At 39.3% G+C, this 137,041-nt stretch overlaps 1 protein-coding gene across 3 annotated transcripts; it reads right to left on the bottom strand.

Moving 5' to 3' along the window:
* Window positions 1–25,565: 25,565 nt before the first annotated feature.
* Window positions 25,566–135,079, bottom strand: Gng2 (G protein subunit gamma 2). Of its 3 annotated transcripts, XM_047540533.1 has the most exons (4): window positions 134,739–135,013; window positions 118,520–118,560; window positions 42,814–42,929; window positions 25,566–28,835 (listed from the first exon to the last, which is right to left on the bottom strand). In XM_047540533.1, the coding sequence occupies exons 3-4, from the start codon at window positions 42,898–42,900 to the stop codon at window positions 28,707–28,709; spliced, it is 216 nt and encodes a 71-aa protein (XP_047396489.1). In that variant the 5' UTR covers window positions 42,901–42,929; window positions 118,520–118,560; window positions 134,739–135,013; the 3' UTR covers window positions 25,566–28,706. The 3 variants fall into 3 exon arrangements, with proteins under 3 accessions (XP_047396489.1, XP_047396490.1, XP_047396488.1); XM_047540534.1 differs by lacking the exon at window positions 118,520–118,560 and having other exon boundaries at window positions 134,739–135,019; XM_047540532.1 differs by lacking the exons at window positions 25,566–28,835; window positions 42,814–42,929 and having other exon boundaries at window positions 134,739–135,079.
* Window positions 135,080–137,041: the final 1,962 nt, after the last annotated feature.

Genomic DNA, 137,041 nt, shown 5'->3' with positions numbered 1-137,041 from the left:
TATTATTATTATTATTATTATTATTACTTTATTTTGGTACTGGGGATTGAACCCAGGGGTGCTTAACCACTGAGCCCCATCCCCAGTCCTTTTTATTTTTTATTTTGAGACAGAGTCTCACTAAGTTGCTTAGGAACTCCCTAAGTTGCTGAGGCTGGCTTTGAGCTTGCAATTCCTCCCAACTCAGTCTCCTGAGACACTGGGATTACAGGCATGAGCCACCACACCCAGCTTAATATGTTTTTAAAGAAATAACTTACACAAAGTCATCCTGGCCCCTCTCTGACTTAAGATAATAGCCCTTACCTTTATTCACAGAGCTCAGGACTGTTTGCCTAAGACTCCTCTGATAAGAAGAAGACAGATTTCCCTGACTACAGGCTGAAAAGCTCAATGAACTCAAGCTTTGTGAAAACAAGTCCTAGATAAAATCAACCTGTGCAAGATAGGATGACCAAAGTTCCCTTTAGGTCCTTGGAATATTATTTAATCTTGTTGTAATTATGAATTTTCACCCTCATGGGCTTCACTTAGACACTCAGACATATGCTATAGGGAGTTAGAAATCTGATATAGGCTACTGTCAATCAAGAGCTAAGAGATGGTGCTCAGGTGGGACCCTCTGGAAGCTTCCTCTCTTGAACCTCTTGTCTTGCTTGAAATCTTCTCTGTTAAGACATGAGCTGAGAACACAATGTGACTTTCTGGTAACAAGAGGAGGCCTCATGGAGGAGGTGACATTTATGTTAAGTCATAAAATATGAGCTGTTCCCCAACTTGTAAATGAGGAAAGGACAGAAAAAAGCAAGATGAACAAAAAATCCTTTTGTCAGTAAGAGCTGATACTGTTAGATTCAAGGGAGACCAGGGTGGTAGGAGGACAGTGAGCAAGGTGGTGGGTGTGTTGCTGTTAAATGAGGAGGAAATGAGGAGGAAGTGAGGGTACAGGTTGAGCATCCCTATTTAAAATGCTTGGGACCAGAAGTATTTTGGATTGCAGATGTTTTTGAATTTTTGAATAATATATGGGTATCTTGGGAGGGGATCCAATTCTAAGCATAAAATTCATTTATGTTTCATATATACCTTGTCCATGTATCCTGGAGGTATACTTACATAGTACATTTAGCATGCCTACATTTTGACTGTAACTTGCCTCATAAGGTCAGGTGTGAAATTTTTGAAACTTTTCCTTCCTCCCTCCCTCCCTCCTTTCCTTCCTTTCTTTTTTAATTATGAATGCTCCACCTGTAGCGCAAGGGCAAATCAGTAGGGCCTCGGAGGCCATGGGTATTCTGTGTGCAACAGAAAGCCATTGAAGACCTTAGACAGGATGTCAAATTGTGATTGATGCTGTAAGATCTTTCTGGTTACTGTGGAGAACAGGATATAGCTGATAGTAAATAAGAAGCTAGAAGGTCAGTTTAGGAGGCTGTTTAGGTGAGAGGCAGTGGGAAGAAGCTCTGTGCATGTTTTAGCTTAGCATATCATAATGTTGTATGTATGGGGGTTGGTCTCTTTTCTGTCATCATTGTGGGTGACTGAGAATCATCAGTATAAACTATTCACCTTCAACTTCTCTTTTACTGCTCAGCATTGCTAGACTATTTGGACAGCATTTTGGATGATTTTTCAATTCTAAGACAAAATAAATTCTAAGACACATGAGAAAAAAAGAAAAATCACTGCCATCAGTCAAGACATAGACTCTCCTTCTCTGCCACTGTGACTCTCTTAAATCAAACACATTTTCCTATTTTCCAGTGAGATGCTGGCCCCAGCTCTTCTCCTCAGCTCAGAAAAGCATGGTAATTTCCCTATGCATCTTTTCTTATTAAAAACTCCCTTGAAAATATAAATATGCTATTATATGGGGTTTAGTAATAATGAGGAAATTTTTTCTTTTACTCATTACTACCTGAACATTTTGTTTCTTTTTATTTTTCATGTTTTCTGGGTCATTTGTACTTTAGCTTTAGCAAACAAGAGTGGCAGCCTCCTGGGAATTTAGTGCTCAGTACCTAATTCTGGATGCTGGGCTTGGATGTCAGCAAATACTGAGGAAAGTAGTCTTTTTCATCCTTTTCTTTTTAGTTGTAGTCATGCAGAGTTTCCCTGATGGCCTTGGTGGAACCTGAGACCTGACCTCATTGGTCCCACTAATGACTATGTAGGAATAAATAATTTAGATTGCTTATGACGGTTTGAATTATTTCCCCAATGAGCCCAACTTACTGGCAGTCTTAGACTTCAGAGCTCAATGGAGTGTTTCTGAAACCATTGCCATTTTCCATACTCTTTCCTCACAGTTGAGAAATATTTGGAATTTGGTGTTCAAAACAACACAGATCTTCTGGTAATGGATCCTTTTGATAGTACCCCTGGGAAATTAGGTAGGTCCCAGCCTGTTCATTCTTAGCTTTGCTGGAGAATGTGATACAGAATAGTCCATCAATGTGAACCTAATTTCTGCTTTGAAACTCCTTTCTCCACATGGCTGCCGAAGACAGAGAGAGTCCTTGGGAAAGAATGCTGTCAAGGGTTGGTACGATAAACAAACCTGTCAGTTTGGGAAGGAAATTGAGAACACACAAGATCTTGCCTGCACCTTCTGGGGCCTCCCTGAAGTTGAAAGAGGACTGATCATTCCATTTTTTAAGATTTTAGATTTGTTTTTAAATGAAGGGACATCATACCTCATAAAGAATGTGGTATATACTAATGTTTAAAATATACCAAATTAGCACTTTTAACACACACACAACATTGCATGTACAGCCATTTTACCTCTAAGTCAGACACTCCCCAACAGTCTCATTCCTTCCTGTGCTTTTAACTGCCACATGCTTGTTGATGATGCCTAAGTCTATACCCTCAGGCTGACCTCTCTTCTGAAGCCCAGATCCTTGTATCTAGCCATCAAACCCCACTGCCTATCAAACACTGCCACTTGGGCATACTCTTTGTACCTTACCCTCAATATTGCCTTAAATAGTCTGTTCTTCCTTTTATTTCCCTAGTCCCAAATCTCCCTCAATTTCTGTGCTCTGAATCTCATTCCTTGAATGTGAGAAGTCATAGCATCCTCAGCTCTCTGCCTGGAATTCCCTCTGACTTTTGCCTCCCCAATTCCTTGTGCCTATTTTGTGCCTGCTCATCCCTTACTCTGGGGAGCTGCTTTCGACTCCTCAGAACAAGCCAGGCTCCTCATTCCAACTCTCATCAGACACTGATCAGCCCTTCTTTTTTCCTCACCACCACAGTCAGGCGTTAATTGTGCATTTTCCATTCAATCACTATTCCCACTGCTAGAATATAAACTCACTGAGCATGGGGATTATTTCTACCTTGTTCACCGCTTAATCCCCAGTACCTAGTATATGGTACCATGTTATCATAGGCACTTAAATGTCTGTTGATGGGATAAATGAATCGTGCCATCCTCTGCTTAAAATCCTTTAAACCGGCAACCTTCATTATAAAGCGCATTTTTCAGTGTGGTGTCTGAGTCCCTCCACATCTATAGCCATCTACGTTTCTTCCCATTCATGTTTCATTAGTGCTATAGAATATAGTGAAGTCAAATTCAAGAATCAGATGGGCAAGGTTCAAATCCCAGCTCTGCTACCGACCAACTATAGGGAACTATTAAAACTTTGTGTTGAGACTGACCGCAAACTGCCAGTGGAGCACCAGCTGCCTGCTGTTGCCTGGAAGTTCACTGTCACAGTACCTGCATGTTTGATTATATGTGGCCGCCGCCATTTTGAGACAACAGCCAGGACTTGTAGGACCCCTGACCAGACTGACTGAGCCTGGTCTTCAGGGTCCCTCAGCCCGACCGATCACTCCCTGCCTCCAGGGCCTTCACATTGACTGCTCCCACCACCAGGACCCCCAGACCAACTGCCTGCACCCTGCCACCAGTACCCCCAAGACCAACTGATTGCACCCCACCTCCAGGACCCCACAACCAGTGTAAGCTAGGGGGCATGGCTAGTGGCCAAATAAAATCGGACAGAAAGTGGCTGAAGCAAGCTTTATTGGAATTTGGCTCTCAGGCAAAATTCCCAGGCCCCTGGGGTACAAGTTAGGGTAGGGAACCAGAGAAAATCTCATGTGGTCCAGGCTGCCCACGGTCTTTATAGGCCAGAATGGGCGGGGGTCCTGCTGAGTGACAGGTGGAGGTAAGGGTCAGTGGAGTTTTCCTGCCCGTTTGATTGGTTGCTGTGTGGCACGCTGCCCTTTGCCTCAGTTGCTCTGGTCTCCATCAGATAGTCCCCCAAATTCCGACCTAACACCAGACTGACAACACCCCATCTCCAGGACCGCTGCCTGACCAACCGTACCCCACCTCCAGGACCTCCAGCCAACCATGCCCACACCCCAAGCTGCAGCTCCCCATTAGACAACACATTCGGAAGCCAGAGCAGCCATCTTGGATAATCCTGGAAGCCATAACTCCCATCTTTAGGTGGGGCACATCTCATCCTGAGACTCCTGCTGGAGACTTAGAAGCTCATTGTCAGGTACCTCTCATACATCAGGCTACTGAAGACTGGGAGGTTTGAATACTATATGACTGTTATAGTATAGATTTTCTTTTTTCTCCTTATTGAAAAATTTTGTTTTTATTTCTTTGTTTTTCTCGCTCTCTTTTCCTTTTGTTTACCTGCTCTCTTAGAGTCTGTTGCTCCCTTTTCCCATGCTAACGAACCAACTTCTTTTGATTAAACTCTCACTCTTTCTATTCTCTAGAACTTCTATATAGTCTTTTCTTATTCCATTAACAGCTACATCTTATACCCCTCCACATCCTCTTTGTCCTCCATTAGAAACTGTAGACGTAATTGCAAATCTGTTTGTTATATTGAAGATAATAATTGAGGGCTGGGGAGATAGCTCAGTCAGTAGAGTGCTTGTCTTGCAAGCACAAGGCCCTGAGTTCGATCCCCAGCACCCCCCCCCAAAAAAAAAAATTGAACTCATTCTGTTTATTATGACAATATTATTAACATCCTCATAGGAACTATTTGGTTTCAAGTTGCATACTGTCTGAACTGGGCACTGCTAATATTGATCTCCCCTTAAAGAAAAGTTTTTGGAAACCTATAGGGTCACTGTAAGCCTACAGTGGGGAAACTGCAATACCCCAGATCTGCACTGCTAGAGGGGATGATACATGAACAACATGAAAAAACAAGGGAAGAAAATGATCCAAACAAACCTAGATTCTATATTAATAGAATCCAGTAAAAGTATGGTAGAAGAAATGTCAGAAAAGGACTTCAGATTATACATAATTAAAATGATTTGTGAAACAAAGGAAGAGATAAGAGACCAAATGCAGGCAATGAATGAGCACACCAATAAGCAGTTGAAAGAGCAAATGCAGGAAGCAAAAGATCATTTCAACAAAGAGCTAGAGATTCTCAAAAAAAAAAAAAAAAAAAAAAAGGAAATCCTTAAAATGAAGGAAAAAATAAACCAAATAAAAAACTCAATGAAAAGCATCACCAACAGACTAGACCACTTGGAAGACAGAACCTCAGAAAATGAAGACAAAATATTTAATCTTGAAAATAAAGTTGAACAGAGAAGATGGTAAGAAATCATGAACAGAATCTCCAAGAACTATGGGACATCATGAAAAGACCAAATTTAAGAATTATTGGGATTGAGGAAGGCACAGAGATATAAACCAAAGGAACGAACAACTTATTCAATGAAATAATATCAGAAAATTTCCCAAACCTGAAGAATGAAATGGAAAATCAAATACAAGAGGCTTACAGAATACCAAATGCACAAAATCACAACAGATCCACACCAAGGCAGATTATAATGAAAATGCCTAACATACAAAATAAAGATAGGATTTTGAAGGCCATGAGAGAAAAGCATCAGATTACATATAGGGGAAACCAATATGGATATCAGCAGTTTTCTCAGCCCAGACTCTAAGAGCTAGAAGGGCCTGGAACAACATATTTCAAGTTCTGAAAGAACAAGGTTGCCAACCAAGAATCCTATACCCAGCAAAACTAACCTTCAGATTTGAAGATGAAATAAAATCCTTTCATGATAAACAAAAGTTAAAAGAATCTACAAATGAAAGCCTGCGCTACAGAATAGTCTCAGCAAAATATTTCATGAGGAGGAAGTGAAAAACAATGATACGAGTCAGCAAAGGGAGGAACTACACTAAAGGAAAAGCCAAAGGGGAAACCAAGTCATGTTAAAAACCAGAAAAAAGCTCAAATAACTAGGTATACAAATCATGTCTCAATAATAACCCTGAACATTAATGGCCTAAACTCATCAATCAAAAGACATAGACTGGCAGAATGGATTAAAAAGAAAGACCCAACAATATGCTGCCTTCAAGAGACTCATCTCATAGAAAAAGACATCCACAGACTAAAGGTGAAAGGATGGGAAAAAACCTATCACGCACATGAACTCAGTAAAAAAGCGGGGGTTTCCATCCTTATTTCAGATAAAGTGGACTTCAAGGCAAAGTTAGTCAGAAGGGATAAAGAAGGACATTTCATACTGCTTAAGGGAACCATAAATCAGGAAGACATACGATATAAATATTTATGCCCCAAACAATGGTGCATCCCTGTACATCAAACAAATCCTTCTCAATTCCAGGAATCAAATAGACCACAACACAATAATCCTGGGTGACTTTAACACACCACTGTCACCACTGGATAGATCTTCCAAACAAAAACTAAACAAAGAAACCATAGAACTCAATAACACTATCAATAACTTAGACTTAATAGACACATATAGAATATTCCATCCATCAACGAGTAAATTCACTTTCTTCTCAGTAGTACATGGAATCTTCTCGAAAAATAGACCATATGTTATGCCACAAAACAGTCCTTAGTAAGTGCAAAGAAATAGAGATACTGCATTGTGTTCTATCAGATCATAATGGAATGAAATTAGAAATCAATGACAAGATAAAAAACAGAAATTACTCCAACACCTGGAGACTAAATAATATGCTATTAAATGAAACATGGATAATAGAAAACATCAGGGAGGAGATGAAAAAATTCTTATAGGTCAATGAGAACAATGATACATATATCAAAATCTGTGGGACACTATGAAAGCAGTACTAAGAGGAAAATTCATTGCATGGAGTGCATTCAAGAAAAGAATAAAAAGTCAACAACTAAATGACCTAACATTACAGCTCAAAGCCCTAGAAAAAGAAGACCAGAACAACACCAAAAGTAGTGGAAGACAGGAAATAATTAAAATCAGAGCTGAAATCAATGAAATTGAAACAAAAGAAACAATTCAAAAAATTGACAAAACAAAAAGTTTGTTCTTTGAAAAAGTAAACAAAATAGACAAACCCTCAGCCACACTAACAAAGAGAAGGAGAGAGAAAACTCAAATTACTAAGATCTGTGATGAAAAAGGAAATATCACGACAGACACCACTGAAATACATAACAATGAGAAGCTACTTTGAAAATCTATATTCCAACAAAATAGAAACTACCAAAGACATTGACAAATTTCTAGAGACATATGATCCTCCCAAACTGAACCAGGAGGACATAAACAACTTAAACAGATCAATATCAAGCAATGGAATAGAAGAAGCCATCAAAAACCTACCAACCAAGAAAAGCCTAGGACCAGATGGATTCTCAGTTGAATTCTACAAGACCTTCAAAGAAGAACTCATTCCAATAATTCTCAAAGGATTCCAGGAAATAGAAAAGGAGGGAACCTTACCAAACTCATTCTATGAAGCTAAGATCACCCTCATACCCAAACCAGGAAAAGACCATCAAGGAAAAGAAAATTTTAGACCAATATCCTTGATGAATATATACACAAAGATCCTTAACAAAATATTGGCAAACCGTATCCAAAAACATATTCAGAAGATAGTGTACCACGATCAAGTGGGGTTCATCCTGGGAATGCAAGATTGGTTCAACATTCATAAATCAATAAACGTAATCCATCATGTCAATAGACTTAAGGATAAGAATCATATGGTTATTTCAATTGATGCAGAAAAAAACGTTTGACAAAATACAATACTCCTTCATGCTCAAAACACTAGAAAAAATAGGGATAGTAGGAACATACCTGAACATTGTAAAGGCTATTTATGCTAGGCACATGGCCAACATCATTCTTAAAGGAGAAAAAATTGAAAGCATTCCCTTTAAAAACTGGAACAAGGGGCTGGGGAGATAGCTCAGTCAGTAGAGTGCTTGCCTTGTAAGCACAAGGCCCTGGGTTTGATCCCCAGCACCCCCCCCCCAAAAAAAAAAACTGGAACAAGACAGGGATATTCTCTTTCACCATTTCTACTCAACATCATCCTGGAAATACTAGCCAGAGCATTTAGACAGACTAAAGAAATTAAAGGGATATGAATAGGAAAAGAACTCAAGTTGTCACTATTTGCTGATGATATGATTCTCTAATTAGAGGAGTTAAAAAACTCCTCCAAAAAACTTCTAGGCCTCATAAATCAATTCAGCAAAATAGCAGGATATAAAATCAACACACATAAACCTAAAGCATTTTTATACATAAGTGATGAAACATCTGTAGAGAAATGAGGAAAACAACTCCATTCACAATAGGCTCAAAAAAAAAATTACTTGGGGAATCAATCTAACTAAAGAGATAAAAGATCTCTACAAAGAAAACTACAAAACATTGAAGAAAGAAATTGAGGAAGACCTTAGAAGATGGAAATATCTCTCATGTTCTTGGATAGGCAGAATTAATATTATCAAAATGGCCATACTACCAAAGGTGCTATACAGATTTAATGCAATTCTAATTAAAATCCCTATGACATTTCTCATAGAAACAGAAAAAGCAATCATAAACTTCATCTGGAAGAACAAAAGACCCAGAATAGCCAAAGTAATCCTGGCCAGGAAGAGTGATGTAGGGGGTATCACTATACCAGATCTTAAACTCTACTATAGAGCAATAGTAACAAAAACGGCATGGTACTGGCACCAAAATAGACTGGTAGATAAATGGTACGGGATAGAAGACATGGAGACATACCCACATCAGTATAGTAACCTCATACTAGACATGGGTGCCAAAAATGTACAATGGAGAAAAAATACCCTGCTCAACAAATGGTGCTGGGAAAACTGGAAATCCATATGCAGTAAAATGAAATTAAACTCCTATCTCTCACCCTGTACAAAACTCAACTCGAAATGGATCAAGTATCTAGGAATTAGACCTGAGACCCTTCACCAAATAGAAGAAAAAGTAGGACCGAATCTCCATCACGTTGGCTTAGGACCAGACTTCCTTAACAAGACCCCCATAGCACAAGAAATAAAAGCAAGAATCAATCAATGGGATAGACTCAAACTAAAAAGTTTTTTCTCAGCACAGGAAACAACCAATAATGTGAAAAGAGAGCCTACAGAGTGGGAGAAAATCTTTTCCATTCACACTTCAGACAAAGCACTAATCTCCAAAGTTTATAAAGAACTTACACCAAAAATACAAAGAACCCAATCAATAAATGGGCTAAGGAAATGGGTAGACACTTCACAGAAGAAGATATACAGGTGATCAACAAATACATGAAAAAGTGCTCATCATCCCTAGTAATTAGAGAAATGCAAATTAAAACCACCCTAAAATTTCATCTAACTCCAATTAGAATGGCTATTATCAAGAACACAAGCAATAATAAGTGTTGGTGTGGATATGGGGAAAAAGGCACACTCATACATTGCTGGTGGAGTTGCAAATTGGTACAGCCACTCTGGAGAGCAGTATGGAGATTCCTCAGAAAGCTTGGAATGGACCTACCATTTGACCCAGCTATCCCACTCCTCAGTTTGTACCCAAAGGACTTAAAATCAGCATACTACAGTGATGCAGCCACATCAATGTTCATAGTAGCTCAATTCACAATAGCTAGATTGTGGAACCAACCTAGATGCCCTTTTAATTGATGAATGGATAAAGAAACAGTGGTATATATACACAATGGAATATTACTCAGTCATAAAGAAGAATAAAATTATGACATTTGCTGGTAAATGGATGAAGTTGGAAACTATCATGCTAAGTGAAATAGGCCAAGTCCCCAAAACCAAAGGCTGAATGTTTTCTCTGATAATTGTATGACAATATATAACAATGAGAGGTGGTGGGGGGAAGAGAAGAATGAAGAAACTTTGGATGGTGTAGAGGAAAAAGGGGTGAGAGTGGGTGGGGATGGAAAAGCAGTAGAAAGAAATAGACAGTATTACCCTATATATATATATATATGTATGATTACATGAATGGTGTGAATATACATTGTGTACAACCATAGAAATGAAAAGTTGTACCCCATTTGTATACAATGAATCAAAATGTGTCTGTAAAAATAAAACATTTTAATTAAAAATAAAACTTTGTGTTGTTAGTTTCTGCATCTGTTAAATGGGAATAATAGCCTTGTGTTACAGTTTGGATATGAGGTGTCCCCCAAAAGCTACTGTGTCAATGCAGGAATATTTAGAGGTTAAATGATTGAATTAGGAGAGCTGTGATTTAATCAATCCATTCTAGTTTGGAACAAACTGGTAACTGTAGGTAGGTGGGGTGTGACTGGAGGAGGTGGGTCACTGGGAGCATGCCCTGGAAGGGTTCACCTTCCATGCCCCTTCCCCACTTCTCTCTCTGCTTCTTGGCCAGTCCTGAACAGAGCAGCATTTTTCCACCAGAGCGATGAACTAGGTCCACCATAGACTGAACCTCTGAAACCATGAGCCAAAAATAAACTTTTCCTCTTCTAAGTTGTCCTTGTTGGATACTTTGGCCACAGTGATGCAAAACTGAGGAACACCACTTGTGAAGATTTAAGATTAAATTCACATATGCATCCTCATGTATTGTATTTGTACTATACGTGTACATATATTAATTCATATATATGAAATTATATGTGTATATGAATTTAATGAATTAACATACAATGTATTTATGTGTATGTATAGGGAGAGGGCATGGCACAGTGCCTGACACACAGAGCACATGCATTATTTTCTTATCACGCCCTTCTTGTGCTTAAAGTTTGAATTAAAACAAATGCATTTTGGTTTCTGTAGTTTAACATGACCTCTCTCTCTCCTCTTTCCCTTTGCAAGTGCTCCTCTCTCAGCCTAGAATAGCCTTGTGTCATCCCTCCACTTTGCTGACTCTGCCTGGCTTCAGGACTGTGTCAAGTCACACCTTGGGGTTCCCTGGATGACCCTCTCTCCAGTAAGTAAAGGTAGGTGTCCCTGTACACCTCCCCTTTCCACATCACCACTCTACGTAATTGTTTCTTACCTGTCCCTACCCCTGGAGCAGGAACTCCTCGAGGCTAGAGTTTTATTGCTCTTGTTATCCCCAGCATCAGCACGGTGTCCTGCTACAGATCAGTGTCCAAGAAATATTCGTTGAATGATTGCACACAATCACAGCAATTGATAGGCAGAGCTTGTTTATGCCCGTGGGCTGATGACCCCAGTGGAGGGTCATCTGTAGAAGAGGAAGGAGGACCCAGTGTATGGTCATTGGACAAGGCGGGGGTGCCCCTCAGTTTCCTGGGTGATGGTGGAAGGGGACAGGGTTCTCAGCAGTGCCCACTTTTCATGCCAGTGTCTTGGGCATGTGTGTCCTTCCTGTGTCTTCAATGCCCTGTGTCATCTACTCATAGATTTGCTCCTGTGATCTTAGAAAAAAACTTAGTTTAACTTCAATTTCTTCATTTGTGAAACAAAGACACAATGAATTGTTCCAACCAGAACAATATTTTCTTACTTCTGCAGAAGTACTGACTTTTCCTGTGCCCATTCTGATAGGCTGGTGTCCATGAGTCTTTTTGATGGTTGATTTTGGACACCCACCCAGATCCCTAACTACTTAGTCAACATAAACACAAGGGGTGTTTTTTCTCTTACTCTATTATTCTGGATGGGGGGTTTGGTGCAGATTAAGCAGACACCCTACCTCTGAGCTCCACACTAAACCCTTCTAATTCTCTTTTATTTTGATTTTCATGTTTACTAAATATCAATCATTTGCATACCTCTGGTTTTTCCTATATCCTACACAATTTTTTACTGATTTTTATTTAAATGGACTTCCTTTTTATACCCATGTTATCTGTGTTCTAAACAATAATATCCCTAAAATCACGAATTTGATATGCTACTAGTACTTTGTGCATACACATAAGCATACACGAACAAAGGTTACAAAATATAAGATTTACCTTGTTCTAAAATCACTCTGGGGGCTTGGGTTGTGGCTCAGTGATAGAATGCTTGCCTACCACGTGTGAGGCACTGGGTTTGATTCTCAGCACCACATATAAATAAATAAATAAGATAAAGGTACTTTTACAACTAAAAAAATACTTTAAAAAATATTTAAAAAAATTAAAATCACCCTGGATAATGGTATTTAGCCCACCTTTTGGGGATCTTACAGACTCATGGTTCTTAAAGCTGGATCCTGGACCAAAAGGCTCAGTATCACTAGGAAACTTGTTAGAACTGCATATTCTCTAGTTCCACTGCAGACTTACTGTCTCTGATACCCTGAGTGTGGGACCAGCAGTCTGTTCTAAGAAGCCCTCCAGGTGATCCTTATGTGATCAAGATTGAGAACAGCTGTCACAGAGGACTGTGTGAGCTTCCTGTGAGCTGACCTTTCCTACACAGGAGTTCCCAGCTGAGGCTGGTTCCTGGGCCTCTGTTCTGGCCTACGTCCCCCCAGGACCATTCATTCCTTCTTGTTCAACCACTGAGCCCTGAGTCACCAGGCACACACCTGCTTTTCCTGCAGCTTGCACAGCTGGATCCCCAGAGAGGCAGGCTTCATTTATAACAATTTCTTCTTTCCCACTTCTATTTTTCCCAACCTTTCAGGCATTGAGTTGATTAAATTCAGTGTAAGAAATAGGCCAAATCCTCTGTTCCACAAAAACTAATTACCTTCTCTGTCTTCCTCTGTTCTGCCCTGTGAGCTGGGGGAGCTCTTTCTCTTCTTTTTCCAAGCACATTCTTCCGCATTGTCCATGGCCTTCTCCACAGAAGGTGGAAAGAGACCCCTAGATGTTGGTATATGAATACATTCTAAGATGCTTTTCTGGTCTTCTGAGAAGAACTTCTGTTCCCTGGAGGGAGAAGCATAGGAACTTCTAAGCCAGCCGGCTTTGTTCAACCATTGATATCACAGCACAAGTATCAGAATTTCCTTCAGAGCTGTTTTTATCTCCACTTCCTCATTTGGTGGTTTCAGCAATTCCATGGCCTCTGCTTCCTACCTGCCAGTGAAGCCAAACCCTGCTTGTTCAAACCCTACCTCTCAGAGGAGCTCCAATTTTGCATTTCTTTTTTTTTTTTTTTTTTTTGCGGTGCTGGGGATCAAACCCAGGGCCTTGTGCTTGCAAGGCAAGCACGCTACCAACTGAGCTATCTCCCCAGCCCTGCATTTCTTAAGATAACCTCAACCTCTGGATTCAGGTAACATGTCTAAACTGAACGTATCACCTTCTACAATAAACTCATTTATTCTTTTGCATTTTCCATCTCAGCTAATTGAACCAAAATCAAGCATATCATCAGACTAGTAATCCTTTTCTGTTCCTCCTCTCCACATTCAATGGGTTTATTAGTCAGTTTTACATCACTGTGACCAAAATAACTGATAAGAACAACTTAGAGGAGGCAAAGTTTGTTTTTGGCTCATGGTTTCAGAGGTTCAGTCCATGGTAGGCCTGGTTCATTGCTCTGGGCCTGAGGTGAGGTAGCACATTGTAGTGGAAGGATGGTGTTCTGTTCATGGATGGTCAGGAAGCAGAGGTGGGGGGCGGGGAAGGGGCATCAGGGAAGATGAATTCTTCTAAGGTTCCCCCTGTGGGACCCACCTCCTCCAACCATAACCTACCAGTCTAGAGTTACTACCCAATCAATCCATTCAAACTAGGATGCATTGATTAAGTCACAGCTCTCATAATTCAATCATTGTACCTCTGAATATTCCTGAATTAACACAGGAGCTTTGAGGGGGCGCCTCACATCTGAACCATAATCAGTAGGTCAGTGAAACCAGTGATTCCCTTCTCCATTCACAAAGCCACTTTCTTAGTAAAGGCCCTTGGTGTCTCTTATTGCAACCATAATTTCTCAGCTGCTTGTCCTTTTTGGTAGCCACTTGCCACTCAGTAGGTAGAGTGGAATTCTAAATTCCAAGTCAAATCATGATGCTTGTTGTTGATACGTTTTTAGGAGCTTAGTGCAACTTCTGGGATAAGGTCCAAAACATCTTTGCAAACAAAGTTCTTGTCCACCTGGTCTCAAACTTCCTTTCCTGCTCTTTGAAACTGAAAGCCCACTGGGTTCCTGCAACATGGAACCATTTGCCATTCCCAGAACATATTGGGAACTTTCCTGTATCCACAAATGAATAGTTTCTTAGACCTGGGAGCCTCCCCACCTTTGTCCTTTCTAAGTCTGATGAGTTCCTGTCACCCCTTGAATCACAGCTCTGATGTCAACTCTGGGCAAGTTCCCCGACTTTCTCCATACCCAGCCATACCTGGGCACTAATCTTCATGCAACTTCTGCAGCTCTTTGATGAGTCCTCTGCAGAACGCCTCCTAAGTAGGACTAGACTGCAAGGGAATCTCTCAACCTGCAGTACAACACAGCTGCTCATGTCAAACCAGCATTGCACTCACCTAGAAAGCTTCCTGTAGGTTCCCTGATAGTTGCAGGGGCCCCACATCCATACCATTCAAGGAATTACAAACATAGTTCTATTCACTTCTAATGAAGCTGAAAGCCTCACCTTTTGTTCTAAGTCACCAGGCTCTGGCTATGCTTATGCATATCCACATTGAGTATCGTACACAAAATCCACTGAAACAGAAATTGGTACCTAGAAGTAGGGTCGTTGCCATGACTAACCTGATCATTGTTTCAGAAGATTTTGGAGCTTTTTGGAATTGGTGGGAGCATTGCAGTCTGGAAATGCTTTAGACTGTTGTAAGCAGAGATTAATAGCCAATTCTGGTGGGAGCTCAGAAGAGCAGAATAGTGATAGGACCATGATCAGAGAAGACCCAGCTTAAGAGGGTTCAGAAAAGGACTCCATTGGAATTTGGAGTAGAGATCATTTATGTTATGATCTGACTGAGATGTTGTCTGAATTTTGCCCGTGTCCTGAGACTTTCTGTGAGGCTGATTTTATCATCTGGCAGAAGAAATGCCTAGGCAGCATATCATTCAGGCAGTGGCATGGATATTTTTTGCAGCTTTTAGCCAAATTTATTGTGATAATCGGGAGCAGAGGGCAGAGTAGAAAGATTTTAAAAATGTGAATTTGAAAATTAGGAGTAAAACTCAGGCTAAGGGAGTTGCAGGTGTTAAAGACATTACCACCACTAAAGGAATGCTAAAGACTATGCCTAGAGACAATGGGAAAGATGGCTTGAGGGCATCTCAGGAGCTGGCAAGACCACATCATCTCAAGCTCAAGGGAGTAAAGGTGAAAATTCTCTGTAGAAGAGACCAGTGGGGCAGTTTTCTTGCACAAGGGGGCCGAGGAAGTTTTTTCAATGTGCTTAGCCACCCAGACCCGCAGAGACTGCTGCAGCAAGTTTCTGGAGGCTTGGCAACTGTTCAAGATGGTGGCAGACCTTGGTGTGAACCGTGCTGGTTCTGCAGGAATGCAAGATACTGGAGTTAGGGTGTCATGGAGGCTTCCACCAAGATTTCTAAGGAAAGCCTGGAGGCCAGGCAAAGTGCAGCAGGGCGGAGTCCCCAGGGAACCCCTGAGAAGTTAGTGTGAAGATGTGAGGAGGAAGCCAAAGCTGCAGTAGAAACCTCCAAGATTAAGAAATGTAATAATGTGGGACATTATTTTAGGAAAGCTGCTGGAATTGCACAGAGACAAGGCAAAAGGAAGGCCACTTGGGCTGTAAATAACAAGGCCACAGGGGCAGAGCTACCCAAGCCCTTTGGAGAACATCACAATGCCATGTGCCCCAAATGCTGGACATGGAGCTGTTTGTCCAGATGGATTTCGGTCTTGCTTTGGTTATATCTCTTCTTTCTGTGCCCCTATTTTTGTAAATGGAAATGTTTACTCAGTTCCTTTATGTGTTGGATATTTGTAAATTGCTTTTACTTTTACAAGAGCTCACAATATGAGATTGCCTTGAGCCTCAGAGAAGACTTTGGACTTAACTTTGAGCAACCTCGAAACTGTTGAAACTGGGGATTTGTAGAAATGGGCAAAATGTATTTTGCATTGTGAGATGGTTGTGAGTTTTGGGGGCCAGGGATGGAATGTTATGGTTTGGATGTGAGGTGTCCCCCAAAACTCACATGTGAGACAATCCAGGAAGGTTCAGAGAAGAAATGATTGGGTTGTAACAGCCTTAAATAATCAGTGAATTAATCCCTGATGGGATTAGTTGAAGTGGTAGGGTATGGCTGGAGAAGGTGGGAATTGGGGCGTGGCTATGGGGTATATATTTTGTATCTGGAGAGTAAACTCTCTCTCTGCTTGCTGATGTGAGCTGCTTCCTTCTGCCACACTCTTCTGCCATGATGTTCAGCCTCACCTTGAGCCCGGAGGAATGGAGCTGGCCTTCTATGGACTAAGACCTCTAAAACTGTAAGCCTTCAAATAAACCTTTCCTCTTCTATAATTGTGCTGGTCAGGTCATTTAGTCACAGCAGCAAAAAAGCTGACTAAAACACCCACTATCTTATAAGATTAAGAACCCAAACCAATTGTTTAAAATTTTATCACCATTGGTGTAACTTGATTTGAGAAACTTGCTCTGGAAGAGCAAAGTTGCAAGTTGGTTTCACTGTAGAAATTTTTGGAAAGTTTTATCAAGTCATCAACAGTTGATGTTCCTAGACTCCTGGAAACTAGCTGTATTGCAATTCTTACCCAATTCTAATCAGGCCTTCCTCCCCCACATTGAAAGAATGCCTTAAGCCTGACCTGAGTTTTAATGAACCAGACCTTGCTCTTTTCCTATCGTTTTCTCTTAGGGTGTAAGCAATGAATTCAACTGTGCCTCTTTAACAGGAACCAACATTCAATTAGGCTTTGCTTACCCGGGCTTCTACTTCCTGGGGGATTGTTTGTTTCCATTCAAAGGGAGTTTTGTTCTCCTACCAAGTTCTATGATGAAGTTGTACTTCCTCAGATGTTAATGCTCATGTGTTGTGAAAAACACATTTGGGTACTGACCTGGTGACAGTGTGTCTGTATCAAAATCAGCCTCTGGCTTCTTGGAGCCAAAGTTCATCTGCAGCTGGGAACAAGATGATATGACGCCTTCTGAGAACTGACCAGCAGAGGGCGCTCGTGAGAAAGAACTGTTTGGAAGCTTTTTCCTGTCAGGGAACTGGAAAATTCCCACACAGGAGGCACCACTTAATTTTAATTATTGTAATTAATGGTAAATTCAAGCAGACTTCCACAGGACATAAGCCAGAACAGCCACGGAGTGATTGAGGTACCAACCACGGGAAACCCAGCGGAGAACCTTCCCAAAATGCTCTTCAGACTGGAATTCCAAGTTTCTGGTGGGGTTTGGCCTTTTTAGCAGACTTCTGAAATAACAGAATTCCCTCCCAAGTAATTCTGAAACCAGTGGCACTTAGGACATATCATGCTGAAGTCCTTCAGAACTATGTAGTCTGGGGTTGCTGAGAAATTATTCCCAAACAGAAAGTTTCTTTAAGCCAGGAATTGGCACCATTTTTCTGTAGATCAGCTAATAGATATTTTCACTCTGCAGGCCCATGTAGTTTCTGTCACAACTTCTCAAATCTGCCCTTGCAGCTTAAAAGCAGGCCCGGAAAATATGAAAATATATGGGTTACAATGAAATTTGAATTCCACATAATTTTCACATGTCACAAAACCTTCTTTTGATTTTTAAAAATCATTAATAAAGATAAAAAGCATTCTTAGCCTGGAAGTCATACAAAATCCAGCTGGATTTGTCCCCAGGGCTGTCATTTGCCAACTCCTGCACTAAGCCAACCCTTAGCCCAGTCTCTAAACCTCATTTGTAATGTCTACATCTGTCTGAGACAATGTCTTTGTAGAATTTTCTCCCTGAGATCATCTAGAAATAGTAAACCTCCAAGAAAGCAGGAGGAACCCAGACATTTCTTTGAGGTATTCCTACATCTATTACTGAGTAGAGAGAGCTGTAAAAGATTATGGGCTGAGTTAAGACAAACACATGATTCTCAAGGGCCAACAAAACTAACTGCTCTTTTCTGGTGTGACTGTTAACTGGAAATGCATTTCTTGCCCCACCAGGCCCTCTGCTGGATTGGCACTAAATTAGGAGACTGAGTGAAGGTGGATGCACAGGGGTTTGAATCTGAATGGAACCTTGCTAATTGAGGTTGTGCACATGAGACTTAACTTCCCTAGCTTCTGTTTCCCACGTGTAAAATGATGGCTATTATTGTCTGAAGAGGTTTTTGGAAGGATGTCAAGAACCTGAAACATGGGCCCTAAATCCATGGTAGCTGTTAGTACCTAACAGACAGGGTTGGACCTCAAGAAATGCCTTGTCTATCTATGAGAAGAACCAGGGTACTCTCCCACAGAAGTAGTGGAATGGATTGCAAATACTTGAGAGCAGGATGCATGCCAAGTGCCTTTTTTTTTTTTTTTTTTTTAACTTTACTTAGCTCAATGCCTGACACCTCAAGGGATCTCACTGGTAGGGAAAAATCTACCAGCTTCAATGGAAAATTGTGCATTAGTTAGAGCATACTGTTATGGGTGATCTAATTTAGATTCTGTGGGAGTTCTGTGCCTTTCCTTGCTTTTGAGAGTTTTTTTAAATAACCCTGTAAACTGTAGATAATTGAGAGCACTGCAAAATGATTCTTGCTTTAGACCTGCAACTAAATTCTATCTAGTGGAGGCTCAACTGATTGTCTCCCCCTTTGTGAAAGAAGCCAGTTTGCATCCATTTGCAAATTCGTTCCGTCTATAAACGTCTCCGGTTTTTTGACTTTTGAGTCACTTGTAACATCTGACTAATTTCCTTATTAATAATGAGTTAAATAAAATCTTTGACATGATCATTTAATACCTGTATCAATCATGATTGTACCTTTTCTAATTGGAAAATTAACTTTCTGTTTAATTGTGAAATTGAATTCAAGAAAGTTTCTAGAAAATATTTGAATAGCATCTAGGGGACAACTTACAATAGTTCTATCTTGCCCTTGTGCATCATCTCTTTCCATTTATGTTCTATTCATGACTCAACTGCTAAATAGTTATGCAATTTCAAATGACACTTAAGTTTTCCATTTGCAAAATAAAGGGTTGGACTTGAAGGCATTGTATCAAGCAACAGTTCTCAAACTTTATGACCTAAGTATCCCTTTATGCTTTTTAAAATTATTGACGACCTCCTCAAGTTTTGAGGGCTTTGGTTTATGGGGGTGGTATTTATTGCCACTTACCGTGTTAGAAATTAAAACAAAAAATTTAAATATGCATTTATTAATTTTTCAAAAATTAAAAACCCATTAAATGTTAACATTTTTAATGAAAAGTAATTATATTTTTTCCAAATAAAAAATATGCTAAGAAGAGTGGCCTTATTTTGTACAGTTTTGTAAATCTTTTAAATGTCTGGCTTAATATGAAACAACTGGACTCTCAGATGCACATGTACATTCAATCAGTTGTGACATCAATATCACATAGTCTCTAAGCCTTCAATGGAACTCATCAGAGAAGAAGAGTGGAAAAGGCAAATAACATTACAATATCATTATGAAAATAGCTTTGCCTTATAGAGTCCCCTGAAAAGTGTCTCAGGGACTTGTCAGGGACTCTTGGAGAACTGGTGTTATAAAGTAAACCAAGATGACCTATAGATGGCAGGAGTGATTTTGATGATGGGATGTGACAATATCTTGTGCTGATCCCCTTCTGAGAGTGACAATTTGCTTTCATAAGCCTTACTGAACAGCTTTACTGTGTGTGTGTGTGCGTGTGTGTGCGTGTGTGTGTGTTCCATACATATGTGTGCAAATATATGGGTGACATGTGCAGCAATGTACGTTGATCTGTGCTGGTATTCGATTGTAAGCTTGAATGGGAATTTGCATGTTCCTGGAGTAGGGACAGGAAGCAGGGTGGAGGTGGGGGAAGGAATAAGCACCGTTCTTATCTTTTCCAGAGAAGCTCTTATAAACGCAAAACTGCATTTGCAAGGGCTTTTGTCATGCTATGCTTTCCTGATCCTTTTCTCACATCATGGCTTTGTTTGTTTGTTTGGCACTATGGAGGAGGGGAGGATTGAACCCAGAGGTGCTTAACCACTAGGACATATCCTCAGCCCTTTTTATTTTGAGACAGGCTCTCACTAAATTGGTGAGGGGTTGGCTTTGAACCTGGGATCCTACTGCCTCAGTCTCAGAAGTTGCTGGAATTACAGGTGTGCTCCACCATGACTGGCTGGTTTTTACATCATGGTTTTAAGAGTGAAGAGGGGATAGGAAAAGGAAAGACAGTGGAATGAATCTGACATAATCTTCCCATGTACACATAGGAAAACAACACAGTGAATCCCACCGTCATGTATATCCATAAGAATGGGGTCCTAAACAGAATAAGATATATTCCATGCTTGTATAATTATATCAGAATAAATTCTGCTGTCATGTAAAAAGAACCAATTAAAAAACAAAAATGAGTGAAGTTCCTGAAAGCTACCACTGCCACTCAGATGACCCTTGCTTCTCACCTGGGGAGGGTCCTGGGGTCCTGAGATAATAGGGAAAGAGGTGTTAGAACAGTAGTTGGAAACTACTGACTTTTCCCTTCTGAACACTCTGAACCTTCCCTGTTACAAATCCTCTTCCTGGATTTTCTTGCACAGGCTCTTAAATACCAGGGAACATTTTCTGTGCATGGTGAACCTGAAAGCTACTGCCTTATACTTTCTCAGTACCAAATGATGACAGTGAAGAAAAGGAAAGTGCTGACAAAAAAGAGCTTACTGATTTCTTCATTCTAGGAAAGTAATTCAGAGTTTGAAGCTTGCAGATAATATGCTTATTCTATAAATAGTAACAGGTTCAGAACTTTTCTTTTAACCTCCCTCTATGGATTCCAATTTACACTCAAAGATAGTAATTAAGAGCTAAGACTTTGGAATCTGGATAGATCTAGGTGTTTGTCCTTGATCTGCCACTTCTTAGCAATGGGGATTTGGGGAGACGTCAATCTTTCTAAATTTCAGATTCTTCGTTTTTAAAATAGAGTGATTTAGTTTGAGTCCCTTTCAAAGCAGAGCCTGAGTGTAGGACAGGGATGCGGGTAGCTTATTACAGGGAAGGTGGCAAGAGTCATCTCGCAAGCAGAAATATAGAAAGGTAGAAAGTGAGGCAGATTTAAGGAATTGAAATCAATTTGGAGTGTTATGGAGCTGGTTACTGTGTGGATGATTGAGAGTCAATCAATCTAAAAAAGTATATATAAAATGCACTCAAAATTATCCCCATCAAAGATGGAGTCTGAGATATTTCTCTAAACCCTCATCCCTTGTTGGTTAAGGACTATCCCAAAGGATACTGATTTCCTCTGGGAAAAATGAATTTGTCCAAGAACTCTCCACTGCAGCTGTGGCTGTACTCAGAAGTGGGTCACAGATGTGTCATGAGGCACAAAAGGTATCTGCTTCAGGAGATAATGTCCATATCATATTGTGAGGATTCAATGTAATGTAGTCCACAATATTTAGCATTGTGCCTGGCACACTGCTGAGTACTTGACTTAAGTATTTATTGTTGCTAGTATAACAACGTGATCATTGCACTTAGATGAGTGACAGAGACAGGGATTAATGCATAGCTTAGAAGTCTCCAGCAATGACATATAATCCATAGCCTATATGATTTACCATGGTCTATAGCCAATTGTGAATGTTATGGATTATTGTAGAATAATCATCCCACGATGTCGGAGGGGGACTGGTCCCAGGACTCCCTGCAGATTCCACAATCTTTGGATACTCCACTTCCTTATATAAAATGGCATAGTATTTGTGGAAAACCTACAAGCATCCTTTCTTATACTTTAAATCATCTCTAGATTATTTATAATAAACTAATACAATGTTAATGCTATGTAAATATTTGTTATATGGTATTATTTAGGGAATAATGACAAGAAAAAAGAGTCTTCTCTACATGTCCTTTACAGATGCAAATTTTCCCCAAATATTTTCAATGTGTTTTTGGTTGAATTTGCAGATGTGAAAATCACAGGAGAGCCACTGTACTTTTACTTTTTGCTCTTCCCTTTTTTTGTGCTTTGTCAAAATTTGAGTGCAAGGAGAAGGTGTATTCTGGCAGTTGTTTGGGATAGAAAAAATATTGCCAACCATTGCTGTAGATCAGCACTGTCCAGTAGAATTTCTGCAATGATGGAAATATTCTCTATCCTGCTATTCAATACAATGGCTGCTAGCCACATGTGGCTACGGGACATTTTAATGGTGGCTAGGTCAGCTGAGGAACCAAATTTTTAATTTTGTGGAAATCTAGTTAATTTATATCAAATTAAATGATTGCTGCAGACACAGTAAAGGGCAATTACTGATGGTGCACTTAGTGGGTAGTAGAAGGACCTTTCTCTGGGGCTAAACTTAAGCGATCTCGGACAGCAATGTTTGTGTGGGCTAGGGGCCACAAGATCTCACTCCCGGGTTAGGGAGTGGTGGTATCACTGAGGCCAAGAAACTGCTGGATTAAGAGAACTTTCACGTTGCCATGTGGGGACACGGTGCTGGAGCAGGTGGGGGAGGAGGCTACAACCTCCACTCACCTTTGCTCCACTGTTCTGTGCACAGCGACTGCGGTCATCAAAAGGGGGAAAGCTTAATTCTCAGCTGCCTGAGACAGGAGGACAATTAAAGGGAAGCCTACCTAATTGGTATTCCCTATTCTCTACAAGGTTATAGTTTACCCGAGAGACCAAATTCTTATGCAATGGGCCATTTACACCCAAATGACCTTCTATGACTGGTAATCCACCTCAACTCTCCCTTCAGCTTCCTAGGGCATGGAATTTATTACTTTGGTCACTGACAATTTACTTGTATGCGTCTTCCATTAAACTACAAGCTCTATGAAAGAGGCATCGTGTTGTCTGCCCTCACACAATGCCTCAATCACAGGAAAGTTTGGAGGTGATAATAAGGGCAACAGGAGTTGAGAGAGGAAAGTGATAAGTATTCCCTGGAATCATTCATAGACAACAAAAGATTCAATCCAAGGAAGGCTGAGCTACTCAAGGAGTTGTGTAATAACATTCCAGAGGGGTTAACCTCACACACAAAAGGGCGGAGGTAGGTATATTCACAGGGCTGTGAGGGAGACAGAAGAACCAGAAGAGACAGTGGAGAAAAAGAAGAGGACTAGCAGAGTGGGACCTGACTCTCAGGGGCCTTGAGAGGTAGGGGCTCAGGTAGGGGCTTTTGCCAGTGTTGTTGTGATCTTCTTTTCAATGGTTGGTAAACTGGTGAATGTAAGCCTGGAGCTGCTGACAGTACCCTGAGGGGAAGCTCTGAGAAGTAAACCAGCACAGAGGGAATCAGAGTCAAGGGACAGAGGGACCTCTGAAGACATCAGCTGAGCACCTGGATCCAGATGGGCCTGAAGTAGGTTCTATTTCTGGGCTCTTCAGGCATCAGGCATTTGCAGTGAGGTTCCTGTGTCTGGCAACCTAGGAAGTCCTGATGAGTGAATGAACACTGGGCACGCGGGGTGGCTGAGAGTGCAGGAGATGAGAGTCAAGAGTGGCCTCACCAACTGGTGAGGCAGGAATTGACGAGAGGCAATGAGAGTCTGAACCAAGGGCTGGGGGACTAGAGAGGGAAGGAGACGAGTCAAAACACGAGATGGGAGAATTTGTATTTTCCTCCCTTCAAAGGTTAGTGGAAGCGATTCTTTAGCTCCTCTTTTTCATGATCTGTTTTACTTGCTCACTTTAATTTGGGTTTAACTTTGTGAGACAAGTGAATCAGACATTCTTGTCCCTATTTTATAGCATGGAGAGATGAGAGATGAAAGCACTTGCCTGAGGTTACAGGCGGACTTGGGCCTAATTCTGATTACGGAGCTCATGCCAAATGTGCTCTGGCTTGGATACAGTATAAGCTGAGGTCACCGGGTGCCATCATTCTGCACCTTAGGGTAGAGCTGCATGTCCTCCCTCAGCTTCTCTTATTGACCTGAAGAAATAGTAGGAGTTCTCACTGAGGAAAGGCCCGGGCGCCCATGGCCCCCTTCATTAAAATAAATTCTGCCTGAGTCTCCTGATTCTAAATAGAAGAAAATGTAGATTTGGGGCAGAACCGAAGGGAAAGGGATTTCCCTTGGCAAATTATTTGCAATTTGTGGATTGGAACTGACCCAGCTCCAATTCCCTCTGTCATTGTGAGTGCTGTCTAAAATGTGACCAGCTTATTAAAGAATAAGAGCTGGAGGCAGTCCTCCCACAGGGGCTCCATGAAACAGGAGCAGAGTTAAAACCCACCGGCATCCTCCTCACAGTGTCTCAGGTGCAGGGCTGACTTCTTACCCACAGTTATGTGTTCACTCCCAGGAAGTCACTCACTGCACTGTGGGGGAAAAGAGCGAGCATGTTTACTATCTGTTTGTGCCTTTTTTGTAAGTTATTATGAAAAGCTAGTTGTCCTAAGTACTTAAAGTAGGGGTCCCCAGACCCCGAATATGCAACAGAATGTATATTAAGAGTCATTGCCAGATATTCTGAATTAGTGGTGGTAGTGGTGGAGGGTCCAGGTTCTGCTTTTTAAAGAAGCATCCCAGGTGATTCTAAAGCAGTTGGTCTGTGGACCACTGTCTAAGAAACCATGATGTCCACGGAGCACTCTGCCAAGGGGCCCCTTCATCCATAAGGATGCTGCTGTTGCTGGCACAGGACCTAGGAGCTTCAGTGTTTCTTTCTTTACTAATGGGGTCTATTACTTGCTGGCATTATTTGAGGGACATTTGGAAGACTTTCTGGACCAAGGACCTTCCAGGAGCTGTTGCTAGAGTCTGAAGGATTTATCTTCTCCATTTAATTAATGGGCAGCTTACAGAGTACAGCACTTTCTGTGCAAAAAAAAAAAAAAAAAAAGGGTGGGGGAAGATACCTACTTTGGCATACCCACAGATCAAGTGTACATCCAGCTCATCTGTCTGAGTCCTGGGCTCTCTCCCGTTTCTTTGTTCCCACTGGCTTCTATCAAAGATGTAGAAACCAGGAAGAAAGGCTTTTAAGGAGCTTCAGGTGAGTTTTCACTTCTTTAGGACCTCTATTAACAAAGAAGGCAAATCAAAGGGTTCCTATTTCCTTATCTGCCTATATCATCATTTCCTTTTCAAATTAGCCAGGAATTGATAGGGAAGATAGTCCACAGGTCTTCACAATGAAATTGACTCCAAATGAAATGAATCTGAAAATTCCATTTATTAAAACAAATACATTGTCAATGTGGGATGAAAATGTGCACATCACATTCAGGTTTTCCTGCTTTAACATTTCTGTATTTTCCTCTCTTTGAAAGACAGATTCTATAGATCTTATATAGGATAAATGTGAACAATCCTTGGGCTGTGAAACAGTAATGTATATGTAACAATCCACCATTGCCAGGAACAGCTAGAAGCAAATATTATATGAACAAATAAAATCCTTCTAAGACAGCATGCTTGATTTTCTCAGAATTCCTTACGTGAATATGAGTGTATGGAGAAATGGTTTTTATTGTTTAAATTTTTTCTTGGTAGGCAATCTCTTTCCAACATTATTAGCAAAATCAGACTCAGATCAAACCATTTGTTTTAAATCTTTTGATTTAAATTAAATAGTACTTTGTTGCAAATAAAATATCAAAATTTAAGCTGGAGTTATTATTAAGAATGATGTAAGATTGTTTTTTTTCCCTTTTATAGAGTTTGTATTCTAAATATGAGGTCTATTGGTAGTATTTATGAACTAATTCCATGGCAGATTTCATTGTTATCCAGGTAGATGAAAATTAGGGCCTTAAATAATTAAGCTGAATTTTCCTATTATCCTTAAGATAAAATTATGCTGGTGAAAATGATTGTTGAATTTCTAAAGAAATTAACTTCTTTAGAGACTTACGTAATCAAAAAACCATTTTCCTGTTAATAAATACAAATACCAATAAACCAAAACTCATATAAAGATTCTGGTATTATAACTATGTAAAGACATGAAATTATGAAAAAGCCAAGACATTTTCCTTGAACTTAATTTCAGATGCTCTGTGTATTTTCTGCCTTCTCTCTCCTTTTATAGGCACAGTCACGTATAGTTTGGAACCTCCTTAACTTTTAATTGCCAGATCTGGGCTAAGGTGCTTCCTAGAAATTTTAATTCCATTTTATTTGCTTCAAGATCTAAATTTACATGAAAATAACAAGAGTCCTTTTTAGAGAAAGAACTGGTATGGATTGTAGAAATGATCTGGGCCTTCTAACGATGCTTCCAGCACTCCCAAAGAGTGCTTTGCTCCGTTATTTTCACATAACTACATCTTCAGTTCACATTTTAGCTTGCTTTAAAAGTGTGATCCAGTTTCAACTGATTCCAAAGTATTACTAAGCTCATTGTATAATACTGTAGTTCAGTAAACACTCTGCCAGATTTTTTTCACCTCTCAATCTTCATTGGAATCCCACTGACTGTAACAAAACCCCAAGATCTGATCAGAAGTTTCCAGTTACAGAAATAGGTTCATTCATTTCGTGAATATTTCAGTATCCTCTTCTTTCCCATCCCAGGCATAAGCTTTAATTGGACATTTTAATTCTTTCACTAGCATGCCCAGAAAGGAGCTAGGGAAAATATTTACCAAGTCTGTTTCAATCCTTGGTGTGGTATTTTTATCTTCTTTTTCTCCCTCTTAGTAATTTTCTTTTCTTTTTTTTCTTAAATGGGAGAATGATGAGGAAAGAGAGGAGAATAGTTGATTTGGAATTAATGGTCTTTTGGGACTTAGAAGCAAACAAGATGTAAGAGAGGCCCTTTCTGGCTGGGAATGACACAGAAAAAAAGTGACAGAAGCTTCCAGGGTCTATCATTACTGATGGAGCTACAGCAGCAATGAAAAATCACTCCCAATACCTTATCTTGCAAAGAGGGAGCTTTAGGTGCAAGGAAGTTGCAAATGAAGACTTGGAGACTTTGACAAACAAGGTAGAGGACAAAAACAAAGGTTTCTTTGAAATTTTAGTGGGTGAATATTGAAAACCACCACAGTGGATAAAAAGAGCCAGACCTTTCCTGGTGGAGCCAGCTCTGGGGACCATGCCTGCCACACAGAGTGGGCTTTAGGGTCCTTCTCCCTGGTGGGAAAGGCTGGTGTTTTGAGAAAGGGTCACCTTCTCTGGAACTGTGGGATTACTTCTGATACTTTAACAAAGGAGGGTCATGGATTTCTTGTTACATGTGCAGAAAGCATTCTTTCTGGAATTTCTGTAATTCAGGAAAAGAGGAAACTTGCTCACACTCTATAGCAAAAGCACCCTCCAACTCATAGTGAATCCCTCACGCTGCTTCTTGGGGTACCTGTGCTGCCCTGGATCCTGGATAAAACAAAACGCTTTGGATTCTGAAAAATATATTAAAGAGGCGCTTATTCCACTGTTCACTAGGAGGTATTTTAGGCATGGCTAAGGCTCTGAAGTAATGTCAATTTTCAGAAGACTGAGGTTTCTCCTCCTCAGCATCTTCTCTCTCTCTATCTTGCATTTCTTTTCCTAGCTTTATAGTAAAACAACAAAACTTCTGAATGGATGTAACAGGGACGTTTTCATGCAATATTACTCAAAAATTGTCACAAAGATAAGAAAGCACCAGTCACAACACATGGTTTACTTGCAGAATCAAAGCTATCATGTACAAATATTAGGAATAGTGATAAGAGAACACAGACAACCGGCTTTTTGTTGTTATTACCATGAGAATATACCACGGGGAACATCTCCCTGGACATTTTGGGTGCTCATTCTTGGAGTTCAGTCTTACAGACAAGTCCAGCCTTATCTCCATACTACTCTAAGGGGAGGGGGTGCGTGGAGGAGAGAAGGAAAACAGAAAAAGAAAGGCACAAAGACTAAACATCAATGCCATTAAACCGAACTGCGGCTACACTGAACAACTCGGTTTATCAAAGGGAATTCTAATGACAATATTCATTCCGAGAAGGTCATACACATCTTAGCTTAGTACAGCTGTCTGTTTTAATGTTTATATATTTTTTTAAATATGAAGCAGAAACATAACATCTTGGGGGAGGATAGCAGAAAAGAAGTGACACCGATTTTATTTTTATACATCCCCCTCCTCCAGGCAGGTCTGCAGAATCAGATCTCTTAAGTCAGGATCGGCTTTCACTCTCATAAAGGGGACCAGTTCATTAAACATGCACAGCCTGGAGTTTCCAGGATGGTTCTCCTCCCTCTCCTTAAATGCCGTGGACAAGAAAGTTGCCCACTTTGCTAGAAACTCTACGGCAATGTCCCAGGAGCCCCGAGGCTCTTTAGCCTCCTCGTGGAGACTTAAAGGATGGCACAGAAGAACTTCTTCTCCCGAAATGGATTTTCTGAGGCCGGGACAGGTGTCAGCAGGGGATCTTCCTTGGCATGTGCCTCACAGTAGGCCATCAAGTCTGCGGCTGCCTTGGAGACCTGTAGGGAAGACAGAAATAACCAGAGCTGTAGATAGGCAGGGACTCCAGGGCAGTCTGGGGCATTTAAGGCCCAGCTCTGGGGTCTGATGGCTTGGCTCCAATCCTCACTCCACCACCGTGTGAAAGTGAAGCAGTCAACCTCCATAGGCTCTATTTCCTCATCTGCAGAGAAGGGAGTCAGTGATGTTGACTGCACAGGATTGCTGTGAATAGATACTGGGGCTAGGGTTAGGTGAGTGAGTCACTTAGGGCCCAAAAGTGAAGGAGGCAATCATTGTCTGAGTCACGCTGGTATCAACCCTGCACTGGTCCAGCTCTGAGAGGGTGGGTTGGCTTCAATTGTATATCCAAGATACCTCGTGTCACCCTAGTCCCATCCCTGGTTGCAAGGGTTAAATGAGATAATCCATACAGATCATTTAATAAGCTTTCTACACAAGCTTGCACTTGTTATCTTTCTGTAGCTGTGCTGCTCTGCTTCAGAAATTGTTCTGGGGATGCTGTTGATGCCCCTCTTTAACCAACACACCAGAAGGCATATAAGCGTATGCATGAATCATCTATACACACAAACAGAAGGTTCTATGGTACAGGAGCATAAATACATACTGCAATATTATACCTATGACTCCAGCCAAGCATTGTACCTTTGAGGGATGCCTCATTGTGCCTTTGAGGGATGACTGTCCCTGATTTGGGTAATGCAGCTCTTTCTCACACTTCTTCAGCTCACTGTGAGGAGTTGTCTGTAGTACCTTCCTTTAGCAGTGGGAAATTTTTACAAATTAAGGAGGTGGATTTAATTTTGAGAAACTAACATATTAGGGGGTGAATTAGATGATCAACCCGAAAAATGCCATGTGGGGTCAAGAGAGAGTCAATTTCTTTATGACATAATACTCTTGCCCTGAACATTACTCCAAAAGACTTTTCCACATGAGAGTAACACCACTGTTCTTCTATGAGTCTTCCAAAGCTACTTCTTGAAAGCATAATCCTCTGCAAGAATTAGATAGATATATTATTGCTAAAAATATTCACTGTCCCCCTGCAATAGGTGGGGTACACAAATCCCCACAATGATCTCAGTTGGCCATGTCACACATGACTTGCTCTAGCCAATGATATGTGAACAGAATTGCCATAGAAGTATTTGGGGCAGAAGCCTCAGAAGTCCACGCATAAATTTGCCATGACTTTTTTCTTCTGCCACTTTGTCCAGCTGAAACAATTATGAGGAAAGCCCTTCATTGATTCAGAGGTTTCAGGAGTGGCATAGTGGCCACACCCTTGATTTGTTCCTGGCCCAGGGCTAAGTTGATTAGACCTCTCATGGCTTAAAGGAATAGTCAGTTTTACCATTTCCTGGTTGAGAGGGAAAATCAGTTTCATCTTCTCATCCTATAAATCCTTGAAGTTTTGGACTTTCTGTTCCCATTGTCACAGAAAGCCACAAAGGTACTATTCTAGTTAGAAGCTGCTCCATATACCAGGTTTCCTAATAAATGTGACATGGTGGGAAATAGCATCAGAACTGATTTTATAAGATCTCATAGTAGGTCTATAATAATAACCTGCCTTATTCGGGACATTGGGTTAAATCTTCTCCATTGATATGAGGTAGGACTGAGAAGTATATCTTTGCTATTGTAAACTACAGTGCATGGGGAGAGGGGACTTTTCTTAACTACCAAGAAATTAGTCTACCTCATTGACGCAAAGAGGCATAGGTATTGTTATGTGTATTAGTTTCCTCTGACTGTCTCAATAGATCATCACAAACTGGGTGATTTAAAACAAACAAACATGGCCTTGGGGAGATAGCTCAGTTGGTAGAGTGCTTGCCTTGCAAGCATGAGGCCCTGGGTTCGATCCCCAGCACCGCAAAAAAAAAAAAAAAAAAAAAAAAATTTGATTCTCTCACAGTACTAGAAATTCAATGTTTGAAACCAAGGTGTCAGTAGGGCTGGTCTCTATCAGAGACTCTGCAGGAGAATCTGTTCCAGGCCTCTCTCTTAGTGCCTAGTTGCCAGCAACACTTGATGTCCTTGCCTTGTAGCTTTGTCACATCAGTCTCTGTCTCAATCTTCACTTGGTCTTTGCTCCTGGGCTCCTCTGTCTGTACCTGTTATTCTCTTTTCTGTCCAAATTTCCCATCTCACCAGTCATTGCATCAGGGTCCACCCTAATCTGGTGTGACCACCCTCTTAACTTGATTACATCTACAAATATCCTATTTTCAAATAAGGTCACATCCTAAGATTCTGGGTGGGCACAAATTTGAGGGGAAACTCTTCAACCTAGTACAATATATTGGTGCAACAATTATGCTTACTCTTTAGTAGAAATAACAGCACTTATAAAAATTTTTATTGTCTTTTGTTTTAGAAATTGAGTTAAATTTTCTCTTTTGATCTCACAACAATTCTGAAGGAATTATCCACCTTTTATAGATGAAAAATTGAGTTTAGCAGATTACACAAGTTGTTCAATGGCATACAGCAAAACACATGTCAGAAAAAGAACCTAAACACTGATATTTTGCTTTAAGCTACAACTATCTGCATATAAACTACTATGCAGTTATAGTTGTTGCAGACATCTCAAATGTGTGACTCGTTCCAAAGGTTGAAACTGAAATTCTTTATGCACCTTTATGAGATGCTACCAGAGCAAAATGAAAGGAAATAGTCTGTTCTTTTGTGAGTTCCCGTGAATGAAAGCAAAGGTCAGACTTTCAGACTTTCAGACTGAATCATGACCACTTTTTTCCCCATGTCTTAGCAATCAATAGTCATTATTGTACCACATAGGAGCTTAGCTGTTAAGCAGCAGAGACTGTAAAATAGTAATTTTGAAAACTCTCTTGCTGAGGAGAGATCCAGCGCTGTCTATTCCTACTCATTTGTAGCATTCACATGCAAAGATGTGAATTTTTGAAATCCCTTTTCATGACACAGAAAACACTATACGTGCCAAATAAGTAACTTAGAGTCATTCATCTCTTATATTTGAACAATTGATTCTGAATGGTTTTCTCCTCAAAATATGTTTTATCTTGTTTCCTCGACTAGATTGCAATCTGTGGATAATGGTCCAAGACAATGTCAGAATCCTACTTGTAATTGGAATAATTACTAATATTGGTAGCCCTTGCTATTTGTCGGAACTGTGCAAACCACTTCACATACAGTATCCTATTTAATCTGTACAACATTATGAAAATATGATCATCTTGAATATGTAAAGCTGAGATATCATCAAGTCAGTGCTTGTCCAGGTCTTAGCTCAGGAGTAGCAGTTGTGAGTCTCAGAGTTCCTGACTTCATCTTTATGAACACTCCTTTCTAATCTGGGACTACTATTCTTATATTTTATCTTACAAAATATTCACAGCAATATTTTGCCTAATAGATCTTTTGCTTTCTACCTATTGCTGCTAACATTGTGCATACAGTCATCTTTTATATTCCTGGGCCTAGACCTTCCATAGAGATTTCCCCAAAACCCTAGAAAATCTCCCTTTTCTGTCCTGTTGACTCTTCCTCCAAGAATACCTCAAATCTGATCCCTCACTGTCACCTCTATTGCAATTCCCTAGTTCAAGCCTCCATCTTCTTTCTCCACGATTTCTGAAATAACCTCTTAAATAAAAAGTGATTAACCTGGGTCCCCCAAGGGGTCCATGGATAGAATTCTAAAAGAACCACTGCAGTCAAGTAATAAAAGTTAATAACACTAGTAAGTGCCTATTTGAAATCACATCCCACTGATAAAATACTCTGAATACCCATTGGTTCTTTATTAATACTAAAGCTTTGTTGCCTGAATTTAATTATAGAGAAATATCACATAAACCCAAACCAAGTAACATTTTACAAAATAAATGGACTATAATCTTTAAAAGTATTGGAGTCATGATACTTCATGAAAGCCAAGGAAGTCTAAGGGACTGTCAAGACAGGACAACTAAATATAACACATGATTCTGAACTGAGTCCTTTTGCTAACCAGGACAGTACTGGGAAGATTTGCAATAAATACTTAAATGGAGTCTTAGGATTAGAAGGTAGTAATGTATCAGTATTCATTTCCTGATTCTGATGACTGCATTATGATTATATAGAAAAATGATTTTACATTTTAGGAAAGGCACATGAAAGTTCTCAGAAAAGTTTCACAAATTCTCAAATGGTTCAGGGAAAATGAAATTCTTTGCACCATACTTGTGATTTTTCTGTAACTTAGAGATTATTTCCAAAAAAAAAAAAAAAAAAAAAAAAAAAAAAACCCCTAACTTTCCAAGAGAAAGGGCAAAGACAAATCAGGGACAGTGAATAGAGACAACTTTTTCACAGTTAGAAAGGCAAGCAGACAAATGAAACAGTTGATGGAAATAAGAGTGGGTAGGTCAAGACAAAAACTTTACTTAAGATGAAGCAATAATGCTATGTTTAATTGCTGATGTAAATGAGGAAGTAGAGAACCAAAAATGGATGCTGTGGATGAGCAAGGGGTGGACGTGGGAGGGCTGTAAAGTGTTGGAGCAGTTTCTTTGGTTCAGGAAACCCAGGCTCTGATGCACAGATGAAGGAATTCACTTTTGATCTCCCCAGATTGACAATTGTTGGAAACCAGTTATCCAGCGACTTTTCCAAACTAGAACCAGGGAGTAAGTGGTAGGGTACTCTAGGCAACCCCTAGAAAGGGCAGCAGACCATGATTGTGGGCTTTGAAAAAAATAAGAACCGACTGATACCTTGACAGCTTGGAGAAGTAGGTGTCAGTAAGGATAAAAACTGGACCTCCCCCAATTTAAATGGAATGTAAAGACACAGTCCCATTCATTACATCTGGAAATTGAGACATATTTTAAAAAGTGATGTCACAAAATGTGTCCAAGCCATCAAGCAAAGACATGAACACTGGGGAGTTTCCAAGGCCTGTGCACATGGGAAGTTAGGTGTGCGCAAGGGTACCAGTCATAAAAACACTCCTTCAGTTGGGGTGCCTGTTTCTGGAAACATCCAGGGTTCACTTGACTTTTATTTGATGCTTAAAAAGACTTCAAAGATTACACTGGATGGAGGCTTGAAATGCAAGTACATACAGAAAAGATAAACTGTTTTCTCCTGCTCTGTGCCCAAACCACTCTCACTCACCTGAGCATCATGCAGTTTAACTCAGTTCGACACTGTCTACTTGGAGGCAGAATCAGATCCTCCAGGATGAAAGTTCAGTCTCACACAGCAGTTCTCCTCCTCTCCTTTCAGTCACCTGCTGCAAACAGTAGGTCCCCAGCACACCCACAACTTCTGTCTCACTGGACTACAAATCAGAGGTTCCCATGAGTCCCTCCTGAGGTTTGCCACAGTGGCTCACAGAACCCAGGAAAACAGAGAACTTACTACTGCCAATTTACTACAAGGAATTTTTTTTTTTTTTTTTTTTTGCAGTGCTGGGGATTAAACCCAGGGCCTTGTGCATGCTAGGCAAGCACTCTATCAGCTGAGCTATATCCCCAGCCCCTACAAGGAATATTTTAAAGGAAATAAATGAAGAGTCAGATAAAGAGATACAGAGGACAAAGTCTGAAAGGGTCCCAAATGCAGGGGTTTCTATTCCCATGAAGTTGGGATACACCACCCTTCCAACATGTGGATGTGTTCATTAATCTGGAGGTTCTGAACCTTATACTTTTGGGGTTTTTATGGAAGATTCATCATGTAGGCATGAAACACTACTAACTGCATTTCTGGCCCCTCTCCCATCCATGGAGGACGTGGGGTGGGACCGAGAGTTCCCAACCTCTAACCATGGATTGGTCTTTCTGCTAACTAACTCCCATGCAGGAGTTTATCAAGAGTCACCTTATTAGAACAAAAGATTCTTTTATCACCCAGGAAATGACATAGGTCTTAGGAGCTCCATTTTAGGAACCAGGGTCAAAGACCAAATATTAAAGCAAAAGATTCCCCAGAATCTCTAACTAAAGGATTTTAGGAGCTCTGTGTCAGGAATCAGTGACAGATTTTATATATTTATTTACATATATAAATAAAATTTCACAGCAAATTATTACACATCAATAAATACCCCTGTCAAGGTCTGGCAATGTAGGTGAAAGCAAAAGAAACCGCTAAACATCTGGGAAGAGAGCACAGAATTTTCTAACTAGATATTGGGCTAACATTCAACGAAAAAAGTCTTTTACCCCAGTCAAAAGCTGCTGACGACTTTTTAAAAAAGATTTAATAGGAAACATTAACACATCTAGGTTAAGCAATAGTAAATGCAGAAGAAATCTCAAGATTCTTTGGTATACCTTGGAATTATACTGAAAAAAGTATAGGTGCTATGGAGAGCAAGATTCCTAATGTAGAGAATGGAGATCAGTAGATTGCCACAATGCCTGTATCACCATGATGCTTACTTCACCATGATGGCTGCATCACCATGATGCCTATACCACCATGACTACCTGCATCTCCATGATGCTTATATCACCATGACTACCTGCATCACCATGATGCCTGCATCACCATAACGGCTACATCACCATGGTGCCTATATCATCATGATGGCTGCATCACATGATGCCTATATCACCATGACTACCTGCATCACCATGATGCCTGCATTGCCATAATGGCTACATCACCATGATGCCTATATTACCATGACTACTTGTATCACCATGATGCCTGTATCACCATGATGCCTATATCACTATGACTACCTGCATCACCATGATGACTGTATCACCATGATGCCTATATCACCATGACTACCTGCATCACCATGATGGCTGCATCACCATGGTGCCTATATCACCATGACTACCTGCATCACCATGATGGCTGCGTCACCATGATGCCTATATCACCATGACTACCTGCATCACCATGATGCCTGCATTGCCATAATGGCTACATCACCATGATGCCTATATCACCATGACTGCCTGCATCACCATGATGGCTGCATCATTAGTAGCCAAAGATGAGTCTAAAGAACATTTCCACTCTGACTGTGAAGAATGCCCAGGGTCAAACTTTGATTGTGACACTAGAGAAAGTATAATTTCATGAATAAACATACTATTTTAATCTGTAACGTAATATGTGACTAATCTGTTATCCCCTCCTTGCTTCCTCCAAGGTGATACTAAACTAATGGTACATATCTACAGAATCCATGTAAAAAAGATAATAAAATAATTAATTTTCAAAACAAAAGTCATCAAAAACTTACATTATATTTAAATTATTCTATTGAATAAAAGAAAAAAGGCATTAATACTGTCATTTTAAAAGTTACATTTTTAAGAAGGAGATTCTGTCTTCCCTGAAAACTAGGATTTTCAGAAAAATTAATTTCCCAAGGATTTGCAATTACTGAGGTTTTACAGTATAAGTTGAATATCCATTATCCAAAATGTTTGGGACCAGCAGTGTTTTGAATTTTTGATTTTTGGAATATCCACATACACACAATAAATATCTTGAGTTGGGACCCAAGTCTAAACACAAAATTCGTTTGTTTCCAACATAACTTAACACATAGCCTGAAGGTAATTATATACAATATTTTTAGTAAGCCTGTGGATTTCATTTGTTTTGAGCTGAGTTTTGACTGAGTCCTGTTATATGAGGTCAGGTGTGGAATTTTCCACCTTTGGTGTCATGTTGGTACTCAAACAGCTTTTGCATTTTGGAACATTTTGGATTTTGGACTTTGAAGGTAGAAATGTGCAACATGTACTACTTGTATAGTTTTTAGGTACAATACAGAGGCTAAGTATGTACTTGGTGTTTAACAAATATTATTGTTAAAAATTATATCAACCCTCATATAACTGAAGTTTTATGCTGAATTATTCATATATACCACAATTCAAAAGTATTTTTCTTTATTTTAAGCAATTTAAATGTATTAGTACTGGCTAATACATTTGAACACATCCCTTTCCTCTGTAAGTTCTTTGGTATACTTGACTGATTTTATCTTCCTTGTAAATAGTCTCAACTGGTCTAAAAAGGAATTACATCCTAGTCTTCCTAAAATAATTAACATAAACATTTTAGGGAAGAGGTATTAAAACTTTCAGTTTGAATGCTGGAAAAATACTTACAAAGTCCCAGATCTAGGATTTTTATCCTCTAGTATCAATCACAATATTTATTTATTTATTTTTGCTACTGGGAATTGAACCCAGGGTTGCTCTACCACTGAGCTACATCCTCAGTCCTTTTTAAAATCATCTTTATTTTGAGACAGGGTCTCACTAAGGTTTTGAGGGCCTTGGTAAGTTGCTGAGGTTAGTCTCAAAGTTGTGATTCTCCTGCCTCACCATCCAGAGTCACTGGAATTACAGATGTACACAACTGCACCCAGTCCAAGCATGATATTTAACTGGCTCATTTCTTATTACTGCTTTCCCTGAAGTTCAATTCCAATATATTATAAGCCAATCATCAGAAAGGTGACTTAATCATTAGAAATGTTCCTAATTGGTTCACTCATTTATATATATTTGTCCCTTATAAAAATTTGTCTGTCAAATTGTTTTAAAAACTAGCTACTTTTGATTAATGACATGAAACCTTCTTTAAGATAATCAATTATATGCTTCTTTTTTGTATTACATTTGAGTTCTCTATTACCACAGTTTTATTTATCTAATTATATTCATGCTTTGAAATTTCTGAATTCATAAATGAATTGGAAATGTCATGGGGAATATATGTTCCTGACATATATAATACATACATACATATGTCATATATACACATACATATGTATGACACTTTTATTACACAAACTTTAAACTATCTACTGAAATGAAAGTGTTCATTGAATACTTGTGCTCCCCAGCATCATGAAGGATGCAAAGTGATGACATGGTCTTTGACTTTAAAGACTATGCTCATCTAGTTGGAAAAATTTAATTGATGAAAGTGAAATTAATAAGTAAATTTGGTCAGAATTGAAAAAGGGATTCATGAACAAGTAGAGATGAAGTTGACCTCTCATTGAGGAATACTATTTGGATAGGTAAAATATAAGGGGAAGGGTTTTCCTAGTGAGGACCCAGAACAACCAGAGAAGTGGAAATTTATATAGCACATTGTTCCAAGAGTGAGGTGAATCAGTTGAAAAAGTCTACTGGAAATACATGGAGAGAAATGAGAAATACATTTGGAATTTTTATGTGGGGCCAATCATTTATGGTACACCCAACTGGTGTTATCATTTCACCCATGCTCCCTGGTCTTGACTTTCTTTTGCTCTTACATCAAATTTTATTTTCCTTTTCTTTCTTTTCTATTTTTTTTTTTGGGGGGTGGGGGAGGATTGAACCCAGGGGTGCTTTACCATTGAGTTACATCCCTATCCCTTTTTAAAATTTTTTTATTTTGAGACAGGTTCTCACTAAGTTGCTGAGGCTGGCCTTGAACTTGTGAGCCTCCTGAGTTACTAGGATTACAGGTGTGTGCTACAGCACCCAGCAAATTATTTTTCATAATACTAACAGTGACCTCTGTCAGACAGCATTTTTCCAGCTGACAATAGTTTCTGGCTCCTTTTCTATCTATTTGGATGGGTTAATTCCTTGGAGCCATGGTTATATAATGTGGTTCTATTCTAATGCCAGTTGATTGAAACCACAGATGTCTAATTCTTGCTAGAACAGAGATGCTACTCTACAACCATGGAACTGAGACTGAAAGGAATTAATTGAATCAATCTGTCTCTTTCTTCATAGAGCTGGAACTGAGAGTGCTACCCTGCAGCTATATGGCCATCCTGTGTATGCCATATCAACCAGGCAGCTGAGAAGTCCATTTTTCCAAGGAAATACATAGACAGAAGACACAGAAACAGAGACATGTGATGGAGAGCTCACAGTTCCCGGTGGCCTTTTTTTTCCCTTTCCCAGCTACATTTCCGCTTTTAGATTGAGGCACCCTGTGTTTTTTATAATCAATTCCCTCTTTCTGCTTAAGGTATCTTGGTTTAGGTTCCTGTTACTGCATGCCTAACAAGTCCTAATACTGTGATGAATGAAGACATTTGCTGAAGCCTTCCTCTTTCTGGTACATGTTCCGTTCAAAATGCTCTAAGGACAAGCTCTCTTTTATTTCATTGTTGCTCAATGTTAGTGTATTTTCATAAATCGAAGTGTCACAGTTCACAACCTCCCCCTCCCCCTTTCCTTGGTCCCCTCCTCATTTTCCTTTTATTTCTCTTTACTCTCTGTTCTTGAATGAAATGCTAGCAAAGAGAAAAGCTGAGAGTACTATCTGTATATGCCTGGGGCTTATGAACAGATAATGGTTTCATTAGTCTAAGTCTCCCAGGACCTGTGACACCAAGGGATAGGAAACCAGAAAACTTAAACAACAAAAATGTTATTCAGATCTGGTAGGGCTACTCTCTGCAGCCTGAGTTACTCTGCGGGACACCTGAGGGACAAGGCTACCCTGTGCTTAAGGAACCCTCAGCAGCTCCAGTATCTGCTATACCCTATCTCCTCTTTGTCACCAAGCTGCAGTAGGTTCTACCTGATGTACATAAAAGTACTGCTGTCCTTTATAGCTTGAAGGGGTCACCACTCTAACTGGAAAAAATCACAAGTCTGGCATCTTCAGAGAGAAACCCCTTCCTGACGGCAGCATCATGCTCAGAAGCCCTGAAGGGACTCCCAAAGGCAGATAACTAAGCCCTAAAACAGCTAGCTGACAACTGTGTCAACCCAACCACAGTTTTACCCAACAGCTAAACTAAAAGCATTCTGTCACTTCACCACAGCATGCAGCCTGGGCTCTGAGGTGCAGAACAAACGTTGAAATACAGGTCGCTGCTGTATTTCCAGCACATAGGGTCTAATGACGTCAAGGAGGGGCAGAGATCTGAGGGTGCAGATCACCTAGGAGGACAACCACTTGGTGCTCGGTGTATTAGGCTAATGCTCTATAATCTTTTAGTAGTGATTTATTTGTGTCTCTTCAAAGGGCAGACAGGACGTGGGGTTGGTTTCTTTCTGATGGTAATTATGCTTCCTGGACATTTTATTTGTGTTGATAACAGGTCTTATTCATATTTTTTATAAATCTTACTAGACCACAGATCTTTGAGGGCAAAAATCATGTTTGTTTGTTTTACATTTTTTTTTTTTAAATGGGGCTGGAGATGGAACCCAGGATCATGAGCGTGCTAGGCAAGTGCTCTATCACTGAGCTACATCCCCAAACCCAAGAATCATGTCTTATCCTTCTCAAGATCTCTAGAACCGAATACGTATTAGAAAACTTCCGATAAAATATTAGATAAATGAATGAATGAACAATCAGCAAAACTTTGTGAGGAGGGTCTAGGAAGGTTCTTTATTTTTTTGGTACCAGGGATGGAACTCAGGTGCCCTCAACCATTAAACTGTATCCCTAGTCCTTTTTTGTATTTTTTTAAATTTAAAGACAGGGTCTCACTGAGTTGCTTAGGGCCTCGCTAAGTTGCTGAGGCTTTGAACTTTCGATCCTCCTGCCTCAGCCTTAAGCCACGGGGGTTACAGGCGTGTGCCATTGCGCCTAGCTCTAGGAAAGCTTCTTAAAGGACCTGAAGATTGGTCTGATTCTTCAAGGAGTTAATGCAGTTAAGCATTAGTAAACTGAAAGGCAGAGAGGTGAAGGAGGAAGAATGTCCTAGACATTTGAAATTCCCATCAAGAAAATTAAAAGTGGTTTAATAAGACCTGTGGGTGACAGAAAGGGGATGAAGATGAAGTAGTGACAGGGGACCAGAGGAACCTCGTGACTCTGCTAAAGAATTTGAATTACATTATACAGGTGGTGATGGGGAATCATGGTAAGATTTTCAGTGGGAAAGGAACACAATGGGATTTTCTTTTGTAAAGTTTTCTCTGGTGGCAATGTGACAGGTAATTGATAGCAGGGATGGAGGTGGGTTGAGATGGGATTGTAGAGATCAGGTAGGAACCACTTGCAGTCAGTCAGTCATTCAGGAGAGGGATGATGAAGGTCTGACCTATCACTAAAAAAGTCTATTTCAGTTCTTCTCCTACTACTGTCAGTTTCCACCGCCCGTCAGCACATCACATCCTCCTTCAGGAACAGTGCCTGGGGATGCTGAGTGGAAACTGCAAATGTCAACCACAGTAGAGCTTCACGAACTTTTATCTTCACTGGGCAGCCCAAAAGGCAAAGTGGCATTTTCCAGAATGCCTGCAGGCAGAACCCTCCTTCCACTAAAATAACTGAATGTCCCTTTCCAATCCCACATCCTTGAGTCTCCTCACTTCTCTCAGCAGTTAGTATGCCCACTGGTCACTTTGTACTTTTCCAGGAAGGGAACAGAAAAGAAGAGGCCAGAAAGGAGGAAAAGCAGAAGGTGGCCAAGGAGCAAGGCAGAGGAAAGGACCCTTTATTTACCTCATTCAGGGATAGAGAAGAATTAAAGCAGCTGAAAGAAGAGCAGGAGCTGATTAAATCTTATGGTTCATTACCAGTAGTCAAATTTTACAAAGGAGGTTTGGGACAGATGGGAAAACGTCCCTGGATGTTTGCTCAGCTAATTTATGGAGAAAGATGAGCTTTCCTTTCACTCTCTAGGACATACCTGATGGGATCCAGAAGAACCAAACCCCTCCCCTGGGACAGTAATTTTCAACATTTGCTGTACATTATTATTTACCAAAAATGTTAAAAAAAAAAAAAAAAAAAAAAAAAAAGATACTGATGCCCGGATCATGTCCAAGAGATTTAAATCCAATTGGTTTAGGTATGGTTTTGGAATTGGTCCTTTTGTATAACTGTCTGGGTAACGAGAATATACAGATGGACTGAGAATCATGTGCTTTCACCCAGGGTCAGTAAACTTTGACATAGGCCAGAGGGTAAATATTTTAGGATCGGAATGTAGGATGAATTAAAAGGCATTTAGAAGAATGTTTTGGTTTTATTTTAGTACAGTAAGATACATGTCTGCATTCCATTTCATAAAACGTGTCTGGGGAAGTAAAATTGTGAGGATGGCCACAAATCCATCTGATCATCCCACTCTAGCTGTTTCACAATGACGTTGTGGGGCCAACTTCACACTCAAAATCTGGCAACCAAGGTTTTGGATTTAAAGTCTTGCTTCAACGTCAATTAGCCCTGATATATGGCAAAGCTGTCAGGTTAGGTTTCAGGAGCCAGCGAAAGAAAAAGAAGTAGACTATTAACTTTCATTAAAACTCTGTGTTGACAGGGCACAGTGATGCCCGCCTGTCATCCCAGCAACTCGGGAGATTTGAGGTAGGAGGAGAGCAAGTTCAAGGCCAGCCTTGACAACTTAGACCCTGTCTCAAAAATAAAGAATTAAAGGTCTGGGGATGTAGCTCAGTGGAAGAGAACCCCTGGCTTCCATCCCCAGTAGTAACACACATCAACCAACCAAACAAACAAACCAAAAATACCCACAACTTTGTTGTTTTATACCTAACAGGGTATAAAGAAGGAAAATTAAAAAAAACAAACAAACAAACCCTACAATGGTGAATAGAAGAGTTAGACATCAAAGAAAGAACCTAGAATCTGAATAAGGACAGAAAAAGTTAGAACCCAAATGAGAAGAGGAACTCTATAAGGTCAGGGAGGTGAACGAGTGGACCCACCTGTCTTATGACCCACTTCCCTGGCTAGAATTCGGCCATAAGCCTGTGTTTTGCTTTTTGTTTTGTTTTGTTTTTAATTTGACATGAAGCACCAGCTTTATTTTAGACTAATGTTTTATACTAGAGAAATCTAGAGAAGGCAAACATTAGAAAAAGGAACATTTGCCCAATCATGAAGTTTCTGTCCTATTGTTTCTGCTCTCATCTCTATCTGCGGAAGAGTAGTCAAATGACAGATGGCTGCAAACTATGCTCTTGTCATCAGGTCGATGAACTGTGGGGGTTAAGTCGTCCTCACCTTTATCCTGTCGATGTTGGCTTCCATCTTAAGCTGTTCTACCAGCTTCCTGGCTTGCGCTATGCTGGCGGTGTTGTTGCTGGCCATCGGAGTGCTGGACAGGTTGATCAGACAGTCTAGAAGGAAAAACAGAGAGGAAGATGATCAAGAATTCATTGAGCCACCAAATGTGCAAGCTCTTGGTCACTAGGGGATCTCAAAACAGTGGTCATAGCCAGGCCCAGCTCCTCCAGCTCTCTGCGTCCCTGTTAGTACTATGTCTGATTGGCAGGCAGACCAGAAGATGAGGTTTCATTTTTCAATTCTCCACCCACCTGACACACCTACCATCACTTCTTGGGTGGGTGGTTGGGGGGAGAATGTTCATCAAATTAGGTAGAATAAGATGTGCTGCCACAATAAAAAAAATAAGATATTCAAATTATCTTGATTTATAAGTTCAAAATGATAAGGTGTTGATGTGCATTATTATTGTGGCAGTTGCTGTAGTTTATCGGGTCCTAATATTGTCAGATTCTCGGGTCAGTGTGCTCAGAGGATGAGGAGGGAAAGAAGAGCAGAGGAATGGAGGGTAAATTATATTCCTTAGAACTCCAGACATGGTTTGCAATGTTTTCCCGATGGGCTCAAAACCCACTCTGCTGGTTAATGGTGACACTTCCATCTATTTGCTGCAGAGACTCTATGGCAGGCGGGCTGGCTTCTCAGTGGCACTTCACCCAGCATTGTTGTAAATAGCTGTTCCTCCCCACTCTGTGTGAAATACAGCTTGATTCATAACTATCTGCTTTTCTTACCATTCTTTAGGCGTGGAGGGACTGCCATTTTTAAATTGTTAAATACATCAATTAACCTATTGTTGCTTCTTCTAAATTAAGTACAGAACACTTTACTCTTTTTATAAATATGGAACGGAGCACCCATGTTTTGAGAGTGGAGTTCTGTGTGTGTGTGTGTGTGTGTGTGTGTGTGTGTGTGTGTGTTCATGAGAAGACTTCTCTGCTTTAGCTGTGTAGAGCTCCTCCTCTGGTGTGCCCTGCACCCTCTTCAAGACCTAGCCCAGTGTCCTTGGTCTTCTAACCCTTTCTACATCATCTCACTTTAATCCTGTTGTTCATCTGGAAAAGTCTCCTGTTTTCTTTTCAGTGACCATTTCCCTCACGTTCTGATTGGGTCTTGCTCCCTGTCAAGGTGCCCTATGCTATTTCAGGAACAACTGTGTCAATATGTCCCTCGAGGTCACTGATGCCCAATATTGAAGCAATATCTGGAAGCTTCAATTTAACTAGAGTGCGTGACCCAGGAAATGAGAAGAGTTAAACACTACTTCAGTCAACACTTGGCAAATCTTGTTACGAAGACATTATATTAAAAGGCTTGACCTTTGCTAGCTTTGGGGAATCTTTTTATTTAGGAAGGGAACAGGATCAGGTTACCATCTCACGAAGGAAAAGAAGACACATAGAAAACCTGGAGAAGAAAGAAAAACCCCAATACATTTTGTACATAGTTTTACATACCCACTAAAACCAAGAAACAATTTTTGTTTTAATATCCAAAAAAGAAAAAAAAAAGTGTAAAAGCCTAAAAATTGCTTCCTTTGGTACTTATTTCTTGACATATAATTCTTCAAGAAAGAAGAAGAAATTATATATAATTCTCTGTAAACACACAAGTATCTTCATAGAGAATGTTACTTTCTAATGAATACTGCAAAATAAGCCAAGCAACAGCATTTGCAGTACAAATTAGAAGATAATTAACTGTTCCCTTCACTCATTTTCAAAGAGTTTGGAGACAAAAACAAGTGAGAGGGAAGATTGAAGGGATTTTTGAAGCCACAAAGATCTCCAAACTCTACTTTCATACACTTGGAGATCAAGGGAGGGAGAAATGCATGTAAAAAAATAAACTATGATTTCATCAGCACGGTTAGGAACCCAGTCACCTCAGCCGTACAGCTAATAATTTGTCCAGTCCACAATCAAACAAACATCTAACAGTCAATCAAACTTACTAGCAGGGAGATGGAGCCGTGATTTACTCAGTGAAGGAGCCTATCCCTTCCATGTATCCAGAGTTGATGTCTGGACATGGTTCTCTGAGGCTAAAGTTTTTGATCAACTAGAATTCATTCATCACACGGATGCAGATAATCACAGGATAACCAAATCCTCATTGGACCTGGGGAATACTTGGGAGTCTGTCCAGATACTCTTTTGCCCTTGGATCTAAAGCAGATCACATGGTAACTTGTAGCAGAGACCACAATTTGCCTCCCATATCCCTTCCTTTCCTCTTCATTCATGACATTAAAACAACAACAACAACAACAACAACAAAAACAGAGATCACAAGAACCCTGAGTCTTAGCAGGTTATAATTTGCTGAAAGATGTTCTCCAGCCTCTCTTGCAAGTAGATGTTGTTATCTGATAAAATTTTGGTCAATGTGATAAAAGCAGAAGTGTCCTTGAAGGGGCTGGGGTTGAGCTCAGTGGTACAGCACTTGCCTAGCACATGTGAGGCCCTGAGTTTGACCCTTAGCAGCATATAATAAATAAAATAAAGGTATTGTGTCTGTCTACAACTATATAAAGAAATAAAAAAGAAGTGTCCTTGAAGGAAGGAGTTTATCCCTGTGTCTTCTGCCTTCCGCTGCTGACCATCTTGAGAACTCTAGGATGAGCAGAAAGGATCTGAGTCTTTAATGACTATGTGGAGACACCATGCCAGCTGTGCATTGGCCAGCTTTGACACAAGAGAGAAATAAGTGCCTATCTTGCATATACCACCATTAGTAAGAGAGATCTTCTGTCACTGGCCAACAGATATGCTATTAACTGATTAAATGCCCCATTATTTCCATTAGTGTATCTAGGAAAGTTGATGTCCTAATGTCTGGGAAAAACTGTGGGTGTTCTGAGACGACTGAGATGGAGAGAGTGTATTAGTTGTAATGCTGCTGCAACATACTATTACACTTTCAGAGGCTTAAATGATAGAGATCAGAACTCTGAAATGGGTGCCCTGAGGCTAAAATCCAGGTGTGGACAAGCAAGGCTGTGCTCCTTCTGTGGATTCATTTCTTAAGGGAGAATTTGCTTCTTATCTTTCTCTAGCTTCCAGAGGTTGCCAGCATTCCTTGGCTCATGGCCCCTTCCTTTCCCAAGCGTCTTCAAACCTGGCAAAAATGAGTTGAGTTCTCACATTACATCATTTCACTGAAGTCACATCTCCCTCTGACTCCTCTTCTGTTCCTTTTCCACTTTTAAGAGCACTTATAATGACATTGTGCCTATTCAGATAATCCAAGATAATGTCTCTCTTTAAGGTTAGCTGATTAGCAACCTTAATTCCATCTGCAGACCGAATTCCCCTTTTCCAGGTAACACAATGTATTTACAGGTTCAGGAACTGGGGCATGACCAACTCTGGAGCGGGGTGGTATTCTGCTTGCCATGAAAGGAGACCTGGGCAGGAGCAGGGAAGGGAAGTAGGGAGCAGGGGAGTTAAGGTGGGGAAAGAAGAGGGAAGGGGCAGGTGTTTAAAAATGCTGGAGGGAACACATTTAAAACCTAAATAGACTTAAAAGTTAAACACAGGCTTTGGGTTTCTAGTTTTAGGCAGATACATCCTGAATGTTCTTGTTTTACCATATGACCCAGACAAAGTCCTGTGCCAACTCTGGAATCACTTAGCACATTTCCCCCTCTTCACATCCAGCTGCATTTCCACAAAAGCAATGAAAAAAATCCCCCTCCTGAAGACGGGAAGCACTAGAGTTCTAGACCAGCGTTCTAAAGAAGGACTTAGTTTCTTAAAAAAATAACTATGGCGCTGGGTGAGAAGTAAGGATCAAGTAGCAAGGACCCTGGATCTACTTAGGCTTAGAGTCACCTGGTGGGGGATCTTCACCGACTGGAAGGTCAAAAGAGGAGCTTCAGACTGAAAACAGAGGGTGGGATCCACAGATGTAGGAGCAGGGCTGGAGGAGAGGAAATGCTGTGGGGGCTGGGGTGGGCGGAGGGATGGGCTGGAGGGGGCGCGGCGGGTCCAGCTCCCTTCTCTCACACCGACACGTCTGGGGGCTTCACTATCCCCACTCCAATTGTTTTTCTTTTTGTGATCCAGTCTCTTCCTTTTTCTTTCCAACTACTCGTATTATGGAATGGATGTCTACACATTCACTGAATTAATTCCCTTCCATGTTCTTAATACTTTCTCTTTTTCCCCTACATGGAACATCACTGAGTACTAGTAGCTGGTGGTTTTGATTGATCCTGATCTATACAGGGCCCTCAATAGGGCCCCACCCCAACTGTGCATTGCAACACTCATACTCAGAATACTGTGTTGCCGGAGTGGTGCTGGGGACCGTTGTAGGGGACTGCACCCAGGGCCTTGTGCTTGCAGGGCCAGCACTCTACCAGCTGAGCTATATCCCCAGCCCTGTTGCCAGATCTTTAAAGAACCAGGTCATCTTTTTCTGAAGTTCATTTCCTTGGAAGCTCTTCACTCACGTTGTGACTTAGGCAGAATCTGAAGGTCATAAAATGTTAAACCCACCATGTCCTAAAAGCAAGTGCCTTTGTAAATGTTATGAAAGACAACATATACGCAGCCATGTTCTCCAGCTATTTCCTGAAACACCATGTGATGTGCCTCTATTTCTAGCTTGTATGGACTTATTCGAACCCTGTAGAACAAAGTACTGCAAAACAACAAAAAGCCAAATTAAAAAAAAAAAAAAAAAAACTTAAAAAAACAGACAAACAAATACGATGTGAGAAAAGGAGGCCATTTCCATACCTAGCTGTGGTAAGAACAAGTTAGCCTGTCTTCTAAGCTTGAGGTATTTGGGCAGTGCACCCCAAGCACACACTATTTCTTTCTCTTACTCTCTCCCTCCCTCCCTCCTTCCTCTACATTACTGATTCTCTACATTACTGATTTTCCCCCCATTTTTTACTGTGTAAATACAGAGCAAATAAGTTATGATCATAATTTCCAAGTATATAGTTCATTGGTATTCAGGACATTTAAAGTGTTGTACAACTAGCATCCAACTCCAGAACTCTTTTTATCTTGCAAAACTGAAACTTGATTAAACAATATTTTCCCATTCTCCCCTCCTCCCAGCCTTTGACAACCACCATTCCACAGTCCGCATCTGATTCTGACTGCTTTAGTTACTTCATGTAAGAAGAATCACACACCATTTGTCTTTTTGTGACTGGCTTATTTAATTTAGCATAGTATCTTCAAGGTTCAGCAGTATGGTAACATATGTCAGAATATTCTTCCTTTTTAAGGTTGAATAATATTCTATTTTTTGTATAGATCACATATTTTATCCATTAATCTATTGATGGATACTTTTGTTGCTTCCACATTTTAGGTACTAGAAAATGCTTCTATGAATATGGGCGTACAAAGATCTCATTAATATCTGGTTTTCAATTCTTTTGGGTATGTATCCAAAAGTGAAATTGGTGGCTCATAGGGTTAACCTCTTTTTAATTTGTTTTCAGGAATCACCATACTATTTTCTGCTATGGGTTCTAATTTTTCCCCATCCTTCCAACACTTGCTATTTTCTGGCATTTTGATTGTTTGTTTTGTTTTCTTTGTTTGTCATCCTAGTGGGTATGATTTGTTATCTCACTGTCGTTTGGATTTGCACTTCCCTAATGATTGGTGATGTTGAACATTTTTTTCACATGCTTATTGGTCACTCACACATCATTTTGGTGAAATGTCTATTCAAGTTCATTTTCTTTTCTTGTTATTTTATTTATTTATTTATTTTTTGGTACCAGGGTACTTAACTTCTGAGCAACATCCCAGCTGGTTTTATATTTTATTTTGGGACAGGATCTCACTAAGTTGCTTAGGGCCTCATTAAGTTGCTGAGGCTGACTTCAAATCTGTGCTCGTCCAGCCTCAGTCTTCGAAAATGCTGGAATTACATGCGTGTTCCACCATGCCCAACTAATTTTCCATTTTGAACTGGGTTTTTATTGCTGTTTTTTTTTCCTTTTTAGATATATATGACAATAGAGTATATTTTGACATATTATACTTATTTGGAGTATAACTTATTCTAATTAGGATTCCATTCCTGTGGTTGTACACGATGTGGAGTTTCACTGGTTGTGTATTCATATATGAACATAGGAAATTTATGATTGATTTGTCCCACTATCTTTCCTATTCCTATCCCTTCTCCCTTCCCTGCACTCCTTTTTGTCAAATCCAATGAACTTTTATTCCCTTGCTCTTCCCCTTACTGTACATTAACATCCGTGTATCAGAGAGAACATTCAACCTTTAGTTTTTTGTGATTGGCTTATTTCACTTAGCGTAATAGTCTCCAGTTTCATCCATTTACCAGCATATGCTATTACTTCATTCTTCTTTATGGCTGAGTAATATTCCCAGTGTATATATATACCAAAAATAGTCAAAAAGAAATTCATTTGGAAAAATAAAAGGCCTAGAACAGCCAAAGCAATCCTTAGTGAGGAAAGTGAAGCAGGAGGCATCAAAATACCAGACCTCAAATATACTACAGGGCTGGGGATATAGCTCAGTTGGTAGAGTGCTTTCCTTGCAAGCACAAGGCCCTGGGTTCAATCCCCAGTACCGCAAAACCAACCAACCAAACAAACAAACAAATTATACTACAGGGTTATGAAAACAAAAATGGTATGGTGTTGGCACCAAATCAGACGTGAAAACCAATGGAACAGACTAGAAGACACAGAGACAAATCCACAAAAATACAGTTATCTCATACTGTATAGACTCATAGACAAAGGTGCCATAAACATACACTGGAGAAAAGATAGCCTCTTCAACAAATGGTGCTGGGTAAATTGGAAATGCATATGTAGTAGAATAAAATTGAACCCCTATATCTCACCCTGCACAGAACTCAACTCAAAGTGGATCAGGGACCTAGGCATTAGACCAGAGATCCTGTGCCTACAAGAAGAAAATGTAATCCCAACTATCCATCATGTTGGCTTCTTCAACTGACTTCTTCAACAAGACTCCTAAAGCGCAAGAAGTCAAGTCAAGTATCAAGAAATGGGATGGTAATAAACTATAAAGCTTCTTTTCAGCAAAGGAAACAATCAAGAACATGAAGAGAGAACCTGCAGAATGGGAGAAAACGTTTGCCAACTGCACCTCAGATAGAGCATTAGTCTCCAGGATATATAAAGAACTCAAAAAACTTAACACCCCAAAACAAATAACCCAATCAATAGTGGGCAAAGGAACTGAACAGACACTTTACCGAAGAAATATGATCAGTCAACGAATATATGAAAAAATGTTCAACATCACTAGCAATTAGAGAAATGCAAATTAAAAATACATTGAGAGTTCATCTCACTCTAGTCAGAATGGCAATTATCAAGAATACAAGCAATAATAAGTGTTGGTGAGGATGTGGGGAGAAAGGCACACTCATTCATTGCTGCTGTTCTTGAGGTGTAGGAGCTTGTATACCCAAGTTGTTAACCTCTTATAAAGTAAATGGTTTGTAGACATTTTCTCCAATCATGTGGGCTGCATTTTCACTGTTGATACTGTCCTCTGATGCACAGCAGTTCTAAATGTTTGGGAATTCTGATTTGTCTATTTGCTGTCGCTTCCTGTGTCTTTGGTGTCATATAGGAGAAATCTTTGCCAAATATGATGATGTGAAGCGTTCATTCTGATTTTCTTCTAGGAGATTTGTAGCTGAAGCTCTAATGTTTGGGTCTTTGATCCTTCTGTGCACATGAGGGGGTGATGCTGGGGATAGAACATACTAACCATGAGTTCCACCACTGACAGTTTCAACAGGAAAGCACAGACAGAGATTCTTTGCCAATGTTCCTGTTTCATTTTACATGTAACCCAAGTTGGGCAGAACTTATTTGAAAGGAAAGGAAATGATTTGAATACACTAATTATTGAAATAGTTCTAAAAGAAAAAGTAAAACTTTTCTGAAAAGCTCATTTAGACAAAGCTTCAGAACACATATGCCTCTTAAAATGATAAAAATGCTTTCAGTTAAAAAAACAGGTGATTCATTTCTCTACACTGCCTCTGTTACCCCATTAGCCTAGCCTTTGGTGACACAATGACTATGATGAATTGAAGTTTGGCAGAGCCCAGCCTGGCCCTGAAAGGATTGCTCCAGAGAGGTGCCCAGCGGTGGTCTCCACCTCTCTAAGAGCAGCAGAGGAAAACAGAGCCAGATTCTGGGTCTTTTGGAGAAGCGAGATTTCAGAGAATTCAGAACATCTGTGGGTATCAGCTGGGGTGAAGACTAAAGTTTGGATAGTAGAAGCGAAACTTTCTTTGGCCTCATAAGCCATCCTGAGGCTAGCAGTGGGTAGTAGCTGCCAAGTACTAGACCATCAGTTGTGACCAAGGTTCAGCATGGACTGTGCCTTGTTCCATTCTCTGTATTCATATCAGAGAACTCCAGTGCTGCAGGTTTATTCTTCCAAAACTCTACAGCCAAAGTCTTTTAAAAATTCTAATCATCTACCCTCTGGCAATTCCGAATGGGATTCAATCTTTTCTCCACGCCCCACACTTGACACACTGGCAGGAATACCCAACCAGTGAAGGTAGGACTTCTTAGGAGAGCTTTGGAAAATGTGAGGGCAGTTTTGGTTATGACAGTAACCGTGGGTGCTACTGGCATTTCGTGTGCAGAGGTGGAGACTCCAAAGCCCTACAGCATGCCAGGCAACAATGCATCCTGTTGTTCTAAAGGCACATTGTACCCATACCCATAATGAGAAATAGAAAAGATACCCATAAAGTAGCCCCAAAGGCATGCATGAAAAAGCTGCTCAAAGAAAGCACTACCTGCAGAAAGTTTCAACTAACTGGCTTTGGTCTTATAATCCCTGTTACTTTGCCAGTGATGGATACTGCTAAGTGTTCATAATTCTCATTATGCTTTATAGGTATTTGGTCCCTGATCACTTAAAATAGAGCAGAGTCTCCTTTGTGCAATGTACTGGTAGAATGAGATTATACTGGCCAGAAAGCAAGAATACAAATAACGAAAATCTCTAGCACAATTGTATGTTGAGGGATTGGTAGAATTATTCAAGAATGTCCTAATTATCCCACCTGAATTCCAAAATACAGAAGGCATTTTATTCTTTTTTATGAATCTCCCATCCCACACAAGGAACATGAGAAATAGGCCTGTTGTGGAATAACAACCATTCAATGAGATTTTCTAAAAATAAATTCAGTGTTTTAATTTCTTCCAGGAGGAACTTTTTTGTTAAGAAACCATACATTTTCCTGTCATTTAGGCTTTACAAGAGACACACAACCCCTTATTTCTGCTGCACAGAGATAAATAAATGTTTTGATAATGGAATCTTTGCCTTAGAGAGTGTAGGTTAATTGTGGAAGATTCCATTCTTTTCATCCTTTAATGATGTTTTTCAAAGCACCCAGACCTTTAATTTTAATTAAAACTGTGTGCTTCCAGCACTGTTTTGGTATTTGCAGTAGGTGCTGAGAGGTTTTGATTTATTTGTTTCGTGTATTTACATGTATCACACTAGCAATAAAACAAACAATTTCTAGATCTGGGATATAAATTAGCCTCCCAGTCACTTGATAATGTCTTTATTATTCTCATTTGTCAGTTAGACACATCATTGGTTTTTGGTTGCTAGTTGCCTTGGAATTAGAGGTCTAATTTCAAAGTATCCCAATTTAGAATTTCTTCAGAGCTTCCACAATTAGTCATTTGGATATATGCCTTTTCTAACTGCTCATACCATGATCCAAGTTTGGATATTTTTGTTACTCACTTTTTTTTTTAAATCTACACTCTGATTTATTCAGCAGCAACTAATTACACTACATCAAATTGATAATGTGTATGCTAATAAATAAGAGTATATATATATATATATATATGCTAAATGATGTATATGCACATTATTAAATTGGATGTATTAAATATATGCCCACACATATGTAGATTAGTATGTATTAGATTACATGTACTAAGTTAATTTCCAACCCTTTGAAAAGCTTTCATAATCTGAACATTAGTGAATTTATAAATAGTGGTTACAGTGTGAATCAAAGAAAAATGGTAAAGTATCAGCCTGCCAGGTTTCAGGTAGCTTTTTGTCAGGCATCTCCTTCTACTACCATTAGTCATTGTGATCCCCAAATTCCAAAATAGCACATTGATCTCTGCTAATCGGAAAACACTAATTTCTTTTGGTTCCTCAGCAACTATAAAGAGTTTAAATTTATAAGAGATTTATTGTGAGCCCACTACTGCTCCAGCAACACTCTCAAGCCCAGAGTGGTCACTTTAGAATGCACCTCCACACTCACTCACTCAATAGATGTATACACATATACATACATATATGTTTATATATATATATATATATATATATATATATATATATATACACACACACATATATATTGTACTGGGGATTGAACCCAGGAGTGCTTAACAACTGAGCCACTTCCCTAGCCCTTTTTTATATTTTATTTAGAGTCAGGGTCTTGCTGAGTTGCCTAGGGCCTCACTAAGTTGCTGAGGTTGGTCTTGAAATTGCGATCCTTCTGCCTCAGAACTCCAGAGCCGCTGGGATTATAGGACTGTGCAATTGTGCCCAGCTCCCAATCATATCTTTTGACAACTGGGTGCATCCTAAAGATCTGTTGGATAGAATATTATTCAGCCATAAAGAAGAATAAAATTATGGCATTTGCAGGCAAATGGATGGAGTTGGAGAATATCATGCTAAGTGAGATAAGCCAATCCCCAAAAACCAAAGGCCTAACGTTTTCTCTGATAAGTGGATGATGATACACAACAGGGTGGGAGAAGATAAGGGAAGAATGGAGGAATGTTGGATTGTGTAGAGGGAATTGAGAGGTGGGGGGAAAGGGAAGATAATGGTATGAGACAAACATCATTACCCTGTGGACATGTATGATTACATGAATGGTGTGACTGTCCATTGTGTACAACCAGAGAAATGAAAAGTTGTACCCCATTTGTGTACAATGAATCAAAAAAAGAGATCTGTTGGGTGTCATAAAGTTTCCTCATTTGCCTTTGCTCATTTTTGAGCAGAAATGTGGAAGAATGAGATGGAGAATGAAAAAGGAAATGAGAATAGCCCGGGTGGGGCAGGTATAGGGGGGTTCACAGCAGCAGAAAGGTGGGGCTTGGAGAGAGAGCATGTGGGATGATCCTGGACTCCACTGAGCACTGCCTTATGTTTGCAGGAGAGAGTGGCGGGAGAATAGAGGGGCAGCACAGGAAGACAGTCACCCCTGGAAGCTTCCGGGAGTTCACAGGAGAACCAGAATACAGAGGGCTGGACATCACAGTGCTGGCTAAGGAAAAGGATGGATTTGTCAGCAAAGCAAAATAAAAGGAGCCTTCCAAGAGCTTCCACCGCCCTCTCTCTCCTCTCCATCTTTTAGGGCTTCTTATTTCCGGAAATTCATTTGCAAGCTGAAAGCTCTGTTCTTTCACCAGAGGACCAGGAACTCGTGCGAGTATTAGCTTATAGAACTGAGAGCTGGTCATGTGCTGGGAACTGGGCCAAGTGCTTCCAAGTGTTATCCTATTTAATCCTCATGACAACCTGGGAGGTGAGCGCTATCTGCCTCTTGGAGGAGACTGAGGCTCAGATTAAGAGAGCACATTAGGGAGAGGGAGTTTCTGAAGCAATCTCTCCAGGGAAAGATCTTCTTTCAGTCTCTCTCAATTCACATTTTCAGAGGCACCAGACTGATCCTAATCTGGGGTCTATGGTATACGTTTAACTATTTTCACAAACATAATAGCCATTTCTTCCGGTCTGTGGGTCTGTGTAGCTGTAGGGAGAGCTAATGTGAATGAGGACAATCACAAAGTCCTAACAGTCAAGCCTACTGTTGGGCCAAGAGGTAAGAAACTGAATCAAGGGAGTGACATATCCACTGAAAATGCACTCTACTATTTCCATGAGGTTTTGCTGGGAAGTTGCCACTTACCAACAGAGAGAAAGACCAAATCCGACCTGACTCCCTTCAAATTCGCACGGGAGCATCTATGCCATGCAGGTGGAGAGTAAGGCCTGCAGTGTCCGCCTCACTCTGGTGCCAGAAACGGTATTTGAAATGACAGCTCTGAGCTTTCCAGTAAACTCCTGCTTTTCAAAACATTAACCTCTACAAGATTCAGCCTTCCTCTCGGAAAGGAGGTCATTGTTTAGCTGCTTCTATTGACCTTGACAAAAAAAAAAAAAAAAAAACCATAGTCCTTGAAAACTATTGACTTCAAAGTCATGGATTTCATGGATTTTATAAAATGAAACAAATGAATAGGCTGTGTTGCAATTTTTAAAGGACACATATGCTTTTAGTTTTAAATCTGAGGCTTGGATAAGGAAACGGCTTATATCCGTAAATGGGAGCTGGCTTTCTTAGATGGTAGGTGCATTTTGTTCACTCCAAGGAAAAAAAAAAGATTAGTATTTTGTCGGGTATATTTTTTTTTTTTTTTTTTTTAATAATATGAAAGCTCAGACCAAGAACAGTAGGGATCCAACAAAAAGGAAATAATGAGCTAGTTTCCATAGAAATGGCTCTGTTAACCTACTGATGTCTAATACTATGTAACAGCAGGCAAGGGGGATCTGACAGGCAGTGGCCTTCTGCTTCCTTGTAGGGAATTATCTATTGGTTAATTAATTTCTTTATAAGAAACCACTGCTTCAATCTTAAATCCTTAGAAAATCTCAAACCTGAAGCAATTCCTGGAGTTCAGGAGATGTCCCTGGCTGAGCTTTCTTGCCACTGCTCCAAAGGTCCTGCTGATTTACAAAATAATATCCTAGGAAGTCTGCTGGTGAACAAAGAGATGCTGAGCTCTCCAACTAGGCTCTCCAAATATGAACGGGACCTCTTCCATTCAGGTTTGGGCTTCATCATTGTCTTGTCTGGATATTCCCAGTGATGTACAACGTCAGCTTGTGCAACAGTAGAAAAAAACTGCACTCGGAGACGAAAGAGCGGATTCATCCACATTTCCAGCTGTTTGGAAAAAATCACTTACTCCTTCTGGGCCTCGGCTGCTTAGCCATAGGTGGGACTTGCACACATGTACCTAATGTTTGTGACACATTGTAAACAACAGAGTGCCATACAAGGAGCAGGGAGGAACAGAAGAGAATGACCACCACTGTTTACTGAGCAACTCTTAAGCACTATGACCTAAAAATATTACATACACAGTCTTCATTCCCCGCAAGAATAACATGGAAAAGGAATCATTGCATAAGAAAGACAAAGCAGGGAAATCTATCGGCACAACTAACTGACTCTATTAAGCAAGAGCTTAAATAATAAACAAGAACTTAACAAACAGTCCAAATGGGGGCAGTCTGTTTTGGGAGAGACGATAAGTAAATCCTTACATCCAAATTTGAAATTTCTAATTTTCATGATGACTTATTATCAAGATGGCGATTATTTGTAAATCGATTGTGATTTAAAGTCAGTTGGCAAGGATTTATTGAGTGCTCACTTAAAGCGTGTGACCCAGAAGCAGCATGCACTTGTTCCACTGGGCTTTTAAGGAAACCAGCCATGTGAGAGTGTCCTGGGCTTCCTCAACGACTCCAGGAAGGCGTTTTTCCCTCAGCACTATCTTCGGCAGGGAAAAGCCCACGTCCACATACATGGTGTTTGCACAGGTTTCCCGTAGTCACAGAATAAACCTGCAGGCCTAGCACCACAGGCTTGCTTAATTGATTGCTACCTCTGTCTCCTGGGCCCTATATCCTGTATGCAAACCCCCAGGGAGAGCACATATTAGCACTTTGCTCAAGACCAGCCCTGCCTGCCACCAGTCTTGATCTTCAGCCAAATCAGCCCCTTCTCTGTTCCCCCAATGCAGCTCATGCCCATGGTGGCCCTGATTTTGATGCTTTTCTTTCACTCTGTCACTCATGCTGTTATTCAGCCCAGTGCCAACCTCTTTTCCTCTAAGAAGCCTCCCCCAGTGATCACAGCAACCTCCTCAGCTCCTGGAGCCCACACCAGCCCACAAGCCTGGGCAAGGGTAACCTAAGCCATTGTTTGGGTTGTCTTTCCTTCCTTCCTTCTTTCCCTCCCTTCTCTTCCCTCCCTCCCTCCCTCCCTCCCTCCCTTCCTTCCTTCCTTCCTTCTCCCTCCCTCCCTCCCTTCCCTCCCCTCCTTCCTTCCTTCCTTCCTTCCTTCCTTCCTTCCTTCCTTCCTTCCTTCCTTCCTTCCTCCCTTTCTTCCAATTGTACACTGATTATGTTATTAATAATCATTATTTTGTCCAGTCATTCGTCCAATAGATATTTATAAGTTCTGCTGTTTAATCTCTCCAAAATAGTTGTAAATTTGTCTGTGTTCACTAGTTAAAGGAGCTGAGAGAGGTCTCACCCAGGGGCTTTGCACACGCCCTCTTCCCTGCCTGCAATGCTACATTGTTCCTGTATGTTACTGTCCATGGCAACTACTTTCTCCCTTTAGCCCAGGTTCAAATGTCAAGTTCCCTGCTGTTCCCTCTCTAAAGTACACCCAACTAGCTCTTGTCATTTCTAGGCACATCACTGTAATTATTTTCTTTAACGTGTCATATTAATCTTCAATGCAGTATGATACCAAATGAATTTAGTTATCATCAGTCTCCTCTACTAAATAAAACTGTGACTGTGTCGTGTTCATAGTAGAAGCTCAATAAATACTTGTCAAATGAATGAAAGTCCTCTATAGCATCTCTTGCACCCAGCCTTCTACATATTAGATGCCTGTGCCACTTCTGAGGATGAGCTGAGCATCTTCCATACCTCCTGCCTTACCCCAACCAAACAGATGTTCCTGGATGCAGAATGCTTACAATGACTCTTTTGGTAGCAAAAACACTAAGTACCATATTCCCCAAAAGGACACCTCCCAGACTCTCATTTGATCTCATCTAATCTTTGAGTACCTCTACATTCTTGGAGCAAAACATAAGTCCAAGACCATCTTCCCTCTTATCATTTACTAGCTACTTCTAGGAAAGGGACAGTGCTTCAGTACAATTTGGGTTGGGTTTTAGCAACACAGAAACTCTAATAGTTTTTTCCCAGTTATGAAATTACACAAATACTCTGAGAGCATAGACATCAGTCTGATGCTATAAGCTTCTCGTCTGAGACGGAGGCCATGTGTGAGACCACAGTCCCTGAAAATGCAGTATCAAAGACCCTGCCTCCTTTTTAAAAGTTTAGTCTTAGGGAGAGTGGAAAGCATATTTCCCTCCAGGTCCCTTTTTAAATACTTCATTTTTTTTTTCTAATAAATGACACATATAGCTACTTTTGGAAAATTGAAAAACAGAGATGTACAAAAATCTCCTATAATCCTACCACCTATAGACATCTATATAAATCAACCTTTGCAATATTTGTCAAGTGCTTTCCCCCAACTTGAAGTGCTTATCTCTTTGTGTGTACTTCCACGCTGGGAAAATAATATTGACTAAGACATATAATCATTTGCTGGGTCCTGCATGAATGCTGACCTCTGGGATAATTTTGTGTTACCTGTACTTCCCTTGGAGAATGAGGCTATTTTAATTTTTTCCCATGACTCAGCAAAGCGTTGAATTTTATGTTATATCTTTTAAGGTGATTATACACCTCTGGTGCTCTGCATGGTACAGAGCCTCTTTTAATTCTTTCAAGCAATACTGTTTTTACAATTTCTTCTCTATGTACATAAAATAAATTGCCAACCCAATATCCCTTTATAAGAAGAAAGTGGAGGAAAAGTATAGGAAATAAAAGGGGAAAGGAAGAGTAAACACACACACACAAAATAAAATGTCACTAAGTAAGAGTATAGGCATCTATTGCCCTTGCAGGCTCAGAAATGCCTGGGGTTTGTGGGGTGGAGAACCACGCGAAGGATACTTCTCTCTAGGAGAGCTGTTTATTTGTCATCTCCGAAGGGTGATAGGCACTTATTTTAAGTGTTGACTGGGAAACAGGAATTCAATCTTATAGAAACAGGAGGCATATTCCTAATTAAAAAATCTGAAATTTTTCTGGGTGTGGTAGTATATGCCTGTAATCCCAGCGGCTTGGGAGACTGAGACAGGAAGATCACAAGTTCAAAGTCAGCTGCAGCAACTTAGCAAGGTCCTAAACAATTTAGTGAGAACCTGTTTCTAAATAAAATATTAAAAAGGGCTGGGGCTGGGCACGGTGGTGCCTGCCTGTAATCCCAGTGGCTGGGGAGGCTGAGGCAGGAGGATGGCAAGTTCAAAGCCAGCCTCAGCAAAAGTGAGGCACTAAGCAACTCAGTGAGACCCTGCCTCTAAATAAAATACAAAATAGGGCTGGGATGTGGCTCAGTGGTCGAGTGACCCTGTGTTCAATCCCTGGTACCTGCCATCAGAAAAAAAAAAGGCTGGGGAGGTAGCTTGGTGGTTAGGCACCCTGGGTTCAATTCCTGGTACCCCCTCCCCGCCACAAATTCTGAAATCTGAAATGGTCCTAAATCAGAAATTTTTTGAACACCAAGATGATGCCTCACCTAACCTCATGGGACACCTGCAGTCCAAACACAGGCGCACACACAAAAATACTGTACAACATTACCTTCAGGCCATGTGTGTACGATCTATATTAAATTTTGTATTTACAACTGTGTCCCAGCACCAAGATAGCTCATATGTATATGCCTATACTATTCCAAAATACAAAGATAAAAACAAAATCCTAAATCCAAAACAGTCCTGGTCCCAAGCATTTTATTTTATTTTTTTTTGGTGGCACTGGGGATTGAACCCAGGGCCTTTTTCATGTTAGGCAAGCATGCTACCAACTGAGCTATATCCTCAGTCCCCTGGTCCCAAGCATTTTGAATAAAGGACACTTACCTGTACTATTTTAATGTTATATATTAACACTCACCCACTGTTATGGTGCCATGGGAGGGTTTGACAATAGTACATAAGTAGTTCTGAAACCACCATAATTGTGGATACTATTTAAGAAGCTATTTGACCACTTTTTTTTGCTCGTCTGCTTCCCTTTCTAGTTCATCCTCATTGAAGGAGGTCCTCAGGTGTTCAGGGCCATTCTGCGAAAGCAAAGACTGTGGACTTGACCGACCTTAATGTACCATGAGGTTGATGAAGCTCTTAAATCTCAGAGTTTCCGTAGAACCCAGAAGCTGTCTTGGAGAACCATCTTTCCAAATGAGGAATCTCTTTTATTACCACTGATTGAAACACTTTAATCACTTGTGACTCAGGTTTAGAAAATTCTTCCCAAAATACAGAGCCCAGAGTGGCACTGTGTTCTCTTTTAACAAGTTTGGGCCTATTTTTATGGTCTCTTGGGGCCCATGAGAGAAGGTCCTCTTTAGGATTGGATGTGAGCATTTTCCTAGGAATGAGCAAGGTAAAAAATGGCTCCTCTGCACATTGATGCCACTGATCCTTAAAAAGGGTTTAAAGATGAGACATTTGAAATCCACTGAACCATGACCATTATTTCTTAGGTAAAAGAAAGATAAAGGAGAGAATGATCACATGAATTGTCCTAGAAATCACAACTACAATCGAGTGTCAGAACCTCATTAGATACACTTTTTACTGTTTTTTTTGAATTTATTTTTAAGTATTTTTAATTTGTTCTCATTAGTTATATATGATAGTAAAATGTATTTTGACATATGATACATATATGGAGTATAACTTCTCATTCCTCTGGTTGTACATAATGTAGATTTACACCGGTTGTGTAATCATAATGCACATAGAAATATTCCATTCATCCTACAATCTTTCCTATTCCCAGTCCCTCTCCCTTCCCTCCATTCTCCTTTGTCTAATTCAAAGTACTTCTTTTCTTACCTCCTCCCTGCTTATTGTGCGTTAGCTTATTTCACTTAGTATGGTATTCTCCGGTTCCATCCATTTACTGGCAATCTTGAATTTATTTTAAATGTTTTGTAACCCCCAGATTTGATGCATTATTAAGGTTCAGGTTTCTCAGCAAGTTGCCTTCCCTCCAAATGTCTGACCTTTATTAGGAGAATGGAAGGATAGGAGTGAGTAAAATAAAGTGAAATAATATCCTACTCTCTCTGCTGACTTGTCCTTTCCAATGGTGACCAGTATGCAATGAGATTCTGATTCCAGTGCAATGAGATTAAAGGAACTGGGCCTGATTTTCCCACCCTATTTTTTTTTCTTTTATTGTTTTATAGTCTGTTAAAAGGGAGCAAATTCAACTACAAAGGCTCCCTGATTAGTGTGTGAATAGTATTTGCAAAGAAGGTCTCTGTACTTCAATAAATAGGTTTAATGTTGTACAGAGGGAGAAACAGATAATTGTGTGGATCGCCAGGGAATTTTTAGAGGACATTTCTTTTTAATAAATGTGGTATCTTGTGAGAATTTGAAGGGAAAGACAGAGGGATATGGAAGAAGCAGAGCCTCGAGGAGGCCTAAGGAGCAGAGAGTCCTGCATCCCAGGTACCCACCTGATGTTCATGAGAGGATGTGAGCATCCGTGTGGGGTACCTCAGACAGCACAGAAGGCTGAGGCTAGAAGCCTGTATCTGAGTTCCAACTTTGCTCATTGAACACATACGAGTCATCTCGGCCCTCTGGGTCTGTTTCCCCCTTTTCCAAATAAGAGTACTGAAATAGGTGTTTGTGGATTCCTTTCTGATTCTTTTTTAGCTGGTCGTTTTATAGACTAAGGTAGTTTATTCCTCTCACTATCAGTGACTCCAACAACTCTGGGAGTCTCTCAGCACAGTTAAGTTCCAGCCCATACTCCAAAATTAAATATACAAGGAAACTAGATAAAAATGCAGAACAACTCTAAGATCAATTGGACCCCAGGGTGAAATGGGGTGTCCATTTCCTTACTTTCTAGATTCTCATTGTATTCTGACTCTGATTGTTTCAGTCAGCTATTTCGCTGCTATGACTAAATGACCTGACCAGCACAACTATATAGGAGGAAGGGTTTATTTGAGGGCTCACAGTTTCAGAGGTCTTAGTCCATAGAAGGCCGGCTCCATTCCTTGGGGCTTGAGGTGAGGCAGAACATCATGATGGAAGAGTGTGGCAGAGGAAAACAGCGTGCATCATCAGTAAACAGAGAGAGAGAGACAGACAGAGTCTCCACTCTCCAGATTAAAAATATATACCTCAAAGTCATGCCCCATTCCAATCTCCTCCAACCACACCCGACCATTTCAACTACCACTCAGTTAATCCCATCAAGGGATTAAATCACTGACTGGGTTAAGACTCTTACAACCCAATCATTTCTCCTCTGAACCTTCCTGCATTGTCTCACATGTGAGCCTTTGGGGGCCACCTCATTTCCAAACCATAACACTAATGATCCTTTGATTCCACCAGGACTTCAATCTAGTGAGTCTGCTCCTTTTTGCTGTCTCTTAAAACTGCCATGTCCTCACAGGTTTTCTTGCCAGGCTTAGATTCCATGGTCTATTAAGTGATCGCCCCCTTTTAATTCACAACAGCCTCTTTCTTCCTCCATCATCCTGGCTGATAAAATCCCCTGTCCCGTTTGGACACAGCACTTGATCAGTTCTGGGCAACTGAAGAGCAATGAATATACACACCACCATGAGGGCTGGTCTCATTTGAAATTTGCAAATAACTTCAAGTGGATCCAGCTTTCCATTCACATTTATTTAGCCACCTTCTAATGGTTTTCCACACCTTCTCTTCTGTCCTTGAACCTCTTAACAGCTCTTTCCTCTCTATCCACATTCTTAGCTGGTAGCCTTGCTTTGTATTTCACTAAGAAAACAGCAGCAAGAAGAGGAAGTCCACATTCTCCGGTGACCGATCCCACCAACTCACCTGCACCCGCACTTCTATATTCACAAACAGGTTCTTTTCACTTAACAATGGATGAACTGCCTCCGGGCGGCCCCTTCCCTTGGGCTCTGGCTCCATTTTCTCTTGCTCACTGAAGGACTCTGCCCTGTATCACTTCCTGTTCCCTCTGGCATCATCAGTTCCCTCCCCTCCAGATTGGAGCAAAGTCGCCAGCATATAGACATGCTAAAACATCTCCCATCTTAAGAAATAAGAAACAACAAAAATTAAATCTGTCCCGTGACTCTGCATCCCCTTCCCAGACAGAATCCCATTTTTCTGCTTTCTTGCACAGACAACTTGTATAGACAACCTTGCTCATCCCTTTCTTCTCTTCCAATTCTTTCTAATAACCACTTTAAATACCATCCCACCAACTACTCCACTGAAACTACACTGTCCAAATCATCAGCAGGTTCAACATCCAGTTTGCCAGATCCAGGGGTCACTTCTCAGCCCAAGTCTTGCTTGACCTCTGTCTTAGTTTGCAATAGTTGCTATAACAAATGACCACAAACTCGATGGTTTCAAACAACAGAAACTTATTCTCCAATTGTTCTAGAAGCTAGAAGTTGGAAATGGGTTTCACCGAGCTGAGACCCAGGTGCCAACAGGGCCACACTCCCTCCCGATGCCGTAGGGAAAACCCATTTCTTGCCTCTTCCAGCTCTAGTGGCTGCCAGCATTCTTTGACTTGCAGTCACATAGCTCTGATCTTTGCTTCTGTGGTCACACTGCCGTTTTCTCTTCTGTATGTCACTTCCCCATTCCTCTCACTTGTAAGGATACTTATGAGTAAATTTAGGGCCCAACATGAGAATCTAGGATAATTGTTCCATGTTAGGAGCCTTAACTTAATACATCTGCAAAGATTCTTTTCCTTTATAGGTAACATGGATTCCAGGGATTAAGGCCTGATCTCTCTGGGAACCATTATTCAGCCTGCTACAATCACCCAGCAATGAATAACACAGTGGATTGCTCCCTTTGCCTTAAACGCTTTCTTCCCTTGGTTTTTAACCATCTCCCTCAGCACCACCCCCAGGGCTCACTTTCCTACATTTACCCTCACTCCCAAGGTGTTCTCACTCTTTCCCATTGTTAAAAATACCATCTCTGCTTACATCTCCCAAATTTGCACCTCCACACAAACCTTGCCTCCGACCTCTAGACCTGTAAATCCACATGGACGGGCATCTCCCCCTTGACAAGTCCCAAACCAAACTCTCGATTGTCTTCTCCAAACCTGCTCCTCCTGCGATCTTTCCCATAGCAGTCAACAGCAGCTCTGTTCTTGTGGTTCAGATTAAAAACCGAGGACATTCTTACTTTTTTTCTTCTTTTTACTTCTCTAGTCTATCCATGGCAAATTCCTGAACTCTTCTTCAAATACATCCAGAATCCCACTCCTTCTCCTCACAGCTCCTTACAGGCCTAGCCAGTTTATTTCTTGTTGAGCATTTCAATAGCATCCTGTCCTCCCTGAGTTTGCCCTTGCCTCTGTCACTCTGTTCCTCAGACAGCAACCAGAGTGTTCTTTTTTTAAAAGATATGTTAGAATGATGTCACTCTTCTGCTCATTGCTCTCCAGTGGCTTCCCACCTCACTCAAAGCAAAAGTACAAGTCCTTTAAATGGTCTTCAAGTTATGAATGATCAGGTACTCAGGCTTCTCTCCGACTCACCTTTTGGTACTCCAAGGTGTTTGCTCCAAAACAGTGATAGGGTCAACTTGCTCTTTCTTGAATATGGCAAACATGCTCCTGCCCCAGGGCCTTGGCACCTCCTTGTGTCTCTGGAATATTCTTCTAGTTCACTTCCTCACTTCAGTCAGGTGTCTCTCAAACATTAACTTAGAAGCTTCCTCGGTCCTCACATCTAAAAGAGCACCCCACCTCTTTTATTTATTTTTTTCTTTGCAGTACTGGAGATTGAACCTAAGGCCTCATGGATGCTAGACAAGAGCTCCACCATTGAGACACATCCCCAGCTCTTTTTTAATTTTTATTTTAAGATGGCATCTCACTAGGTTGCTTAGGCTGACCTTCAAGTTGGGATCCTCCTGCCTCAGCCTCCTGAGTAGCTGGTATTACAGTTGTGTTCCACTATACTCCTTCTTGTCCTTCTTGTTTCCTTATCCTGCTTTATTTTCTTTCTTAGTACTATCATCATGTGACATATATTTTATATTTATTTTAGTTGTCTGTGTTGTCCACTAAAATATAAGCTCCAGAACAAAGAATGTCTGTTTTGATTATTGTTGAGTTGCTGGTGCCTGGAGCAGAGCTTGGTTCACAGTAGAATAAAGGATAAGAATTATTTTAATTTCATAATTAGTCATACTATGAGTAAATGAATGGATGAATGAAGCACACACAATACTTTTGTCAGAGTCATTTCTCAGAAAGGGAGTTTGCATTCGCTGTTCATTTGTAGATGGGTCTTGAGAGATTTGGCACTTTGGAACTTCATTTTACTTATTTTTATTTTTTTATTTTTTGGATACTAAGGATCGAATTCAGGGGCATCAACCACTGAGCCTCATTCCCAGCCCTATTTTGTATTTTATTTAGAGACTGGGTCTCACTGAGTTGCTTAGTGCCTTGCTGTTGCTGAGGCTGGCTTTGAACTCCAGATCCTCCTGTCTCAGCCTCCCAAGCCACTTAAAAAGCACACTGGAAGTTAGCTTTAAAACAGGTTTCCTGTTGGTCTCTCTAAACATTGCTCCTACCTACAGGTTAGGGGATTTGATGCTAACTTTATGTGATACTTCTGGGGTTTATTTCTTTCATTTAAATTTTAGGCCCTCACTATGGGAAGATAAACATCATGTAAAAGGTCACCTTCAAGGACTCATATTGTATTTTCCTCTGTTTGGGGTAAACACTTCTGAGGAGAACCAGAAACAAATTGTTTGCAGTTGAAGAAACAATGGAGAGATCAGGTGACCGAACAAGGTCAAAGATGGTGACCAGAAACTGATATTCATGGCTCTGAGAACTAATACTTGCATTAGAAAACCCCAGAAAATAAAATCCTTTCTCAGGCAAGGTCTTTCCTGTGAAAATGTTTTGTTTCCTCCATAAAGTGGAACCGAGAATGGAACTCACAGTCACAAACATTTTGCTTATGGGTACGAATTAGGCTCATGGTTACTATGTCCCCTTATCACTAAGGAACACGACAGGACTGAGCTGAACAAGCAAAACTGACTCAGCCAAGAGGAAAGAAAGTGTTCTGATCATATTTGTATAGTGCTTGACCAAATACACCAAACGAAGTGCACACAAAGGATTCAGAAAACCACTTCATGCCTGGTCAGAGCACGATTCGCTTGGCTGGGTTGTTCATGGTGTCATATATGTTGAGACTAATGTGAACGGGCACTTCACAGGGAGGGGTGGTGACTGGTGGTTGGTAGAGAAATATATTCCAGAACTTCTAGAGATAGATGCTTTCATTACCAGTGTATTTAAAATGAGGAAGAAACATTTTCTCCTGGCTGACAAGAAAAGATAATATCATCTCAGCAAAGAGCTTTCCAGCATTGAATCTCCTGTAAAATTTTTCATTTGTCTGTCACACTGGCACCAGAGCAACCAGCCTCAAGGACTATTGTCAGTCTTTTTTCTCTTTGTGTTTTCCATCCTATCAAACACAGAAGGAACAAGAAAATGTCTATGGTAAATGGATACAGTTTCATCTCATCCTAAAGAATGTTTCCATAAAAATTAAACCAAGACTGAGTGGGACGGAAAGGCAGGCATTACTTTAAGTTGTAACACCCTCTATCACTTTTGGTCCTAGGTACATAAGGTTTATATTTATGACTAATGCCTGGTATTCTTTCTGTACCTTTTGCCTTGCTTGGACAAGCAAATTCTGCAGGCACTGCTAGAGGATTTTGTGATTTATGGATACTCATTTTCAGAAACCCTGTGTGTCCTGAAAGGCTGCTTGGTGACTCTTGATTCTCAGCATCCTCACATTCTCTTCACGTCTTCAGTAAATGTTAGATGAGTCATGCAGATATGAACAACATCCATCATTGGGGGTAGACAGAATGGGATGATCAGAAACGGTCAGTGGCCCCATTACGGCAGCTATTTAATATAGCTGGGAAAGCAACAACAAATAGCTGCGAATCTAAGCCAGGTTACTTGCTGAGCTTGTCGCCGAGGTGACTCCTGATTAAGCAAATGAGTCTGGCTCATTTTACAGAGGTCTAACTCACACGTTCACATTGTAGAGTCATTTGCTAAATTCCAATTCCTAGGATTTGGTCTTAAAAACCCCGATGTCAGTAATACCACTTGCTTGTAAAATCCTTCTTATTCCTGAGCTCCACATATACACAAATGACAGAACAGAAGATTTAATAGAAGTTTTTTAAAATTCTCAAAAGTTATGGTTTGGTGAGAACAAAGAGAGTCACTCTTTAGAAAAGGCCATTATTCAGTTCACACCAGTCACTGTGATGACACAAAAGCTGGAAAAAGGCAAATACCCAACAGGGTCTGCAGAGGAGACCTGGTATTTCCATTCACAGGTGATGTTAGGACAAAACCTAAGCCTGGGGACTCTCATTATACAAGGGGACTGGCTGATCCTTTCTTCTCATTGTTTGCAAAGAACACCAAATGACTATTTAAAAAACTTTCAGCCTTCCTTTACATAGCAGATCATTCTTCCTAAACATTGAGGTGGGCTTATTTACTCTGAGCAGCAGATCAGAAATCTTGCCAGCCTCTTGGGGTTACTTTCCTTCCAAATCTCCATGTAATGGAGGGATTTCAGGTTTGCCTGCTTGACAGGCCAGACAGTGCTGGAAACCAAGGTGGGACAGGGAACAAACAGGACCCAGCTTCTGTTTCCAAGGAGCTTATACACAAAAGATCAGGACGAAGACAAATCCACAAACAGGGGATCTTGATGTGATGTGATTTCTACTAGGAGAAGAAAAGGCAACTAGGAGGGGCATCCCAACCCATCTTTTTTTCCCCAGAGAGAAAGAAAAGTCTAGTTCATAGTACTGGAGTGAGATATTGAGATTAGTTGGATTAAAAAGGAATTTTTCTCTAGCTAATAAACACAAAACTCAGGGCACTCCCACAGAGCATGTCTGTGACTTATTCAAGTCCTATACTTAAAGGACAAGGAAATGTGGAGAAAGGCAGAAGAGCTTTACTTAAATATGTGAGAAGAGTTGACAGTGGAAGCAGAAAACAAAGATGTGAACAGTTTTTCCAGAATTTGAGCCTCTGACCTAAAGAACCAGACTCCCCCACCCCCCCACCTGGAGGCCTAGCAGTATTCACCCCAGCCACCCAGTGGCATCTGGGTCTCAGCTCAGCTACAGAACCCGACTTAGAAAAGAAAATCTGATTTTGAAGAATTTTGGGGAAAGGGATCAGAGGAAAGAAGCCTGGTGATTATAATTCAAAATGACAACAGCCCCAGATAAGAAATAGAAGTCTGATCCCAGACAAAATTATTTATCATGTCCCTGGACTGACGATCCTCTTAAATGGAATTATCTGACCAAATGGTACTGCTAATGGTCAGGGGAGACAAGAAATAAAAAGACAGGCACAGCCTCAAAATGAGGGGAAACTTTTAACTTTATTAAGTAACTGTTGATTAGCCAACTGAAGTGCATCTGGCAACTAGCCTCCATTGCGACCGCCCTATGTGCCTTCAGGGCCTCTTTCCATTACTGAAGAGCTTATGTAAGGTACCTCTCATAAGCCGGCAGTGCCCACACTGTGCACCACGTTTCTGATCAGGTCATAAATGAAGAGTTATTTTATATGAATGAGCCTGAGAATAAAGAAATACAATTTTCTCAGAAAGAAGAATAATATTATGGTATTTGTAGATAAATGGATATCATTAGAGAATATCATGCTAAGTAAAATAAGCCAATCCCAAAAATCCAAAGGCCGAATGTTTTCCTTGATAAGTGGTTGATGATACCTAATGAGGGTGGGGGGTAGGAGTGAGAGAAGAATGGAGGAGCTTTATTTTTTTTTTATTTAATTTAATTTATTTTTTTAATTTATTTTTTAAATTTATTTTATTGTAAACAAATGGGATACATGTTGATTCTCTGTACATGGAGTAGAGTCATACCATTTGTGTAATCATACATTTACATAGGGTAATGCTGTTTGAGTCATTCTGTTATTTTTTCCCTACCCCCCCCACCTCCCACCCCTCTTTTCCCTCTATACAGTCCCTCCTTTCTCCATTCTTGCCCCTCCCCCACATTATGTGTCATCATCCACTTATCAGTGAGATCATTCTTCCTTTGGTTTTTTGAGATTGGCTTATCTCACTTAGCATGATATTCTCCAGTTTCATTCATTTGCCTGCAAATGCCATAATTTTATTATTCTTTATGGCTGAGTAATATTCCATTGTATAAATATACCACAGTTTCTTTATCCATTCATCAATTGAAGGGCATCTAGGTTGGTTCCACAATCTGGCTATTGTGAATTGAGCAGCTATGAACATTGATGTGGCTGTATCTCTGTAGTATTCTGCTTTTAAGTCCTTTGGGTATAGGCCGAGAAGTGGGATAGCTGGGTCAAATGGTGGTTCCAGAATGGAGGAACTTTAGATTAGGTAGAGGGAAATAAGAGGGAGGAGGGGGTGGGGGTATGAAAGATGGTGAACTGAGACAGATATCATTAGCCTATGTACATGTATGATTACATGAATGGTATGAATCTACATCATGCACAACCATAGAAACAAAGTTTTTGTACAATGAATCAAAATGCAGTCTGTAAAAATTTTTTAAAAAATGTCTTTGGTGATTTTAATACCTAGACAATTTTAAATGTTAATCTATTTTTATTAAGACCTAAAAATATTACAGTTGGTAAAGGCCCTCAAAGTAGTTATTCAAAACATGAGAAATCTCAGACGAGGAACAGTGTTGTAGCTATTATGTGTTGGTGGTCATTTGGGGTCTGTCATGGCACGGTGGGACACTGAGTGGCCTACACTTCTGCCCATTGTACCCTCAGTCCTGAGGAAACTGGACCACAGCTCATTCTAGAAGAAGCTATAAACCCTCTGCTTTTAAAATTACACATGAATATATTTTTGCCTATAATTTCTATGACTTGTTTCAAAGGGAAGAGATGGGATATTTTTTAAAGTTAAAAAAATTCACTATCTTTCTTTGCTTTTTAAGGCTTCTTTCTAAATAAACTTAAGTGTGCCTTTGTGAAGCCAGGTGTAAGAAGAAAACTCAATGTTACACTGATGGTTCCAGATTTCAGAAGCCAGCAAAATGACAAGGCGGGATTGAGAACTTACTAAATACCATGTCCTAACAAAAATGGACACTTAACCTTCTCAGGATTCTCAGACCCCTAAACTTCTCAGATCTTCATCTGCTTAGGAAAATGAAACAAAAACATGGCTGATTATTTCCTTGGAGGCTTTTTCCTCTCTGGCCTGGCTTCACCCTCTCCTATCTGGGTATATTTCAAGCCTCAATGTCAAGCCTTACACAAGAGGATTTGGGCACCAGACTCCTAAAGAGAGTGTCCTCTGAATTTCAGAGGCGTGGGTTCTGAGCGTTTCCCATCTCATGTACATTGTAATTACCTTCACCTGCAATGGCCATGCCATTGAGGAGTCACAGAATCTATCCAGTTCTAATCACACTGCCTCAATTGGATCCTCTGCCATATACTAACTGGTCAGGTTACTTAAACATGCAGCCTCAGTTTTGCCAAGTGTGAAATGAGAGTGCTAAAGTGTGTACTTCCTAGGGTTGAGCTAATGATAGAATAAGATGGTTCACATACGGTGCTTTGAAGAGTGCCCCACAGTACAAGCTTAGCAACTGCTGTCTACCATCAGGACAATGAAGAGGAGACAGGAGGGGACAAGCGGCACTGTTGGGCGTGAACATTACATATTTTGAATGCTAAGTGGGGCCAATGCTGACCTTCAGTTATTTATACTTTGGATCAATCCTTGTTTTTATGCTCAGAATTCCTCTTCTCTCTTGGGAATCACCTAACACTTTAACACAAACCTCATGTCAGGACTCTTCCCTGAACCGCAACCTAGGTCTACAGGGCTGCTGGCTACCTCATGGTTCCTCACCGAACTGCAGAGCAGAAGTGGGTTCGAGCATTTGCTCAGTCTTTCCTCTCCCTTCTGTCCTCTGACCTGCCGTGCCTTCGGATACCAAAGTCTCCCGCTGAACTAACATGTACAGGCATGATCTCCCTAAATGTCTTATATTTTAAAACTTCCTCTCCCTGTGCTATCTTCTCCAACCCAACTAGAAAGAATGGAAATGCATAATGGTAAGTCACTTATTTCAACCATAATGATCAATAGTGATGGTGACTAGTGTTTGAATGATACTTCATAATTCGATAGAGGTTCTTCCTGTGCGTTATGTCATTTGACTTCACAGCCATTCTATGATGCCTAAGCAAGCATGATCATTCTTATTTTCAGATTAGGAAACAGGAGCTCAGATGAATTCAAATGGCTTATTCTAATCCACAAAACCATTAAGTGACTCTAGGTTAGAAACCCAAAGCTTCTGATTTAGTCTCTGAAGCCAATTGAAACAGAAAGCTCCTTGCTTAAAGTAAATCATACTAAAATGTAACTGGCCAGTAGCCTAAACCTTTCAAGAGACATCTGCATTTAAAGGAGAAACCTAAAAAGGATAATGGATGCATAATTACAGAATGAAGATGGGGGCAGGGAATGGGGATTTAGGTGATGTTCTTTTTTGAGCAGAGAATCGTTGTGATCTTTGTTCTCCATTCCTGCTGACCGGCATGACCAGCCCTCAACTGAGGTGTCCCAGAGTGTCTGCTGATTTGGAAGAGAAGAGTAAGCTTCCACCTTGAAGGTGTCCACAGGACATGCCATACATTGGCTCACCCTGGTGCCCTTGGCTAACGTACCACAGAAAGGAACCTTAGGCAGGTTCCAAACACTGCCTACTTAATACCCATTATTTTCTCTGCTTAGTTGTTATTTTCAAATAAGGATATTCTGAGAAATAATGCCACCCTGTCCATGGGAAGCCACCAAGAAAGTTATCTGTCAGAAAGAAAAGGCCCTGCTAACAAATGCAGGTTGGCCTGTTCCAAGAGGGAGCTCCTGGAGCTGCTGAGTAAGTCTTGCACCAAATGTCTACACGGCAGCCCGAGCCACACCTCCCGCTCCTCCACCCCCACCCCACAGCCTTGGAAATGAGTAGCTGCAATCTTTGACTGGACTCTATTCAGACTTGCCACCCCTGGCTGCTCAGGAAGCACATACCAGCAAACAGAATGAAAGGGGCCTTTATAAGCAGGAGTCCGTTATTTCTTAAACAGACTCCCACATAAAGACTTTTTTGTTTCTTACTCTTTAGGAAAAACTGAGCTCCCTCTGAAGTCTTGGGGGAGGGAGGAGAGGCTGAAACAGGGAGGAGGCTCAGGGGAGGATGGTACAAGGCTGGAGACCAAGGGGTGTAGTGGAAATGTCAGGGAGTGAGCTCTACTTCTCTAAGGTGAAAGCTGCAGAGCTCCCTAGCTGCCGAGGGGGATCAGGTTGTGGCTGCCAGGGCCAAGAAGGAGAAGCCAGTCCACCCTCTTGAAGTCTCCCCCACCCCGGAAAGGGAGTCATGCATAGTGAGGAACATTTAGGAGAGACCCTCGTGCTCTGCTCTTCAGAAAAATTTCACAGAACTAGGTTTTCTCTAAGTAGAACTAATTTCTTGATTTTCCCCCCTCATTTTTCTTTAACCCAAAAAGCTACATTTTCTGTTTTATAGGAAACAGCAGTTTCCTTCCTATCATCCTATACTAGTTCACCACAGAGAAAGTAGTTCCTTCTGTTTCCTGCAGAAGCATAACCTCCTAAACTATTTCATACATTCCAAAATCTGGGGAGGAGGCAGAAAAAGTCTAGAGTTTTATAATTTGACTTACTTGACTGCCACAAAATTATACACACATTATATAAAGTCCCATTAATTTCTTTACTAATTAAATAATAATAATTTATTATAATCTAATGGAGTCCAGCTGGTACCATTTATGATGAAAATACTAAAGAAAATAATACAAAGAAAAAAATCACAGGAATTTAGAAATTTGGGTGCATGAAGAAACAAAGAGAAAAGATACTGGCTATTGAAAATCTGTATGAGCTTCATTAAAATGGGATGTCTATAGAAGACAGAACCCAGCTGAAGTGAAGGCTTATACATTTTTTAATAATTTTTTTTCATGACTTGAAATTTCCTCCCCAAGTTTAATATTTGAAGCCTTATTATACTGCTTAAAAAGAACAAAAGCCACCACATTAAAGTTCCACCCTCAGAGTCTACAGTAGCAGCATTCATTTCGACTACTTTGCTGTCTCAGGCACAGGTGTGAGAGCGATAAGAACTAAGCACTAGTTTAATATCCTGTGCACACACCCGGCCCACGGGCTTAATTACCTGCCTATGACCTAAGGAAGAAGAGTCCCTGCAGGCACAAAATAAAGCATTTCATGAGTATGGCCCTCCTTCTACCAATAAAAAGTTGCATCTTTAAAACATACCTAAAAACCAAGGGAGTTTTGGGAGGATTTGTGAACTTGTAAACTCTTCACTGCCCAAGACCATGCTGTTTACTTGTTCACTGCAGTCTTGAGCCTTCTGCATTTTTGGAATCCTTAAAGGAGGCGACCTCCTTTCTGGGCATAGTAATAGTAAAGTGGGCACTATTCTAAGACTTTATTTAGATTAATTCATCAGATTTTCCCAGCATGATATGGTGGACACTAATATTATCCCCCATCTTACAGTTTTGTAAATGGATAAACAGAGGGGTTAAGAAACTTAGCTAGTCACTCAGATGGCAGGTAACAGAGCTGGGATGTGAATCCTTGCAATCTGGTGCCAGAGTTCCAGAACTCCTTTCACTGTATATATACAGCCCTTTAGGGCTTAGAATCTAAAAGGACCTCAGAGATTATCTCACCTTAATTCTGTTTTAGAGGACTAGGATGAGATTCTATGAAGTTAGGTGACTTGTCCAGAAGAATACACCTAGTTCTTGGCAAAGTTCAGAGCAGAACCAAGATCATTCTAATCCTAATAAAACCATGTAAATGCACATCCTTATCCTCCCCCAAAGCAGGTTTCCTAAGCAGCCCATCTCCATGATTGTGTTTGCCAGGGCTATGTAAGTTCACCATATTCCATTTAATAAACATTGGCATTGGCAGTGACACAGGCAAAATTCATGTTTGGGGCATTCTTGCCATCTTCCACTGCCTACACAGGATGAAAGGGAACTTAGAACAATTCACGAGGCATTATTCCAAGAGCTCAAGATCTCTGATGCTTACTTGGACCTTTCATTTCTAAATTCTATCCAAAGTAAGTCCTCCCAAATGTGTGTCATGGCTCATGGCATCTTGTTCCTGCCCTTCAGAGTACTTCTGCATCACAACTGGTAATTACATAGCCATAGTTTCTGTCTCCCCAGCCAGACTGTAAGCACCATGAGGACAGGTGTGGCGTCTGGCTTGTCTATAAATATCTAGAACCTGACACAAAATAGGTGTTCAACTAAAATTTATTAAATGAATTCATATTAGAGTCTCAGCAACAGTTTAAGAGACAATCTTGTTACTCCCCATTTTGCCTTATAATTATCTATTGTCCAGTAGTAGTTATTTTGATCCAGTCATTGGACCACATACATACTAAAACAGAAAATATACAAATAAGGTGTCAGTCAGCATAAGCTCGGCCGGCTTATAAATCTACCTTTCATTCAGGGCACAGGAATGCACTAGGAACCCAGTGAGACCACCAAGTCTGTTAAACTTCAATTATCAAACTAAGGAGAAGGAAAAAGACCAGTCTAAAACATCTAAATTATGAACTACATCAGGGAAAAATGCATTAATTTTCAGTTCTGAAGGTAACAGAATATGTGAGTAGAGTTTGCTACAAGAGGCTTCTTTGGGGTCTTGCTTGAAAGACTAGATGAAAGGATTGTTGCTTGGCACATTCACTCATTATCTATAAAGAGCTAATTCTGAAGATGTCTAAAAACAAATTATTCCTTTCATATTTTAAACATGGCCATTACAATTCTGTTTAAAGTATTGGGTTGTTATCACTTGTACTATCTACAAAGGAAAGGTTTGTTGAGTAATATTAAACCTCACTCAAATAAAACAGTGAATTAATAGAAGTTAAATTAATGAAGCTCTTACTCTAGCTGAATTATAAAAAGTTCTCTAAATTCTATTTCCTTGATGATGATAAATAAGAATTTCTCAAAAACAATAAGCATTTTGTTTTTAACCCTTTCATAGTGATGATAATAAGAACACAGAGGCAAGTCAGTAGTTTGTGTGCCCACGTGACAACCTACTCTACTTCTGTCTCATACTTGGTCTCTAAGTAAAAACTGTTTTTTAAAATATATATTAGCATATTTATTTATTTGCTTACGTTGAGCAGTGCAAGTCATTGGGAAGGAGCCACAAACACCAGGAAAGCATTCCCATGGGGCCATGCCAGAGATGAACAGTTGCCCTTTTAGTTTAAGAAAATATCTTTGTGTAAGTTAGGATAGGTAGATATTTTTTTAATTGAACCTATCCCTCTGCTTCATTTTATCAAGATGAAACTGCAAAATCCTGTTTTTTTTTTTTAATGATAGGGATAAAAATTAACTGTATATTTTTGAGAAATGCCCTGCTGAGGTTATGTGTATATTAGGACAACTAAGAAACAAAATTATCTGAAAGCTGCTCCTTGCAGTACACAGGTTGTGCACAGATTGAGGACATGTCCAAGGCTCCTGAGGTCACAGGTGTCTCTGGACTTGTTGAATACTTCTACCCCACTGTTCTACCCCTACCACTTTTGGTTCATTATCCTGTAGCTTTTTTCTTTTTCTCTTTTTTGGGGTGAGAGGAGTTCATTTGTTAGTTTTTAATACAGTGTAATGTGATGATTAATATGGAAATGATCAAGACCTCAGATTGTCTTTTGTGATTAAAATAATCATGACTAAGTAGCTCAATGGCATGGTTTATGAAAAACTTGATTTTTACTTTTAGGGAACAACAAATCTCCTTTGATTAATCCTAAATACCTTTAGTCAGAGGGAATTTGGTGTGTGCAGGATTTATTCTGTTTGCTGAATGTTAAGTGATTGAGAAGACTCAGTTCTAATAGACTGGGTTCCAGGCTGAGGTGCTGACTCAAATCCCTTGGAAGATACCACATCTCTCCAAAGATCACAGAGGTGATCACAGCACCAAGGTTGCCACTCAAGTCACTGCCTCTAACAAATGAAGTGCAATTTCTTCTGCTTTCCTCCTGGGGATCATCAAGTGCAGCTGTGGAAAAATTGTTTCTTCCCCACCCTCTTCCCAGCAGTGTCTGGGTTCCACTGGGAAGTGTGGTGACTACTGTGTATTTTGACTCCAGAGCATTTGGGGACTATTTTCCTTATTATGGGAGAAATTCCAGTGATGAGAAGACACTGTGAAAGGGTGAGGATTGGCTGAAGATCGGCTCCTGTGTTTGGTTTTCCAAGGTGCCACCTCCTCCCCACTTGCTTTCAGCAGATTCTGCCCAGCGGTGCTTGAACAATCCCTGAACAACCCTGGGCAGAGTACGTAAAATCAGAACTCCAGGTACTATTATGTGTCAATAAAAAAGAAATAATTTTTAAAAATCAGCTCTCTATCAACGGATCTGAAATAGATTTTGCTTTCTTAAGCCTTACAACCAGGGACCCGGGGACACCCAGACAAGGGACACCCAGACAAGGTTCCATACATCTACCCCTTTAGTTGGGCCTCCCACCAGGATCCACCTCCAGTGGCCATTTCTTCTCCCTGAATCTTCAATGCTAGTAGATGGGAGGTAACTTCAAAGTTGGCAGATGGCCCTGGACCCCGACACTATCTGCTTTTTGTCATCCCGTATTTGCTATACCCCTGGGACTCCTACCCCACCCTGAGGGTGGTCCAAGGAGGTCTGCACTGTCCTGCTAGAGCTCTCCTTGGCTGGCTGTCCCGCTCCTGGCTTCCCTTTCACTGACCACTGTTGACCAGCTGTACCAGCTACAAATCCTCAAATCCTCTTCTCTCAGGAGGGTGTGTTTAATTGGATTAATTTCCACTGATCTTTTTTTCCCCACAATTATTTCAGTGGAGAAATTTCAGCACGTTAGGTATTATAACACTGGCATCCTTGAGACTGAAATACGAAATAACTCAGGTCCAAACACTTCCTCGTGGGAAGCCAACATGCAAATTCTCCCACTGTGTTCTGCCGACAGCACACCATTCTCAACAATTCCATCTATCTCCAGGGGGCAAATAATGGATATGTTCCAGCACCCACTCAATTTCTCTGTTTTCTTCTGGCTAAAATAATAATAGATCTAAAATATGACTTTCCTCCTAAAACTAGCCCTTGGTTAGACACTATCAGCTACCACTTGATACAAAGAAATTTCACACGGAAATAAAATGATTACATGGTTAGAACCAGGCATGGTTTCATTCTCTGAATCGCTGCGCATTTGGTGCCTACTGTACATACTACTGTGTGCAGGAGGGGACAAACACACATGAGGCTGCTCCTTTCTCAAGGAGTTCATCTTTAAGGTCAACTTTATATTTTTATAGTCTTACTGTATTTCTAATGCCTCCCTCTCCGAAAACAGTATCAAGGGGGTTTAACTGATAACAATTATTGCTACCTGTCACGTGCTGCCACAGTCACAGGAGAGCGATCAACCTGGCTGTGGTGTTCTGTGGTGTGTTTGTGCCTGGTGAAGGAGCACAGCATGTGTTTACTAAGTTCTAAACACATGGCCCTTAATTCGCATGTGGAGGCAAAAGGGATTCTTTCCGGCTGAGTATACCCTCTTCAAAGCACTAATTTAGAGCAATGGCATTTCCCTCCCAAATAGCATTTTATCATAAAACATCTTAGAAAAATATTAATTTTCTGACAAGGAGAAATATTTAAAGGGCCCCAAAGAAGATTTTTATGAAATAAAGTCACTTTAACTATAGGAGAGAACAGAAGGTATCTACTGTTTGATATTTACTCATGGCCTCCCTTAATTTTCCACTTACCCCAAGTTCAATCTATTTTCTTTCTGCCTCTTTACACCCCTCCCCCTCCCATACCCTTAGACAAGCCTGGGTATCTGGAGAGCTCATTTATGTTGTTTTATTCACTTTCTTTGGTGTAGTAACAGTTAACAAGGCATAAAACATTTGTCAAAGTCTGCCATAATTATTACACTCAAATGCATCCTCTTCCCTCATAGGGAGCAGAGATTTAATATGACAAATGGAAATTTCTCCACCAGAACACCAGGAGTTGTCATTCTCAGCCATGAGCTAGGTAACTGCTTTTCCAAGGAACTGGCTTTTCTCCTGTAAGGATGAAGCTGGTGTTCTAGGAAAAGAACAAAGGAGACAGAAGGGAGCACAGGGAACAGACCATTGGCCTGCTATATACACTTGGGCTCTATACTTGGCCAATGTTTCTTAACAACTGAGGCCAACATTTTGGGTACTCAGTTTTCTTTTATTTCCTTTTTTGGGGGCATGGGGGTGCTTAACCACTGAGGCACTTCCCCATCCTGTTTTTATTTTTTCTTTGGAGACAGGGTCTCCCTAAGTTATTCAGGGCCTGGCTAAGTTGTTGAGGCTGGCTTTGAACTTGAAATCCTCCTGCCTCAGCCTCCAGAGCTGTTGGGATTACAAGTGTGTGCCACTGTGCCTGGCAGGTATGGAGTTGTCTGACAAGATAATGGGAAAGCAAGCTTCACAGTGGAAAGAAATGCCCCTGAAGTTAGACTCAAGCAAGCAGCCATGAAGAAACAGGATGGTGGGTGGTGGCATGACAGTTGGGTACCGCACCAGAGCACTGTCTTTGTCCATTTCTCCCACTTTACTGAGAGAGAACCCAGTCATACCATTTTAAGGTTTCTTCCCAATCTATAAATAACTGAGTGACTGTGGTTAATATTGAAGGCCAGTTCAAACCTGTATTACACTTAAAATAACAAGAACAAAATATTCTTCAACTGACATCTGATAAAGCAAACTAGCCCATGGGGATCAGTTCGAAGTGTTTCATCAGCAAAGATCTCTCTTTGTTATCAGACCCACCAGATCAGGGCCGCAAAGGAGCTCCCTGCGACTGTTTTAATTAGGTATTTCACTTACAAATGAATTAATTAATTAGAGATAAGCACCTGCAGCACTTTACTCGTGTGGTCTATTCAAAGCTTTAAATAGATAAAAACTGCTGGCAACACATTATGATCAGATCCTGTTACATGGGACTCAACACCCAAGACAGTTTACCAAACCTCTTACCCAAACAGCTAGCATTTATTCTAATCCCCTCCCATGCTGGGTACCATCAGCTCAGAGAATTACTCAAGAATATTCAGAAGTAAAGGATGAAGGTTCTATAGTTACTATGGTCAGTGTTTCTCCATTAGTAATTTTTCAGACAAATTTAGTGGCCTAAGTTGGCAGTCCTCTTTCATTCTGCCTTGCTCTTGCTTGGACTTGTCCAGTTTATGTTGTCTAATGACCCCTATCCAATGGCACAGTCATGCCTGGCAGCCTCTAGCTGGAATAAAAGTGGAGACAGACATAACACGCAACATTCCTAAAAATTTTTAGGAACATTCCTAAAAATCATCAAATGGATACAACTTAAGTACCTTCTGCAAAAAGCATGGGGAAAAAAAAAAAGTCAAGTAAGTAAACAAAAAACCTTGAACTTTACCCTGGATACAGTGAAAGCCTATGCGTAGTACAGCAGCATAATATCTAGTGTAAGGATTGCCCACATGATGTTCCTCTGTGTGGTACCTGTAGGCTCATACCGGACTCATTGACGTCTTAGAAGAAAGAACTCAGGCTGGCCACCCTGCAGGGAATAACTCTTTCTAGAATGTCAGATTGCGCCAATCTTACAGTCCTGTTTTGGGAATTCCACCCCTGGACTCCTCTTCTGGTTTGTCTGAAGAAGCCCAACAGTAATGAAAGCAGACCGGACTCTACACACAAGAGGGGTTCTGCCCTGGAGGTGGATCACGTACCCCAGGAAAGACCCCTGGCAGTCTTCACTAAGCAGGGCAGCTGTAGCAACAGCAGGAAGAGAGAGTCTCTGCCCCCCAACTGGAATCTGTGAGGGTGGAATCTTATCAGGACACACTCGGCACTAGGCTGACTCCCCAGAATAAAGGGATTGCTAAGGCTGGGGTGCGGACATCAGGAGATGGGGGGGCAGAGGGTGGAAAGGGCTCACTCACTGTACAAAGGTGTCTTAGGGGATCTTGGTGTCATCTTCTTCCATTATACTGGATGTAGTGACTCGACACCACAACCTCTACTTCAGTTACCTGGCTTGGTTTTGGTTTTTATGTCGTTTGCTGGAGGTGGGAGATTACTCAGGAAAAGCTAAAACAAAGACTTAATTTAAAATGCTGGAATTCTCTATCTCTGCTGGTCTTTGAATTCATAATTTTATAGTTATACTTTTAATGGGTTATAACTGCTATAATGTTCAGAGATGAAGTCCTACCCAATTTCAAATGATGAGGAGAGACAGAGGGGCAGAGAAAGCAGAAGGGACCATTGTTAAATCCAGGTGGTTGGCATACGAGTGTTCATTGTTTTATTCTTTCAACTTCTGAATGTTTACCTTCCACATTTCTCCCACTATTTCTTTCTCCTCTTGCAATAAAAACTAACACTTTTATGTGGTTGAGAGGTGTGTGGCAAAGCAGTTAGAAACTTGGATCCTGAGCCCAGTTGTTCAAGTTTGAGTCTTAATTCTGTCATTTATTAGTTATGTGATTTGGGGAAAGTTCCTTTGCCTCAGTGTCTCCATTCTTCATCTGGAAAGAGGACGATAATAATAGCATACACTTTCTGGGACCTTCTGGAGATTAAGTAAGTTAATATGTGCCAAGCACTGATCTAAGTGCTTTATTTTTTTTTTTTTCATTTACTAAGTAACTACTTCATACAAAAGTCATTTCATGCTTCAACTCCTTTGAGCCTAATAAAAACCTCCGTGAGGAAAGGCTATTCATATACCCATTTTAAAAATGAGAAATGAAGCTCAGATAAGTTAATTAATTCCAGAGAGTTCCCAAACAGTTAAGGCAGTGAGTTGCTAAGGCAATCTCTTGGGCATTCAATCTGTGGCTTCCAGAGTCTGGACACAAGAAAACCAAGTTAGTGCTCAGGGACTCTTTTGTTCTCATAAGCTGGAATAAGCACTTCCTTCTCTTCACCATAATAGATTTCATCTATTCATTTTCCCACTTCAAACACACATGCATATACACAAACAAGCATGTAGATTTTAAAAAGCAAATCCCATTAAAGTATGGCACCAAATTATGTTGTACTTTTTGTTTTACATTCTGGCAAATGCTGAAGCTGACCAGCTGGGTTGAGTGGCCCAGACAGGGCCTGTCTACATCCCTTCTCTACCCTCAAGGGCACCTCGAGGGGAATTCTGAGGTTAGCAGCACAGCTCTCCTTGTTAAATAATGGCTCAAAACTGACCTTGACTAGCACTGATGCATTTCAAAGGTTCAAAAGCTAAAGGCAAAAGGGAGGGAAAGTAGGTTGTTCGGGAAGCTCAGCCAGCGAATTCCATGTAGACAGGTGACCCATATTATGTCAATTAAGTGTTGCTTTAGAGACACACTGCCAGTGCTTTTTACAACACGGAACATTTTAGGGTAATGTAGAGATGGATTACAGCTTGCTGAATGCACCAGGGTCTTTCCTCTGTAATTCAATTAATAGAAGCAGGCATGGGCTTCTATTGGAATCATCCCAAGTGGCTGAAAGGCAAAGTGGGGCACAGACTTTGAAGTCCATGAGGCTAGAGAGGCCTGGCAAAGCTACTCAGCCCCTGGAGTGTGCAGCATGTACATTAATGAGTCCCAGCACAACAGTGTTTTGCTCACGAAGTCCAGGTGGGCAATGAGTCCAGGGCATGTGTAACCAATAGAGCTCTTGAGGCCTTCTCCCCTGCTTGAGATCTCTCCCCTCCAGAAAAATGGCAAATACTACTCCACTCCCATATCTGCCCGTTTAAACATTTCCATACCCTGAATTTCTTTTTTCAACCTATTTCTCCCAGCAAAATGTGTAGGTCCCAAACGCTATGGCTCCTGGCTCCACTCCCAGTCCCATCTCTTGCTATGACTCCCTTTGGTCACATAGGTGTTTTTCACTTTCTTAAAAAGCCCAACTTCTTCCCACTTCAGGGCCCTACATATACACTATCTATTACTTTACCTTCTGCCTGGAGTGATTCACCCAGCAGATCTCTCACTCATCCTTTAGAGCTCTACTTTCCTGGCCCCTGAAATATTCGCTTATTCCCTTGACATAATTATAGTTTCTAAATACACATTTGTGACTATCAGATTTTTGTCTGTCTCCCTCATTGGACAGGAAGCTCCATAATTGGCTCACAATTATATACCTAGGGCTTCATAAAGCTTCCTTAAAGCCTGCAGTGGGTACTCAATCTTTATGCATTGTTGAATGAATCCACGAACAAATGAATTCTTTTTTTCAGAGTCCTGATCTCTTCAACTATCATAAAATATTAACCTTGCTTATACATTAGTGGCCAACATCAATGAATTTTTTCTCTCAGACAACTTGTGTTGAGTCTGAGGTATCAGCCAAAGTGATAGTGAGATTTTCAGGAAGGAACCATGACAGGCGGTGGGGAAGAACTGAGGAAAGCTGGCTTTCTACAATCCACTCATTTTCACTTCTAGCCATCACTGTCTTCACCAACATGCAGACAGATGCCTAAAGACGTCAGAGTTTATCTCATTAGCAGAGGAGCCAAGAAAACATCCCCAGTGTTCAGGCTCCAGGCGGAGAAACCACACTTGTGCTCTGGAGCTGCGTGCAGCATGTTGGAGGGGGTGCCCACCTAGGAAGCACCCTCACAGAATCCTTTCCACTCTCCTGGTGGATGCTCTGATCTTACTGTAGCACCTCCCACCTTTAGTCCTAAATTTCTCTGCCAAGTACAACATCGTGCCTTCTTAAAGTCTTAAAGTATCAAGGTAAAGTGATACAGACTCTAGAAAGGTGGATGTTATTGGCACTTTGGTCACCATAGGAAAGAGTGCAATTTAGTACAGTAATTTTAGCGGATAACTCAGCTCTATCTAGTAGATTTTGAATGCATAAACGCTTTCACTCAGTAATTCATCTTTTGCAATTTTATTCCAAAGAATTCTCACAAGACAGGTAAAAACACGATTCTTATCAAAAAGCTGGTGAGAAAAACTCAACTGTCTAACAGTAGGGACTGGTTAGATGATTCTGGCAGTCATTGTATTTGGTACAGTCGTTCAATGTAATATTAATTAGCTAGTGAAAAGAATGAATTTACATAATGGTATTAAAAGATGTCCATAATACACTGTCAGTGTAAAAAAAGCAAGATTCAGAATACTGTAAAGTTTTTAAGTAAATATATTCTATTATATATAAATACATATTAAGATGGGCACAGTGGCACACACCTGTAATCCCTGTGGCTTGGGAGGCTAAGGCAGGAGGACTGTGAGTTCAAAGCCAGCCTCAGCAAAAGCAAGGTGCTGAGCAACTCAGTGAGACCCTGTCTCTAAATAAAATACAAAATAGGGCTGGGGATGTGGCTCAGAGGTCAATCCACGGTACCAAAAAAATAATAAATACATGTTAATAGAGGTGGTTATAAAGGGTTTACCTGAACCTTTCAATTTCTTTTTTTAAAAAAATTTGTTGTTGTTGTAGATGGACACAATAACTTTATATTATTTATTTATTTTCTTACGTGGTGCTGAGGATGGAACCCAGGGCCTCACATGTGCTAGGCAAGCGCTCTACCACTGAGCCACAAACCTAGCTCCAACCTTTCAATTTCTATATTATACTCTAGTATTTACAGACTTTACAAAATGTATTTTATTTAAATGCTTCGAATTCACACTCAAACATTATACCTTTTGAAACAAAGGTATAAAATTGGTTTAAAACATTCTAAATCACCATTATCAAATTGATCAAAAGTCTGTCTTTAGACAAAGTACTAGACGTAGAAAGAATGCAGCTCTTCATGGTTTCTAGAAAAGCTAGGCATCTGAGCCTGTGGAAGGCAGCCTCCCACATGACCTGCAAAAATCTCTGTCTGCTGATACTCACATCTTATGTGACCGACAGAATGTGGCAGAACTGAATGGAATGTTACTTATAAAATTTGGTTATAAGAAAACCATGATTTCCATCTCGGGCTCTCTCTCTTGGATCACTTGCTCTGGGGAAAGCCAAGTCCTGAGCAGACTATGGAGAGGGCCCTGCCGTGAGGAACTGAGGCCTCCTGCCAATAACCACATGAATGAGCTTGGAACCAGATCCTTCAGACCCAGTCAAGCCTTAGCTGACAGCCACGCCAGCCAGCACCTCAAATGCAGCTTTCCAAGAGCCCCTGAGTCAGAGTCACCTAGCTAAATTCCCCAATCTGCATAAACTGGAAATAATAAATGTTTTTTTTTTTTTAAAGACAAGTTTGGGCTAATTTGCCATGTAGCCTATTGATAATTAGGACCCAATCAGCTCTAAGTTTTAGTGCCTTTGTGCTCATTTCCCTATCCAACATATCGTCTTTGCACAATCAACAGTCTCATATTGGTTCCCTATTTGCACCAACACCAAATTGGTTAAGACCAGCAACCAAAGTCAGTGTCCATTATGTTGTTCTCTCCTCAGGAGGACAAGCAGCAATGATGGGGGTTGGGGGTGGGGCCGAATCCAAGAATGGTCGCTGGGGTCACAGGAACCAGGAACTGATTTGGTTATCAAACATTCAGATTAAAGTCCTGTGCTTTCTGAAAGATGTCTGCCTTTTCTCTCTGACCCATCTAACTGTTACATTATTGAGTCAAATACTGGGTCAAATTAAATGCCACAGGAGAACATGCTAACAAAGAAAAAAAAGGACAGAACACTGGGAAAAAAAACCTATTTTTTTCTTTGCTATTACTTTTTTGCTAAGTGGGATCTCTGATGAAAGAAGACATGGACTCCATTTATATGTAGGTTTAATTTTCCTTAACACCAAATGCAGAGAGGAAAATGAAGTCTCATTGTTATAGAAATCCTTTCAGTTACAATTGCTGGTATGTTTCCACTCAAGACCCTTATTTTTGATGGGTTGGAATCCAGTCATCAGCTTTAGCTCAAATAGCTCTAGGATGGCTTTTCTTTTCTAAAATGGTTTTCACATGTATTGTGCATTTTTGTATAACTGAAAAAAAATGTGTGCATGAATCAGCACCTCAAAAATCATTGTTAGGTCAGGGGACCTTGTCCAGCATGTCTAGACCATCGATCTGCTGCCAGCCTGGTCCAAGGAGACTTGGCAGCAGTCACTGGCTTGAATAAAATCCAGGAGCTGCCACACTTGTGCCTCCAAGCACACTTAATAATAAAATCATGGAGTTTCTGCAAAGGAGTCTCCAACAGGCTGCATGTAATATATATTCTACACACATACACATATGTTCTTCTATTTTCCTGAATATAGATTAATGGTACTGTGATAGATTGAATGCAAATTTGTTTTAAACCACTTTTCAACTAATAGCTTTCTCAAACAATGGACATTAAAAATTCATCTCCTGTCAGTTAATAAACTGAGATTTGCAAAATTTTACTGAAGAAGGAAGATTTTTCCAATTCAAAATGTTGGGAACCATTGTTCTAGAGTAGCTACAGTAAGACAAAAAATGTCTCACTCTCCACTAGATGTAAAGACACTCTTATTTAGCTCAGCCACTCCCTAGACAGGCAGAGTAAGTACAATGACTAAACCAAATTGTGCTTTATGCATAAATTACATTTGTACAGTATGCATTTTAAACACAAATGAATAGACTCGTACCTCATTAAGTATGCTACAGAAAAGGTATCAGTGTTTCTTAATTCCTACTAGGTAAAAAATTTAATATGAAACAGTAAAACAAATCAGGAAGGAAGAAGAAAGAAGGAACAGAGCAGGAGCCCTGAAAGTCATGTGGTAGGAAGAGCAGGGAGTGGAAACTCTTACCTCATGTGAAAAGCCCAGATTCCAGTACCTTCCATGAAATAAAGTGATAGCAACAGACTGCTCTGAGTTTACTAGCTGAGAACAGTGAAGGATAATGCTATTGTTTCATGTCTAGGTCATATTCAATGGCACTCTGTTAAAGAATACCCTCTCTGCCACCATAGTTGACCTAATTCTATAGTATATTTGGTTCCATTCTTTTTAAACTTGTCTACCACTTACACTGAAAAAGAAAAGGTAACTGAAATGGGTCCAACTTCTCTAAATTTATTTTTATTGTTTTACTTTTTCTATTTTATTTTTCAACTGATACATGAAAAACAAAGATTGTACATAATAATGAGATACCATATGCTTATATTTTTGCTTATCTAAAAGTATACTCAGAAAAATTGAGTTGATCCAGTCAGAAGAGGCATTTAGGATAAAAGTGTTATTCAGTTTTAATCAAGATAACAACCATTTTTATTTTAAAGCTACCTATCACCTATAGTTTCCACCGATATGGTAAATATTCCAAAAGGACAAAACCTCTCAAAGATTGAAAAACCACAGTTGTCTCACAGTGAAAATGTAAAATAGTTAAACCACATTCTACAAAGAAAACACTTTCAAATGAAATATTATTGAATCTTAAATGTCTGGCTGGGAAGCAAAACTAGAGTTACCTAAAAATTCGGACCCCAGCAAAATTACTTGGGACCAACTACTTCCAGTCCCTGGGTGACAGGGGGTAATTCTGGAGCAGGAAGACAGTGAGCCAACCATGCTGAAGGTGCAGAGAGAACCACTTGCTCTACCTCCCACAACCCCACACTCACAGAATAAGACATTTACAGTGAAAAATATTAAACAAAATACCCTCAGAAAAATACTTTTAAATGCAATGTTTTAGGTGTCCAGCATTGTTAAAATGCATCCTATCTGAACCTTGCTAGCTGGACAATCTGGCAGATAGAGAAACTGCTTAAAGATGTCTTGTATACCAATGGGCACAAAGTGTCTTTTGAGGAATGATTTTTTTTTTAAATTTTTTTTTAAAGAAAGGAAGCTGACAGCTGGGCATGGTGTCACATGCCTGTAATTCCAGCCACTGGGGAGGCTGAGGCAGGAGGATCACAAGTTCAAAGTCAGCCTCAGAACTTAGTGAGGTCCTGTCTCAAATAAAAAATTTTTAAAAAGGGCTGGGGATATTGCCCCTGGGTTAAATCCCTGGTACCGGGAAAAAAAAAAAAGAGAGAGAGAGAAGCAGGTGATCAAAAACTTGCCAAGATTCAAGTATCACAGTGGAAATTATATTTGAATCTCACATTGGGTGGGATTGAATTGGGAGGCAGAAATCTTAGGGTTTTGATTTTGTGCATGTTTTGGTCACATGGTTGAGACCAAAGGCTTAAAGTTTGGCATTTCACTTAAAATTGTTTTTTATCACTGTCTGGAGTCCTCTGTTCCTCTCCTAAGTCTAGTTTGAAAGGGAGGTGTATATGGAGCTGTTACAGCAGCAGGAGAAGCCCAGGCACCAATATGGGTGTGCAAGGGCCATTAATCACTGCAATAACATTTCCCTATGGTGCCCCAAGTAACAAATGAATACCTCCCTGTAAAGAGCTCTCTGTACACGATGGTAAGAAATGGTCACCATTTTTTCTCCTTTCCTCTCTGCCCCTTCCTCCAAACTTTTGAGGTAGAGGTTAAAATTCATTTCCCAGGCTCCCTTGCAACAAATGTATTGGTCTGTGGTTCAGGCTTGGCCCAACTGGGAACTGGAAACTAGTCTGAAACCCTGAGCCCTCAAACTTTTCCTCCCCTACAAATGTTCTGGTTGGGTCCTTTAGTCACAGCAGTGAAAAAGTTGACTAAAACAGTTTTACAGCTATATTCTCAACATGTGAAAATATACATTTTGTAGGCCTCAATTAATGTTTGATGCAGATGCAGTTCTCAGCCTCATGAAGCAAGACAGGAAAGCTAACCTAGGAAGGATCTACCCTTAAATGAAGGGCAACTTGTGAAGTTAGGAGGGATATATTTAAGGTTAAATTTTAAAAGCTATTTAGAAAAGGGATAGCTTTAGTATTTAGATACCTAATTAAGCATGGGTAAATATTTGATATAAACAAATTAAAGATTTTAGTTTCTCTTACCAAATGTTGTCAACCTAAGACCATGAAGAGAGACTGAAACATTCCAACTATGTATTTCAAAATTTGTTCACAAAAGCAAAAAAGCAGAATACAAGGTGGAAAACAGAGTTCAAATTAAATGAATGGTTCTAACTGAATCCTTATGTAACCAATGTCCTTGTTGATAAACATAATTAAAGAAGCAAGAATTGAGATGTGTTGTCTTTTGACCAGCTGAACTACTAGCTTTGAAATATAAGTTCCAGTATCATACTTAACACAATCAGTACTTACCCTATAGAGGTACTTATGAAATAAAGATTGGTTGATGGAACAGATACTGAGATTTGTATTATCAACTTCCTAGATAAAGTAAACATTTGTGGATAAATAAATCTAATGCTTTCTTTAAAAAAAAAAAAAAATCAGGGAGGGTGGATGTGGTGTGATAGATGCTTGTTTGGCTTTCAAAGACACCTGTGGCAGCAATTCCAGCGGCAGTTTTTGAGTAACTGGTGTCGGGTGTTGTCTGTGTGAGCTGACATTTTCTGTGACCAGCACTGTGGGGGTAATTTGAGAGTTGTTTCTGACTATCCATCCTTCATGTTTGAAGATTCTCCACTTCTCCCAGAGAAGTGAGCAGTGTATAACCTTTTGATCAATTCTGTCTGTGGTAAAGTTCACCAAAGCTGGTTACTTTGCTTATAATTAATGCCCACAGTGGATAGATCTGGGAAGCAACACAGTTTTCTGAGGTTTGAGTCTTTGTTATTTCCAGCTAAACTCTCTGGTTAGGATTTGGGTCACAGCTACCATGTTACTATCTGGTTTATTCCCAAACCAAAGAATTAGAAGTAGTTATCATTTTCTGACCTTGTGGGCACACAAGGAAAAAAAAAAAAAAAAAAAAAAAAAAAAAAAAAAAAAAATATATATATATATATATATATATATATATATATCTACAAAAGTGCCTGCCATCTTCTATGGGTTTCTTGTGCAGTTCTATTGCTGTTTGAATAACAGTATTCTTGTTGATCTTAGTGAAAAAAGGGAATTAGATATCTGAAAAACTTCACAAAAGAAAGTCATGACATGAAATAGACTTTGAACTGGAACTGTTTATGCTCGCTGGCATGGGAGAGTTTAAAAACAATACACTAACCTAAAGACAAATATCCTTTTTTTGCTCAAGATTATGAGTATTACCAATAAATATCTGACCCAGATGTGAAAGTCTAATTTCTCAACTACAGGTAAATCTCATTAATAGAGGCAATTCTCATTTAATAGAGATAATTTTCATTACTGAAGGTAGATATGGTCTGTAATGTTGTTGGAAAGACTGATAATTGCATCCAGGAGAAATATGGAGTTAGGGTCCTGGGAGTCTCTGTAACAACATTTTGATAACTGATCAATACTTGTTTTATGTGCATTTCTGTTTAAAGATACCTTGTTTAATATATATTATTGATTCATTTACATTGAACTTGGGGCCAACAGCTCTGTAACTCATGCTCAAGCAAAGCTTATCTAATACACGTTCACTCTATAAGGCACATCACTGCCTTCTGGCACTTAGGAACGCTAGACAGTACTTCAGAACTGTGATTGGGGACCATTGTCAAGAGTAGACTTAGCACTGCCACCGACAAAAAATCATAAAAAAGCAAAAAACATGGCAATAAACAGACCACAAAAGAATATTTGTTTGCAGTATGAGAGCCAAGACAAGCAGATAGAGAGTGTCACCTTGGTTCAACCTCAGAAGGGAATATGGATATTGGAAAACTTAAAATTTTTTTTGCCATTCTGCATATGTCTGCAAATGACCACAAAAATGTATGAATGTTGATTTGGGGGTTGCATATACATTTTAGCTAAAAGGGAAATTTATAAATGTGGAATCTTTAAATATTGAGGGCTCATTGTACTTTGTTGACAGAAATCTCGCTGGATGTTATGAACTACTTTTAAACATTGCTATTACATACTGACACTTTGGGTTTATGTATCATAAATCTGTGAGAAGCAATGTAATTTTCAGAGAAGAAACAATCTTCAGTTTGGGGGAAAATCTGGGAATGAATTCTAACGTGCTAATAACTGCAGTTACTGTCTATGTTAGCAATCTGTAAAAGAGGTGAATTTTTATTTAAAATGTATTGTTCATTCATTAGCAATGCAACTCAATAAGAATTAGAAACCAATGATCTTTATATCTAGATACTCTCCAATGCCATTCATTTTCATTCAATAGATAGATGTTGTGCTGTTTTTAACATGGTTGCAAGTAATATGCATATTTATTACCATATCTTCTAAACTTGTTTATATAATTTCCACATGTATTATTTCAAATAAGTGCATGTTCTGCCAAAATGTTCTACCAGATTGCTTCTGTTATTAAAAATAGTTCTAAAAAAAATAGTTCTACTATAAACAATTTTCTTTACTGCTATTTTCTGAGGCTAAATCCATAAAATGGGTTGAAGAAAGTGAGTGTCCTTGATTGCAAGGTACAAGTTAAGTAGGTCCTTTCAGAAAGTAATAATGAGCTTTACTGTTCCCTATTGGTTCTCTAGCATTGAATATTATATTTTTTAATTTTACTAAATTAACAGGTGTGAAATTATCTCTCATTATTGTCTTAGTTTACATTTACTTAATTACTGGTAAGGTTGAAAAGTTTTTCATGTCTTGATTCAGTCATTCATTTAGTTAATTAACATTTATCAAGCCCCTGCCAGGTAGACATGGAAGCCAGGCCTGGGTCAGCCACAGTCCCTTGCCCTCAGGAACCTCCCCGCCACCTGTGATTACTTTTATACAAACTGCCTATTTAAATTCAACCATCTGCTTATTGCTTATTGGAGGATTATGCCATCTTTTCAGCTTTGAATAAGCATGTTATGTAAATTTAGACACTAAGTCCTTATCTATCACATTGCCATTATCATTTTTTCTTAATTCTAATGGCTTGGTTAAATAATTTTAATTTTTATATAGCCATAAATAAGAGTCATGCTGGAAATCAAAATATTTACCAATTGGCAAGATAAAATGTCAAGATGTAATATAACAAATAAAATATATTCAACATCCCTTTTATGTGCTGAATAAATTATATCCTAAAATATATATAAGTGATAAAGGATGGAGCAAATGATCTGTAGACATTTTCAAATCATTTGTTGATTTTTACAAATTGCTGTTGTGGTCTTAGCTGGTATAGCTGTTATCACTCTGTGATGTCCCTTTTCAGACCATAAAAGAACAACGTCAATGACTTCAGGGTTACATTGACATTAAAACTCCCATATCGTTCTGCAACTGGACACACCCCAGGCTCTTCACAACAGTATATGAACCTGGACACCAGGGACTCCTAGCAGGCCAAAGCCACCTTGATTCCTCCTCTACCCCTCATTCCCACCACCCTCAAACACTGCCACCAGGGCCACCTGCTCCACTGCCTGATTTGCTGCCCCTGGCCACTCTGCACACACCTCCACTGTCACCTCCTAGACCACTCAGTGGCTGCGTGGGGCCAACAGCCTGGGTGCTAGCACTCCTCCCAGGTTCACTAACACTCTCGTGGTCACTGATGGTTGATGTCATTAGATACCTTATAATCTCAGTGAAGAAATTATAATTTCTCTTTAACAATAAGTACCAAGACATTTCAGGATGTTAACACCCAGTGCAACTCTCCTGGTACATACCAGCCTGGCTACCCCAAAATAAATGTTTTATATAAAATGATAATTCAGAAACAATGCCTGCAGATTTATCATCTGCTTGGGCCTAAGTATTCTCAAATATTTTAGATGGTTCACATGGCAGGATGTGGGAACACATTGGTATTGTACTCCACATTTGAACTTTGCATACACTGAATATCTAACCTAAATAAACAAAACCCAAAGTCAGTTGATGATAGCATTTCAATGCCAGTGGGTAGAGTTACCTTTGCTTCTATTAAATCATGAATACTGAACCATTCTTATTTTTTATTAGAGCATTATACTTATACTTAGTATTTGGGTTCATTTTGACAAAATCATACATCAAGTAATTTGATTTCAATCTCCATTCCTTCTATTCCTGCCCTCTTCCCTCCCCTAATTCTCCCTTCTCTACTAAACTACATATACACAAAGCTGAAATTCCCTTTGTATATGAATATAACTTTATTTTGTTAAATTCATTCCATATTTCTCCCCTTTCTGTTCCCTCCTCCTTCACTCCTGTTCTCCTACTCCACTGATCTTCCCTATATCTTTATGCTATCCCATACTGTCCCCAACCACTTTCTTTTCCTTATTTTGCTCTAGCTTCCACGTATGAGAGAAAACACCCAACACTTGATTTTTTGAGTCTGGCTTATTTCACTTAGCATTCTCCAGTTCCATCCATTTTTCAGCAAATGCCATTATTTCATTCTTCTTTATGATTGAGTAAAACTCCATTGACTTCTACTACTCTTTCTGGCAATTTTATAACCAATAGATGCAAAATCTCTAAGTCCAAGTTACTCCAGTTGGGAAGAAGTTAGAAAGGTGATAGTTTCTCTCCGCTCTGCCTTCCTAACCCATCACTACCCTCCTTCAGAGAACATGGAAACAAGAAAATAGGATTGCTCTCTGGAAGTAAAACAACTAAGTTTATTATGAATAAATTTCCAAAGTTCAAAAATAAGGCAGAAATATTCCTGTGTGTCTTTTCTTTTTCTTTTTATCTTTTTGTTGGGGAGGGTACCAGGAATTGAATCTGGGGGTTTAACCACTGAGCAACATTCCCAGTCCTTTTTATTTTTTGTCTTAAGATAAAGGCTCACTGAGTTGGTTAGGACCTTGCTAATTTGCTGAAGGTGGCTTTGAACTTGTGATCCTCCCACCTCAGCCTCCCAAGGCACTGGGAGGCACTGCGCCCAGCCCTATGTGGCTTTTCAATGTCATGCTAGAGATCAGGTTCATCTAGAGACCATGTTAAGTTAAGGTATAGACTCTGTAAAGCTGTAAGTTCACTCAGGGGATTAACAATTTACACGTTATTTTTGTTGGACAGAGATGTAAACTATTTGAATGAAAACATAGCCCAAATTTATAGCTTTATTATCCTGTAGGACATTAACCCATTTTGTGTGTAATTTGGCAATCTTATTTCAGCATTCATTCATTGACCATATACTTCAATCTCTTTCCATTCTTTAAATCAGGGGTTTCCCTTGACATTTCCTCTGATAAGTTAGTTAAATCTTTGACATGTGCTTGTGGTCATACTTGTATGAGATTCCTACAAGTAATAATCTTCACTTTTTCAAAATTGACTTTGACAACCATCAGCTAATGAGATGCAGTGAAGATTTGCAAAGACATCATCAAAGAGACAGGATTACTTCCAGATAGGGCAATAACTTGACTGAATTAATTTTCTCATGGGTCAGTGAGCAAGGGGAAACTGGTGGTTCAGCGATGGAAATTTCAAAAGCAAATGTCCAGTCATCTAAGAACTGACCAGGGGGTTGTGGAATCTACTTAGCAGGTGTATACAGGTACTGTGTGTAGGTTCCCCCCCTAGATGTCTCACACTCCATAAAGCTAGCTCCTTTTTTCCCTCTCCACATTCACTAAGTAATCTCCGGGTATAAGTGGGTTTCCCCAGTAGGGAAGTGAGTCACTGCCAAGACAGCATGAGTAACCCATCCAGTTGGTGGTTTCATTTTTCATGGTAAATGAATAAATTGGCAGTGGCATGTGGTTTTACATTCCAGTTCTTTGTGGGACCTGACAGCATGTGTCTGTGTTGTACTTAAATCAACTCTGGTTCTTCTACTAGATCAAGTTTCTGGGTCTGCAGGCTGTGGCCTATTCCAGGACTCTGCGAGAGAAATAGCAGCAAAAAAATCCATCATTGCAATACAGTTTTGTTCATTGTTAGTTTTTACTTTCCAATGCCTTGTGGACCAATATTGTGTAAATTCAATTAAAATATAAGACTATAAAAATGAAATTTAAAAATGTATAGAAAATGTAAGTCCAACTTTTTCATTATTAGATTCAACAGAACCCAAATTACCCTATAAAACAGAAGTTTCTTTTAAAAATATAAAAGCTTCTAAGTACTTATTCTCAATTTCTGTACTGAGGTCTGGGAACTACACTCACTTCATCTGGGAACTTGTTAGAAAGGTAAATTCTTGGGCCCCATTCCAGACCTGCTGAAGCAAAATCTTGGGCTTGGGGCCTAGTTGTCTGTTTGAACAAGACCTCCGAGTGATTCTGATGCATGTTAAATTTTGAGAATCACTCATGAAGAATGACTATAAAGCAAGAGTCACAGTTTCAAATGCCAAAGGGGCTAAGCAGGTACAGAAATACAAATTTGACAAGATGAAGATTGTATGGAATGGTAATTTTCCTGGAAAACTGCAATTGCAGTCTGGAAGTATGAATAGAAAGACTTATGAGTCTGGTTTATTTCACTTAGCATGATGTTCTCCAGTTCCACACATTAACCTGTAAATGACGTAGTTTTATTCTTTATAGCTGAGTAAAACTTACTTACATATACATATCACATTTTCTTTATCCAGTCATCTGTTGACAGGCACCTAAACTGGTTCCTTGACTTGGCTACTGTGAATTGTGCTGCTATAAACATTATTATGCATGTATCATTATAGTGTACTGATTTCTTTTCCATAAGAACAGAAATCTGGTCATATGGTGGTTCCATTCCTAGTCTTTTGAGGAATCTCCATACTGTTTTTCAAACTGGTCATAGTAATTGCAGTTCCAACAACAATGGATAATTGTATCTTTCCCCCACATCCTCACCAGTAATTATTGTTATTTGTATTCTTGATTATTGCGATTTTAGTAAGAGTAAGATGAAATCTCAGTATAGTTTTGATTTGCATTATCTTGATTGCTAAGGATATTGAACAGTTTTTCATGTTTTTTTGGCCATTTTTATTTCTTCTTTTGGGAAATGACTGTTTAGATCATTTGCTCATTTACTGAGCTATAGTAACAAAACCATGGTATTGATATCAAAATAGATATGAAGACCAATGGAATAGAATAGAAGACAGAGACAGATCTACATAGATAGAGTCATCTGATCCTTGATTAAGGCACCAAAAATCTATGTTTGAGAAAAGATAGTCTTTTTAACAAATGGTGATGGGAAAAATGGATATCCATATCTGCAAGAATCAAACTATATCCTTATCTCTTACCATGCATAAAAATTAATTTGAGGTGGATCAAAGACCTAAAATTTAGATCAGAAATACTGCAACTGTTAGAAGAAAACACAGGGTCAACACCCCCAACACACTGGAACAGGTACCAACTTCCTTAATAAGACTCCAAAAGCTCAAGCAATAACTAGGAATCAATAAGTAGGATGACATACAATTAAAACTTCTGTGCAGCAAAAAGAGTGTAAAAAAGAAAATCTAAATAATGGGAGAAAATCTTAGCCAGCTATTCTTCCAAGAGGGATTAATATCCAGAATATATTTTAAAAACCTCAAAAACTCAAAGTGCTCAACTCTTTGCTCTGTCACAATGCTGTTTCCAATTCTAATTCTATGTCATATCATTTTGAATTGTGAGGTATTATATTTTTAACATCTAGTGGAGTGAATCCTCCTTGATTAATTTCTTTTGATTGTTTGAAAGTTAATTCTTATCAATGAGTTTTGAAATAATTTTGTTTCATTTCTTTAAAGTGTCCTATCAGTATTTCAGTTGAAACTGTTAAATTGGTTAACATTAGCAAACATGGTGGGAGGTTAGAAAAACACAGGCTTTGAGGATACCAACCCATTCCAACCACTCAGTGAGCCTGTAAGTAGACAAGATGGAAGCCTTGGCCAGGGAAATGGCATCACAATCAAAACCTCCATCTCAGGCCCACAGGAAGAAATTAACAAAATAACATGTAAATCACCTGAAAGATTGTAGGTGCTCCAAAAATTCATTGTTCTTCTTTCTTCTTCACACTCTCAAAATTGTTAATCTTTTCTCTATCTAATGGTTAGATATCTAATGGTTATCTTCATTCAAGGGATGAAATGAAAAAATAAAACAACCTTTTTCTTTTAAACTGGGAATTGAACTCAGGGGCACTTTACCACTGAGCTATATCCCAGTCCTATTTATTTTGAGAAAGAGTTTTACTAAATTGCTTAAAGTCTTGCTAAGTTGCTGAGGCTGACCTTAAACTCCTCCTGTTTCAGTTTTCCAAGCTGCTGGGATTGCAGGTGTGTGTCACCAAGTCTGTTGAGAATAAAACAATCTTGAAAGCAATTCCTTTCTCCCTTGTTACTGTTTGCTATAACCTAATTACTGTTATTATTATTATTATTGTGTAGTGCTGGGGCTCAAACCAAGGCCTCACACATGCTAAGCAACCACTGAGTTATGTTTCCAGCTCAACTTAATTATTTAAAATATAGTTTTGTAACCATTATTTTTGCAGTGTTGTGCTATGGTCATAGAATTTGATATATAATGGTATAATTTCTGAGTTCTAACTGAAAGTTTCCATGTGTTCAAGTAGAAGATACATTTTTAAAATCTTTTATGTCTGATAGAAAAACACTTTCAAAGGCAACAAAAGGAATAATCAAATTGAACTACATCAAAATTAAAAACTTTTGTGATCTGAGAGTCACAAGCAACAGGAGAAAAGGTAACCCTTGCAATGGAAGGAAATACTCGCAAACCCTATATCTAATAAAAAGTAACATCCAGAATATATAAAGAATTCTTATGCTCCACAACAAAAAACAACACAATTCAACAATGGAAAAGTAATGTGAATCAACATTTCTTCAAAAAAGATATGCAATAAAAGTGACCAATAAACACATGAAAAAATGCTCAATATCACTACTCATTAGTGATACGCAAATGCAAATCAAAACAGTAATGAGATATCACCTCATTCTCATTAGAATGGATACTATTTAAAAAAAAAAAAAAGAAAATAACAAGTAATTACCCAGCATATGGGAAAACTGGAACCCTTTTTTTGCACTATTGTAGGAATGTAAAATGGTGCAGCTGCTATGGAAACCAATATGATGGTTCCTCAAAAGATTAAAAATAGATTTATCATGTGATCCAGCAAAAAAACTGAAAGCAGTTTTGAAGACATATTTGCACTCTGAGGGTTTCATGCACCATTATTCACAACAGTTGAAGCATGGAAACAACCCAAGTGTCCACTGATGAGTGAATGGATAAACAAAATGTGTTATATACTTAGAATATTATTCAACCTTAAAAAGGAAGGAAATTCTGGCACATTATACAACAGGGATGAACCCTGAAGACATTATGTCAGGTAAAACAAGCTAGTCACAAAAGACAAATACTGTGCAATTCGACTTATAGTGCTCAAAATAGTCAAGTTCACAGAAAGTAGAATGTCAGTTCCCAGAGTTGGGAGGAAAAAAGAATAGGGAGTTGGTGTTTAATGGGTATAGTTTCAAAGTTTTGCAAAATGAAGAGTTCTGGAAGTAGATGGTGGTCATACAAAGATGCGAGTGTACTTTATGCCACTGAAATGTATACTATAAAATAGTAAAAGGGTAAATTTTATGTTGTATGTACTTTACCACCATTTAAAAAAAAAACTCAAAAATTTTATTTTCCTTTCTCTTCCCTCAATTTGGAATGTAAATCACAATTCTGCTTATTGTCGTTACCATTCTTACTTCAGGTCCAAGGAGGGCCTGGATTGGGGATGACCTGAGTCCCAAGGAAGGGCATGGTTCTATCTGTGGCTTTGGTCAGAGAATGGTTGGAACTTGCAGACGCAAGGCCAGTCAAGAGCTGACGGGCAGAAATGGGCTGGGAGAGGGGAAATAAATGGGTTCCCCAATCCCACTTGTAAACTCTATTTGTCAGAAAGGGGTCAAGATCAGAAATATGTTGTAGAGATGGGGACATTCAAAGGGAAAGTCACAAACTGGGGCATAGGTCCTAGAGTCTTTTGCAGAGCAGAGTTTTTGGGTTTTAGGTTTCTAAAAAGTTTAACAAGGTCCCATCAGACGTGGAGATTTTCTCACAACTGCCCTTCCTCCCCCTTCACTGCTGCTGAAGGGGACTCCCGAGGTCTGTACTAATCAGTGGTCTGGGTCATCCACCTTTTTTATTTCTACCAAATCCTCCTGGTATCGTAGCAGGAACATGGAAGGGGACTGACAGTGGCCAAGTGCTGTAGGTGGCTGCTGAAGGAGGTAGGGGCTGGTGACTTGTTCCCGAGGGCAGCTGGCTGGGAAGCTTGTCCCTGCAAGTGGTAGAGACATCCCTCATCCCAGAGGTTTCAAAGTGACAGAACTTGAGGGCTCAGCAGTGACTCACACATTTGTATTCAGAGTCCATTCTGCCATTTTTAGTTATTTTTAATTCAGACAAAGAAATTTCTCTGGTCTTTTGTGGCTATTTTGTTTGTTCTATTGAGCTTTAGCTGGCGCTGTTATTTTGACAATTTTCTGTCTCTTTAATGAGTGGTCTTTTTAAGCTTTGTTTCACATGACGTGGATCTTCCACTTTTTATTAAAAGGGACAAGCAATGAGAACCATCTTTCTCCTGGTCAGCTCTGTGCTGTTCCCTCCTATGCCTACCCCAGTCAGACCCTAGTGAGTGTTTTCAGTATCCTCTGAGATGAGGACTTGATAAGGAGGCTGCAATGTGAAGAAAGTCCCATTCTGGACCCAAAGTGTAAGGTCAATGACTCGGATTGGTGGGATATGTGAAAATCGTTCTTCAGTTTTCCCAAATGAATGGCACTCTTGCCTGGATAACTTTTTCCATAAATACAGTTGCAGATGTTATTTCATTTCCTTGGGGAGTTCGTGGTCTTAATAGCGGTTGCAGCTGAAATCAGTATTTGGAATGTCATCTGGTCTTTCATTTCCAGATGTTTAAGGATTCTTCCTCTCTGAAGTTTGAAAATGTTCTATATACGTGTCTTGGCATTTTTTCCTGGATGTTAATTTATACATGTAACCCACGTCTTTATTCAATTCTGGAAGGGCAGTATACCCTAGGTTGCTGGCTGTTTCATCTATTGACTAAAGTATTTACTCTTACTATTTTTAAATTAAGACACCGTACTCTATTCTCAAAATGGTTCATCTTGGTCTGGCATTATTTTCACAAGTTTATTTAAGCCATCTCATTTTTTTTGTTTGATTCTGCAGTTAATAAACATGTTTCCCTATTTAACTATTTAGTAATTCTTCCTATAAATGCTTTTCTTAACCACTTCTGGAAATTTCCTTAATTTTTACTACATGGCTTTGGTTTTGTGGCTTTTATCTTTCTTCTCTTTTAGCTATAGTTGAGCATTTTTTGAATTTGGATTAAGATTTTTGGTTTGGGAATTTTATTGTTTATTGTTCTTTCTTCCCTGTTATCATATAGCTTTATTCATTGGAATCTGACTTTAAAAAATTATTCATTCTTTGACTTGTTTTGTGGGTGCAGAAGTTATGCTATTTAAGATTTCTTGAGGCATTTTCATTGGCATTTTAATCCGTTTCGTGTGGAAAAGGCTACAATGCAACTCAGGCCATTAGCCTCCCAGGGTAGCAGCAATATTTCTACTTATAAAGTCTAATCTTTAGAAATAAGTACATATAAAAAGTGCTGTAGAGTTTTTAGACCCATGGTAAAATTTCTCCAAAAGCAAATATCTTCATGTTTTATCTTAATATAAGCCTCCATCCAACAGATAAAATCAGGTTTCAAAGGACATTTACATTTAAATGCAATAATCAGCTACCTCTATTAGGATTTTACTTTTAACAAAATCGTGGCTGATCTGGAACTAAAAGCAGAAACATGTCTAGTCACAGGAGGCTCAGAGCACTGCCTTCTTCCATCATAATTTTGACACACAGTATGTAGCAAAGTTGGGATGAGGTCAAGTGAGACAAAGCTCTTCTTCGATATTTCTTAAGTACAGGTTATCACATCTGTCCCTGGGGATCTGAACTAGGGATTCCTCTGCATTTAGTTTGAGAACAAATTTTAGCATTAAGAGAAGAAAATCTGTTCATTTTTAGATTTATCTTACATCCAACCATTTTACCAAAATAAAACAGATCTAAAAGAAACAAAATTTATACACTGGAAAATACATTTTAAAAGAAAGCTACAGTACCCATATGGAAACTATAAAATATTATTAAGGGATATAAAACACAGACTTGAAGAGAAAGACTTTTTAGATAAAACAGAATATTTAAAGAGTTGATCCTTTTCAATAATACATGATTTTAATGCAGTGGTGATCAGAACCTTTAGTGGTGGTTTCCTCCTATTTTGGAGATAATAGGATGACTTTAAAGTTTATATGGAAAATAAATGCTAAAAAATATCAAGAAATATTGAAAAGCAAGAGTGAAATGGGACCCTTTTACTGTTCTAGATATTAAAACCTAAGATGAAACTATTACAACATCAAGACATCATATTGACACAGAAATGAAAACTAGAACAAGAAAATATAATATGAAGTACAGAGATTGACCTAAGTATATGTGCAAATAATACATGACTAAGGTGGCATTTTAAGTCAGTAGATAAAACAGTTTTTTTTTAAAAAAATAAATGGTATTATCAAACGTGGCAATACATTTGGAGTAACAAAGTTGTACTCATATCTCACATCATAAGCAAAATATGTTTATTAGTCAGCTTTTCATTACTATAATGAAGTGCCTGAGATATGCTGCTTTATTAAAAGCATAACAGTTTTAAGAGTCAAGTCCAAAGGGTATGGCACAGGCTCTGGTAAGGTCCCCTCATATACACACTGTATGTGTGTACATATGTGTACTTGGTATTTTTCTCTCTTATAAACACCAGGATTCAATCATGGGGGCTCACCCTAATGATAAGATCTTATATAATCACTTTCCAAAGGTCACACTGCTAAATACCGTACAGGGATGACAGTCCCACCTTCAATACCATTAAAATAAGACATTGGGGATTAAACTGCCTGAGTTCAGAAGGACAAACCACATTCAAACCATAGTAACATATTCCAGATAGATTTAATATATTTAAATTAAAAAATATTTTAAAAATATTAGAAAAAGAGTAAGAAGGATATTTATATTACCCTGGATAAAGAAGATATTCCTGAGCAAGACAAGAAACCAAAAAGCCATAAAAGCAAAGACAGATATATGTGACTAAACACTAAAACAACAACAACAAATATGGCAAGAAATACTACAATCAAAAAGAAAGAAAATGCTGGACTGAGAAATAAATACCCATATCATATAGAACAAAGTACTATCACTAATAAACTAAGGACTCTGCACACTGAGGAGTTAAACAACTTTATAGAACATAGGCAAAGGATATGAAATGAAAGTTCACAGAAGAGGAAATGCAAAAGACAATAAAAACATATGAAAATATGCTCAACTTCACAGGAATTCAAGGAAATGAAAAATAAAACAGAACACCATTCTTCACCCGATAGAGTGGTAATACACAGAGCTCTGGGATATAGAAAATGGTCTCCTACTTACAAATGGGAGTCTGCACTGTGACAACATTTTTGGAACTTTGGCTCAACAATACCTCTTTGGGGATTCAATTAGAATGAAGCCCTGGCATATAGGAACAGGTTATTTAAAGGGACACACACCACAACCAAGGGATACAATGTTAATGTCTCTACTTAGAGGGGAGAGAATTGAACACTGTGCAATTATTAACATGAATGAGTTAGATTTACACCTACAAGCTAGATGATAAGCTATGACACCTGTCTTATAATGTCATGTCTATTAGCATGATAATGATTTTTTTCTTTTTCTTTCTTTTTTTTTTTTTTTTTTTTTTTTTTTTGTGACACTAGAGATTGAACCCAGGGCTGCTCTGCCACTGAGCTACATTCCCAACCCTTTTTATGTATTTATTTATTTTTGAGACAAAGTGTCCCTAAGTTGCCCAGTCTGGCCTTGAACTTGTGATCCTCCTGCCTCAGCCTCCAGAGTTGCTGGGATTACTAGAACACACCACAGCTGATGATGCCAATATTTTTTTTAAATCCTCAGAACATAAGATAGGCAGGTATGTGACTAAATGATGCAAAATTGTTGATATTCGACTGCTTTTGATCTAAAAAAAAATGGTAATCTCTTAGATGTCTACCTAACATATAATAGTTATGTACTTATAAACAGGAATAAAAATGTGGAATGATTTCCCTTAACATTAGCATTGGTTACCTGGGGGAGGAAAGAGAAAGAGAGAGAAGGGGAGATAATTCTTCTCCACATATCTTTGCACTGTCTTCTTTGTACAAACAAGAATATGTTACTCTCATAAACAAACAAAATCTAATAAACAGTTTGGAGAAAAAAAATTTTTTAATTCTAAGGTTGGGTTGTGGTTGAAAACATACATCTAGGTGTGTAATGTACAGCAATGGTCCATTTTACTTTATCAAATGTAATAAACAAAAACCAATTCATTTCTCTCTCTTTCACAATAGTTTAAAATGTACCTTACGAAATATATTTTTTAAGGATCTGGAATATACCTGCATCAAGGCTAGTAAAAAATAAAATTCAGAGAACATTAAGTGTTGACAGAACACTTTTGCACTGCGAAGGGAGAGTGTATTTGTGTGACCACTTTAAAATAATTTGTTGTTATCCTAAAATTTTAAGCTGAACATTTGCATAGTCTATGACCTAGCAAATGATCTCCAAACTGCATGTCCTAGAAAAATTCCTGTGTGTGGATCAGGACATCCACACAGAACGCAGGGAGCAGTGCTCTTCACCAGAGCAAAAAGCTAGAAGCAACCTAAATGGCCCCAGGGGTGGAATGGATAAACGTGTGTCACCTTTCATATAGTGGAAGAGCAACACGGATACTCGAATGAATACTAGTTAGCAGTGAAAAGGAGAGAACTACAGTTATAACATCCATTTGCATGAGACTCACATGTAAAGTTGAGTAAAAATTCAAACCATAGAAAAACCTGGTTCCACTTATTTAAAGCTTATAAGTAGGCAAGATTAAATAAGTAAAAGGAGGGAAATAAGTAAAGAGCTGAGATTATGGTTTTCTGGGAAAGAAAATAAAAGGATAGGATCAGGACAAGGAATAGAGGAGTCTGAGTAGTACTTAAAAAACGGGAAATTCGTGTGTTTTATTGATAGTTTTTTTTTTGGTAAAGAATTTAATGATGAATTAATTTATTTTTAAAAATTTAATTATTTATTTTTTTAATTTTTTTACAGACTGCTTTTTAATTCACTGTACACAAATGGGGTACATCTGTGTGTATATCATGAATTCTTCTGATGTGCTATGTTACACACACAAGGAAAAACTCTAGGCCTGTGTCTGTCCATTCATATATACAAAGCCTAGCTTCTCACAGGAGAAGTCATCTTCCAGGTATTCTTTGGTTGTAAGTGGTTAATACACAGGTGAATGGATAAATTTCTAGAGCAATATTCAAAGAAACATCCCAGGGAGTCATTTCTCTTAGTACAGGGGTAAAATGGAAAGTTATGCAAATTTTTTGTACTGCATCAAGGTTGGAGAATAAAGAGAAAACCCAAGGTAAATCACATATTGCTATAAAATTTTTCAAGTCACCTTGGAAAAATATAACTTGCCAAGTTACACCAAAAGCAAAACTAACATTTTTGAGTTACACCAGTTTTACATGTATCCTGAGTTAACAATACCTCTTATTCACCTTAAGGTTCATGCCAAATGATAACCAAAAACAAACCTTGGCTAGTACTATTTTTAAGAGCAGGAAAAATGCTTTTTTTTTTTTTATTGTAAACCATGAATACCCAGGAAACGCCAGTTTCTTGGGAGTAGACCAGGCTCCAACTGCAGGTACTATAATACTGGTCCTAGTTTCTGCAGCCCAGCAGCTAAAAGCACTTAAAATAAGGTGGTGTGTCACCAGGTGAAGGAAGACAGTCAGAAAGGCAGGAAGTCTGTTCTCATTTCCACCCTCTGCAGCCGGCTACAACCCACGTAGTACTGCGGACCGAATCACTGCTCATTCTGATCTCTTGGCTTCTTTTCCTCTCCACAGACGAGTATCTGGCCTCTGACTTGATTCGCTCTGTTCTTTCTACAGCTGTTAAGAGTTCAATAAATAATCTGATTGAACTAAGATGCCTTACTGCCAGGATATCCTGTATCTAGTTAACTAAGGCTGGAGGAAAGGGTGATTAGGCAATCTGGATGCTTGTTATTTTTAAAAGGAAAGAAAAAGACAAAAAAGTCAAAGTAGCCTCGGACCCTTTATCCTTTCGAGTAAACCAAAACAATATGGAACTACCTCCTATCAACAAATACAATTTATTTCCAAATGTCATATTTTTCCTTCCTATTGCTAGAAAGTTCCACTTTGTGCTCAAGACCTGGGAATACAGGTGCAGCACAATCAATGAGATAGACAGCTTGACATTTCCTTTTACTCAATGAAAAAAAGGAAATTAGTCACTATTCTTAAATGATTTTTGCCAAGAAAAGCTTTTCATGTAATTTTTTTTAACAAAATCACATTATTGAATTATCATGCAATGCCATGAGGTATAACTCTTTTAGCATATTTACAGTTATTCATTATTATTATTCCTAAATTCTGAACATTTTGAGACCAAATTCCAATTATCAGTCAATCCCCCTTTTCTCCTCCCTACCACCAGCTCCTGAAACCACTCATCTACTTTCTATCTCTGTGATTTTACCTCTTATGGACATTTCAATAAATGGACCCACACAATGCATAGCCTATTGTATCTGTTTTTTTTTTTAATTTTTTTTTTCACTTAGCATAATATTCACAGGGTTCAACTTGTTGTGGGAAGTATCAGTACTTCATTCCTCTTTATGGCTAAAAAATCCATCTTACGGATCTACCACAATTTTGTTAAGCCATTCATCAGTTGGTGGATTTTTGGGTTGTTTCCTTCAGTTTGCTTATTTCAAAACAAAAGCAAGTCTAGGAAGCAGAAGGAACTGAACTTCAGCCCTGAACTCAAACTAAAGCAGGGATTAGTAAACGCAATTACTGTTGGATTTGCAGGTGTGCCTGATTCTTGTAAATTACGCTGCTCCTGGAAGATGTTAATGGAGATGTCTGCTCTGGTTGCATGAAACTGTGAAAATTTTTGTTATGCTATTAGTAAGGAAAGAAGAAGAGAAAATGAAATTAAAACATAATTGAGTAATGTCCATGAATATGTGAGTAAACTCAACTGCAACAGAATACTACCCAGCGATAAAAGGAATAAACTGTTGATGCATAAGACATGGATATATCTCCATGTAATTATGCTGGGATGGGGATGAGAGGGAGAGATTATCATGGGGTATGAGGAAACTGTTGGTGACACATTTATTACCACAACCGTGGTGAGTTACACAGATGTATGCAGTCAAAATTCATTAAATCATATACTTTAAGTCTGTGTCATTTATTGTATATCAATCATACTCCAATAAAGAATTATTATTGTTATTATTATTATTATTATTATTATTATTATTATTTTGCAGTACCTTGGATTGAACCTAGGAGTGCTCTACCACTGAGCTACACCCCCAGTTCTTTTTATTTTTTGAGACAAGGTCTAAGTTGACAAGGGTGGATCCTCCTGCCTCAGTCTCCGAAATTGCTGGAATTAAAACAGGTAGCACCTTGTCTGGAAAGAAGTAACTTTAAAAAAAATAAAACAGACATTGTTACCCTATGTACATGTATGATTAAACAAATGGTATGACTCTACAACCATAGAAATGAAAAGTTGTACCCCATTTGTGTACAATGAATCAAAATTGACCAGTCTGTAAAAATAAAAAAAGTAAATATATCCACTCATCAAATTGTATACATTAAATATGCACAGTTTGTGTGTGTGTGTCTATCAACTGTGCTCTAATCAAACTGTTTAAGAAAAGGCATATAGAATTCCCCTCCCTGAACATTCTGCATGACTACTGCATGGAACATGCTGCCTTCGTTTTTGCACATTTCAATTAATTTTGTACCAAGTATTTTGTAACCTTATTTTACACATAAGGAAAGGAGAGTTAGAGAGGTCAGTAATTTTCCAAAGTGACCATAGTCAGTATTAAGCTGAGGTCTTTAATTCTTTACCCAAAGTACATGCTTATATCTCTCTACCATACTGCCTCTTCCTGTTCCTGTCACAGGCCCAACTATCCCCAGCATTTCCCAAGTCACAGAATCTTCTGGTTCACAGAAGAGGTTTCTACTTCAGTGTGGTACTCCACATTTGACTACCATTTTATATTGCCACAATATTTTTTTCTAATTATGAGATTCATCTGATTCAGATGATTTATTCATTTTTAGTGGATCAGAGTGGGTAATCTAGATTATCGGTTGAGGAAGTAATCTTGGTCCCTGGGTTACAGGAATGAAAATAATTCATCTGAGACAAAATGCAAACCTGGCCATTCAACCCACTAGCTGGGTGCTGAACTTCTTTGGGATAATAGTTCTTTCCTTGAATATGGGAGGCCCAAGAATGTGGGCTATCTAAAGTGGCTCCATGGTGCCTGGCTAGTTTTTGCAGTAAACTTGGACTGTAGGTTGAAGTTGCCATATGCTCTAAACAGGGCAAGCAAGAGGGTGGTTTCCCACCTCTGTGCACTTCCTCCAGATTATCTCTCACCAGCTGAACTGTATCCAAATGCTACCACTGTATTTGGGTCCATTTGAACATGGGCTATGACCCCGATTAAGTAAAACTAATGAAAATGGAAATGAGACAGTTGGTTCAAACAAATTTTTGGTAGGGGAGTGCTGCACTTTCTTTCATGAAAGACTTTCATAATAAAGATTAAATGCACTGGATATATTCCATTTGCCACTTCAATTCCATTCTCCACCCTGTTCCACCTGGCTCCAAACTGTATGGACTCAGCAGCAGACTTGCTTGTTCCTTGTCTTCCAGTTGGGTTTGGCCATGAGCAGATCAGGAGAGACAATCAATTCAGGCCATTTGCTTCCTGGGACCCCTGACTACAAAGTTGTCATAATCTAGCTATTTCCCTTTGCTGGAGGCCACAGTTCCATTAGGAGACTTTCCCTTTCTTCCCTCATTGTATCAGGTCAAACAGCATTGGAGAACTCCTCTTTCCATTGCAATTCCCTACACTCTGCCCATGTCTTTGTAAATATTCTCTTTATTAAGTTCTGCTGAAATAAACCAATTTGAAGATGCCAATAATTTTCAGTACCACTGATACTTTCTGAGAGAGAACCCAGAGTATGCCTGGTTCAGAATATGAATTTATTCTTAGTCCTGTTTATATGAAAGCATTGACGTTAGTGGTGTCCATCCCAGGCAAAGACGAAAGTCTACTAAGGCTCAGAATCATGCCAACCTGCAGTGGTGATTGTGAAGGTGAAGGCAGTGCCTTATGAGAATGGTCACAGTGATGGATACCTTGCACAGATTTTTAAATGTAAGAAAAGGAAAACATCTTCAGGTTGAAAGATCATGTTTCTTCATGCTTCTAAATCATATTTCCATAGTGCTTTCCACCTTTTTTGCATATGGTATTCTTAGATTGAGGTTTTAAATCACTTTTGGGGGTGGTTCTAATTATCAAATATAAAGAAAATGATGTTTGCTACAATAAAAACTGCCTAAATGGCAAGTCTAAGATTCAGAGAGGTAACATCTATTTTCTTTCATGGAGAGGTATTATTATATACAGGGAGAAATGCTATAAAAGTGAAGTGATATTTCTTGTGTCATGAATAAGTCATAATGTCAAATAGATTTTGATTACTTAGAGCTTATATCAAAGCTATATCTTTAGATCCTATTTAAATCCAAAACAACTAAATTCCCATCCCCAGAATAATCTCAACTACATCATTCCCAAATGACGTACAACTACTTTGTTTTGTTTTCTTTGATGATTTTTCTTTGACAAAGTCAAATCGTCATTTAGTATGAATCTGTAAAGCAGTTTAAGTGAAAAAGCTAAATGATGACATACACTATGATACTTTATTTATCTATTTATGTGTGCAAGCACACAGGTGTATCACAGAATAGGACAAGAGAAGGAAAAGAGAAACCCATTCAATTACCCTGAGTCAGCAAAGTAAGATCAATCTTTGTATTCATTATGGTTATCTACTAGAACTTAGGAGCATCTGAAAGTAGGTCTGAAAAGAAAATCTGGGGAACTCTGGCAGCTTCCATTTAATTCTGCATGAGACCAGATGGCTCTCACAAAGCTCTTGCTTCTTATTTTCCAAATGAGTGGTAATTTCATTCTTTCAACTTTTCCTAACTCAGTGTAACATATCAATGAATAATACCATCTTACATCTGTGTCACATTGTACACTTTACAAAGTGCTTTCCTATTCATCATCTCAACTGATGCTTACGATAGTTCAGATATAGTCAGGGAAAATACTATAACCCTTGTTTACAGATGATAAAACTAAGACCTGAAGGTTATTAGTAGTCAGGAATCTTAGTAACAATTTGAATGAGCTTAGGCAAAAGATGGAAATGGAGTGGCTCCCAGTGACTGGATTTATGGACTCTAATTGTTTCTAGGCATGCTTGAGTTCTCTCACTCTTTCTCCTTTTCTCTCTCTCTGCCCTTCCCCTCTGTGCATTGGATTCATCCCTGCAGTAGACTAAAACATGACCTTGTGTGATTCCTACTGCCTTGAGACAAGAGAAAAGATGGGACCTCTCCTCCCTCAACTTGAGTTGGACAATCCAGAGGAAGAACCCACTGACCCTGGATGGTCACATGCCCACAATCTGAGCCAACCACTGTGGTCTGGGGATGAAATATGATGGCTTCGTCAGCTTGGGTCAAGTCCCACCCCATGCCCAGTATTACCTAAACAAACAAAGGGAACAGAACAGCACAAAGAAACTGTGAGGAAACAGACACCCTAATTTGTGTGGCTGCCTTCAATAACTTGCTCAAGGGCAGCATCAGGATAGCATAACCAGATCCTGAGGCTGTACCTGTCCCCTCACAGTCTGTCACTGCAGGAGCCATAGAGATGCTACTGAGATTCTCTCATCCTCAATTATTAAGGTGATCTGGTCGAGGCTAAAGCTTTGAAAAAATTTGGCTTCCAGTTCTGATCCTTTCACTTGTCAGCTGGGTGACCATGGGCAAGTTACTTAACCTCTGGAAACCATAGCTTCCTTTTTTTGTAAAATAAACAGTTCCGGCATCATAGGGTCATCAGAAGGGTACAGGGAGATAATGCACTCCAGATGACTTGAAAATCTTAAAAGAACTACTGAGGGTTGTTCCTTGTTTCATACACAAATGTTACAGAGGCTGAAATCACACATTAACAGTACTTCTAGATTCCACCACCCCTCTCCATTGACTTTCCTTTGGTTCTGACATTTCTACTCTTTCAGTTTTAAAAGGCACAGTTCAAAGAGAAACATCAACAGTGTTTTGAAATTAAAAGACTTAGCTCAGAGGAGAAGCTCATGAACAGATGGTTCAATGACACTTAACATACTCACCTTTTCAATGCAGATTAACCAGGAGATGGAAAATTTCTGGAATGCATACAAGAAACTATTAACAGTGTTTATCTTCAGGGAGCGAGACTGCAGGTGGTGTGGGGGGTGGACTTTCACTTTTCATTTATGCCTTGCTTTACTACCTAAATTTTAAAAATCTTTCACTTATATTCCTTTCACAATAAAAAGTAATTAGAATGAATCATTGGTTATTGCAGAAAAGGAACATAGCATAAACCTAGTGTAGTATTTTGAGCACTAAAAGCTTCCATATGGTATTGGTTATCAATCAAACTACATACTGCTAGCTACCGCCTATCCCGTAAAGTAAAATCAGCTTCACTAGAATGAAACCTAGTTTTCTTCTCTGTGAATGCACATTTTTTCAAGAATCATACTGCTCATTTCCACTTACTGAAGATATGGTTTTAAACTCTTACACATTCACATATCAAAATTGAAACCACCAGCTTAATTCTCTTTACAAGACCCAGTGCCTGTGGCTCCTCTCAACGACAGTACTGTCCTTGTGTGCATACTTCTTTTTTACCATAAGAATATGCTGGGCTTCCCAAAATGGTACCATTTTACAGTAGGGGGAAAAAGACTGTACAATATTTTTAAAGAAAATAAAGGTTACATGGCAGCATATGCCAAAGCTAAAGAAGATTTAAATAGTATTTTTTTAAATGGTGCAATAGCTATGAACTTTGCATACTGTGCACTGGTTAAGTGCTGTACTGGTTGCCTAGTTGTATCTCTGTAGAAAGGTTACAGGAGTTGTCTCCAAATCCAAAAGAAATTTTAAAGCCTAAAAGTTTCATAATTAAAACAAGGACTATTTGGGAACCCCTATGCAGTCGCCCCTTAAAACATGTTCCTATCAGGTGATGGCACTTGGGATGTCTAAGGAGATATTTTAATCAAAAACATTTTTATATATGAGATTTGTTACTTTGCTTTTATTTCATTAAGGTTACTGCATATGAATTTGCCATTTTATCATGTCCAATTATAGGCTGCTTCTACAAGCTATTAAATACTTTCCAACCTAGCTGATAAAACTCCTATCCCATGATAGATAGAAAGGAGTTCAGTGATTTAAGTTGTTAAACTTAAAAAAAAAACAAAAAACCAACCTTTTTGTTGTGATCAGCTTTGCAAAGGATAGGCCACTCTCTAAAAAAACTACACATCTTAAGAAAACACAACTAGCTTCTTAACTCTTGGAGATGTTCCTCTTCTACTCCCTTGACAGTTTCCTTATTGCTCTGTCTTGCAGACACTCACGTCCAAGTATCTTCTCCCAGCAACGGAAAAGAGTAGAACAATAATTTAGTTCTAGAAATTTAACATGAGTATGTGAAAAGGATATAGTGTTCATCTAGAATTTGAAGGAAGGGAGAAGCAACTTTTCTTTTTTGTCTCTCTCTCTCTTTTTTTCCAAGTTTAATCAGTGTTTTGCTTGTTTTTAATCGAGGCAAAAATTGACATAACAAAATTAACCATTTTAAAGTGTAAAATTCAATGGCATTTGGTATGTTCACAACATTGTTCAAGTGTCACCTCTATCTAATTCCAAGACATTTCCATCACCCGTACAAAGAAATCTATACCCAGAAACATAGACTTTTTGATATCTTATTTACATTTCTTCTCTAATTTCTTTTTGGAAAAGAATAAAAGAATCTCGGTTTAAATTACAGCATAAAGATTCAATCTGCTTTAATCTCAAGAAACCCCAAATGAGATAAAGGAGGAAGTTAAAAGAATTTACATGTTTTGCAGACATGTAGGCTAATGGTACAGAATAGAAGACACAGAAATAAACCCACATAAATACAGTTATCTCACACCAGACAAAGGTGCCGTAAACATACACTGGAGAAAGATAGCCTCTTCAACAAATGGTGCTTGGAAAACTGGAAATCCAAATGTAGTAAAATGAAATTAAACCCCTATCTCTCACCCTGCACAAAACTCAACTCAAAGTTGATCAAGAACTTACACATTAGACCAAAGACACTGCTCCTACTAGAAGAAAATGTAGGCCCAATTCTCCGTCATGTTTGCTTAGGAAGACTACTAAAGCACAAGAAGTAAAATGAAGAATCAATAAATAGGATGGTATCAGACTAAAAAGCTACTTAACAGTGAAGAAAACGATCAAGAACACGAAGAGAGCCTAGAGAATGGGAGAAAATCTTTGCCACTGGCACTTCAGATAAAGCATTAATCTCCAGGATGTATAAAGAACTCAGCAAACTTAACACCAAAAAACCCCAAATAACCCAATCAATAAATGGGCAAAGGAACTGAACAGACACTTCAAAAAGAAATATGATTGGTCAACAAAAATATGAAAAAACGTTCAACATCTCTAGCAATTAGAGAAATGCAAATTAAAATTACAATTAGATTTCATCTTACTCCAGTCAGAATGGTAATTGTCAAGAATGCAAGTAATAAGGATGTAGGGCAAAAGGTAACACTAATACATTGCTGGTGGGACTGCAGATTGGTGCAACCACTCTGGAAAGCAGTATGGAGATTCCTCAGAAAATTTGGAATGGAACCACCATTTGACCTAGTTATCCCACTCCTTAGCATATTTCCAAAGGACTGAAGATCAGCATACCATAGTGGCACAACCACATCAATGTTTATAGCAGCAGCTCAACTCACAATAGCTAAGCTATGGAGCCAACCAAGGTGCCCTTCAACAGATGAATGGATAAAGAAAAAAAAGGTACAGATACAGAATGGAATATTTACCATAAAGAAGAATAAAATATGGCACTTGCCAGTAAATGGATGGACCTGGAGACTATCATGCTAAGGTAAAGAAGTCAATCCCCCAAAACCAAAGGCTGAAAGTTCTCTCTAATATGTGGGTTCTAACACACAATAAGGAGGGGGAGAGAATAGAAGTTCATTTGATTAGACAAAGGGGAATGAAGGGAAAGGAGGGGGCATGAGAATAGGAAAGATAGTAGAATGAATCAGACATAATTTTCCTATGTTCATATATGAATACACTACTAGTGTAACTCCATATCATGTACAACCACAAGAATGGGAAGTTATACTCCATGTATGTATAGTATGCCAAAATGCATTCTACTGTCATGTATAACTAAAAAGAACAAATTAAAAATAAAAATAAGTAATTCACAATTCTGTTCAGAACTACTTCTTATCTGAAACCCACATCTTACCTCAATGACTGATAGTGTTTTAAATCTTTTTTTGCAAGGGGCGGGAGTGAGGGAAGAGTTGAAAGAGAATTCCTTGGATCTACCAACTAGGACAGCATGGAAGATAGAAAAAGATTAACTTTTTTTTTTTTTTTTTTTTTTTTTTTTGCGGTACTGGGGATCGAACTCACGGCCTTGTGCTTTCGAGGCAAGCACTCTACCAGCTGAGCTATCTCCCCAGCCCCCATAATTTGTTTTTTAAAAAAGGACTTCCAACTCCTAAAAGTCAAATGCCTATTCTACAGAAGCCAATGTATTTCTCTTTCAAGTACAATGAAGAGTTAGTTTTCTTTGTTTAGTCCCAAAGATTTAGAGAATACAAACCTCCAAATAAGAGCCATAGAAATGCAACAGATGAGGCCATAGGAGCTCTGTGCTACTGGGGCAAATATGGATTTTGTAACTGCTACACAAGTGAACATGCTGAAAAAGGTTCGGGGGAACCTGTGGTCACCTAGGAACAGAGTTATTAAAGCTTCCTTCATTGGAGGCAACACACAGCAGAGTGCTGTAACACTGGAGAACTGAAAGCCTAGATTGCTTAATTGATGCTTGCAATTTCACAAGTATCACTGGTTTTTCTTAGTTATGAATTTTAGGGGGTTTGTTTATTTTAAGTTGGTTTGGAACAACGTATACAGTTATCCCTCAGTATCCATGGAAGACTATTTCCAAGACCCCCATGAATACTAAATTCTGTAGAAGCTTAAATCCCTTATTTGAGATGGCATAGTATTTACATATAACCTAGTGGACTTCTTCCTACTTACTTTATCTCCAGATGACTTATTATACCTAATACAATGTAAGTGCTATGTCAATGACTGTTATACTGTATTGTTTAGGGGATAATGATGTATAGAGTACAGAGGCAATTTTTTTCCAAATATTTTCAAACCATGGTTAGTTGAATCCATGGATACAGAACCCATGAATACAGTTAGAACCCACTAACTACATGTGGATATAGAGTTTTCCAAAGGAGTTGAACTCACTATCAGTTTGAACCCAAACTTTGGGGGTTGTTTCATTATTTAGTTTGATGAAAATTTATATTTTAACAATTCATCAGTGTGACTGTTACTTTCCATTGGAGCCATTTTGTTAAACATCTAGGGTGACCAAATATCCGGAAATGCCTGAGATTCCCTCAGTTTCAGTACTGAAAATCCCATGCCCCAGAAAACCCCTCAGTCTTGGGCAAACCAGGACAGTGTGTTGCCCTCCTGCTAGCCCTAGGTCTGGACTTCTGATCTGTGTTGCTGGAGTGTCTAAAAGTGGATAGAAAGAGAAGAAGCTGCAAAAATAGTTGAAAAACTGAAAATCTCCACCAAAAAATTTCCAGCCACGTTTCATTCTGAAAATGGTTTTCAAAAACAAGACAAAATAAAAAAATCCAGTGATCTATTTTACTCACCAGGCAAGAAATGGTTTCTGACCTTGTAAGGATGACCCACCTAATGTATGGAGAAAATAAATCATACCTGGAAACCGGCTATCATAAATGCTTCTAGTGTGAGGTTCTGAAATATTATATTATCCCCCACCCCATTTTCCACATTTAGAGTCTAATAAATAATGCATAATGACAGGCAGCCATAACAGCATAAAATAAAAACCTCAAATTTCTTTGGTCCTATTCAAAGACTTTGGATTCTGTGTGCAGAAGACAAACTCTAGAGTTGGAGAAATGCCCAAAGCAGCAAACTCCGGAGGCCACACCTATAGTACCAGAAAGTCTGACCAAGAAAGGGGCTATTGGACTTCAACCTGTCTACCTACTCCATTGCCAAATACTCAAAGAAAAACAAGAGGCTTTGGTACCAGGACCTATAAAACAGGAATTGCAGCATTGAGATAAGAACTTGCTTTATTATTTTGGGAATCCTAAATCTTCTCAATCTTGTGTGATTAAATGTTACATGATTCTATCTCTACTATGTGAAGCATTTCTGCCTTTCTGAACCATTAATCTCTTTATAGTAGGCAGAATAATAGCCCCCAAGTGTGTTCATGTCCTAATCCCTGGAACCTGTAAATAGGTAACCTTACCTGGATAAAGGAACTTTGAAGGTATGATTAAATTAAGGACCTTATGATGAAGAGTTTATCCTGGTTTATCTAGTTGTGCCCAATCTTATCACATGGGTCCTTACATCAGACAACCTTATCTGACTGAGTTCAGAGTCAGAAGAAGATGTGACTACAGTACAAAGACACCAGAAATGCAATGTTGCTGGCTTAGAAAATGGAGGAAGGGGACCTCTAGAAACCATAAAAGACAAGACAGTGGCTTCTGCCTTTGTGCCTTCCTAAAGAAATGCAGTCCTCTTGATACTTTGCTTTTAGTTCAGTGAGACCCCTATAGAATCTCACCCACAGAACTGTAAGATAAATTTGTATTGTGTTAAGCCACTAAGTTGATGATAATTTGTTACAGCAGCAATAGAACACTAATACATCTCTCATCACTTCTGCTGTGCAATTTGCAGGATGCCTTAGTAGTATTTTGCTTCAAACCTCAATATTTGACCATTTCTTACCTAGTGTTTAATTTGTTCCCCTGTATAGACTTTAAAAAACAGATTTAGTACTAGACCAAATATACTCCAAATCCCTCTGACCATACAAAACAATACTTCCTTTTACTTGTCTACTTTGTTTAATTTCTGTCTTCAGCTTGTTAGCACAGAGACTACTTACATAAGGAGTCTCTGAGCCTAACTGAAACCAATAATTTTGTATGAAGAATAAATGCTTTTAGATGAGAGCATAAAATGACAAATAACCTCCTTAAAGTTGTATGCTAAGATACAGCAGTTCTCAACATCTCCCTACGGCATTCGGGATGTCACAGTGACTGCAAGATGCCACTGGCCTTCCATGAGCTGAGGACAAGTCTATCAATAAAGTATCCTCCCCTACAAAACATATTGGTAATTCCTACTGAGAAACTACTTGATTAACTTGAAAATTTTCAGTATACTGATTAGCATGAATGAAAATCAACACAAACACCAAATAACATCAGATCCTTTTAAAACAGTCTTAATTATTAGTGATATTTGGTAGAATTTAGGGGTGTCTTGGCCCTCACCTAAAAGATGTTAAGTACAGCTATACAGTCTTAAAAGACTAGATGCACACACAGCTTACTTCTAATAAGCTCTAGACCAGAGATTCTCAACCCTGGCTACATTTTTAAATTATCCAAGGAACTTTTAGAAACTACCATTGTCCAGACCCCTCCCCTAAAGATTCTAACTCCACTGGTCTGAGTAGGGGGTGAGCATCAGTGCTTTTTAATGCTTCCCTGGAGAATCTGGCATGCAGCTCTGCTCTGCCCAGGAGGGAGCAGTCTATGGGACATACCCACATGGATGAGACTACTCCTCAGATCTGAATGCCATCTTCTCTTCCTGTATTTGTAACACCACTATAATTCCTCAACTGATCTTCCACAAGACAAATCTGGGAGTGATTCATGATGTTTTCCTCTTCTTTATTTCTCACTGTATTCAGCAATTCCATCAGTTCTCCCAAATCCAGTCCATTTCCAGACCAAACCCCCACTGGTTTCCCTGCTGCCTAAGGAATTATCCTTTTAAAGAAAAAATTCTGAGCATGTTCTCTTTCCTGGCTTCCCACTCAGCTGAGAGAGTCTGGACCCGGGAGTACAGCACATGGGGAATCCATCCCATGTTTCCTTGGCCTGCTTCTCCAATCACAGTCACTCTAAATTCTAGAAGGTTCTCAGAGTGCCCCCATGCCCTTTGGGGTCTCTCTCTACTTTCACATGTGATCTTTTGTTCCCAGAATGTCTTCTCCCTCCTCTGCCTGATGGCACTTCATGCCACTGCTCAAATGCCCCTCTGCCAGGCACTTTTCCCCACCTTGCTACCAGGCTGGCCCTCTCCTGCATGTGTGCTCTCTGCTCAGGGTTTAACCACAAAGGCCTCCTTCTGGGCCCAGGTTTCCTCCCAGAGACTAAGCAACTGAGCTGGGCCTGTGGGTTTTTCATCTTCATCTTCCCAGCATCTGGCATTCATTCTTTTGTTCATTCATTCAACAGTTTTATTAAATATATAACAAGGGCCAGATATGCTGGCTTCATGCTGGAGGCAAAATTGTTGACAAGTTAGAAACCATGCCTGCTCTCTCAGAGCTTTTCTTAAAAGTGAGGTGGACAGCTGGATGAACATTCGTGATACAAAAGAAAGGTACTGTTTAGAGGACTGGGAAAAGTTTGGTTTTGTGTGGTTTACACTCCCAGTGTATTAAAAAATGAAGAAGGGGGGCTGGTGGTGTTGCTCAGTGGTAGAGCACTTGCCTAGCATGCAAGAGGCCCTGGGTTCCATCTCTAGCAAAAAAGAACAAAGAAAAAAAAAAAAAAAAAGAAAAGAAAAGAAAAGAAAATTAAAAAACTGTCAAAAACAGGTTCCAAAAAATTGTGGCCTATTCTAAAATGTCTACTTAACAAGTTATATGATATCTTGTCAGTATGTGACAGATAACTTCAATGGAGATGTCAAAAGTCCAAATTTGACAACCTTGTAAGTGTGAGAAAAGGAAAACTGATCCTCCATTCTAAGGAAAGTCTGAAACCTAATAAACAATAAATTAATATTTGTTGAATGAATCAGTGAATGACTAGTTCCAGTAAACTAAGCCATAAATAGGTTTACTTTTTATTAGCATTTTCTGTAGCCATTAGACAGTGTAAATAAAACTTAGAAATCCAACAAATTCAAGCTGCCATACAGTTCAATAGATAAAGAAGAGAAGTGGATAGGAGTATAAATGAAACAACACTGGCCCCGAGTTGACAGCAGGTGACACTGGGTGATGAGGATATCAAAGTTTATTATGGTATGAGCTCTGCTTTGGTGTATGCTTGAAATTCTTTATAATAAAGTTAAATTTTAAAATGGAGGTAAAATCAAATTAATTGACTAAAGGAAAATATGTGCCTTCATGGGAGCAGATGAATACATTTTCACTTGCTCAGGATTATGGAGACATTTTGAGTCTACAACTAGATATAAAAGGCTTAGCTAAGGAAGCTTCTTCCAGAAGAAACCCCACCAGCATGAGATTGACCTTCTGTTATTACTGTTATTGCTGCAGGAAAAGCCTTCCCAAAGTCTACAACCCATCTGCTAAGAGCAGGGTTTACCTTCTCTGATCTAATCTCCTGTGAGCTTCTGTCTTGCACAGGGTATGTCCCCAGTGTCTGCAAACCATTAATCATGCTTGGTACCATAAGCATATTCCTTGAAGGCAGCAACTTCAAAGGTTTTCCAGCTTAGATTTTTAGAAGATAATGGGAAACTCTGGGTGAAAATCCAATTTTATCTATCACTAAAGAGAAACATTTGTTTTTCCTTTGAATCCCGTAGTCATGTCAATATTGTTAAGAGTACATGAATGTTTCTTTTCCATAAAAACACAACATGCGTAAACACTTTTGTCTATAGACATACTTAAGATTTTCTCCCTCTTACAGTTCTGGTAAAATTCAAGATGATCCTAGAAAAAAATGTTTCAGAACTCTTACCTCTTCAGTTTTCAAAGCCGGAGGCTCACTGGCAGATCTGGCTGTTGAAAAAACGGAGGAAAATGTATTTTTTAAGAAAATGAGAAATAACATGATTTACTTCAATACATGCCCCATTACTTCCCTTTTCTGTGCATATATGAATATGTCACAACAAACTCCACTATTATGTATAGTTATAATGTACAAATGAAAACATTAAAAAAAGGAAATTATTAATTTATACTAATAAATTCTAAAAAGAAAATGAGAAATAGTGTAACATATAAGAGTTGAAAGAGCAAATGAATGTTTCCATAACCAGGATTAATGTTAATAGCAGTGTTGCTGGAGGGGCAGGGAGTCTCACAGGTTTACATTTCAGGGCCTAAAAGCATTTTGTAAACTCTTTCCTTTAAGAAAGATACATAGTATGTGAAATAAGAATCTCTTTCTTTGTGAAATTCACTAGCTTGCCTGAAAGCATGAAAACACAAAGTTCATTTAGGAACCTAGAAGAAACAGAGTTCTTGGTGACAGAGGCTGTACACCTTGGGATGGATAAGAACAAGCTTTGCTCCTGACCTAACCTGTACTCTCCAAGGCGGCAGAGGGGGCACATTCCTAATCCAGTGTTAGGGGCAGAGTTTGAGGCCATACAGTTTGTGTGCATCTGGCTCTTTAAGAGGGTAGTTTGAGACAAATCAGTGGTTATGAAAGTGTCTTTTGCATCCAAAGCTTCTTCAAGCTGCTTAGAGGTGGAAAGGCACCTATACCCTCAGTCACTAATATGTCCTGTGAATGTTGAACAGAGGTGGCCTAATTGTGCCTACTGCCTGATGTGGTTCATATCTAGAAGTTTCCTACATAGAGGAGCTTCCTTCTTCTTGAAACTACAGAGTGCTCAGCCCAAAGGAAATTGCCAAAGTCTCAGCAAGCAATTTACCATTCCTATTTTCTTCTGTTTCAGAACACAGGTATTTCACATCAAGAGTATTACAACTGAAGGTGGAAATCAAATTCAGATTGGGTCTTAGGACAAAATGAACAGCTGTGTCTCTAGAGATCTCACATTGCTTGAGATTGTCATGTAGGCTACATCTCAACCCAACTAAAGCTATTCTCAGGTTACTATACGGGGTCATGTGTTTTTAAATGAACTAAAGTTATTAAAAAACCATTATCTCATGATTAATGACAGCAAAGGAAAAGAAAACAAGCCAAGGGCAAAAAAACAACCTATTTTCAGAGAATGAACCCTGGGGATAACAATGACTGAGTTGCAAAATAAGCCTGTTCAAGGGTGCTCTGAGACCAGAGTTCATATATTATTGCTGAGAGCATAAATGGGCATGCTTTGCTGGAAAGCAGTTTAGCACGATTTATCAAAAGCCTCAAATAAATTCTCAATTATTATTTTAGTGATACCACTCCTTGACTTGAATAAAACAAATAGACAAAGAATTATTACCAAGATATTAGAAATAATCCAATTATCAATAATATACTCTCCTAAGTAAAATAAGACATTCCACTTGGTAAAAAAAACAATGGACACAAGATTAATTGAGAAAAATGCATGGGAGACAATTAAGTGAAATGAGACATATATAAAATGTTATCAAAAGGGTAGCTTCAACTAATATTCTAATTTAAATTTGCATATCGACTAGTCCCTCCTTATCTGAGGTTTTACTTTCCTTGCTTTCTGTTACTTGCAGTCAACCACAGTTTGAAAATAATTAAATAGAATATTCCCAGAACAAATAATTCATAAGGTTTAATTGCAGGTCATTCTGAGAAGTGTGATGAAATCTCATGCTTGCTTTCTCCCTCTCGCTCAGGACATGAATCATCGTCTTGTGCACTGTATCCACACTGTATATGCTACCCACTCTTAATCACTTAGTAGAGGTCTCCGTAACTACATTCATTGTTGCAAGGTATTACAGTGATTGTGTTCAATTAAGCCATAGGTGTGAGCCCAACACTACTTCACCATGCCTACAGAGTTTCCTTCGTCTCATCATGTAGGTATCGTATCATCTCGTATCATCACAAGGAAGGTGAGTAGAGTATAATAAAACACTGGGAGTGAAAGAGACTACATTCACCTAACTTTTATGACAGTATATTATTAAGATTGTTCTATTTATTATTGTTCATAATGTCTTACTGCACTTAATTTATAACCAAACTTTACCATAGGTATGAAAGTATAGGAAAAAAATCAGAGTATGTACAGGATTTGATATTATCTGAAGCTTCAGGTATCCACTGGGGGTCAAGGTGTGTGTAGTCCAGTACATTATATTTTTCTAATGCATAGTTCTATGATCTTTTAAATATATATTTTCTAATATATCATATATATGCTAACATATAACATTGTAAATATGCTATGTATGCACTATAATATACAGTGTGCAAACAAAATTTCCTAGTATACAATATACATCTTTCATTCTGACATGTATATGTGTATGTATGTATGTTTGTGTATACATACACACATTTTTTTTTTTTTTTTTTAGAAAAAGACTGGAAGAAAATCCATAAAAGTGTAAACTGTATATTTCCTCTCTTTTACAGGATTACAGAAATGGCAGAAATTACTAGATATGCCCCCAAATCTGCTTTTCTCTTCTTCCATACTTTTAACAGAATTCTAAGCTATGCATGTACATGTCAAAATACCTATTTTTCCTGGCTTCCCTGCTGCTAGATGTATGGGAAAAATAGGTATGTGACAAAGTTCAGTGGGAGTACCCCAAAAGTGATATGTGTAACTCTTGACTGTGTGACTGTGTCCTTCCCTTCCACCTTTCTCCCTTCCTGCTGGTTACAGTAGAATCCTTGTGACAAACCACTTGAGACCTTGAAAGAAAAAAAAAACATGCTAGGAATAATGGAACAACCTAACAGAAGCAGCCCCGTGCCCTGCAAGATCCTGCAGAATACAGCTGCCTGAGAGTCCTGCCTGGGTCACCTCACACTTCTTATAACTTTTGTCAGCCACTGTGAAATCAGATCTCTGTTACATGCAGTTCAATCAACAACTAAATTAATAAATGGGGTCATTCTTAATTTTCCTTTATAATTTTCAGTATTTTCCAAATTCAATAACCATCATGAATTACTTCAATGATCAGAAAAATAATTAAGCCTTATTTATTAATGCTAAAAAATTCAACCTAGAATGAAATTTGGGCAATATATGCCTTCTTTCTACATATAAGAATACATATAAGAATAAAATAAAATGTGTTTTAGAAATAGTTATTACATCATATGCTGGGACACAATCAACACACACATACACACAGAGTTTGAATTACCCTTTAATCACAACTCACCTTATTCCAAGATTTTTTGAAAAAGTTTTCATTAAGGAAAAGTTGTTCAAACTCCATTAAAATCTGCTTAATGTATGCTCTAAAGAATAAATTTCAACCACTATATTACAGTTGTACATTTAAGAGGATACCCAGACTTCTTAAATTCTTAAAGTGAATTTAAGAACATTTTGACAGTTGTGCATGTGCCTTTACACCTGTACTTCAGCAGCATTAGTATTCATATAGAATCCCAATGACCAATTCCATTGGCCCAAGTACACTTGGATCCCATCAACAAGTATGTGCTTTGATTTTATTTTCCCCTGGAGTGATGACAGACTTGGCAGTTTCCATAATTTCCCCAGTCCCCTTGGTGACCCATGGGTCTGCATTATAAGATGGTTGTCCAAGATAACAGAGTCATATCCAGTCCACAAAATAAAGACACCAAGTCTACTTATGAATCAGATCAGAACAATAGCCTCATTAAAACCAGTCTGTAACTATATTAGGACAATACACTGAGGATCATTTAAATCTACAATAGTCTTATGCCAGTGGCATAACATTATCATTAGTCCTGTGCATAGGCACACAAGACACTTCACCAGGTTGACCTTAGAGACTTACATGTAATTATATATCACAAAAAGAAACTATTTTTCCCTTCCAAGGGAATGCCAGTTGGTCTTTTTCTCCCCTGTGAACTGCAATGCCCAACTCTAATATGACTAGCTTCTATTCAATAAGAAAGGCAGGACATAGTTAGGATGACTGTGCCGGTGTGTTCTGAAAAAACCCCTAAACTCTCTCCCACAATACGCAAACCAGAGCTGATAGTCAAAGCTCTGAATTCTCTCCCCCTCTTCCCTCTACAGGAACATAAGCAAGCCAACTCAACAGGCCTAATTGCCATGGTAACAACATGCACTGTGATTATGAGTGTGTTTGTTTTTTAAAATGACTCACAGATTGTTCCCCCAGAAGCCCCAGACACACAGGTTTCTGGCTGGTTTTTGAAATGCATCTAAAATTTTCTTGCAAATTTCTTGCTCCATTAGCATATCTGGTGCAACACAGAGAGATCCATCAAATCAAATACACCCTTTTCCTTAAGGATGAAAAAAGAAAAAGAAAAAAACCACGTGGTTCCTTAAACACTACAAGATTAATCAATTTAAACCTCAGGTTTATAATGAAATTAATTTGAGTTTGTACACTAGAGATAATTAATCTGTTCCTAATTTAAATAATTAAGGTATTTCATAATGTAGTTTTAGAGATCCAAAAGAAATAATCAGGCGAAATAAAATCTGTAGTAAAAACTATCAAATAAAGTAACCCAAATATGGGGGTATATGCATTGTCAAATGTAAAGTATTACAAAAGAATATATGTAAATCTTAATACCAAGATGTTTTCAAACCAAGCTGTAAAATAAAATCATTAATTTAAACAATTTGAACATGAAAGAGTTCAGACATTTGGAAGAATGTGAACTACTTCCATTTATTTGTTCAACAAATATATTTAAGACCATCTGTGAACTATGTACCATTGTTTATAACCAGAACATCACAACAGGGATTAAGGAAGACTATTTTCTCATGGGGGACCAAGGCCATGGGCATGGCTGGATGCATTCTCTTCTCTCAGGAAACTCCTTCATTGCTTAAGGCACCATTCTGGGTAGATCTCTAATTACTAAAGACATAACCTGATGATCCTGTCAGGCCTGGAATTCAGAGTCCTGACTTTAGTACAATGGTTGACTCTCTCAAAGAAAATAATATACTGAAAATTTTAGTCTGTTGATTTCCTCTGTATGAAATGGACATAAACCTTATTGTAAAAGAATTTAAGTAGAAATTACTTATATAAACCTATTTAAATCCCTTGATACAACATTTTACACACATACACACATTCTTGCACACATGTACACCTAGTCACTAGAAATGACTATTTCCCAAGAGCACGTATTTTATGTACATTGTTAATAATACATTTTTCTCTAGAGTTTAAAGGGAAACCAGAGTGACTATCAGCAGGATAAACTGGAATATACCATGGTAACAAATAAACTGATTTAATATAGCACAGGTGGTTTTTTTGCTCTTCCTCCATATCCATTACAGGTCAACAGAGAGACCTCCGTGTGCTGTCTTTGAGACCCAGGCTTAAGAGCTCAGCCACTGCTGTTCTCTCACCACTGCCAAGGAATGTGTGCGTAGCCTGGTCTTTAGCTTCCTCCTGGAAGTGACATACATCACTGCTACTCACATTGCCCAATGCGATGCAAGGCACACAAATGGATAGGGGAATATAAACTTATTATGAACTGGGAAGGAGAGCTGGAAATATTTATGGCTGAGTCCAGTGGATTCCCAAACAACACTGCAAGTCTGAGACTGGCACTTCATTAAGATAAACCATGGACATTTGACTATTCCAGGAAAAAGGGCACCTTTAGTTGATTCCAACTCTTACATCTGAGTTCCTTGGGCTAATATGGGGACACAGCAATCACTTTTGCTAGAAATTGGCAAGAATTCTTTGAATAATATAAAAGATACTCTACTGCAGATCTGTAGTAGCAACAATTACAGAATAATAGCTACACTTCTTTAATAATTAATTCAGGTGCCATGCTAAATATACATTTTTATATACATTATATAATTTGTACCAAAGTAGGTATCATCATTATTTCCCATTTTAAAGATGAAAAAACTGAGGCACAGAAAGTTTAAGCAACTTGTCTAAGTGATTCTGACTTCAATTATTTTGCTCTCCTGTATATTAAGCCTTAGACTTATTGTTCTATGTTACTGTATTTTAGAATTATTTTAAGGCTTATAATAAAAGACAGGTTGGATTTTTTTTGGGGGGGAGCTAGAAATTCTCACATTTTCTTAGTTAAGCTTTTTCTTATTTTAATTTAAAAATTCTTGAAACTGTTCAATCTCAACTTTTTTCCCCCAAAGGGAAATAAATAATAAAACTGCTAGTGAAATGGCTTACTGCCCATGCACAGCAATGTCCCGGAATACAACCCACATTCATGAGGGTAAAAGAACAATGGAAAAGGATCAATTCATTTCTCCAAGGAAAGTCATGCAAATGACAGATTTTTTTTTCTTGTTTAAATGTGTTCACATTTTTTTTTCTGTTCTACACAGATCAGATAAATACTCTTCTTAAACTGAACTGTGTTGGCAAAGCCTAGAAATTAACTTTACTTTCCTGTTTAAAAATGCAAATATAAGAGTAGGAGGTGCTCAGTCATTTATTACAGGAAAAGCACGCCTACCATTAATGCTTAGCCTGTTACGATGAAAATGCACAGGAATACGCCTTGGAGACAAGCAGTCAAAACATTAATGACAGTCACTGCACTGAACTGGCCCTCCCTGGTGATTGCTGTCTCGCCCAGGTAGCCTCGGAACAGAACTCCAAAGTAGGAAGTAGGAACCAGGACGGAAATGCAGCACTAGGGAGCTGCCTCGGAATTGGGAAGTGGAAACCTATTATCTGAACAGCTCATGATCAGGAATCCCAGAGATTATTCATCCCTCTCTTACAGATGCTGTAATCAACAAAATACAGGCCTCTCTAGAGAAAACAAGGTTTTCATTTAAGTCAGACAGACACCAGTCATAGAATCCTTGGCCTTTGAAGCTCATTACTCAGCCTAGAGTGAATTTTATTTAGATCAAACTCATTTAAATGACCAGGAAAGAAGGCTCAATTTAATTATATATATTTTTTGACATTGCAGAAATGCAGGGCTGGTTGTCTAAATTAAATGCCATCCTATTGCTTTTTTAGAACTTTCTGGAATATTCTGTTTAGAAAGATATTCTTTATTTTGTCTCTCTTCAGCCTTGTGTGTTTTCCTCCAGGAATCCTTCTCTATCAGAACGAAATCATTACCATCAACAGAAACAAGGTGTGTGTGTGTGTGTGTGTGTGTGTGTGTGTGCATGTTTCTGAAAGGGAAATGCATGGAAATCCTTCCTTTCAAAGCTGTTGTAATCTTGGTAAATTATTTAACCTTTTCAAGATTTAGTATCTCCACTGATAAAATAGAAATACTAGTAGTGGTACTGCTTACCCAATAACCACCAACCCCTTCTTTCTTGCTAACAGAACCAGTCCTTTTTTCTTGGGGTCTGGTGACCTTGTTCTTCAGAGAGGCTGGGCTTCTCCAGGGTCTCAGGAAGAGACTCTTCAATGAGACTTAAACCCTAGTGGTTTTGTCTACCTGGTCACTAATACAGAAGGCATATGAGTTGGGAGGGGAATTCTGTTGGAGACAGCTGTGCTGTAACTTTACTAAGAGCAGCAGAGAATAACTTAGCCCTGTACTACACCTCTACATATTGATATCTGCCTTTAATTCTGAAATTGGAGTAGTCATCTCAACACAGTGAAAGGAGCTCAGTTAATCAACCTGCTGAGGATGTCAGAGAGGGAGGAAGGAAAGAATTCAGGTTGCTAAGGGCATTGTCCAGCTACTAAATAACAGGCTCTGAAGCTGCCCTTTTTCAAGTCTTGAGAAATTTTCTATTGTTTAAGCCTTTTTGGTAGGGCTTTTTTTTTTCCCCCATGAGCAGCCAAAAGTATTCTGGTAGAAAAATACTGTCCTCATCCCAGAGTTATTTTAAAAACCAGTTGAAAACAGTAATGTATATAAAGTATCACACAATTCAATGTTCAACAAATGATGGTTCTTAACTTGATTCTTAAAACATCTTCAGTTTTTCTAACATGAGTTCTTTACTCAGTATGGTTAAAATGATTCTTCTGTAAGGTTTTCCCTGGTTCCCCTAAGTAGAATTAAGGACAGAAATCATTGCTTTCCTTTCTTTATTCATCCAAAAGATAATACCAAGTATCTAAGGTTATTTTAAACAATAAGGATAGTGTTTAATTCAGACAACAAGCCCTGAAGAGCTGATTGCAGCGTAGGAAAATAATATAATTAAAAGGAGTAGTCTTCCTGACTGTGTAAATCAATTTGATCTAAATAAAATATAACCCAGAGCAAATACTCAACAGAATGGCCAAGTGTTCTGCATTCGCAGTCCGCCTAGTTTAATTGAAGAGCTGCTTTCTGAAGAGGAAAGACATATTTTGAATTACCATATGTGGTTGTGCAGAAAGTCATATTTCCTGGGCCTTTCACCTCAGCCCTGCTTCAGAAAGGCATCTGCATCTTCTGCTTGGAGACAACTCCCCACCCTAGAAATTCACATGACCGACTCCTTACCATCATTTAGGTCTTATTAACTCCAATGTCACCTTATTAACTCCAAGATCACCCAACAAATCTGAGTCCCACTGCCGACCACCATCATAGCACAGTCTCTATCATTTCATCTCTTTCTACTCTAACCCAGCACAGCACTCATTATTTTCTCATATTGTAATTTCTGTCTGTGGGTTCCAGGCCTGGCTGATTCTGATTTAGTCAGTCTGGGGTGAGGCTGGGACATAGATTTTTCAAAGTACCCCTTATGATTTCTAATGTGCAGCTAGATTTAAAAACCTCTGGCGTATGTGTTTATTGAGTCTCTCTCAAAACTAGAATGTAAGTTCCAAGAAAACAAAGAACTGGCTTGTTTTGTTCACTGTCTTCTCCCTAGCATCTCAAAGGGTGTGGGGCACATTGCAGACATTCATTTAAGACTTGCAGAGAGACAGACCCACTGAATTATAATAATTTCTGTATTTGTCTATTTTCCCCAGTAGTCTGTGAGCTACTAAAGGACAAGTACTATGTCTAGCTCACTCTGCATCCAAAAATGAGTCATTCAAGAAAGTTCATCAAATAAATGGATGATAAACAAACTGCACTGTGTGTTATAAGGGAGACAAAGATGAAACCAGATGTGGCCACTGTCCTCAAAGAGTTTGCCATGTGGTTAAAAAGAAAAAGCATACAGAACGCTGCTAGATACAGGAATGAGTTAAATGCTGTGATAAAAGAACCAAAGATTTCAAAGGAGGCAAAGACTGTTGCTTAGTGGGGAAGGAAGGGAAGAAGCCAAGAAAGGCGCCATGAAAGAGGTAACATTCAAACTGAGCCTTCCAGGACAAGTGGAATCTGTCACTCTGAGAAGTAAGCTTGTCAAGTATGGAAGAGAGAACAAAAAAGCTATTCCAGGCAGAGGGAAGAATACAACCCACAAATCAGCCCAACTGGAGGTTAGGAGGGTCTGAATAAGACCCTGGTTACAGAAAAGAGACAGTATCAAGATGTTTTCCAAATTGCAACATTAAGGGCTGTGCTACCTACTGCAACACAGGTCACTCAGTGAGGAAAATAGTGAAACTGAGTCTTCATAATTAATGTACTGAAAGAGGAAGGTGTCACTAATTAATAATCACGGAATCAGGTGAGGAGCTGGTTTTGAGGAGTGGGAAAGGCAATGTTGAGCACCATCTTGGATGTGTGGGTTTCAGCTTCGGTGTGTTGGTTGCTCTGGTGAGTTTGTAGTCACATCACCAGGTGTGCAAGCTCAGAAAGTTGGTGAGAGAATCAGATTTGGGACTGCCTCTTGAACAACAATGAGTGAAACCATAGGAAACAATGCAATTAAGGGACAGGGAGTAATTAAGTGAACCAAAGAAGAACCAAATCTTGAGAATACTCATATTTAGGAAGCAGGAATTGGAATTAGTGGAGAAGCTGGGAGCCCTCAGAGAGGTAGGAAGAGAACTTACAAGTGAAATAGAGGCTACAAAAGTCAAGGGGAAACTGCTGGCAGCAGGTTTGTTATTTTTTATTCATAACTAATTTATGAGTATTTAAAAAGTAAGCACGTTTACAGGCAAAGAGGAAAGGACCAATTAAGAGAAGAAACCAAATATGTAGCAAAGAGACAAAATTATTGTCAGATACAATCCCTTAGAAAGTAAGAGAGAATGAAATGGTGACTCCATGTAGATGATCTTCTCCTGGTTTAAAGAAAAGGTTATGTTAATTTGACCTAAAGAAAGAATCAGTGAAGCTATGGTCTAGACATCTGTGCACCCTCCCTCCCATTCATATATTAACATCTGTTCCGCAGTGCAATTGGTATTGGGAGAAGGAGCCTTTGGGGAAGTGATTAGCTCATAATGGCCTCAGGAATGGGGCTGGTGCCCTGAAAAAGGAGGCCTTCAGGGGTTAGCTAGCCCCTTCCAGCACGTAAAGACACAAAGAAGGAGTCGTCTATGAGAAATAGGCCCTTACTAAATAGCTAATGTGCTGCCATCTTGATCTTGGACTTCCTGGCCTCTAGAACTGGTAGAAATAAATTTCTATTGTTTATAAATTACACAGGGGATTTGTTAGAATGAACTAAGACAAATGAAGACACAGAGAAATTTTAAAGTAATAAGAAAGGAGATTGAGGAAGCCTGAAAGTTATACCTTATCAAAAAATGAGAAGGTGAGTTTACCTGTAATGCATAAAGGGAAGTAGGGACTTGGGCTGAATGGTTTTCACTGAAAATGGGCAGGGGAGAGTGAAAAGTGGAATACAAAAGAAAGAAAGAAAGGATTTTCAAGGAACAGAGATGGCCCTGATGACATGGCAATGAATCCAGAGAAGAACCCATCAACCCAGCTTCCAGCCCTTCTCTATTACCTATGGCACCTGGGAGAGGATCAGGGAGATGCCTGGCCCCACCAACCAGCCATGCTGCCGGGAAAGGAAGGCCAGGGAAAGGAAGTCTAGAGACTGTTCTTTCACAGTCTTTCCATTAAAAGCCCGAATATTTACACATATTTGCCCGGAGATAAAAGGGCTGGTCCTGCCTTATCTCAAACCTCAGTGGACAGTGGCACCACTTTTAAGAAAAATGTTAGCACTAAAATTTGATGATTGAGCACTCAGTTTTTAAAGATTTAATGAAGCCCTCTAGAGCTTGTCTGCACACTGACTCTCATTAAACACAATTTTTTTTTTAACATAAAGAGTTTTCAGGATATCTCTAATACTCTCATCTGAAAAATTAAATCTCTACTTTGCAGTGCCTTCTTTACACTGGAACAAATTTGGACACAAAAATTGCATATTTATATAAGGTATTAAATTTAAACATTACCCCCTTTTTCTTGAACAATATAATTTAGTCTTACAAATAATTTTAAGAATGACAAGGAATAAAGGTTTTCTCTGTCCATTTGCCCTAATATGGCAGGAAGAAAAATGGAGTTTGAATTGGGAGATGATGTATTAATCAACTGTACAACTTTAAATTCCAGGCCTGTTTTATTCATGGAGGGGTTGATACAAGCTAGGTCACCCCAGGTCATTTTCAGTTCTACCATTCTACGATGTCCAGGGCCAGTGATTAAGCCTTATATATATATATATATATATATATATATATATATATTTAGGCTTATTTTTAACTGACAAATAAGAAGTGTGCATATTTATGGGTACTATATGATGTATCCATATATGTAAACATGAAATAATCAAACCAAGCTAATTAACATATCTATCACTTTAGGGACCAAGTCTTAATACAATTTTATAACTCTCCTATCCCACCTAGTCTAGTAAAGCTAGGCACATGGGCTCTCCCAGTAATCATAGAAAAGAGATTTTCGAATTAAATAAAATTGAGGATCATTATCTGCAAGCCCCCCCACCCCATGCACCCACCTGCCGTGCACAAAGTTAACAGACAGTCACTCAGGAGCACGTCAAACCCTGTAAGGTCAATGTCTGCACCCACACCATGAAACTCAGATATTAGAGCTATTCAGGGGTCCTCCTTAGTCTTTCTGCCCAGCTTTCCTCTGCCACATCCACATCCTGCCTCACTGGTTTCAGGATTAGGAGTGAGATCTGCAGTGGAAAATGAAACAAATGTTCTTTATTTCTAAAAGTGAAATTTGGATTGGAATCATATTTCATGGATAGAAACTTCTTGTCTCCGAAACTCATTGTACCGTCTCACTGCCATAGCCGGCAGCACAGGCTAGCACTCTCCATCACAAAGAATTTGACAGCCATTCAGTTTCTTCTCTCTTTTTCTAACTCTGCTACCTGTTGGGCATTTTTGTCATCCCCAGTAGCTTCATTAATGAGTGAGGATTGCGGCAGCCCTGAGGCAGCAGGCTTCTAGTGACTCCTTGAGACTACCCATGACTTGACCAGCAGGGTCACTGGTGTTGGTGACTGCCCACAGTAAGGAATTTTACTGTCAGGTCCTTGACATCACCAGTTAGCAGGAGCTATGCATATTTTCCTACTTTCTCCTTTTGGTTTTAAAAGTTACTTTTGAGAGCAGTATTATATTTGGGCAGCAAAAAGACTTGTATACAGGAGACAAAATACAAATATTATGACATTATCTTAAGAAATTGAAATGTTAAGAAATTTTAAAATGTTGCCTTAAATAATCCAGTTAAAAATCAACAAAGGATTTGAATAGACACTCCACTAGACAGATGTGTAGCCAGTATGCCCATGAAAAGATACTCAATAGCATTAATCATTAAGAAATGCAAATCCAGCACAATGAGATTCCACTTCCTATTAGGATGTTTACTCTCAAAAACAAACAAAAAACAGACAATAACAAATAAAATACAAATGTTGGTATGGATGTGGAAAAAGTGTAACCTTTGTAGGAATGTAAAATGGTGAAATTACGGTGGAAAACAGTTTGGCAGTTCCTCAAAAAATTAAAAGAATTACTAAATTCCCATAATTCTGGGTACCCAAAGTATGTTAAAGCAGGACTCCAACAGATACTTGTATATCTATATTCATAGTATCATAATTCATAATAGTCAGAAAGTGGTCCACATGTCCACTGAAAGATGAACGGATAAACACCATGTGGTACATACACACAATGGAATATTATTTAAGCTTTTAAAAAAGAAGGAAATAAATGACACATGTGACAACATGGACAAACATCAAAGACAGTAACATTCGGAAAGGAAAATATTGTATGATTCCATTTATATGAGGTACTTAGTCAAATTTATAAAGACAAAGTGGAATAAAGGTGATTGCTAGGGTTTAGGAATCATTGTTCAATGGTACAAAGTTTCTATTTTGCAAAATTAAAAGAGTTCCATGGATGGATGGTGGTGAGTGGCACAATAATGTGACTGTATTTAACATTACGAACTGTCTACTTCAAAATGGCTAAAATGGGAAATTTTCTATTATGAATATTTTTCAAAATTAGAAAAAGTCTCCTTCACCTTTGGAAACAGTGGCAAAAATGAAGAATATGTTGACTTTTTCTTATGCCACCAAGGAAGAAAAAATGATACTTGAGTATCTTCTGTGTACCAGACACTCATTTATCCACACACAAAAGCAACAACAAACCAAACAAAAAGCCTGATTATGTACTACTAACCCTTCTTTACAATGAAGAAATTAAGGTTCATAAATTAATGTAGTGGGTCAAGTAGTAAGAACCAGCGGTAGGATTCAAAGGCAGATCTGCCCGACTCCAAAGCCTGTGTTCTTTTCCTTGTTCCTTTGTGTTCTTTTCTTCTACCCACAGTAATCTTTTATGAACAGGCTGTCTGCTTTGCCTATAGAGCTTTTAGACTTAAAAGTTGGACCTGCCTTCTGAAGTAGGTTGAAAAAGCCAGTCAGCCAAACACATTCACTACATGCCCACCATATGAGGCCCAGGGCTGACCATGAAATAATGCAGTCACATTTCCATTCAGCCATTGGCCATATGGCAGGGGTTGGGGGGGACCATACAATTAAAATTTCAGTGCCGGTTGCCTCCCTCAAAAGCCACTGAATACCCTGAGCAAAAGCAGTGTATCTTTAATATCCCATATGGCCAGAAAAGGGGAAATAGTTTCATTTTGCAGCGTAGGAGAATATTCATCTTTTTTCCCTAAACATTTCACCATCCTAATTACTGATCTGCTATTACTAACGTTCTGCTTCAAGCTGGAATTTAACAATTATGGAAATGTTTTATGCTGTGCAGAAAATAGGCACACCTCTTAGTTGTTTGCAGAAGAAGAGCAGGGGGCCTCTTGACTCCACTATGTCTGTTGGTCAGGGTTTCATTTTCTTATTGTTGGGTGAAACTCATAGACGACTAACACACATTTGCTATACATCCCCAAACAAAGCAGGGTGTTGGCATTATCTACGGACTACAGCTTGTAGATGGATCAATACCAGAGGGTAAGCCCTGCCCTCATTCATGCAGCTCAGATTCCCAACTTTCTACTTCATTTAATGACCACAGCCTGATTACAGACTGTAAGATCTACGCTGGGTCTCCTATCTAGGAAGAGTATTGTACATATTTTACTTTAGGATGCACATTGGAAGTGGGACTGTGGAATCCTGACATGACTTGTTTTGCCTGTAGCTTTGAGTCAATGAATCCTCAGATGAGCCTCATGGTTTCCACACCAGCACTACTTTGCTTCTTAGCTACGGTGTAGGTTTACTTTAATGAGAAGTGGCCTCAGAAAAAAATAGACATTTTTCCTTTAGTACCAATAAAAGCTTCTTATTTCTGAATATGTGTGGCTACTCCACAAATTCTGAGAGGCCAAAGTAATTTCATGAAGATGGCAAAAAACAAAACAAAACAAAAACCCCTATAGCAATTCACCGCTGGCAATGGTGAACCTGGAGGAGGCGTATATTCCCAATTGGTAGATTTGGTTGTTAAAAACTTGTATTTTAAGAATTTGTGAGTGTTAAAATATGTTCTTTTTTTCATTTTTGCTCCACTATAGGCAGTTGTTTCTTTCCTTTGAAAAATTATCCCCCTTAATTATAAAAAATAAGAACAAGAAAAACCCTTTTAGCAATGTCCATCTATTGCTTAACCACGCTTTGTTGAAGAAACGAAGCTTGATTTTTAAAATCATGCCACACTAGGGTATTAAACTGTTTCTCCTACATATCCTGCAAAGGAACCTCACAATCTCAGTTCTAGTCCATTAGACCTGCTTACTGCACTTTTACATATCATTCATAAATATGAACAAGTCACAGACTCTCATTAATAGCATCCATTGCTCCGGAAAATTAAAGAATAAAAATTATGTTCTGCTTGTACTAATTCATCTTTTAACAGTGTATACAGGTAAGGAAAGAGCCCAGCTCACTTTTATATTTTGTCCCTGAACGAGGTTAACATGACCTAGAGATGAATAAAAGCCATATAAACATAAAATCCATATGTACCCCAGTATCTGATTCTGGACAAGTTACGGTCCCCAGACCTGCCACGCTCCTTTGAACAAGGATGCAACTTTAGGATAAGACCTACTGGCAAATGGAAGCTGTTTCTGTGGTTATCCCAAAAGCAGCTGCACAGAGCTGAGAGAGGAAGACACGGTTTTTAATGGTAAATACTGCCCCTCACCTACGCAATTCGAGCCTTTGTTGGTAAAATCTTAGTACAGAAGGATCTAACTCCCCAAAAAGCCAAATCACAGCCATTACATTGCAAAGCAGAAGACAACCCAGTGCACTATGTAAGAAAGAGAATGCGGTTAACATTTTCCACCACTTACACCCCTAAACGAGAGTACTGCAACACTGATGACCAAACCACAGCTTCACAGCCCCAGTTGATTTCAACTCAGCCCTGTTTTCCTTTCAAGAGAACTATGCAAACCGCTCCTTACATTTAGCGCGTTTTTTTGGGCGAGTCACCCAAGCTAAGCACTGAGGATGATTTTTTTTTTTTTTTTAAGAAAATGTGTCACAAATTTGACCATCATTCTCAAAAGCCCTTTTAAAAGATCTAGCCTGATTATCCCCCAATCCAGATGCAGTGTTCTCAGCTCTTTAGAAATATGCTCTAAAATCCACAGGCGATGGCCACTTTCCTCAATTAAAAACGAGCAACATGGAAAACGTCTCCTTTACCTTGGCTCCTGAGGCTCGGTCAGAGGAGAGTGGCTTTCCCTTCTCCGGAGCTGATCTGTGCAGGCGAGCTCCGCGGCGGCCCGCCCAGCCCAGCCCAGCCCAGCAGTAGTAGGAGTTGCCCACAGAGCGCGGCGGCGGCAGCAGCGTCGTGTGTATGTGTAGCAGCAGCGGCTGCAGCCCAGGGACTAGTCCCCACCCAGCTTTGTCTTCAATCATCGTTCTTTGTACAGGAAGCAGCGCATCTCCCACTTCCTCCTCTTCTTGGTAGCTGTTAGCAGCTTTTCTTTGGTTCGCTTTTATTGCATTTCAGGGCTTACTCTAGTGGTTTTGCCTGCTGCTGGGCTACGGACAATAATTTGACTATAATCCCGGGGAACCCTTTGTCCCTCTGGTGCTCTCTGTGCCTTCCTTCCCCTCTTCATTCCCCATCTCTCACCTGCCAACTGCTTCCACAGTCTGACCCAGCTGGCCCCCTCCCTGTCATCTAAACTGCTTTCTGAGCCTGAACTTGGCTTCCTATCTTCTTGCTGGTGCTGCTGCTGCTGCTGCTGCTGCTGCTGCTGCTGCTGCTATTTTTATTGGGTCAACAGCCCCTAGCCAGGCTCTGGCCCTGATATCCAGCACCAGCCTCAACTGCTCCCTGATTTACATCGGTTCCTATCTTCACCAGCTGGGAGCTGGCAGCTTCTTGGTGCAGCAACATCCTCAATGGTCAACCTTCCAGACACTTCTCCAAGGTCTCAACACCACTGAGATTTTACTTAACCTATTCTCAGGAAAGAATGACCCTGGTAAGCCTTCTTAGCTAAACCAAGTCCTACAGTGCTGTCTGTAGACCTAATGTGAACACATATTCCCTAAAGGCTCTCAGAGAGAAATGAGGTGGTACCCCATGTTGTGGAGTCCCAGCCCAGCAAAAGAACCCTGGCCTCCACCTCCACAAAGACTCACACTGGAAGAGCTGAGAGGACCCTCATGGCCCTCCAGTGCCTTCATTTCAGAGGGTGGGTAGTGTCATGGATAAGGGTAGAGACTGCGGGCAGTCTGTCTGCCAGAGTTTGAATCCAAGATATCATTCCTGACTGTATGAACTTGAGCAAATCATTTAACTTCTGTGTTCCTCAGTTTCCTCATCTGCAAAATGGAGATGATTATAGTCATACTCCACAGTGGAAACCTGGGGATTAAATAAGACCAAATGCAAGATGCTAATAATAGTTCCAGGAACATAAGAAGTATTCAACAAATATTAGCTCTTATTATTGTTAGAGGATATTGGAGTTCTGAGGTGGCAAGTGACCAAACCAGGACTGTGCTCAGTTTTGAAATCCCCACAGTTAGTATATTTACCATTTATCCCTAATGCTCTTGGTAACAATTTATTTAACTTGTGAGTCATCCCCTGCAATTACTAATAGTGTGCTTTGAGGAAGCTACAGATTAAATACCGGATTGTTCTAGAGGCCAGGCAATGCTGTTGAGTTAAGAGACCCCTGCTTGGAATCAGTGTCTGGAAAGCTAATCTTCTGGGCAATAGAGTAATTTCCAACTCCACCTTTTAAAATTGCCTTAACCCTCCAACAAATAAACCTACAGAAAATATTAGAAATCTAGGGTTGATGCAGGATAATCCACCAAGTGAGTCTTCTAACACACCTGGGGGACCAAAGCACATTATCTTGGCAGGTACAGAATTTAATTTCTATGAAATGTTCTGAGACAGTCCCAGGATGCCTTTGTTTTGATTGGATGTTCTAGAAATTTTTCTAGGAAAAGGACCCTGCTGTCAACTCACTAATATCTGAAAATTACAAAATAGATTTTTAAGATTAAAGTTGAGGAACTACCTTTGAACCATCAGCAAACAGAATTATAGTATTAGAAGAGGATTGGGCAAAGATCCAATGTAATGTGAGTTACCACCAAATCAGGAATCCTGGTGTCAAAGGTAACCAGAGGAGCTTTTAAATTTCAATTTCAGTATACATGATGTCAAGTTTTAAAAAATGATAAGTATGTTATTAGAGGTTAGAAAGATTATAGAAACATGTCTTGGGGTAATTTTAGACCAGTGGATTCTGGTATTAACTCTAGATTCAAACAAATTTTTTTTTTTTTTTTAAATAATTGTCAGGTCTTCTCTTTCTTCTTTTCCCCCACCCCACATTAGAAAGTGCTAGGTACTTGATATTTAAACCTATAGAAGAAAACCTCTTTTGAACAATAAAATTGTTAGAAATTTGGCTTGCTGCCTTCTAATCATTCTTCCAACTCTGGCCATAAAACTCATAGTAGGTTAATCT

The sequence above is a fragment of the Sciurus carolinensis genome, chromosome 2, assembly GCF_902686445.1.
Source record: "Sciurus carolinensis chromosome 2, mSciCar1.2, whole genome shotgun sequence".
NCBI lineage: Eukaryota > Metazoa > Chordata > Mammalia > Rodentia > Sciuridae > Sciurus > Sciurus carolinensis.
This window is presented reverse-complemented; position numbering and strand designations above follow the sequence as displayed.

Excerpts from the sequence above, each read along its gene's own strand:
- Gng2 (XM_047540532.1), bottom strand. The coding sequence starts at position 134,954 with ATGATTGAAGACAAAGCTGGGTGGGGACTAGTCCCTGGGCTGCAGCCG. Across the intron at positions 118,561-134,738 it reads ACCGAGCCTCAGGAGCCAAG|CCAGATCTGCCAGTGAGCCT; the intron begins GTAAAGGAGACG and ends TTTTTTCAACAG.